The sequence below is a fragment of the Gobio gobio genome, assembly GCF_949357685.1.
Source record: "Gobio gobio genome assembly, chromosome: 15".
Classification (NCBI taxonomy): Eukaryota; Metazoa; Chordata; class Actinopteri; order Cypriniformes; family Gobionidae; genus Gobio; species Gobio gobio.
In genome coordinates, this window is record NC_137108.1 from 37,570,544 (window position 1) to 37,692,439 (window position 121,896).

The 121,896-nt window shown below is 39.2% G+C and overlaps 4 protein-coding genes across 4 annotated transcripts; 3 read left to right on the forward strand and 1 right to left on the reverse strand.

Annotated features, from left to right (window-relative positions):
- Positions 1-47,275: 47,275 nt before the first annotated feature.
- Positions 47,276-48,844, forward strand: LOC307139231 (protein FAM200C-like; the record flags this gene model as incomplete). Its single annotated transcript, XM_079838121.1, has 1 exon — positions 47,276-48,844. The coding sequence occupies one exon, from the start codon at positions 47,276-47,278 to the stop codon at positions 48,842-48,844; it is 1,569 nt and encodes a 522-aa protein (XP_079694247.1).
- A 4,102-nt stretch (positions 48,845-52,946) lies between these two features.
- LOC307138469 (uncharacterized protein) lies at positions 52,947-57,776 on the forward strand. The gene is made up of 2 exons (XM_079836784.1): positions 52,947-53,038; positions 56,319-57,776. Exon 2 carries the CDS (start codon positions 56,332-56,334, stop codon positions 56,866-56,868), a length of 537 nt encoding a protein of 178 aa, XP_079692910.1. The 5' UTR covers positions 52,947-53,038; positions 56,319-56,331; the 3' UTR covers positions 56,869-57,776.
- A 16,704-nt stretch (positions 57,777-74,480) lies between these two features.
- Positions 74,481-115,490, forward strand: cep162 (centrosomal protein 162). The gene is made up of 26 exons (XM_079836251.1): positions 74,481-74,629; positions 74,983-75,056; positions 75,291-75,441; positions 86,404-86,556; positions 86,687-86,837; positions 86,958-87,016; positions 87,106-87,176; positions 87,454-87,484; positions 87,563-87,658; positions 87,752-87,913; positions 88,213-88,294; positions 88,381-88,621; positions 88,852-89,071; positions 97,197-97,345; positions 97,424-97,612; positions 103,574-103,711; positions 104,198-104,310; positions 104,427-104,532; positions 104,638-104,764; positions 104,848-105,116; positions 105,638-105,886; positions 107,350-108,020; positions 113,393-113,534; positions 113,711-113,809; positions 113,900-114,034; positions 115,114-115,490. The coding sequence occupies exons 2-26, from the start codon at positions 74,997-74,999 to the stop codon at positions 115,333-115,335; spliced, it is 4,086 nt and encodes a 1,361-aa protein (XP_079692377.1). The 5' UTR covers positions 74,481-74,629; positions 74,983-74,996; the 3' UTR covers positions 115,336-115,490.
- A 947-nt stretch (positions 115,491-116,437) lies between these two features.
- mrap2a (melanocortin 2 receptor accessory protein 2a) lies at positions 116,438-119,617 on the reverse strand. Its single transcript, XM_079836810.1, has 3 exons — positions 119,193-119,617; positions 118,535-118,634; positions 116,438-117,540 (listed from the first exon to the last, which is right to left on the reverse strand). Exons 1-3 carry the CDS (start codon positions 119,308-119,310, stop codon positions 117,105-117,107), a joined length of 654 nt encoding a protein of 217 aa, XP_079692936.1. The 5' UTR covers positions 119,311-119,617; the 3' UTR covers positions 116,438-117,104.
- Between the last annotated feature and the right edge of the window lie 2,279 nt (positions 119,618-121,896).

Here is a 121,896-nt window from a genome sequence, read left to right on the forward strand (position 1 = left end):
AGTAATACTTTTTAAAAAATCAATTACATTAAGTTATAATAACAATTATAGAGCAAAGAAGTGAGAATTATTTGAGTTGCTTGGCAAATATAATGCACTGTATTCACCATAAGTGCACATTAATTGTTCCGCCCACAGTACTTGGTCGCATTGAAACAACTTAATGCAATAGCAGGTGACAGAGCATAATATGATCCATTAGGCCTTTACAGGTGCTCAATGATGTTATCTACTAATGAGAATGTTGCCCCCACTTAATCTTCAAATATTGGAGGATTATGTTTTCTTCATTTAATATATATCCAAATGATAAGTTTCATAGGGCTCTTGCCAAATTAAAACATAATTTTGAGGGTATATATGGTCACTGTGAATTAAGTTAGTATGTAGTAAAAACTATTCTGTTTGTTTACCAGACACTTTTTTACAAAGTAAATGCTATATCTGTTCATACATTCCCAGGGAATAGAGAGCTAGCATCACCCTGGTTCCCTTGACAAAAAACCTATAAGATTTTTCTATTGGTTTTGGAGAAGATGGCTTTATGTTGGATTTCTGCAGAAAATACAAAAGTTTTGTTCATCAATCTTCACAAATTAACCCAACTTATGAATTTTGAAGCCTAAGTACAAATCATGAAAGATACAAATGCTATAGTATATAAAAAAAAACTACACCACCATTAAGCTTCCGACAACTCTTCAGGCTTTATTTAAAAAACATTTTAAACCACAAAGTGGTTTGCAAGAGCATGATTATAAACACAATGAGGCTGTAAATGCAGACTAGTTAGCAGATGTGTTTCGGCGAGAGGACATTTGCATAATGCCTGCCTATGTTGTATGTTGTCCGCCTGCGAACAACTTGACCGGCTCTCAAACGTCATTCTACTGACGTGCAGATTGTCTGTCGTTCTTAGTACTTTGAGGAAAGATAAAAGATTGAGCAAGATTTGTTTTACAATTGTTTGTTACATCTGTCATTCACGTTAGTGCTTGGCTAACGTATGCACAATTATTGATACAGCTCCCACATGTGCACCACAATAAATTAGAAATATATACATGGGTTTGTTGAAGTACATACTCTTTAATGCTGATGGTGAGGAATTAGGTTGCAGCATCTCATAATTTACCGTAAAATGTATCACTGAGAAACGTCCTGCTCAAGTCGTCCTTGCGATGGAGCTTTAGGTTGAATAATTAATTCTTCCAATGTGTCATCATTGGACTCACGCTTGGATTGATATGGTAAAATTGATGTCAACATTACTGTCTTTACAGTGTGTACAATCGCTGAGCTTTAGGAAGCCTCCGGACGGAGCTGAAGTTCAGGAGACGCCCAAAACAAAATTAGGAGCCTTTAAAATAACATAATAGGGGCAACCAAAAACCTATTTAAAAAATCCATTGACTTCAGTACGATGGAACTGGAATTGAAAAAGAAACAAATGAAAAGAAACAATGCTAACTCTTTTCCAGGTTCATCCCTCTATCAAACCTATGTTGCTAGCATTGCCAGTGCCATGCTCCACTTTTTTAACTATGAGAACAACAATCATATAAAAAATAACATTTTAGAATCACATTTCACTGCCCAAATACAAATGAGCTCACAATGAGTGTGATTGGTACCATTACCTTGATTTCACTCTAAATGCTTGTACTGCTGTTCTAACAGTTTTTTTTTTTTTTTGCATTTTGATGTCAAAAGCAGAGGAAAAACCTGACAATTTCCTTCCACTGTCAAGCTCATTTTTGATTGTTAATACTTTTGTTGTATATGTAAACACACTCTGTTTTCAGGATGGCATCACAACACAACACCAACCACAGGGAGAAAATCTTGGAGGGCTCTTTTTAAAATAACAGTAGCTCAGTGTGAGTCTTAAACAGAGTGTAGTGAGCAGATCAGATGTGGGGTTTTCTGTGCAGAATAAAACAAATCCTCCTCCTTGAGGCATTGATCGAGAGTGAAAGGAAGAAATGACTCTGGACTGATTCGACTAACTCTGTGGTGCTGGGAGTAAAGTAGGGGACAGTGATTATCTGAAACAGTAATCTACATATGCATATAAATCAGAAGGCAGCCATATTCAATGTGTGTGGTGTTAGCAAAAACTGGGCTGGAGCATGAATTGATATATATATATAATTGATCAAAAAAGAAGTATATAAATCACATAGATGAAAATATTATACTGTATATTCATATTATAAAATAAAAAAGTAATTAAATAAATATACATTTATTTATTTATTGACTGTCACATGATCCTTCAGAAATTGTAATATGCCGATTTGCAGCTTAAGAACCATTTATCATCAACATTAAAATCAGTTGGGCTGATTAATATTTTTGTGGAAACCCAGATTTTAAAAAAAAATGGATCTTTTGATAAATCGAAAGTAAAAAAAAAAAAAAAAAAACAGCTTTTATATTAAATAGAAATCTTTTTAACACTGTGTCTTTACTGTCACTTATGATCAAACTGCCCCGCAAAGATGGCAGTATCTGAAATCCTTTTCCTATTGGTCCCCTTGAGGAAAACAGAAGTTTTCTGTTATGGGTAGGTTTAGGGGTAAGGTTAAATTAAGGGGATATAAAATGTAGTTTTTATTTATAAGTTTGTACAGTATAGAAATCATTATGTCTATGGAAAGTCCCCATAAAACATGAAATGGTAGTTAAGAGAACAATGACAATGAAGATCATATACTAACTTGTTTAATGAACGTTTAATGAACGTGAAGAGAATATATAGACAAAGGCATAGAGTAACAACATTAACTGCTCACACTTAGGCCAGAACCAACGATGAACCGAATGTGACAGGGAGTATAAATACACAGGGAAACTTAATGACAGACAGCTGAACCAAGGAGACTAACTAGGATGCTAGTAAGATTAAACTGAACTGAAGCACAACAAACAAACACACACACACACACACAGGAATGAAACTAACACAAAACACAGCATAATCCTGACAGTCCTCACACCATATGCAAAAGTCCAACTGTTGAGGGAAGGAGGAGGTTTAGGAGGAGGGCGAGGAGAGGCTGGAGATGGACAGAAGGAGCAAGGACCAAGGTGGAACCAGAGGGAAGGAGGATCCCAGTAAAGCTGAAGAGGTGGAGGTTTGAAACCAGGGTGACGAGAGACCAAAGGGTCTCTCTCCCAGCAGCTGAGGGAGCGAAGAACCAAAGCCGATCAGAAGGGCTGACAGGTTGAGATGGAGAACTGGGCCTGGAGGTCTGAGGTGTAGCCAGGGGATCCGCATCAAAGAGTGCCGGACTGGTGTAGAATGAGCCCGAGGTGGAGCCCACAAGCCGGCGGGAATCAGCAGTGAGGGCGGAGTTGAGGAGCTATGAGACACAAGTGGGGCAGGTAAATCCGGGAATTTATATGGAGCCAGCAGGAATAATAGTGACATAGTGGTGGGCAGATTATTGGCTTGCATTGGGTCATCCATGATAGAGTGTAGTGGGCTGGAGAGGATGAGCTCCGTAGTGAAATTGATGAGCCACCACTCCTATACTGGCTCGTCAGAGAACTGTCTCACCGAACCGGACTCCTCGCTGGATCTGCCGATTAGCTCCAGCCTTGGGACGGGTGTGGCGACCTGCTCTGGCTCCGGGGTGGACTCTGTGGCTGGCTCTAACTCCAAGGTGGCTCAAGCTCGTGGTCCACGGCGGGCATTGGCTCGGGTCCTGACTCTGTGGTGGACATCCAGTGGTCACTGAAATCCGTTGCGGTAGGTCTCTGTGTTTCCCGGACACTGGGACAAAGTGTTTTCTCTGGAGCGGGCAGAGAGATGGCTGTTGGAGGTGTTGATAGTCCTCAGGAGTCAGAGTTAGTGGTGTCATTGTCCTCAACAGCTCACATGGTGAGGAAGGATCCACACACCCACCAGGCTTAGTCGATGAACCTTTCTGACACCTTTCTACCAGAACCAGCATTCACTTCTTGAGCAATTTGTTTTTATTTATTTATTTAACAGGGAATAATTTATTTTGAGCTACAGTAGCTTGTCTGTTTGATCGAAGCCTTCACTCCCCGAGTGCATCAATGAGCCTTGGCCGCCCATGACCCTGTCGCTGGTTCACCACTGTTCCTTCCTTGGACCACTTTTGATAGATACTGACCACTGCAGACCAAGAACACTCCACAGGAGCTGCAGTTTTGGAGGTGCTCTGACCCAGTCATCTAGTCATCACTATTTGGCCCTTGTCAAACTCACTCAAATCCTTACGCTTGCCCATTTTTCCTGCTTCTAACACATCAACTTTGAGGAAAACATTTTCACTTGCTGCCTAATATATCCCACCCACAAACAGGTGCCGTGATGAAGAAATAATCAGTTTTATTTATTTCACCTGTCGTAATGTTATGCCTGAACGGTGTGTATATAGTTCTGGACCTATTTTGGCAAAACAATTGAAATATAATTGTAACAACAAAACCAATAATCAGCCCTAACAGATGAGTGAAACAGACCCTGTGAGTGACACAGACCTGACAATTTGAATTAGAGAGGATGAAAGCCTCTATAATAACACCTCTGTATTTACAAATTTCCCTCTCTTAGCAGTGCTTATCTTAAACAGTAAAGCCTAGTCAGCCTAGTGTGTGCCTACTTCTCACCTCCATCAATGAATTGCAGACGCTGTGTCCTTGCCGGCATGGAAATCTCAGACATCATTCATTGGAAAGATAAACAATTTAAAAAAATGAGTTTACAAAAGAACAAAAATGCTGCACATTTAAATAGCCCAAGATCAAGGTTGAACTCAAATTTTTTTGATCATCCATGCTCAGGAGTGGATTGAAAAAAATATATATTTAAAAACAGGTTTTCTGGCACAATTCACCTATATACACGTCTAAAGTTTGTCCAATGAGTTAAACCTTGTGTCACCATCTACTTACCAACATGTCGCTCTAAAATCTTACAGTAGAACAAACACAAAGGAGTTATCATATGAGATTTGGCTGTCAGGTTCAGATCGATTTTTTTTGGTTGATTTATTAAACTGATATAAATAAAAATATGTTGGGATTTGATCCTATTTAGCCTTTTCAAAAATGCGTGAAGTAAAAGCACAGGTTCTCCCCTCGGAGCGCTTGGTTTGTGAGTGTTTTCTGCTCTCTCTTTCTCTTGCTGAAGGCCTCTGAGTTTGTTTTTTGCAGTAACAAAGTGTGGTAAAGCAGGCCCACAGCTATCATGATCCAGCGATCTGTGGCCCTTTCCATGGCGGAAATTCATGCCTCATCTTTCAAAAGCGGTTGTTCACACTTCAGAGGAGTCAGACAAGCTGCTGGAGGCTCTAGGATACAGCAGAATTCACAAGCATGAAAATAACTGTACATGCAGACGAGCTGAACGGTTGTGAACAGAAGGGCAGTGGTTCGAGAAAAAAAAATCATTTTGAGCTGATCTGGTCTTTGTTTATTTCACGCGTGGCGGTGTTCATCATGACCTCTCTGCAATCTAGACGATCTCAGTGGAGAGTCTGTTGCGTTTTCACAGTGTAGCCAGAATACATTTACATATATTTACTAGATAGTTCTCAGGATTGTTTAAATTCAATGAATGTTACATCAATGTTTATTTATAGTCTATGCGTTAGCTTTAAGGTCATTTATATGCTATAGTGTACTCCTAAACATTGAAAATTCATTAACGATTTTGTTCACTTTAGTTTAGGGTCCAATTCTCAGTATTAACTATGACTTTTGCCTCAATAAACTCCTAATTACTGCTTATTAATAGTTAGTAAGGCAGTTGTTAAGTGTATGTATTGGCAGAATTAAAGAATGTAGATTATGGTCATGCAGAATAAGGCATTAATATGTGCTTTATAAGTACTAATAAACAGCCAATATCCTGGAAATATGCATGCTAATAAGCAATTAGTTAATAGTAAGAATTGGACCCTAAACTAAAGTGTTACCACGATTGGTGGCCTCAATATCTTTAAAAAAAAAAAGCTGTTCAATTTGTCCCACTAAAACTTCTTTCACTAGGTAATACCTAAAAGGTATTCACCTAAAAGACTCTCTACCATCCACATTGGACTCACACCAGTTTGCCTACCGCAGCAATAGGAGCACAGAGGATGCCGTTTCCATGGCACTGCACTCTGTGCTCACTCACCTGGACAATAAGAACACTTACGCACGCATGCTGTTTGTTGACTTCAGCTCAGCATTCAACACTGTCATCCCAACCAAGTTAATAGCCAAACTTGGAGACCTGGGCATCAATACCTCAATGTGCAACTGGATTTTGGACTTCCTAACTGACAGACCCCAGAATGTTCGTTCAGGATCCACCTGCTCCACATCCATCACACTCAACACTGGTGTACCACAGGGCTGTGTGCTAAGCCCGTTTCTCTACTCCCTCTTCACCGCCGACTGCAAGCCTGTGTATGGATCTAATTCTATCGTCAAGTTTGCGGACGACACAACGGTGATTGGTCTCATCAGCAACAACGATGAGACTGCCTACAGGGAGGAGATCCAGCACCTGGCCACATGGTGCGCTGATAATAACCTGCTCCTCAACACCACCAAAACGAAGGAGCTCATCGTGGACTTCAGGAAGGAGTCAAGAGGCACACACGACACCATCCACATCAATGGAATGGCTGTTGAACGTGTCTCCAGTTTCAAGTTCCTGGGGATCCACATCTCGGCGGACATGTCGTGGACGACCAACACCTCCAGCCTGGTCAAGAAGGCTCACCAGCGCCTCTTCTTCCTGAGGACACTGAGGAAGAATCAGCTCTCCTCGGCTATCCTGGTGAACTTCTATCGCTGCGCAATAGAAAGTATCCTGACCAACTGTGTGGCAGTATGGTATGGGAGCTGCTCTGTTGCGGAGCGCAAGGCACTGCAGCGGGTGGTGAAAACTGCCCAGCGCATCACAGGGACTCCACTGCCTGCCATCGAACACATCCAGAGGAAACGCTGCCTGCATCGAGTTCGCAGCATCCTCAAGGACTCCTCTCACCCAGCCCACAGACTGTTTTCTCTCCTGCCCTCCGGCAGGCGTTTCAGGATCCACCGGACCAGGACCAGCAGACTTAAGAACAGTTTTTTCCCCAGAGCTGTCTCTTTACTGAACTCAAACCCCCGCTGATCCACTTCCCTCATAAACTGATAACTCTCCTACCTCACATCCACCTTCACTTTGTTATTTGCACTACCGACTCTTTATTACAGTAACAACTGTTTACTTATTCATTTTGCACTACCACACCGTAACTGGATTATGCTCATTTGCACTGCCGACTGTTATTTACAGTACCTACTGTTTACATTTGTATTTTGCACCGTACTTCTAACTGTAATATGCAATCACTTCCACTGCACTTTTACACTTTTTTTCGGATAGCTTCTGTCCATAATTTATTGCACTACCTTAATCCACTGCCATATTCCTCATTTTAGCCTAACATATCATTGTATACCTCTATCTGTAAAATTCTGTTTATAGTAATAGCCATCTGTATATTATATTATATTCATAGTACATATCCACCTGTAAATTCTGTTTATAGTATTAACCATCTGTATATTATTCACTGTACATATTCACCTGTAAATTCTGTTTATAGTAATAACCATCTCTCTATTTATAGACATATTTATATATACTCAGTACATATCCATGTCCTGCACTTATGCAAACGTTGTATATCCTGCACTTGCTGCTATTGCACTTCTGGTTAGACCTAAACTGCATTTCGTTGCCTTGTACTTGTACTTGTGTAATGACAATAAAGTTGAATCTAATCTAATCTAATCTAATATGTTGACATAAAAGAAAAAGGGTTTTAAGAACTCAAAATAATTTGGAAAGTTGCATTGTGCAGATATGAGACCTAACATCATTGGGTGCTTCAGTGCAGAGGTGGACAGTAACTAAGTACATTTACTTGAGTACTGTACTTAAGTACACTTTTTGAGTATCTGTACTTTACTGAAGTATTATTTTTTAGGAAAACTTTTACTTTAACTTCACTACATTTGAAAGAAAAATATCATACTTTTTACTCCACTACAATTCTATCAAGGTCCTCGAAGTCGAAAGTCGTTTCTGTAGCAGCTTTGCAAGTCAGTGGATGAAATTTTTTTCTTCTTTAAAAGTTTTTTTTTTTTTTGCAAAATGTAAATGTCTAGGAGAAAGAGAAGCATAGACATATTGATGAATCTGAAAAAGCATGATGAAAGAGCTCAGTTCAGTTTGTTTTTTGTGCCTCTGAGATGCCAGAGCACGAGTCCTGAATAGAGCTTTCTTTTGTGTTTTTTTCTCACTTAAACAGACCAAAACACACAAAATGTCAAAATTTTCATTTTGGAAAGTATTCACGTAAACAAAGTTGATTATGTCTTAAGTGAACGTAAACAGTTGGGGGAATATCTGATGTGTATCAGTGTTTTGGATTTGTGCATTCTGCCTTAAAGTGACAGCAGCTTTGTAAAAAGCTTTGTAACTTTTAAGTATTTAAATTAGTTCAAGGTGGTCGTATATGTTAGCATCACTGACTGGCTTAAACCAGCATGGCATAGTGTGCATTTATACAACAATGCAACAATAATAAAATAATGCATTGACATAAAAAAGAAAATTTACTTTTGATACTTAAGTACTTTTAAAAGCAAGTACTTCTGTACTTTTACTTAAGTAAAAATAGTTTTTAACAACTTTCACTTGTAACAGAGTAATATTTGACCAGTAGTACTTTTACTTTCACTCGAGTAATGGAGTTGTGTACTTTGTCCACCTCTGCTTCAGTGAAACAATATATTAATAATCAGAACACATGAAACTAAATTGGACATTTAAAGCAGCACTAGGTAACTTTTCAACCTTCATAATATATTTTCAAGACTCTTGTGATGATACATCGACTTACAATAGGTTGAATGACACGTCTGCCATAGCCTGACGGGGTCTGTATCGTTTTTAATCATACTTTTAAACCTCGGGTTTCAGGTAGTAATCCGAGAACAAAAAGAACTACAAAATTCGACTGCTTTACGGCATATACGTCACTTCCACCACCACCCCCACTTCCTTAAATTCAGACGTGCGAGCCCGTGCCCAACTATCGTTTGTTTGCCTGATGTTATAGTCATGGCCGAAGCAGCACAGAAAAATAAGAAAGCAAAAGTTTTGTCGGAGGAAAGCAAAAAGAGGAAACGAGAAAGTGATCGGATTAAAGGCAGGACGAGGATCAACATTGGGCCAGCGTTTGCTCGTTGGCGTGAGCTGAAGGAGGAGGGGCTACATTCTTGCAAGTAAATACATAAGACGTACAAAATCATATTTTAGGATACCTAACATGTCTGTGATATTTGTTTATTTGTCTTGCCTCAAGCTATAATGCAAATCGATTTTTCAAATTTGCAGATTGATCTATGGTAGCTTGATATTATAATATTGACAATATATGGTTATTACCTACCACTCAAATATTGAATTGAAGTATCATATAGATTCTGTAAAACGATAACCAATAGACTAGGCTACTATAATGACGCTGGGTAATAAAACGTGAGCATCGCGATCATTTGGCGTTTGAAAAAATAAAACCCATGAAATGATATTCATATTACATGCTGAAACATATGCCACTGTACCTGGGATGAAGACATTTCACACGCGACGCAAGCAGAACACCTGCATGTGAACTCCTCCTGCAGTGTTCAGGGCTATCATAGTTGTTATGTCAACAAATGCACGTGCGAATCCCCTGATGTAGGATGACAGAGTTTACGACAGTAGTAGAGGACAATACTGTTCCCCTTCGAGGGAACTCGAACTGCGTCATCGTGACGACACTTTGGGGAACGCCCCTCGCGTTAAGCGTCTGAAGAAACAGTAGAATCAGCCCAATCCGATTGGTGTTGCGTGATGACGTCGTATGTGACGGCATACCCGGAAGATACAAAGAGACGTCTGAACGAAACAGAGATAGCTTTTTTTTGTCTTTGAGGAGACCGGTCAGCCTCGTGAGCCCCGCGGTTCTGGGCCTGTGTCTGTTGAGGCAGCGCGGCGCCGTAGATCGTGGGGCTCACAGCGGGATCTTTCAAGAGGATATGGGACTGCTGAGGCATCCTCCCTATCCTCCTCTGAAGATTCTGATATCCTCCCGCCCCGTGTGGAAGCCCGCGATGCGGCTTCTTCCCGCGGGGCGGAGGATCCGGTTCTCAGGCTGTCTGATTCTGAGGAATCAGACAATTCGAGGATCGAGGTGGATGATGTGGGGCTTTCGCCACCCCACGCATCCGCTGTTGAGGAGCTTGTGGAGGTTTTAACCCGCGCTGTGGCCAAACTGAGTTTGGATTGGCCACAAGAAATAGTGGACATCCAGCCACCATCTAAGCTGGATGAACGCTTTTTCAGGCATCGGGTTCAACCTCCACGGCGGGGTCTTCCTTTTTTCCCCGATCTGCATAACGAGTTGTGTAGATCGTGGGAAAAACCCTTCTCAGCCCGTGTAGCTAATCCCCCAGTACTCGATTTTGCTAATGTGCTGGGGACGGCTGAGTTGGGTTATGCAGCGTTGCCACAGGTGGAAGAGGCGCTTGCGAGCCACCTCTCACCCGGGGCCGCTGCATCATTGAAGGCTCCGTCGCTGCCCACTAAACCTTGCCGCGACACATCCAAGTTAGTCGGCAGGGCTTTTGGTGCGGCAGGTCGAGCTGCTGGTTGTCTGCACACCATGGCGGTCCTGCAGGCATACCAAGCCGACCTCCTCAAAGAGCTGGATGAGGGCGAGGGACCATCTCCGGATGATTTCACTGAGCTCAGGAAGGCAACGGATTTGTCTCTCCGCATTACCAAAGAGACGGCTCGCGCTGTGGGCCGCTCTATGGCTGGAATGGTATGCGTTGAGAGGCATCTCTGGCTGACGCTGTCGGGAATCAAGGAGAGCGAGAAACATTTTCTCCTTGATGCTCCGATCTCGCCTTCTGGCCTCTTCGGCGGGGCAGTGGATACTGTCGTCGAGAGGTTTCAGGAGGCGAGGAAGCAGTCAGCCGCCTTCCAGAAGTTCTTCCCTCGCCGCTCGGGCTCTGCAGTTAGAGCAGGCCCGGGTGGGCAGCCCGGACCCTCACCCAGCTCATCGCACCGCGATGTGCAGAGGCAGAGTGTCGCCTCCCGCGCCCCTCCCGAGGGAGCTTGGCAAAGGAGGCGGCGCTCTCGCAGGAAGCCTTCTCAGCCTAAGAGCGACCTGAGGGACGTCATCCAGGCTAAGAAGGCTCCCAAGCGGTCCTAGCTTCGGCAGAATCGCTGAGAGTCGTCCCCCACAGGGTGGAGCGATCGAGGTCGTTTCCACTCTGGGACTCTCGGGGAATCGTTGCTGCGCTCCCGCCGTCCAAGACGTTTCGGGCCGCATCGGTTCCCTGCGCGCGCGCACTGAACCAGTCGCCTCCATTAGGACTTGCGACAGTTCAGCAGCCGCGTGCGCCTCACGGACCTCTTCCCCGACGACACCCTGCCGGTCAGCCGCTTCAGGGCGTTGGGGTAGAGGCTCGAATAACACCCGAGGCTGGCCTCGAGAGGCTAGTTCCCTTAGTAGATTATCTCGGCGCATGGACATGCCTTCCGGGTATATCTGCGTGGGCCCTGCGTACTGTGGAACGGGGTTACAGACTGCAGTTCGGTTTCCCTCCCCCGAAATTCAACGGGGTGGTTCGAACTGTGGTCGGTCCCGAGCAGGTGCGGGTGATGGAGCAAGAAGTACGCTCTCTGCTGGTCAAGGAGGCTATAGAGAATATTCCTCCACCAGACAGGGAGTCCGGGTTCTACAGCCGGTACTTCATAGTTCCCAAGAAGGATGGGGGGTTGCGTCCAATTCTAGATCTCAGGCACCTGAACCGGTCTCTGAGGAGATACAGGTTCAGGATGCTCACAATTCCAGCCATCGTGACTCAGATCCAGTTCGAGGACTGGTTCGTCACGATAGATCTGAAGGACGCATACTTCCATATCTCCATCCTTCCAGCTCACAGGAAGTTCCTGCGGTTCGCTTTCGGGGGCGAAGCGTACCAGTATCGGGTTCTTCCGTTCGGCCTAGCTCTCTCCCCTCGCACCTTCACGAAGTGTATGGATGCAGCACTGGCTCCGTTGAGACTCCAGGGCATCCGCATACTCAATTATATCGACGACTGGCTGATTTTGGCTCAGTCGTACGATATGGCGGTTCGGCATCGAGATGTCGTTCTAGCCCACATAAGGTGCTTGGGTCTCAGACTCAACACGAAGAAGAGCGTGTTGACGCCCTCCCAGAGGACTACGTTCCTGGGGGTTTTATGGGATTCGATGCTGATGCGGGCACGACTGTCCCCCGCACGCGTGGAGTCCATACTGGCGATGGTCTCGAGAGTGAAGCTGGGCCGCAGCCTCACTGTGAAGCAGTTTCAGAGACTGCTGGGTCTCATGGCAGCAGCAGCCAACGTGATTCCGTTCGGTCTGCTCTACATGAGACCCCTCCAGTGGTGGCTGAGAACCAAGGGGTTTTCCCCCAGGGGGAATCCTTTTCGCATGATCAGGGTAACGCGCAGATGCCTTCGTTCCCTCGTCATGTGGAAGAAACCTTGGTTCCTGTCCCAGGGGCCGGTGTTGGGAGCGTCGTGTTGCCGGAAGTCCGTTTCAACAGACGCTTCCCTCACTGGTTGGGGCGCGGTCATGGAAGGCCGCTTTTCCAGGGGTCTGTGGGGGACCCGGCATTCTTCCTGGCATATCAATTGCCTGGAAATGCTGGCGGTCTACAAGGCTCTGAGGAGCTTTCTCCCGGACCTCCACGGCCACTATGTCCTGATACGATCCGACAGCATGTCGGCAGTATCGTATCTGAACCACCAGGGGGGCCTGAGGTCGCGCCCTCTTTGCAGACTGGCGCATCAGGTCCTTCTGTGGTCCCAGGGGAAGTTGTCATCCCTCAGGGCGATGTACATTCCCGGGGACCAAAATCAGGGAGCAGACATCCTGTCGAGGCAGGGGCTGAGGCCCGGGGAATGGCGACTCCACCCCGAGGTGGTGGAGGCTATGTGCGAGCGGCTGGGCCCGGTGGAAGTGGATCTATTTGCGTCTCGAGAGACGTCCCACTGCCCGCTGTGGTTCTCCCTCACTCATCCGGCCCCTCTGGGGCTGGATGCCATGGCTCAGACGTGGCCGAGGCTGCGTCTGTACGCTTTTCCCCCGATCGCTCTGCTCCCGGGAGTTCTGGAACGTGTCCGCCGGGAGGGCGTCAGCCTTCTCTTAGTAGCACCCCGGTGGCCCACTCGGGTATGGTTCTCCGACATCATCGACCTGCTGGACGGTCCCCCATGGCAGGTCCCTCTGAGGAGGGATCTGCTGTCTCAGGCCAGGGGTACGATTTTCTACCCATGGCCAGAGGTATGGGATCTCTGGGTCTGGCCCCTGAGGGGGCTCAGTTCCTAGCAGAGGGCCTGTCGGCAGGTGTCGTGGAGACCCTACTCAGTTCCAGAGCTCCATCCACCAGGAGGTTGTACAGCCTAAAGTGGAATGTATTTTCCACTTGGTGTAGAGAGCGGCAGGTGAACCCAGTTAACTGCCCAGTGGCTTCAGTGCTGGAGTTCCTTCAAGACCGCTTCTCCGCCGGTCTTTCCCCGTCCACACTTAAGGTGTATGTGGCTGCCATTGGGGCTTTCCACGCACCTTTAGGTGATGCGAAGTTGGGAAGGCACCATCTGGTTGTACGTTTCCTCCGTGGGGCTCGGAGGATGAGGCCTGCGGCTCATTCCAGGGTCCCAACCTGGGACCTGGCAGTGGTGCTCGAAGGGCTGGCTGAGGCCCCCTTTGAGCCGCTGGAGTCGGCTGAGGCGAGAATACTGACCTTCAAGGTGGCTTTTCTCCTTGCCATCACTTCTCTGAGGAGAGTGGGGGACCTCCAGGCCTTGGTGGTCACGCCGACTTGCCTGGAGTTTGCCCCTGGCATGGTTAAAGCCATCTTGCATCCCAGCCAGGGCTACGTGCCCAAAGTGCCATCTAACAGGGCAAGGTCAGTGGTTCTCCAGGCATTCCATCCTCCACCTCACGTGACGGCGGAAGAGAGCAGACTTCACCTCCTCTGCCCCGTGCGGGCATTGAGGATTTATCTGGAGAAGTCTGCTCAGTGGAGAAAGTCAGACCAGTTGTTGGTGTGTTTTGGTTCACCCAAGAAAGGGCTGCCTGCGTCAAAACAGACGATTAGTAACTGGATTGTCCAGGCTATAGCCATGGCTTATCGGGTGCGCATCCTGCCTTCACCCTTAGCCGTGAGGGCCCATTCTACCAGGAGCATGGCCTCCTCGGTAGCCCTCCTTTCTGGGGCCTCGATGCTAGACATCTGCGAGGCGGCTGGGTGGGCCACTCCTCACACCTTCATTCGTTTTTATAGTCTGCATCTCCCTGAGACGCCTGGCGCGAGAGTGCTCGCCCCCTAGTTGTGCCTGGTTCCAGCTTCACACTGGGGTGGTTATGATTGGTGCGGGATAGTTGGTACTCGTTCCCCAAAGTGTCGTCACGATGACGCAGTTCGAGTTCCCTCGAAGGGGAACGTCTCGGGTTATGACTATAACCCTTGTTCCCCGAGAAGGGGAACGAGACACTGCGTCTCGTGTCCACCCAATCATCAGAGCGCTCGCTTCATCGCAAAGAACGCTATCTCTGTTTCGTTCAGACGTCTCTTTGTATCTTCCGGGTATGCCGTCACATACGACGTCATCACGCAACACCAATCGGATTGGGCTGATTCTACTGTTTCTTCAGACGCTTAACGCGAGGGGCGTTCCCCAAAGTGTCGTCACGATGACGCAGTGTCTCGTTCCCCTTCTCGGGGAACAAGGGTTATAGTCATAACCCGAGATGTTTCCCAACTGTAGGGAGACCCCGAGAGCAAAACCTACCTAGTGCTGCTTTAAGACCATGTCTACTAGCTTAGAGATCATGAAAGTCAACAGTATATAGTGTGTTCCTAAAAGGTGACAATCTCACCTTTAACAAACTTTATACAAAAAAATATGGTTCTCTATGGTTCCAACATTTGTTGTGGGTGTATGGGATGGCCTGAATGAGTGTGAGATTTCCCGACCTGAAATTTTGTCCCAGTCCGGCCCTGCACGTAATAAACTCGAAGCTTCCGTGTAGACAAGTTCACAGCAAGTGGCTTAGAGCCAAGATGAATGAACAAGTTCAAACAAGACTATTAAGGGTGACATTTAAGGGATAATGTAGATTCATTATACACTTTTTACACAGATTTTTTCACCTCAGAAAGAATTACGGAGACATGAAATATTGAACTAATGTTTTAAGTTAATCAAGACTCTTGGAATGCCGCTCGGCCATCTGTTGTAAAAAATAAGTCAAATAACAAAATAATTTGTATTATTATTACAATGAATTACAACATTATGTGCAAAAACTGTTCTTCAACCGGTATTCATCAGGTGTGTTCCTTCTCGCTCTATCTCTCTGTCACTATTATTTTTGTTGTCTCACACACACACATACATTTCTCTTGATTCATGTCAGCCCCCAACTATTATTCACATCTGATACTACAAATAAGAGCCTTTTGACATCCCCACGGTCTCTCCGATGCCTTCACTCCCCCGCAGTGCCGTTCCCATTTCTCTTTCCTCCTCTTTTAAAGTCTCTGCCATTTTTCATCATTTGGTCTCAGGCTTTTTACTCTCATGTCAGTCCGATCTTGATGTATAAGGTGTCATTTTGCAAATAAATGTTGACATTCCTTCAAGCATCTAAGTTACTCATAATGGGGGGGGGGGGGACAGGAAAACAAATCATACTTTCAACACAATAATTTTTAAGAGCCAGTTTCAACTGTGAAATATAACAGTGCGAGATTGCATCTTTTCTCACACACCTAACACACAGGTATTATTTTTCTCAACCTTACAATCATAACATTATGTTACCTAATTGCCTATCAAATGAGCACAGCACAGCAGTGCCCCAGAGGTCCCTACAGAGACGGCTTTGATTTGATTTCAAGGAGATTTGTTGGCTGGATTCAGTGGACCACTGAAGGAGGATTAGAGAGGTTATTTCAGGATTAAAACAGGCTTGTCATTTAATTTGCTCTTACTGAGGCAAATGAGATCAAGCAACATTGCCCAGGAAGGTCTAACCCTTTTACATATTAAGTATGCATTTTGCCTATTTACAAGGGTGAGCGGCACTGGGCAGCACTTAACCCAGTGAAAGATTTGTTGTTCAACCTAAAAGATTTTAATGGTATAACCCAGCTTGTAAAAGTCATGAAAAGTAATAAAGTTTTTTGGCCTACATACTTAATACAACAGATGTCAGGGTTTTTAACTTCATGTGTTTTTGCCCCATACTGTATGTCTTTCAAATGTAAAGTGTTTACCATATCAGAAAGATGAAAGATTAAATAAGACACCGCAGTACTGCCTTTTTATGCTTTTTTCATAATAATTAGCAGTTCAGTTAAATATATAAGCACTCCATTCTATAACTACTATGCCTTACCTGTGGATAACCTAAGAAATTTGCCATTTAAAAATTCTATCCCATTCACAAAATTTAAATGGCAATTTTGGGCAGTTGAGGTTAATTTCCCAATCGTCACACTAAACTAAATCTGTTTTGTTTAAAACGTTTTTAAAAGTAGAAAAATAAGGTTTAACTCCTAGGAGCCTGAGACAGTTCTGGGGCCCTTTAGAAGTTTTGACATGCTCTGACATTTGTGCTTTTTTCAGTTGCTATCAGTTCACGGCAGACTGACATCTTTCTCTTTTCAAACAGATTACATAAACAGAGAATTTTTGTTTTTGATTTACATTGATTTACAACCTGACATTTCAACGTTTCTTTGGTAAATGGTAAATGGACTGCATTTATATAGCGCTTTTAACCGACCAATGGCCATCCAAAGCGCTTTACACATTGCCTCCCATTCACACACCGACAGCGGTGTCAGCCATGCAAGGCGCCATCCAGCTCGTCGGGAGCAGCTGGGGTTAGGTGTCTTGCTCATGGACACATCGACACTTGGTCAGGTGGAACCGGGGATCGAACCACCAACCTTCCGGTTTGTAGACAACCTACATGAACCACTGAGCCACTGCTGCGCCTCTTTACATATCTAATGTACAGCACAACATTTTGTTTTTATTGTGACATACACTCACCTAAAGGATTATTAGGAACACCTGTTCAATTTCTCATTAATGCAATTATCTAATCAACCAATCACATGGCAGTTGCTTCAATGCATTTAGGGGTGTGGTCCTGGTCAAGACAATCTCCTGAACTCCAAACTGAATGTCAGAATGGGAAAGAAAGGTGATTTAAGCAATTTTGAGCATGGCATGGTTGTTGGTGCCAGACGGGCCGGTCTGAGTATTTCACAATCTGCTCAGTTACTGGGATTTTCACACACAACCATTCCTAGGGTTTACAAAGAATGGTGTGAAAAGGGAAAAACATCCAGTATGCGGCAGTCCTGTGGGCGAAAATGCCTTGTTGATGCTAGAGGTCAGAGGAGAATGGGCCGATTGATTCAAGCTGATAGAAGAGCAACTTTGACTGAAATAACCACTCGTTACAACCGAGGTATGCAGCAAAGCATTTGTGAAGCCACAACACGCACAACCTTGAGGCGGATGGGCTACAACAGCAGAAGATCCCACCGGGTACCACTCATCTCCACTACAAATGGGAAAAATTGGCTACAATTTGCACAAGCTCACCAAAATTGGACAGTTGAAGACTGGAAAAATGTTGCCTGGTCTGATGAGTCTCTGATGAGTAGAGACATTCAGATGGTAGAGTCAGAATTTGGCATAAACAGAATGAGAACATGGATCCATCATGCCTTGTTACCACTGTGCAGGCTGGTGGTGGTGGTTTAATGGTGTGGGGGATGTTTTCTTGGCACACTTTAGGCCCCTTAGTGCCAATTGGGCATCGTTTAAATGCCACGGCCTACCTGAGCATTGTTTCTGACCATGTCCATCCCTTTATGACCACCATGTACCCATCCTCTGATGGCTACTTCCAGCAGGATAATGCACCATGTCACAAAGCTCGAATCATTTCAAATTGGTTTCTTGAACATGACAATGAGTTCACTGTACTAAAATGGCCCCCACAGTCACCAGATCTCAACCCAATAGAGCATCTTTGGGATGTGGTGGAACGGGAGCTTCGTGCCCTGGATGTGCATCCCACAAATCTCCATCAACTGCAAGATGCTATCCTATCAATATGGGCTAACATTTCTAAAGAATGCTTTCAGCACCTTGTTGAATCAATGCCACGTAGAATTAAGGCAGTTCTGAAGGTGAAAGGAGGTCAAACACAGTATTAGTATGGTGTTCCTAATAATCCTTTAGGTGAGTGTACATACACAAATAAAAGTAGACACTTAACAGATAATAATGAATAATGATGTAACATTTGCCTGTATGACCAAAATCGATGGAGAATTTTGAGTATCTTTCACACTGATAAGAAAAAAGCGAGTTGGTCACGCCAACGCAACTGTTGACCAGGGGTTAATATGCAGCCTGAATAAATAATAAAAATAATGTGATGTGTAGAACCTAAATAAAACAACAATTTTGCAGTTCAGTGTTCAGCGCACATCATGTTTTTGTTACATTATTTATTTTTTAAAAGTTTTTTTTATTATTGTACTGTGAAGTAACTTAACTACAAACAAAATGCAATGTTGTGAAAAAGTTGAATGAGCATTAAGTTGAAATGTAAACCCCTGCCGGTAAAAGATCTAAAACTTTTGTTAAGATAAAATCAAAACCTACATTTAAAACCAACATAGACAGATGACTTCATCAATTGCCAAAAGCTTGCTTAATTCTGTTACGTCAGTATAAAAAAATATATAATATACAAAAAAACATTATAATAAAACAGAATGGAATGTGTGGGGAAATGGAAATATTAAAAAAACGTCAGTTTTGTCCAATGCCCAACAGTTTGTCGAATCTGTTCAGCCTCAAGTCAGAAAAGAGATCCCTACCCAATGTAACTACTGCATCTTTGTTGTCACTTCCAAATTCTATGATGGCTTTGATCAGGAATAGTTCTGTACCGTCTGCATTTGTCATTGTCAGTTGAGACAGTGCATATTTGGCTTGGCCAGTCAGCTGTGACTTGGCCAGTCGTTCTGAGAACGAGGAGGCTGCTGTGATTGATGACTGCACTTGCCGCAGATATAAATTAAAAAGGAGAATGATTAGCTCTTAAAAGATATTAGAATGAAAGACAAAGCTCCCAACCACCACACTGAGTGATCTGGAAATCAGTTCCACTGACAGACAGACAGCAGGGTCTCTTAATGAGACACTCCCTACTGGTAAATATTCATATTTATTTGCATTTATTCTCTTGGCAGACGCTTCTTACCAAACCGAAGCGGATGGCATTGCTGTGGCAGGTAGATCGGGGTAAAAACAAAAACGAAATGGCAATAAAAATATTAACAGGAGGGTTGAGCGCAAGCTTATTACACACAAATGAATGATAAACAATAAGTCTCCACAGAGAACAGCATCTGTAAGAGAAAACATTTTGCCATTACTCTTGTGAATCTGTCAAATGGTTTGTACAGACAGACCCTCTTTTTCTTTCCAGTTGCTCAAAACATTGAAAGTCCCAATAGTCAACATGACAGAATTCTAAATCTCAAAGTTTTATCCTGTCAGCATGTCTGGAGCAACAGAGACTTGCACAACATTTGTGCCTCATCTGTCAAAGTACAATAAAAAGAGATTATTTTCATGACAAAACAATGACGGGTGTGTTTTTTTATTAAGAGAAATGGATTTCTGATCAAAGATTACTCAGTCCTAACAACAATGTCTGCTTTTGTATCACCATTTGGACCACTAAAATAGTTTAGACAGCTCAAAAGTTTATGCCGCTGTATGTACTAAAACTGTATGCTGTTCAGTTGGTTGGCACCAGTCCCTCGAACTGAGCCATTTGTCCTCTTTCAGTTCTCAACAATGCCAATTTGGACTTCACGTCCCAAACTGTTGTCCAATGGTGTACAACGGAGCTAAAAAATAGGGAAAAATACTATTTTTGGCAGCTGTATTTGCCAGAATAATTGTATAAAAATGTAAACATACATACAGAACAACCTGTACATTTTACAGTAAAAACTATTATTTATAAACAAGATCATTTCAATTTAAACCAGTAAATTCAACAAGGCACACTGATACTAAAACCTGTTTTGTACCTTTAACATATCTGACAACCACCATCATAATGCAGTCATGAAGAATCATGACTACGTTCATCATAAGTAGCTTTTTTCACAGGCAGAAATATATAAAGTTATAGTATATAGAAGGTGCACAGTCATTCATGCAAACACAAAACACCGTCATGGTAACACACATGACATTTGAATAATGCAATTGTGGAAATTGCAGTAAATTACAAGTGACAACTTCTAACGTTGAGCACACAAGTGCGTGTGTCGTTTATTTTTATGAAGCAGAAAACTCTCAACCAAAATGGTGCTGACAAGCGTCCCACGTCAACACGCGTTCAGAACATTTAAAGGGACCGTGATCCCTGAACAGTCACGAAGAAACACGCTAAGAACAAAGTGCTGCATTTATAATCAACAGTGTATAGAACTACGTTTAACAACAAAGGTGAATTATGTATGTCACATTCACTACACAATAAACATTCATTAAACAACAGAAGATGTAACATAAAACCCAAATGTATATAACTGATAACAAAAACTAGCCTGACGTCGTCATACTCAGATTCTAGTCAGAATATGAGTCTGATACTGCTCCATTGGGCTGTGATTATGGGGTGTGTTTCAACCTAACCAGGAAAGACCTCAATTGGATAGACCTACAACCAATCCGAGCAACGGAGTAAGTGACGTATGTTGAGCGATGCATAGTTGTCAACAGAACTCAACTGCACGCACGCTGGAAGAAGTAGAAGAAGAAGTGTAAACGATCTTTGCTGGTGTTGTAAAAAATAATTTTAGGATACACATAGTACTTACCAACACAATCATCATTTTTCAGAGAAATAGTAAAGGTGAATGCATATATGAACAAGTTCTCCGTTTAGTAAACAAATTCAACCCAAGCGCTCTTTGGTTATGTGGATGATTATGTTACTGTTGATCATTTTTCTATCATCGTATAAAGCCCGCCCTGACAATTTGATTGGTCCGAACAGCTCTGGTTCGAGCATAGTTGCTCCACAACGGATCAAGTCCAGACCGAACTTCCCGACCTCAAATGTTGTGGGCGCGGCTAAGTTCGGCTGGCATCCAGGCTAAACTAAAATTATTAAGACACATGATTATTTAAACAGAATACCTTCAAATGTGAAGTGTTACATAGGGAATTCTGGGAATGTCAGTTTACAGTTTTTGACTGTAAATTATATGTTGATTTGTTTGTTCTTGTTTACTTCTAAAAACTATAAAATTAACACCATTTTACTGTAAAATTACATAAAATGTCCGGTTAGAACTTTTAAAATGTTTCCCTGTATAGTACAGGAACTTGCTGTATTCTATATTCTGTAGCATGTTTACAATATTTTAAAGTGTAATTAATTACACTCATTTTTTACAGTATGTTATCTAAAGGAAATTTGGTTTCCAATAAAAAATAAAATAAATAAAAAAACACAAGTATTAGGTAAAAGACCCCCTGGATTAGAGATACCCTGACAATATTTTTTCTTTATAAGCAGATCATTATAATTATAATTAAAAATAGCGGTCACACTTTAGTTTGGGGAATACATATTCATTATTAACTACGACTTTTGCCTCAATAAACTCTTAATTTACATATTAATGATAGTTAGTAAGGTAGTTGTTATAGTATATACTATTTGTTAGGTATACTAGATTTGTTTAGGTATGGGGTATGATTAAGGTAGAATATGGTCATGCAGAATAAGGCATTAATATGTGCTTAATAAGTAATAAACAGCCAATATCCTAGTTATATCATGCTAATAATAGCGTTTATTAACTAGTTAATAGCGAGAATTGGTCTCCAAACTCCAAACTAATTTTTTTTTTACCAAAATAGCCATGTCAATTTGCAACATTTAAAAAAAAACGAATTAAATGTTTGGATATGATGACTTCTTGAATTATAAAAAATTTTTAACGCACAAGTCTTTAGGAAAATATTGGGTTTTGGAGACGAAAAAAAAAAAAAGCGAAAGGGCCTTTTAATCACTTAACAGTACTTAACAGAAACTAGCCATTTAGCTTATCTTTGCACCCAATAGTGCACATTTGTGACCCTACATGACGCCTTAATAAGTAGCAAGGCAGTTGATTCATTTTACAGTAATTTTAGGTAATATTTCTTAGAGGTTTTGAGATGTGAGAGATGAATGAGGAAGGGGATTAAATAATTACCAAATGAATCAGAGGTCCTTAAAAGATACTTGACCCACTACTTACAACCATTCAGTTCCGCCCATGCTCGCTGATTGCACTTGTTAAGTGCGCTCCTTTCCTTATTAATAAGCAGATCGGCATGACCGCAAATGATAAACCAAGAGAACGGCCAAGACCTGCGACACAAACAGCTTCCTTCCCTCTCCAGAGCGCCATAGAAACAGAGCAAATCTATCATTACTGTGACATCACTGCATCCTGCTTGCATTCAAACTGATGATGGCCTTCATGGAGAGCTCAGATGGAAGTTTTATTCAAATGATACGCCATGCGCGGAGGGGAATCAGCCATGAGAAGAAATTTGACACCGTTGAAATGGGGACCTTATAGCTTGTGAAAATTAATTAGATGAAACTGCTCTTTATAAACGAGTATCACAGCACAGTCTCACATTGTACACTCATATCTACATACAGTGGGGTTCAAAAGTCTAATCACATAATACATTTTGGATTAAAAATCTAATTTTAACCTACAAGCAGGTAGTTTATGGATATGGGCCAATTTAAGAACAAACTGCCACTGTATAGGCTTAGATCTCCATTCTCTCCTAATTGTGACTGATAAGTGGTGCATCCCGGTGGTCCACTTTCAGCACAAACACATTTATAATGGCCGTCACTGCCTGTATTCAACAGCCCTGCTGCGATGACTGTGAGTAAGTGAGGTTACTTAAGTTTCTTAGTGCATAGAAAAGCCAATTAATCTCCTCTTATTCAGCTCATCGATTGCATCAAGTGATACGTCTGAAAAGGCAATTTCAGAAACTAATGCTGACAGTTGCTGTTGTCTCATCAGAACTTAAAACAGTTTAATGGTCCTTCAGTATCTCTAAATACATACTGAACAATATATGTCTTGATTGTCTGTCATGGACGGATCGATAAATCCTTTTTATTCTAGTTTTCAGCTCCAGTTTTCATGTGTACTTGTACATATGGTATGGAAGAGGCCCATCTAAAGCAGTCTCTCCATTTAACAAAGTTACACTATGAATCCGCTCATCAAAAACTCCTGTTTGTCTTTATGATCTATCATATACACACTTTAAGATTACTTCACAACACAGAGCAATATTGGACCCACAAGGCAGCTGATACAAGACTTGTGAAGCCTGCAGTCCCTTCACTGTCAAAGCACAGTGACATAAACACAAACACACATACCAGTGACAACAGTTCAACTTCCTGCACTCAGTTCTCATCATGCTGCCTGTGGGCTTTGTTTTAATGGGAAGTAAGACAAAGATCAGTCAAAAACCGAGAAGAGCTGTTAATGAAAGCATGCCGTCTAGGGCAATAAGTGTATTAACAGAGTTTCACACATCAATAGCTCCTCAAATGTCTCAACTTTTTTTTGAAGGTGAAGGTTTTTTTCCTTATGCTAGACAGGGTTGTGCACCATTTACCACTGAATTGAGAATGAGAAATTCTGATTAAATTTCTTAATTTGAATTGAGATAGCAAACAGGAAAAAAAAGTCAAAATAAATAAAAGAAAGAAAGAAAAAATAAAGTTGAATATAGTAGAAATTAAATACATTTAAAGATAAAGAAATGTAATTATGTTTGACTAATTTTAAGACCAACTTTTTAGGACTCACTTTTGGCTTATTTGTAAAGTTAAATGCTATTTTAAAGGCTCCTATTTGGAAGTTGTTTACTTGCATCCAAGATTAATGACAGTTTTATTATAATGACAGGCGTGGAATGTAACATTACCTCCCTCTCCCGGTAGGCACGCCCTGGAGACCTACACGCAGGAGAGGGGGAGGTGCAGACAGGTACGGTGGTCTCCAGGGTGGGTCTAGGGTGGCGATGGCAGGTCAGGAGTCTGGGGTGGCCATGCCGGGTCAGGAGTCCTGGATGGCCATGGCGGGTCAGGAGCCTCGGGTGGCCATGGCGGGTTAGGAGCCGTGGGACGCTAAGGCGGATCAGGAGCTGTGGGATGCTAAGGCGGATCAGGAGCTGTGGGATGCTAAGGCGGATCAGGAGCTGTGGGATGCTAAGGCGGATCAGGAGCCGTGGGATGCCAAGGCGGATCAGGAGCCGTGGAATGCCATGGCGGATCAGGAGCCCCACCCACATGTGCCCCACCCACCCACGAGCTTCAAGGGTGGCAGGAAAGGCCCGTGGAATGGGGCGAGTTCGTGGGCTGGAGCGACCTCGTGGGCTGGAGCGGGCTCATGGAGACTTGGAGCGGACTCTTGGGAGACTGGAGTGGGCTCGTAAGTTGGAGCAGGCTCGTGGGCTGGAGCGGGCTTGTGAAGACTTGGAGCGGAGTCTAGGAGACTTGGAATGGGCTCTTGGAGACTTGGAGTGGATTCTAGGAGACTTGGAGTGGATTCTAGGAGACTTGGAACGGACTCTTGGAGAACTGGAGCAGGCTTGTGGAGGACTGAAGCAACAGGTTCGCTCCCAAAGTCTATCAGCCAGTGGTCCTGTGGCTCTTTTGCGGTGGCCCTCCTTCTCGGCCGTTTGGGCTTTGGGACAGGCACGACACAACAGGAAGACCTGCTGGAGGGATATGTGGAGGAAACTGGCGATGGTTGAACTGACCAGGCTGCGTGTTTCTCTGGGAGGACTGAACGAGGACGACACACTTCTTTTTGAACCTCTTCAATTTCAAAATCAGAACCATTTAAAAATAGAATCAGATTAATAGATTCGACTAGGGAGAAGGAACAGGCTGGTTCAATATAACGAATAGTGTCCTCGTCCAGACCCTTCAAAAAACTTGCGGAAAGTGGAACATCTGGCCAGTTCACCAAATAAGAAAGCTCAGAAAATTCCTCCACGTACCTCTCCAGCAGGCGACTGTCCTGCCGAAGCCTCCACAGATGGTCCACCGCTGATGCCTCCCTCCTCGGGTGCGTGGGAGAGATGGGGACAAGAAAGATGCCCATCTTTGTAGAAATCCTTACTGTTTTAAGGTTGGTTGTTCTGTCACAATTGTCGGGTTGCAGCAGGGATGAGGCAGAATCGGACTTCAATTATATAATTGTTAAGTAATATGTCATTGTGGTTATGGGTTTTGAATTAATTTTTAATTAGTTAATAGTCATGTGCCTCAACAAGTAAGGTCATAACATAATAATACCTTTGCAAATCATTAGCTAAGGATTCATTAAAGCGGACAACTGGAAGTTGAAATGCATGGCTTCGACCCGTTGTGGTAATTAACACATTAATTTACACTATTGATTATAATATGTTATTAGGGAATTAACACATTATAACACATTTAACTAATAACAATTCATATATTACTTAATTTATTAATCATATAGAATATTCGTTAGTTGCTGATGCAGTAATCACTAATAAATTATTTAGTTCTTCACATATTAACTCATGATTATCTGTGCAAGCATGAATTAATTCATATCAGTGCACCCGTATTGTAAAGTGTTACCAGAAATGTTTACCCGGAACTTCCTGGGGTCAAAACACACCAAGTACCACCCCAAAGTCCTAGTTCCTGGGGAAAGTTCATGCGGTGGAAACAGGCTAATGACTCCATTTATTGTGCACTTTAATCGTTGAAACTTTGCAGACCTTTTACATTTGCAAAAAGCTATATTACACACTACTTTAAAGGAGTGGGTGGGTGGTTATGTAGGTAGACAGACAGGCTCTGTGATATCTTGGCTGTCCCTTAAGCAGAACTCGATTATTTGCCTGCTGTTCTGTGGGTTTGCTGGGTCCCTCGGATGAAGCTGCTCAGACTGTCTGCTCTGGAAGTCTGTGCTCTCTAATGATGGCAGGTTAGCATGAGAGTTTGACAGGCACACCTGCGCCAGGCTCACACGATGCCAATTCTGACTCTTTATTAGCTGAGGATACCTCTCTGATTGAGGGTACCTCAGATTGTTAAAATACCCACCAAACTCCAGCACCATTCCTTTCATTTTTTTTCCCCAATGGTATTTCTTTTTTCCTCTGCCCCCAAGTTAGCCTGCAAACACCTGGCCTTGTAAACTTCACAGCAAAGAACATTCCCAGTTTAATTTAACTTCTTTAAAAATGAGCAACTATTTGAATTTATCATTGTGGTCCTTGAATTGGAATACATCCAGAGCCTCTTATATCTGCACCCTTTCATTGAGTCTATTCTTCTTGCACACTTTTCTCCGCTACTCATTCATTCCATTGAAGCGTTAATAACATGTTTCATTTTACCAGGTGTGCGTCATGATAAATGTGAATGTTTCTCATCTATAGCTGCACCCGTTAATTCTTTCCACTAATAATTATACTGCGGCTTTGCGGAAGGAAAATCGCTACTTTCCTTTATGCCTTTGACTGTGTGCTCTCGCTTCCTTTACGGACCAGAATTAGCGACTAGATTTCAAATTATCATAAGGAATTTTGCTTTGCAAGAATCAAAATCCACTCAAAATCCTATTTTTCCTCTAACCAGCACAACAGCACACTCTGACAAGCACAAATATTTGTTTCATCTTATCAGAAGATAGATTTTTAGGATAAAAAGTATGGTTCTCAAAAAAAAAAAAAAAACAAGAAGTGATAAAAGCTACTGAAACAATAACCAATTTCAATAAGCCAATATTGAAATTATTACAGAATGCCATTATTAATTTAAACATTAAAACTCTGTTGTGAATATGTATCAAATTACATCAGCAAGTCTGATAAATAAACTGATGAAGTCTCACAAACCTAAAATACACATCAAAATAATCGTTCCCATTTTTTGGGGTTGTAATCTGGGGCCCTTTTGCCAGAAATCATACCCTCTGGACTTGATTCATAACCACTTTATCATATTTCTTCAACTTTATCAGACACCTCCACAGAGTGCTGCTAAATGTACTTTCTTGGAGATAGCTTGCATTCACAGTTTGTTGACATCTACTAAAGTTGATTTTAATTTCACTATAATACCTCTGAGAGATATACTGTCATGTGAGGTTAAACTAACCATAATGAAGTCTAGAGACAGGCAATTTGCCAAGCCAAGGGGGACATTGCTCCTAATTCTACAGGAGGATGTGAGACAAATCAAACTTTATAGACATTAAGAGAAGGAGAGCCGTTCTCCTCAAGTCAAACTGTGCTGAGTAGCTTTTAATCAAAAGAAAGAAGCACAACTAAATTGAATAAAACGTTATCCAAGAGCCAGAAAGTGGAAGTGGAATTTATGGTACATTATGTTGCCCTGATAAACAGACCTGATCTGAAATTTAGCCAACACAAGTCGTTCATCACCTGCTGCTCAAACTCTTCTCTCCAACTCCTCACCTTAAACCAACATTGGAACATTGGCCAAATTGATTTCGTGCGAACTTCTATAATACACTGGAGACGTTCAGAGCAATGAGAAGCACTTTTCATTCATCAGGCATTTCATTTTCATTTTTGCTTTTCATTCTTCAAGCACAAATACAAAAACATTAGTGTCCTTATATACCAAAGCATGAGGTCTAGCAACAGGATTTTGTTCTGTATTACCTAAAATGCTTCAATTATGTTTCTCTCTAAATAGTTTATTTTTTCTGCTCTGTTGGAATTGTATTATTATAATATTACTAAGTTTTTATTCCCAGTGTAGTTATATATTGCCACATTGTCTGAATACAAAACAATAAGGAAAAGGACAGTTCCTGCATTTATATGTGTTTCTAATTCTTAATTTATGACTCTGATTTTCAAAGTCGGGTATTAGATTGAATTTTGCATCTAATGGCAGATAATAAACAAAGGTTGCCCATTTTTGAGGCTATACATTCTGATATTTGCATATTTCGTTTTTTAAAACCTTAGACAATTTCTGCATCATTCATTTGCAGGGATTTAGTTAATTTCGCCACCAATTCAGACCCAATTCTGATCTCAGACCCAATACTGGCCATAGCTGGGAGACGAGAACAAAGTTAGCAAACTAGAAGCACTGGTCATAGACACCAGAACTGATCCATTTGTCAGGGCTGATGTTTTATTAAAATCATAAGCTCTATTCAGACTGTAATTGTTTCTCATGGCGTCCCCTTGGAATTATAAGGTTCTATCTGCGTTCTGAGCAGTTTTGAGATATTGAGCTTCAAAGTTTTTGCATTACATATAAGAAAATGTATATGGGGAACAAGTTTCTTTCAAACATGAAAATAACAGGGACCCTAAAAGTATTCTAAATATACAATATCAAAATCCTCTCAAAATTGTAAATGGGGATTTTTGGAATGGGTCAAATGCAGATAGAACCTTCTAATTCTAAAAAAACACTTTTCGCTTAGAATTATAAGGTTCTAACTGCCAAAACATTATTTGAACATTAAATATAAAAATAATGTTGTAACAATGTCTCAACATGTGTTGGAAAGTAAAATGTTATCCTTTCTATGACATTTATTTCATATTTTTAGTACTTCCATGTATTTAGGACATTTCAAATTAAGCAAGGTAGGTCTAAATATTTTGTCCAGTGCAGATGTTAATTTTTGGTACCAATATGGTGGGTAATTAAACACATTATTGCAGAAATTGTTAATCTTTCTTTTGTTTAGACAGAAAGCAGCTACTGTAATACATCTGAGCAGGATTTTATTCCACCTAAAGTGGGCCAGGTAAAATGGCTTTCTCTCTAGACATCAGTATGGCTGAAATAACATGCTAACATTTATTGTTGTAATTAAGACCCCATCAATTAAACTGTTGACTATTTTACCTTTTATGGCTTAATATTGTAAAAATTAAGACCTTTTAAGACTTCTAAAACTGCAAGAAAACAGACATGCTTCAGCAAATTAATTCATAAAGTTTAATAATCATTGAAAAATTATTCACTGACTATATGATGCCTGGAATTCGGGCTGCTGTCCTTGACAAGATCGTCAATAAAATTGTCGATCTTGAGGTTTCTTAAAAACTTTGCGTTGTGTGCCATAATTCTCACAGATATTTTGTGTGTCTGCGATCTTTCCTGTCAAGTAAAAAGCCGGCGACACGACCTATAAAGTTGATCCTGATTGGTCCTCTTCTGTGCATTCGAAGTGCTGATTGGCTCACGCAGATAGAACCTTATAGAGCCAAGTCAGAGTTCGACTTTGTAGATAGAACCTTTTTGTTTTTCAATAAAAAGTCCCAAAATTTACACAACTTTAAAAAAAACCATCACATAATGTAAATAAGTGGTCACAGAATAAGAATATGTGAATAACTAAATTTTGACAAAAACGTCAGATAGAACCTTATAATTCCAAGGGGACGATGGGGACATTTTCAACATTTACAGGGGCTAGTAGGTGGTTTTGTTGCCGTCCAAATTCAGAATGTCAGTCCCATCACCCACGTAAAAGTCCCCGGCTGAATTACCTATTTTTTGACACAGCAAGGTTGCGTGGTAATATACCTGTAATTGCCGTCTGAATCCACATATCTGAGTTTTCAATAAGAGATCAATTCAAAATGTACTGTTCAAATCCTTTTTGACCACTGCTGAGCACTGTACGGTAACTGTTGCACTTCATTGTAATTTGCATGCATTTTAAAGGGGTCCTATTATGCCCCTTTTTACAAGATGTAAAATAAGTCCCTGATATCCCCAGAGTGTGTATTTGAAGTTCTAGCTCGAAATACCCCACAGATCATTTTTGACATGTTAAAATTGTCACTTTTTGAGGGTGATCAAAAATGCGCCTTTTTGTGTGTGTCCCTTTAAACCTCTATGGCAGTGGTTTTCAAACCTGTCCTGGATGCACCCCAGCCCTGTACATTTTGTATGTCTCCCTTATCAGACACACCCCAATTTAGTTCTTGCAGCAGTCTCTACTAATGAGCTGATTGAGTAGAATCAGGTGTGATAAACGAGGGAGACACACAAAATGTGCAGGGCTGGGGTGCCTCATTATTTAAAAAACACTGCTTCCGTCTTCCGTCCACACAAAGCCAGAGCTTTCCCTATCGGATATCCAATCTTTTTTCCCCCCCTTGTTTCAAGAAATATCTGCGTACACACGAGAGCAATGAAAACGACTCAAAACGATGTAGTATGCATGCCAGGCCATTATGTGGCGCTGTAATTCTGCCACAGAAATACACTAAAAACAGAGGAGAAGAATTGTGGCTAGAAGGGGTACAGCAATGGTAGGAAGTGAGGCAAAATCTCACAATAAAATAACAATAAATGAATGTGCTACTTACCAGCAATCAAATTATTGATGCTACTATGTATAAAAAATCCTAATGAGGAAATACATTACTACAATTCCACTGTGGTACAGTGGTATAGAAAGGTTAATCGAGCAATTTCTGGAGCCCTTCAACAGGTGTCTTTCGTGTGAGGGTGACAGTGGGAATGAGAGTTTTGGAGGGACATTCAAATGTCAACTCTGTACCATAAAGGGTTAAATGCAAATGAGCTGCTGCTCCCGGCCTCCTTTCAAGAAGAGGGCGGAGCTTCAAGAGCTCAAGTTAGCAGCTCTGATTTCCTCACACAGACACGGAAAATGTCCGAAACTGTTCAGCCTTCTATGTTTAAACCCGGAGTCGGACAATGATGTAGAGACTCAAGAAGAAGTGACAACATGCAGAATGCAACACGATGTTTCTGAATGGTTAGTTGATGAATTTATGTAGCTCATGTGTTGTTATCTATCTTCAAGTCATCGATTAGCATATTCTGTCATGATCTATAAATTGCTTGTGTGTGAACTGTTGTAAAATGCCTACAGAGCCAGAAAATATATGCTGCATGAAGATTGAACAGGTAGAGTTTAGTTTAATTACGGTTATAACTTATGTTGTCATCTTGCTTTTATGACATGCTGTTGCGTTTGTGTTATGTACTGTATTGCAAAAAAGACGGATGCGACAGCTTGAGCAGACTCTTTTCAACATGGCCTCACCACCTTTGTTTTGTGTTCCCGGGGGTTTATGTAAATTTTAGGGTTTGTGATGTCACCAACCCAGGAATAAGCTTGTTGTAATCCTTAAAAAGCGATTTCTTTGAAAGCAAATATCACCCTTTGTTTTGAATTTTGAGCATCGTAACTTTGCAGATGTTGTTTATGCTCAAACAGCAACATTACACACTAACTAAAGTTTAAAAAGTTAAATCATAATCAAGGACCCCTTTAAAGATGTACACTTGTATTACTGAAATGCAGTGTTGGGAAGGTTACTTTGGGAATGTAGTAGGTTACAGATTACAAGTTACCCTATTTAAAATGTAATAAGTAGTGTAACTATTTTAATTACTTCAAAAAGTAATAAGATGTAATTGGCAGACGTGGTGCGATGTAACCAGAACCAATCAAAATCATCAGAATAGCATCGTTTTACTTAGGCCGTATTAATCCGTATACATCTGAAAACGGCGTTTTCATTTTAAAACACTCTCCATCCACACTAGCGTTATCAAGCATTTTCCAAACGTTTCTTGTCTACATTTTTGTGTCATCTTTGCAGGACTGTGATATGAAGAGTGCACGAAGTAACATATTTTATACATATTTTGCACATAACAGGCACAATAGCGGTAATATACATGAATACCTATTGGTACAATATGTGTCACATGACTAAACATGCGTCATTGTTTTCAAATACCTCCTTTTGCGAAGATGGCATTTTCAAATTTATCCGCTTTGGAGAGCGTTTTCATTGACTTAAAACGCTGTATCCGTGTGGACGGAAGGCCAAAACAGAGAGAAGCCTTTAAATGGCAGGAGGCATCATGCACATCAAAAACAGGCAAAGCAACAATTAATATTATTCAACATATCCTAGCTTTTTTACAGAAAACATTCAGATGTAACCTCTGTAGGCGTTAACATTTTCATATAACTGTAATTTAATTATTTTTGTAATTCAATTACGTAACTTTGTTACATGTAACTAGTTACTCCCCAACTGAAATGCTGGAAAGTATTTACAAGAACAATATTTCAACACCGCTTCACCACAGCGAGTGGGAGCTGTTAAAAACAAAAAAAGAGAAAGAGAAGAAAAGCTGGTATGCAATACAATTTTAAAGTATGTATTATATACAGTAAAAATACAAACCAAGCAGCTTTATATTTACTTCATGTAAATAATTATTTCTGCTAATTTCCAAATCTTTTAATGAAATCCATTATTTTGAGAGATAAAATACAGGAAAGAAAACCATTCCAACTATAGCATGTCTATTTAAATAATCAAATAATAAAAAGGATATTGTTATTAAATTAAATGTATTGAATTTATTCTTATTATTCTAAGCATATGACATTTTATTTACGAGGAGCAGACAATCATGCCATTGACCACAGAGGATCACGTAGGTTCGTAGGATCACAAAACTCGCTCATTCATGGTGAAAAAAAAATGACATCCACATGAGAAGCAATTACTGTCTGAATAGGGCTTTACACTACACTGCGTGTTTATTTTCTCACCCATTGCTTTGCTTCACTTTTGTTTTAATAATCCAATCATAACCATGTCTGGTTGTCTCTGAAAATGTCAATTTAAAACTTAAGGTCACTTCTGCCCAGAGGTCAGAGTCCGAACAGTAATTGATGGTCCAGAAGCAAGATATAAAAATGAAGTTCAAATGTTCAATACTCCAGATAGGTCTTCCCAGCGGCAAAAGACTACCTTTCCCATCTCAATTCACACATTTCCTTTGCTTATCTTCATTTAACCTTGAATCAGAAGATAGAAGCCCTCGTCTGTGGTCTCAGCCCCCGTTGATAGACACAATTTATTATCTTGTCACTTGTTCATGCACTTTCATATTTTCCCCCACCATGATTTCTTTTTTTCTCTCCAAAAATAAATTCAACTCAAAGCCCAGGCTCAGCGGCAGGAACAAATCAATGTGTTTCTCATTTTGGACAGTAAATTCAGACTTTGTTCAGAAAGCTATTGCTTAATCTAATGTTAAAAAGTGTGTGGAATGTGTTAAAAGAGCAGGCGATGGATGAGGCTGTTTAGTTTTGATGGGATTCCTAGATCATTATGCTGTGCTGGATTTCATTGGGCGAGAGGGACTGAACTCGTCTCCTTTTCATCTGCCTTTGATATTCGCCACAGATGTGAGAGTCTAAAATAGACTCTTATAATTTTGCTGGAAATGCCATTTTATTTAAGTAAGACTGGGGGCGATGTGAATGCATTTTGAGTTTCTCATATTCAGAGGTGAGTAGAGTATCCAAAAACTGTACTCAAAAGTAAAAGTACTTATAGAAATATTTACTCAAAGTAAAAGTAATAATAATCTTAATATTTACAATATCAGCACAATATCATGGGGTAGTAGGGATCACTAATAGTGCGATCACCCCGTCCCTGGCCAAGTGGCTCCTCTTGGGGCCCGATCCGTTATGAGTCCTCTGCTTAGGCATGATGCTTTCGGATCAGGCCATGTATGCACTGATTCCTGCCGCACTGCTCAGGTGTGTACCAATGGGCACAGGGGTTAGCTCCCCCTGTGCCGACAAACCTCTGCTACAAAACTAGAAAGAAAGCCTCGAACCAATCGGACTACCCAATGCCGACCACTGCACGGACCACGACTACGAATTAGCGAATCCGAACTGACTATCCTTGAAGTGAACATAGACTACGGCCCAATATTGGGGATCTTGTCAACTTTTGCTCAGTGAAGAAACCCTCCATAGTCATCATAGTTGAAACCTTCCTTGACTCCACCATTCCAGGCGGGGCTGATTCCATCCAGATCCCTGGCTACTCGCTCAACTGTCGCAGAGACCGCACTGGAAAAAACGGTGGTGGTATAGCAGTATACTGTCTAGAAGGAATATCCATCTATCATAATCCAGCTAGAGATCCTGATGACTTTAAGCTCATGTGGTTCACTGTTGCTCTGAAAACCAGGACACTCCTGATAGGTGCTATATACCGCCCCCAAAGTGCCTCCTGTGAAATCTTGGACTACCTTGACAAGTTCACATTTTCAGTGATGGACGAATATAGAGCACAGTCTGTAATGCTCATAGGCGACTTCAATGTACACCACCACGAGTGGCTGGGCAGTAATATAACAGACACTGCTGGACGGCGAGCCTTACAACTCGCCAACTGTCTGGGGCTAGATTGTCAGATTGTCAGGGAACCAACTAGAGGAGATAATATTCTAGATCTAGTTCTCTCAGACACACCAGCAAACACTACCACCTTAGCACAAATGGGATCCTCTGACCACAACCCAGTTTTAATACAGCTACAAATCCCAGTCTTCAGAGATAAGCCATACAAGAGAACAGTATGGAGATATGACAAGGCTCACTTCTGGGAAATGAGAGGTTACCTTACTAATATTAACTGGCCCAGCATTCTCAAGGACAAATATCCTGAAATCATCTGCACAAACTTTACCTCCATACTGCGAGATGCCATGGCATTATATATTCCCAACAAGACGATCACCAAAAAGCCCGGGGATAAAGCCTGGTTTAACGCATTAGCCATGAGAAAAAGAAAGCTTTATCACAACATACGGACCTCCGATGACCTGGCTATGAAACGGAAGTTCCTCAAGGCAAGAGCAGCTTTCAATCAAGCTGAAAAGAGGGCAAAAAGGGAGTATTACACCAAATTGAGGAATGATCTTGCAGATAACTCACTAAGCTCAAAAAAATGGTGGGCATAGTAAATTCACTTTCAGGCAGAAGTGGTTTCACAGACATCCCTGTCATTGAACACCGGGGTACCACCCACATCAGTGCCAGTGCAAAGGCTAACATCTTCTGCCAAACCTTTGCAGAGAAGTGTACTTTGCGCGATGCATCTGCACAATCGTTTCCTCAGTGCCAGCAACCAACATCCTCTTTTGCCTAAATGCATTTCAAACCCAAAGACATAAACCAACACAAAAAAATACCAACAAAAGTCCTTAGAGAATGTGCAGCAGAATTGGCCAGCCCCCTTAGTCGTCTCTTTCAACTTCTCTTCTCACATGGCGTGTTCCCCAAACAATGGAAAAACGCCAGAGTGATACCAATACATAAAAGAGACTCAAAATCAGACCCAACAAATTATCGTCCCATATCCCTCCTTTCAGTCCTTAGCAAAGTGATGGAATCCTCAGTCCATAAACAGCTCCAGGGCTACCTCTTCCGCCATAAACTAATTTCTAATAAACAGTATGGAATTAAACTGAACCACAGCACAGCAGATCTCCTTACAGTTTTGTCGCAGACGTGGAACAACATCTTAGACAAAGGAGGTGAGGTGTACATTGTTGCACTAGACATTAAAGGCGTCTTGGAGCTCTGCGTAGGATGGCCAACAAGCTTGATGTTAAAGGTAGGGCCAATATCTATAAGGCACAAGTCAGGAGTACCATGGAGTACTCATGCCTTGCCTGGATGAACGCATCACAGACCAACCTTGGGCAGCTTGACAACATCCAGAAAAAGGCACTGAAAATCATTGGGGAGGATGAGGACACTGCCCAAAGGAAATATGCAATCAGCCAGCTCAGCCAACGTTGAACTGTTGCAGCAACAACTGTGCTTTTTAAAATGCACATTGAAAACTGTCCAGAGGATCTCAAAGCTCTGCTACCTCCACCTGATCTCCCTTGCTGAACCACTCGGAGAGCACGACCAGGTCACGCCCTAAAACTCCCCAAGTCCAACACCAAATGCTTGGGGAGGAGTTTTCTTCATTCGGCTGTAACAACTTGGAACTGCCTCCCCTGTGCTGTGGTAGGTGAAATCACCTCAAAGAATGTTCAGGCCTTCAAGAAGAGACTAAACAAACACCTACTCAGCTAAAAAACTGTAATCTCCTGATGCTTAATGTCACTTATCCTATATATCTAGTCCTGAGCAGCTGCAGATCACGATAGGCTCTCGGAACATGAACTGTTAATGCCTGTATCTGCATAAGCTTAAATTAAAAAAAATATTAAATATTAAATATTTCCACTCATTCACTCATCGCAATAATTCACTCATCGCTCATGCCCCCCAAAAATAGACAGCACGCTTAGAATAAACTACACATTTCTTAACAGCTATTGTATTAAAATAAAGAAATAAGAGTAACATCGGACAGCATAACAAAGTAAAAGTACAGTTTTTTCATTAGAAATGTACTCAAGTTAAAGTAAAAGTACCCACATTTAAATCTACTTTTAAAAGTAAAATTTCCCTCCAAAAAATTCTCAGGTAAATGTACCCACTTCTGCTCATATTTTAGTGCAGTGGTTCTCAACTAGTTTTGCTTCAGGACCCATCAACATACATTGGACTTCAACTAGCGTTCAAACACCAACATCATACAAAAACAAGCAAAAATGTCCTTAAAATCAAACATTGAAATATATGAATTACATATGCCCAACAAAGGTTAAATGTGGGTTAAAAAGCTTAAAAGCTCAAAAGCTTAAAAGCTCATTTCAATTATCATACAGTGACAATGTGTGCAGATCAGTTATTTAGTTGATGTATTTCATTTAGTTTAGTAATTACATTTATTTGGATATTTAGTTGAAAATTTTGTCCAAAAAAGCACTGATTGGAATGAAAAGTTCTGTGGCTTATCTACTGACAATGTGCAAATTAGAGAACACAGACGCAGCAGCTCATTTCAAATAATGACCAAGGCAGTCTACCTAGATCAACAAAAATTAGCGTAGGGTCGCAGAGATTTTAAAATAACATGGCTTGGTAATCGATATGTACGGTTAATGTCTTCCTCTGGCATTCTAAGTAAATTAAAACGAGTGGAGAAAATTCTCTCCTCTCTGTTCTCTGCGATGCCTCTTCCTAGCAGCAACTATTACAGCCAAGTCAAGCGCAAAATGGACGTAATTTTTTTGGCCGTTAAATCATGCCGCAAATACCAGAAAATGTACTTACACAAACCTTAAGGCACCCACACTACACAATAATCTGGCATGTTTTGGGCACAATTCTCTCCTTCGTACAAAAGGTAAAGTCCCGATTATCTTAATGGTTCTACAGATTATCTTAGATTTTCCTGTGGTGTGAAGTGTATTAAAGGTGCACTATGTAACATTTTTTCAGTAAACTATCCAAAAACCACTAGGCCAGTGTTATATATTTTGTTCAGTTGAGTACTTACAATATCCCAAATGTTTCCAACTATTTGTAAATCGTGAGAAATTGTTATTTTAACCAAGGAACCAGGACATGTGAGGGAGTCGCCTGTCGATTATGTCATATCTGCGTTACCCTCGGTTTCCGGTTTTATTCTGCAGAAACGCTTTACTCTTACTGCAGTGTGCAACAAGTGTCATAGCAGCCGCTGAGCGAATGCACAGAGTAACGTCATAACATTTTCAACACACTCAGATGTATCTAATATGATAATCAGACCTGCGTTACCTCATACTCATGAGCAGAAAAGTGGAAGTGGCACCATCGACTGTGTCATAATAAAAGTCCCGCTGCTTGCAAGGCATGTGTTGCCTTCATCTTATTAACAATCGCTCCAGCGGCCTTGTTCAGCTCCACAACACTCGGTCCTGATCTGCTTCTCACTACAGTAACGTTAATAATCGGATCCATGAACATGATTTCTGCCCGAGTCCTATCCCGATTCTTTAACCGGCTGTGAGGTGAAGACCACATGTCCCAAGATTCTGTGCTCAAACGTGGCGCCATCAAATTAGGCCTTTGTTTTGAACAGGTGACCTCTAATGGATGGAAAAGTTACATAGTGCACCTTTAAGAGTGATTGAATCTGCTTGGAAGAACGTTGGGGCTGCACCGATCTCAAATCGTAAATATCCAACATATTGAATATTTACAATCAGAAATCCTGTTGTGTGGGGGGAACCCCGAAAACAAATACGCACGCACTCTGTAGATTGTCAAGCGGAACAAAACGATACCTAATCAGAAAATGAGCTGACGGAAGACGGAAGCACAACATGACCTTTTTCATTTTTTCCCGCTTTTCAAATTTTCTGTAAAAAGCCGTCCAAATGGTTATCGCCATTTCTTCTTGTCCGTCGTCCGCCATGTTTGTTTACTCTAAAGTCACGCTTGATCACATAAGATTTTGCAAGATTTCCTGTGTTCACAGTCGGGACTCTGGTTGTTTGTGAATGGTGTCTTTGTCGCATCACAGCACTCCACATACTATAGGAACTAAAACTGTTACATCTATATTTTTTGTATTGTTGTGTTTGTGGTCTCTCACATTTTGAAAACCAAAAAAATATTAAAATCTTTTAGTGTGGGCCACATTAAGTATTTAAATACTCTCCTCCCATAAATTTTGCATCTGAAAGTGAACAAATGCAATAAGGTCAGCCTTTTCATGACTAATTTCTCACTGTGTGTCTTTAGTAAATCCTGACATCATTTTTAAGTGTGGGCCACCATTTAGTGAGCAAACAGCAGAACAACAGTGAACGGTGAACAGTAGATATATAGTCTACGTCAATGTTTCTCAACTGGTGGGTTGCAAAACCGTTTTGAGTGAGTCGTATTGTGTGCAGTCAAAGAAACAACAACCTGTCCTCAGTGTCCGCCGTTATTGTGCTCGCATGCAAATGTGGCGCGCTGTACATCACTTCAAATAAAGCTCAAAAGAAACTACGAGCATGCAAAGTCGTAGTTCTGTCATCTATTAAGTATGAAATAACCAAAAATGTGATCGTGCTTAGGGCACCAACACGGTCGGCGGCGGGACCGGATAGCTATAGCTAACAATATAGCTAAGGTACAAGCTGATATGTAATTTTTTAATGCACAAATAAATGTGAGCACTGTGCACTAGAAGATAGGCGCTAATTTTGCTTTAACTTGTAAAGTATACAAACAACAATGGATTATATTTAAATGCATAAAATAAAATGTTGACTTCCGTCCATATTCACATTCTTGCACATGGGGATTCAATAGAGAGCACACTTTTTTCCTTTATTGAGTTTCATTTTTGATAGAATTTATTTTGACAACTAATATAAAAAGTTAAACATTCAGTCTTTACTTTTTCGGTTGCAAGGTTTAGAAACAGTCCTTAGTCTAACTCAGAATTGTTAGAGTTCATTGATTATATAAAATTCAGTGAAGATTGAATCATTTCAATCCTTCCTTGGACCACTTTTGATGGATACTGACCACTGCAGACCGGGAACACCCCACAAGGGCTGCAGTTTTGGAGATGCTCTGACCCAGTCATCTAGCCATCACAATTTGTCCCTTGCCAAACTCGCTCTAATCCTTACGCTTGCCTATTTTTCCTGCTTCTAACTCATCAACTTTGAGGACAAAATGTTCACTTGCTGCCTAATATATTCCATGTGCTTCACCTGTCATGTTATGCCTGATCAGTGTTAATAACTTATAAAAGAAACCTCATATAAAGAAACCTCTCGACTCTTGATTGGTTTGATCTACAATTTCAAGTTTTCACAAACACTGAATGTAATTAACATTAACAACTATGTGTCACAGTTGGTGACCCAGGAACAGGCTGAAGACTCAGAAGATCACAATCAAACATAAACTTTAATCTTAACTTCACAAGAACATGCAGACAGGCAACAGAAACACAACCTTAAATAACAGTGACTAAGCCAAGACTGAGTGAACAAGAGGAACTTAAATAGTGAACACAAACAAGATAATTAAAGAGACAGCTAAACTAAATGAACTCATAATGACAGTGACCATGGAAATAAGGAGTGGCGGGAAACTGAACAAAGTAACAAATCAAACACAAGCAAAACAGACTGAACATGTGACACTATGTTAGAAAGATTATAGTATTTACTAAACCATTCGAAACCGTCCACACTTAAATAATCAGTTACTATATCACATCCTTGCGGATGAGTTTGCTTTGATTAAGCCATATTCAGTAGAATGAAACATTTGCACGTTGTAATATGGCTTTGATTTGTATACACCTTGAGGTAACATACACATTAGAGCTAAAAGGCACATTAGATGACTTGGTGTTTGATGATTGAGTTTAACAACAATCATCCCCAATATGGAAAAAATTTTACCCCAGCCACAATATTTCACTAATCATAAAAATGTCCAGGCTATAAAATCACCATTACACACCATTTGCTATTACCAACCTCAAGTCTCACCAGTTTTATTCATGTTGACGGGTGACTACGAAATGAATTAATGCAGCAGATTTCATTTTCATCAGACAACTGGCAGTTACATAATGAATTTTGAGTCTTAGTGCCAATTCATAATAAAGATAGGAATACTCATGAGTATCATGAATATCACAAAAAAAATTAGCACTAGAGTTCTTATGGTTAACTCCTTTATCCACTGTAATAAATTTCCTCTTAAAGAAATATTAAAATACCATGGAGATCTACTTAAGCCATCAGAACAAAGTGCTCAGAAAATCCCCAGCATTCAAACAGCCATTTCAAATGACCCCATGATGACACTTGAGTGGAAATTAATTGGGAAACGTTAGTGGGAAAATGATTGAATGTATAACTGGCATGAAATTCTAAATTCAACAATATTCCATCTCACATATAACATTTAAAATACTGCCTAATCATGTGTGCATTATGAGAACAAAAATATATAACTGCACGGTGGATTTCTAATAGGCTTATTGTGAATAAATTAAAGCTGCAATGGCTAATCAATAAAAAAAGATAATCAAAATAATCAACAACAAATTTCAATATTTGGGTCACTGCGCTATGCATGGAGAAATATCACTATAGTAATGGTTATGGAACACTGTCTCAGTGAACACTACAAACTATATTGCTTGATCTTAAAAATAGAGTAAATATGCATCATATTTCCTAAATAATTTAAAGTATTAAAAGTATTATTTTTAGGAGTATTATCTGTATCGGGGTTATTATAGTTAACTAAAACTAAAGCTAAAACCATTTAAAACTTGAAATAAAATAAACTTTAACTGAAATAAAAAATATTTCTCATTTTCATTTAGTTTAATTTGATGTATTAAAATGACTAAAAGTACTACCGAAATAAACAAAATATAAACTATACATATAATAAACTGGGGCCTCAGTCCATTCACGATCGCATGGGGGAAAGTGGGAGGGTCTTCCGGTTGCTAAGGATAGCCCTGACCTAAGCAAACATTTCATTTTAAAAAGTTGTGGAGACACATAGATCCTAGATTCAAATCCTCATATCATTGTTCTCAGGTCGGCTCGGCATCTTTCCAGGTGGGTGAGCCAAAAAGCAAGTCCCACAGGGTTTTTTATTCTACTCCTAAAACTCCTTGTTATTCAAGCTCCCATGGCCAAATGTGGTCAAAATGTGTAGTGTTTTTACACTGACCTCTACAAGGGTAGGGTTGTAGCATTTATGTGATCAGTCATCATCCCTGCCCTGTCCTTGTGCCCTTCCATTTGTGTCCCATCTTCTGTGCCAATCATCTTTCCATTAGTATTCATTTATCTCTTTATAGCTTACTCCCTCTTGGCCCCAGGGAGGTCTCGCTCCCATCTTTCTCCCATTGTTTTTTATCTGCCCACATCGACATGCTTGGCAACCTTCCACTCCGCCACATCTCTCTCTCTCTCACAAACACACACTAAAAGCCTATCAATTAATGGTCTGCTGGCACAGGGACGCACAAACACGGAGAGATACACTCCCACCATATAAAGGAATATAATTGGCATGTGTCATCCATATACTTTATTTATTTATTTATTTTGCTGTGACTTGATTTAGCTAACATGTGTTTACCGGCTTGATATGCTTTAATTGTTATTTGCCAAATGGCACAGATATTCCTTTGATTACACAGATGACAAGATTGTTCTTCAAATGATAGGGTTTTTTTTGTGGCGGCATCCTAGCCTGTAGCACGGTTTGATGAATAGAAATCACATGCCGATTTGAACCCTCATTTGAATTAAATGATTGCAAAACATACTTTTCGTACCTAAAAACGCTGCCGTGTGACAATTATGTTTTTTTGATCATTGTTTTTTTGATTCTTTGATTTTGAGTTTCCAGATGATTGTTTTTGGGCAGCGCACCTGGCTTCATTTAAACGAATCAAAGCTTCTTGTTGTCTAAGTTCATTTTCTGTCAAAATAGCCGTCATAAGGAACAACACTTTTTTCCAATCTGCAAGTGACAGCCTTATGAAGGGTTCTGCTTAAGTAGAAAGAAAGTGAAGAAGAAGAATAGAAGGACAATTAAACAGATCACATTGAATATGCAAACCATGGAACTGAGACACAGAAGGTTGCTGGTTCGATCCCAGCGGTCACCACTAGTGTGTCCTTGAGCAAGACACTTTACTCCATGTTGCTCCAGGGGATTGTCCCTGTAATAAAGTGCACTGTAAGTCGCTTTGGATAAAAGCGTCTGCCAAATGAATAAATGTAAATGTAAATGTAGGCAGGAGTTTGTACAAGAAATTACAAGCCACTTGATGTTCATAGGTGACAACACTTCACATGTCGTGTACATACACAAAATTAGGATGGCTGTGTATATACACATGGCTGTGTATACCATTTCTTTAATATTATACTACTTATACTTTAATCTAAGATATTAGCCATACCACTCACCCCTAATTTGCCAGGTAGAAGATATTTCCTGTCACAAAATGGCACATAGTGGCAGTCATAATGCACTTTCAATTTGTTGGCAAAATATTGTCAATTGGAGCGTATGGCTTGTTTAGTTATGATGTTAGGGGTCATACATACAAGTTTCTTTGGTTTTTCAAACACAATCTCATGCCAATCCGTAACTATGTTACATTTTGGCAAATTGGTGGCTAATGCGTATAAATGTCCGGGTTCCTACGCAGTTTGGAAAAGTATGGGATTTGATTTGAGTAATTTCCAAGTCTGTATAAGTATGGAAAAATATTTGCGTTTCCAGACTATTGCCCCTATTCAGTTTTCTTAAATATAAAATTAAGAGTTTCTAAAACTTTTGCGTACAAGCATAGTGATTTCATAGCAAAAGTTTAGTGAGATTTACCATAAGCGAGTCTCTTTTGAACTTTTTCCAGAAGAATGTTTACTCTTGAAAAGTTAAACCAGCAACAGACATTGTCAGACATCAACAAACGATCATCTAAATCAAACTGTACTTTGTTGTTTGGTGGTCATGCTACATCAAACCACATTTACAGTATCAAAATGATGTGTCAGAGGTGAATAGAAGGTTATCAAACATTAGGTTTCTTCTCATCATGCAAGCATCATTATTGTTATCACTTTGAGAAAACCAATGGGGGAAAAAACGGTGGGAAATTACAGATGACTGTACTGTATACCTAATATCATGCTGAAAATAATGTTGTATGAACCATTTATGTTAAATATGGTCGGAAAAAATATCTAGAGAGGTTTGGAAATTTGAGTCTGGAAAAGTATGGAATTTTGAAATGGGAAATGTGCAAGAATTGTACGATCCTATTAGTCTCTTTTCACATGATTTACTTACTCCTCAGTCCCCACAGTTTAAGGGGGGACCTTCATGCTTACTTTTTTTTCTTAAAATAAGTTTTCATACTAATCACAATACAAATTCATGCGAAATCGACACCTGGCGAATAGGTTTTCTCATGAGATAGGGTTGGTTTATCTGTGCTTTTTCCAATTTTTATCCATGTACACATGCTAGACACTTTTGCCCTTCTGACATGTTTCTTCTGACATGTATTTTCAGATTAGAAAATCGCACATACACTCTTGATAGTCACTAGCTATGTTTCCATCACCCTGTTTTTATGTGCATTGTGATGTATCACATCAGAAATGAGTAATGGAAATGTCAAATTTCGTAAAAAAAATCCTTTAATTCGTAAAAAAGTTTTTACGCTCGCTTGAGGTGGTTTTTAAAATATTTATTGTGAATAATGGGAGATGGAAACGCATTTTCAAAATAAATTCTGACGTAGTGAACGTTAAACCCACATGACTAATCGGCTGTTTCCACTGATGTCATTAATGTTGCATTTCAAATGTGGCCTTGACATTCTGAAATGTCGCAGCCAAAGGTTGTGAGTGAAATGTCTGGTCACTACGACCTCCCAAAAATCCTGCTGACATTGTCTTTCCTATATGTATAGGGCAAATTCCTTCTGGTCTGTTATTTGTCAGAAGCAACAATAGATCGAACCTGACCAAAACCTGAAAACACTCCAATGACTTCTATTTCATCTATTTTACCAATAATTATGAACCTGCAACCAAGAAAACCTAAAGTTATAAAAAAAACAAAAAGTGAGCCAAAACCAAAGCACAGCTTAGGGACAATGCATTATACCAATTAAATCGAGTTTGCCTAGGACCCCAAAACAATTGTTGGTTTAAAGAATTTCGAATGGAATGAAAAATGGCATCTGAACTACACCAATGTTCAAATGTTTGAAAGAAATTAATGCTTTTATTGAGTAAGGACACATTCAATTCAAAATTAAAATCAAAAGTGAGAGTAAAGACATTTATAATGTTACAAAAGATTTCTATTTCAGATATATACTGTTCTTTTGAACTTTCTATTCATCAAAGAACCCTGAAAAAAAATGTAGGCAGATTAATGAAAAGAAGAAATTATCATTTTAAATCAGAATATTAGAATGATTTCTGAAGTATAATGTGACACTGAAGACTGGAATGGCTAAATAAATGGAATTGCTAACATATCTTACTTCACAAAATCTAGATCTTGACCTGAACCCATGCTGAAACTCGACACGTTTCCCTAGTCTCTCGTCTCCGCACTTACATATCTACATCCAAGACATGTTCCATAAATATTCTACGCAGAACCACCTACAAGCACTCTCCATCTGCTCAAGCAAGCACACATCAGACATGTAATATGATGATGCCAGATTCATTATATGTGACTACATGTAAGAGTGATTACACGTGGCTTCTGCTGTGGGTTTGATGGAGGTCCGTTTCATTGGGGAGAAACACAGTGTAAATCGAGTGTGCAGAGCAATTTAAAAAGTGCCTTCTCGTGCAGGCTGACACTGCAGTGAGAGGATAAAATATAAAGCGGACCCTGGAGCGCTTGGCAGCACTGCGATAGAAGTGTCAAACACGCTTATGAGAGAGTTTTTACTGCCTCTCTAGCCCCCGCAGTCAATGCAGACAGACACTAAAGGATCCACCAGCTTGTGTTCCTATTGTGCCTCAGTGGGACTCGGCTGTCAATTCATCAGAGATATAAATATATATACATTCACAAAAGTGCATCAAGAAGTGGCCTCTGCTCAGTCTTCCGTGGGTTCGTCAGATGAAGGCATAGCTGGTTGGAAACACATTAGGGGGCTGAGTGCACAACATACATCTTCCTAATATCCCTTCATTATGTTGCATCTAACTCTTTAACTCCATGGTGATCTAAACTAACTTTTGTATTCCCTGCTAACTAAGTGCTAACCAGCTGTTTCAAATAATGGAGAAGCCCTAACACCCACACCTTTTTTAAGTTTAAGCCTAAAAATCTGCACTTCTTGATTTATTAGTTAAAATTATTTGTTTTTAAAGGAGATCAAAAATGTTAAAAAGTATCCACAAAATATTGAATTAAATTATTATATATGAGACTATTTTCAAAAAACACAACAAAGCCACATTTCTATTAGAGGTCTGCTTTTTTTGACATTTTCAACTTGCTTTAGTGTGTGATGTTGCTGTTTGAGCATGAAAAAGGTCAAAGGAGTTACAAAACACAAAGTCCACTCCAACTGGAGTTATTCTTATCAGCAAGCACTGTTTCTGAACTCTCTGAAACGCCTAGATTGTAGTCTTGACTTCCGGGAACGTATACAATATTCCTCATTTAAATAATTCCTGCCCAAGGCAAAAGCAACAAAAAAAAAGGGCGAGGCCTGGTGGAGTTGTTTGAACTTACGGTTATGGTAAGGGCCATAATATTTCAGAAATGACCAGTCACAAGCAAACCAATCAGAGCACATTGCACTTTTCGGAAGGATGGGCTTCATAGAGACTGGAACTAGACAGGGGTGCGTTTTCCTGTACAACGACATTACTCACTGCTTAACAACCATAGGACGTTGCATCATTGAAGAAATCAACTAGCTAGTCGCGACTGTTTCCCGAAATCGTATTGTCGCAAATCTGAAGTTCAACCAAGTTGGTTGATGATGTCACGCAGGTGGTGGAGTAATAACTTTTAATGAATTAGTGTGAGATCAAATTCATGCTATATTTTTTGCTATAAATTATGGACATGGCATCTGAGGACTAATTCGTATTTTTCTCAGTTATTTTTGCTTTATTTCCAGATTCAATCATAGGCTCGTTCTTACGTACTAGAGCACGAACGCACATGTGCACTCTTCAAAAAAGGTGCTTTATATCTCTTGATAAACTAAAAGAAATAAATTTCATTTGTATTTATTTGAAATAAAATGTATAGATGTATATATAGATTTATATAGATGTATAAAATGTATAGATAGTACTAAATGTCACTATATTTGCTCAAGATAAGGATTTATTAAGGCCACGTGTCATGCAAACAAGAAACTATGCTTCTAACCCAGTGGTTCTTAACCTGGGTTCGATCGAACCCCATGGGTTCGGTGAGTCAGTCTCAGGGGTTCGGCGGAGGTCCGACTCATATGATTCGTTATGACATGCCCCGCTTGGCCATCATTGGACTTGTGACTGTCGTGATGGTACGTTGTGTGATTTCTTTCTTAATATTTGAATCCCTTCATACTAACTATGTCGAGCAAAAAAAGAAAGTGGTCGGACGAATCTGTACAATATGGATTCACATGTATAACGGAACGTAATAGGAGTCAGCGTCCTAACTGCATGATTTGCAATGCCAAGTTGAGCAATTCTAGTCTAGCACAGGCAAAACTAAGGGAACACTTCCTTAAGCTGCATGGAGATGGAAAATACAAGAACACAGCGCTCGCTGAATTCAAGGTGAAGAGAGCCAGATTCGATGAAAAGGCTACTCTGCCTGTTCTCGGCTTTGTACCCACCAACAAACCGATCCTCACAGCATTGTACGAAGTTGCTTACCTGATCGCAAAGCAGGGCAAACCACACACCATTGGTGAAACACTCATAAAACCAGCTGTATTGAAGATAGCGAATATCATGCTGGGAAAAGCGGCTGAAAGTAACTTATCCCAAATTCCTCTTTCAAATGACACCATCAGTGACAGAATAGAGGATATGAGCAAAGACATCTTGGCTCAAGTAGTTGCAGATCTGATTTCAAGCCCGGCAAAATTCAGCCTCCAACTCGACGAGACCACAGACGTTTCCAGTCTAAGCCAGCTTGCTGTATTCGTGCGCTATGTGAAAGACAACGTGATAAAGGAAGATTTTTTATTTTGTAAGCCTCTTACAACAACAACTAAGGCAGCCGATGTGAAGAAACTTGTGGATGACTTCTTCAGAGACAACAATCTTTCATTGGATATGGTTTCTGCAGTTTGTTCGGTCGGAGCTCTAGTCATGCTGGGAAGAAAGTCTGGTTTTGGTGCGCTAGTGAAAGCCGATGCACCCCACAACATTGTTACGCATTGTATTCTGCACAGACATGCGTTGGCATCAAAAACCTTGCCTCCAAAACTGGCAGAAGTATCAAAAATTGTAGTGGAATGCGTGAACTATGTGCAAACTAGTGCTCTGAGGCATCGCATCTTCAGTGAGCTGTGTAAAGAAATGGGCTCTGAATTCGAGGTACTTCTGTACCATTCTAACGTTCGGTGGTTATCCAGAGGACAGGTGCTGAATCGTGTTTTTGCCATGCGTGTGGAATTAGCCCTGTTTTTGCAAGAGCACCAACATTGTTATGCAGATTGCTTCAAAAATTCTGAGTTCATTCTCATTTTAGCATTCATGGCTGATATCTTCGCAGCTCTCAATCATCTCAATCAGCAGATGCAGGGCGGTGGATTCAACGTCATCGAAGCGGAAGAAAACCTGAAGGCTTTTAAAAAAAAGCTGCCGTTATGGAAACGACGAACAGAGAACGATAACTTCGCAAACTTTCCCCTGCTGGACGACTGTGTAAGTAAGATCGAAGATGTATCTGGAATCGGAGACATTTCTGTTCGCGCGGAACTGAAGCAAGCAATTGCCACGCACTTGGATGAGCTTGCAAAGTCTCTCGACAGATACTTCCCTACAAGAGAGTCATATCCAGCATGGGTGAGACAGCCGTTCACGTTTAGTGTTGAGACAACAGATGTCAATGATGAATACCTCGACGAAATCATTGAAATTCAGCAGAGCCAGGTTCAACAGCAACTCTTCAGAACAACAACGCTCTCAACGTTTTGGTGTCAACAAATGGTAACGTACCCTGTTATTGCTAAGAAAGCCCTGGAGATTTTCATACCGTTTGTTACAACATATCTTTGAGAGAAATCCCTTTCGAGGATGCTGGACATAAAAACGAAGAAAAGGAACAGACTTTGTTGCGAAAATGACATGAGAGTGGCACTTGCCAAGGTGAAGCCGCGCATTTCTGAACTGGTCTCTGAAAGGCAACAGCAGAAGTCACACTGATTTTTCAGTCACACTGATTTTGATCTGATTTTGATTGTATTTTTGTGTGAAAATCAGGTTTTGTTCATTGAACAATGTTGATGCAGGGTTCATTTTGTGCACCAGTAAAATATATACCTGTTACGCGCTCCTCCCTTCCATGCTCAAGTGGCCTAATGAGCTGATGAGTAGCACGTGGGGCAGCCTTATAAAAGTGGCTGTCTTCAGTGTCTCTCTCTCCTGACCAGAACATACCTTTTGTGTTTTGTTCATTCATCACTCTTCATTTGGTTTGTGTTGTCCTTTGATACACATTTGATTCTTTGATCCTGTTTTGATAATAAATTTCACATTTGTTATCATTTCAAACCGGTGTTGAGTGTTGCCTTTTTTAAGTTATGGCTTGAGCCATATGCCGTAACAATACCTATGTTTTGAATTTGAAAAAAATCATATTTTATTTTTCCAATTAAGAAGGGTTCGGCTCCATTAAAACAGGTCTGCTGTTTATGCTTTGTAATTGTAATGCATGTATTTCCTATTAAATATTCAAGTTTAATTACCATGCGTTATATTATTATTGAGTGAAAATAAGTCTATTTATACATATTTGTTTAAAGTATAGGCTAAATTAAAATAACGTTATTAACCGGTATTTTTTCATATCAAACCGTTTTCGGAACAGTAATGTTTATTGAGGAATGCAAAAACGGAAACGTTAAAATATCGATTCTGCTCGGAGTGAACCGATTGATATTTTTTTCCGTTTTTAAGCCCTGGTTGCAATCACACAAGTTTGCGATGTTTGCAAATTTTTGTTGGAACGATGGTTTTGGGAAACACAGACTCGTTGAACTATGTAACGATGCTTTTGAGAAACGCACCCCCAGAGCATTACTGACAGAATTGGGAGATAATGTCCAATCACCTAAAAAAAAAATGTGTTCATAGAAGAACATGACATTAGGGTGGTTTTTGAGATTTTAAATAATCTATGAATTATAATATATTTCACACTTAAACATGCATAGACCTTATTTACAGCAGCGCCATCTTTAATTTTTAAAGCAAGGTTGCAGTCTGTAACTTTTTTTGCTTAAAAATTAAATTATCCAAAACCAATTTTTAAGCAAGTACATAACCAGCCAGTATTCAAAACAATCTCCTTACCTTAGCCCGATTCACAATGGCTTGTAATAATGTGCTATAATTTGAGTGGTACTGGTAGCTTTCCGCGGGAAATACAAGCTTCCGCCGTTCGTCTTTGTATCATTATGTCACGTCTGTATCATAGAACTTTAAAAAATATGGACGACGCGACTTCATTGACTTCCGCTGACCAGAGTTGAAGCTTTCGGAGGCCGCACACGCCGCTGAAATCTTGGGACCGAGTCTGCGCAGTAGCGATCTCGGGACCGGAGTTGCGCAGTAGAGAGCAGGAAGTAGAGGCTCGATTATCAAAAGCCCGCCCACACTCTCACAGATGCAGAACAATTCATTATGTTGGTGTGAAATAAACAGTTATAGAAATGTAGAAATTAAAGCTAAAGCTCCAATCTCCTCCCAAAAATCCAGAAAAAAAGTCAGTTAGTGCCTTAGTGACAACTTCACTCAAAGAAGCCGTCAATCTCAGCTGTAAATCATGACGTCACACCCCCCGTTTTTATAGCATCTAACTAAAACTAAACTTATTTAAAAAACGAACACTTGAAATGAAATCATTGTGATAAAAACTGCCTAAAATGACAGAAACCATCTTTAGGAAAAAATTATTTGAAGTATAACGTAATTGTTTAGTGTGTCTCGCGTCCATTCTAATACATGGAGAGGTGGGGTTTAGGAGCTATACTGGGACCAACCACCGGGGGGCGATCGAGGCGCGGAGGCTTCAGTTTCTGAGAGGAGCACTACTATAGGAGTCCAGGCTAGTAGGCAATATCGCGTGTGTGGATGCTGCTGGTGGCAGATCCTTTGTGGCCTCTTCTTACAGCAGCTGGAATGCAGATGACAATCATCGTTGACAACTGTGCGTTGATAGACAACCCACACATACAACTCAAAACATTAGATGCACAACCCACGTAAAGAAGATAACTCTGCAAATAACTGCAATATCAGGATTCAAACAGAGATGGCGACAAAGAGGTAAAACTTACATACTGCAGCTTTTTGGATTGTTTTGCTGACGGAACACTGCAAAAATATCTTTCCAAGAAATTTCTGTGGACAAAAGAGCTCCAGACAACATGAGCTGTGGAAAATTATAAGTGATTTAGGAGCTTTATACAGCTTTTTACAGCGGATGCCATTAACCACACGGTACGTCTATCCCTCACAGCCTCGATTTCATACCTGTCATAGCCCTGCTCTGAATAAGGTCTATCAAATGCATTTTAAAGAGCTAATCCATGTGCCTGGATCGCAGTGATGGAGTGATGCTGTACAGCAGCAGTAAAGTACACTAGATCACGGTAGTCTGCTCTGCATCCCCCACAACAAGAACTTTTTATCATTACTTTATTTAATTAATGAGTTGGCCACTTAAACAATGTACACAAGTAAACAACAATGTTAGAGGGAAGTGCCTTTTTTTTTTTTTTTTTTGAGAATTTGCCCCAGAGTTTGTATTCCAGCAAGTCGTTTCAGTAGGGCTCAGTTGGTTAACTTCAGGTCACACTCGGCATGGAATGGAAGAAACTGATCTTTATACTCAGTGCAGCTCTAGATGGCTTATAACACCCAGAGGCAGGGGGAACTAATATGGTGTGACCCTAAAGTCGTGTATACATACACCAGAGGAATTAAAGAAACTACCCAACAGCAAGCAGCCACGTTGCCAGGGAGATTAGCCCAGCAAGCTTTTATGCGCGCATCAATGTAAGCAGGAAGATGGCAAAATAAATAAATAAATGCTGCAAAATGGAACATTATTTGGTGTTAAATCTGTAGAAATGAAATGCTAATGCCTGCTCTCTCTCTCTCTCTCTCTCTTCTCTCTCGCTCTCTGCTGTCTCTTTTTTATTCATACCTTCCTCTAAAAGCTGGGCTTGTTTTCCATGCTGGGATCATTTAAAAGTATAATCTATTTGTAACGAAGTTGGGAAGCTCTGATATGACACTGTGAGTTGGAATGAGCGACCAGTGAAGAGAAAAGCCACATTTCTGTTTTACATAAAATGTGTACAGGAAAGTAACTGTCGCTTTCTGTCCACCTAAGGCATGTTAATTGGTGGTGAAATGTGGTGAAAGTGAAGGGAAAGAGAGGAATATGCTATTTATGTCATAAACATATAATCTGTACGGCAAAATGTTGTTGAAAATAACATGCTGTAATATAAAAGACACTCAGCTTTTGAATAGTTTGTTTACCCAAGAATGCATATAAAAGGCACATTAGCTGGACCTTTTTGGGGGGGAAACACAATGTTATTGAGCTACAATTTATGATACCGTTGTTGTCCAATTTTATAGCTAATTTGAAAAATGTTATGGACATTTCACTCTTCCAAGCAGATTTCAAGAGTTGTACTTGCATGCCTATTACCTACACAGAAAATAGCTGCCTGGGGGGGGTTTCCGAAAAAGCCACAAGTGAACTGAATTGCCTAAAGGGAGTTTAGACATAATCTGTAAACAGAAACTGTACTTTCCACCTAGAGATATTCTCTGAGAAAAATCTCAAAGCACAGATCCTGTAGGTTATCACATGCCATATTTGCTTTTCTCTAGGGAAGAAGAAATGTGTTTTTTCTCTTTTCACTCCCCACATTATGTGTTTTAATTTCACAGCTGTCATGTTTTGAACTAAATCAGAGCTGCTAGGATTACGATGAATGCATTTTGATAATTCATAATCCGGAACTGAGACCGGGCAACAGGGCAGAACGCATCTGTCATGTAGACTTCACATATTTAACCACTTCCTCTTAGATGGGTTGAGAAAATAAGTCAGAAAACGTAGCTCTCAAACAAAGGGCCCACATACTCTGAAAAGACTTGAGTTAGCCTCACAAACTATCCACAGCCTCCTCAAGACGTTCCACACCCACGTTCTGCTGAGTCATTCAGGTAAATGAACATGAATACGTCTTAATAGAGTATGCTATTTTAGCTGTTATTCTTTGTTTAAAAAAAGCTCTGCACAGGTTCCAAAAACTGTGAATGAGATGCAAGAAACACTCTGAGATGTAAAAGTGTCTGTTCCTGTTTAAGTTTAACAAGTTTCTGTCTAGATCTATAACAATACCAACAGGAAAAGCAGGTACAAGACATTCTCTTCATGCCAATATGATAAAAAAATATGTAGGGGTAAATTATTGTTGACAGTACTCTTTCTCAGATCATAGTGTGATTTTAAAACAAGTATTAAAGTCTGCAAGAAACAGAATTCGCAAATAATTATTTGCAAATAATATTATTTTCATATTATGATGATATATTTCAGAGTGAAACAGGATATTCAAAACTGCACATGCGGGATGCACCACATCATATGTCCGATGATATATACAGTATATATATATATATATATATATATATATATATATATATATATATATATATATATATAAAACGATCACGTGAAGTGAATAACGCTGATTATCTCTTTATCACCGCACCTGTTAGGGAGTGGGATATATTAGGCAGCAAGTGAACATTTTGTCCTCAAAGCTGATGTGTTAGAAGCAGGAAAAATGGGCAAGTGTAAGGATTTGAGTGAGTTTGACAAGGGCCAAATTGTGATGGCTAAATGACTGGGTCAGAGCATTTCCAAAACTGCAGCTCTTGTGGGGTGTTCCCGGTCTAAGGTGGTCTAAGGAAGGAACAGTGGTGAACCGGCGACAGGGTCATGGGTGGGCAGCCAAAGCTCATTGATGCACGTGGGGAGCGAAGGCTGGCTTGTGTGGTCCGATCAAACAGACGAGCTACTGGAGCTCAAATTGCTCAAGAAGTTAATGCTGGTTCTGATAAAAAAGGTGTCAGAATACACAGTGCGTCACAGTTTGTTGCATATGCTGAAAGTGGCAACACTGGGCACTTGAGCATCAGAACTGGACCACGGAGCAATGGAAGAAGGTGGTGTCACATATCTGTCTGTTTGTTTGGTCTTTCAGTGTGTTTTGATTTCTTTCACATGTTCTTAGTTTTCCCGCCACTTGTCTGTCACCATGGTTACCCTTCGTTATTAGTTAATTTTTTTCCCAGCTGTGTTCCATTAATTACCCTCGTTTGTTTGTTATTTAAGTTCCTCTTGTTCACTCAGTCTTTGTCCGGTCACTGTTATGATACATTGTGTTTACCCTGTCTGCATTGTATTTGGAAATTAAACACTGAGTATTTGATCTATCCTTCTGTCTTCGTCTTCCTGCCACAACACAACTGTGACAGGTGGCCTGGTCTGGCAGGGGTAAACATGGGCACCCTGACTGGTCTGCGGCTATGTAGCCCCTTACGCAACAAACTGCGATGCACTGTGTATTCTGACACCTTTCTATCAGAACCAGCATTAACCTCTTGAGCTTCTTGACTTCTTACATATAAATTAGCTTTGTTGCTTACAAGCTAATCTTTAAAAACACTAACAACGTGTCTACACTGAACGCGAGCAGCGTGACGCGACAAAAGGCAATATAACCCGTTATAATCAGTGATGTTGTCACTGGATGTGGCGCGATACGACACGACATAAATCCTGACAGTAAACTAATGCCTCGTTCTATTTATGACGTACCCCAAGCACTCGCGATTACGGATCGACCGATATGGATTTTTTAGTGCCGATGCCGATTTTTTTTCATCAGCCTTAGCCGATGACCGATACGGGCTGCCGATTTTCTTGAGCCCATATTTGGAGCCGATACTGCTTTTGCTCCCTCAATTTACATCATAAAAATGACACAATGATCATGATGATAACAATTTAAAATTTACAATTTAAAAAAGGAACATTTATTAAACTAAAAAAAACTTTATTTAACAAATAGTAAAAACAGGTGATGTAGAACAAGAAAAAAAAGAGTTCAGTGGTGAAAATAAATTCTGAAAATAAATATTTAAGCATAAATAAAATAATTACATTATTGCACACATTATCAACAAGCAAACAGCATAATAAAGTGTACGCTGACTGTACTACTTAATTTTAAAACTATTTACAACCTAGTCATTTAATGGTTACACTCTAAAAAATGCTGGGTTAAAAATAACCCAAGTTGGGTTGAATATGGACTAACCTAGCAATTGGGTTGTTTTGACCCAGCGGTTGGGTTAAATGTTTGCTTAAAACAACCCAATCGCTGGGTTAGTCCATTTTCAACCCAACTTGGGTTATTTTTAACCCAGCATTTTTAGAGTGTAGGTGCACTTAACTTAATCTCTTGTAGAGCAACACCAGCGGTTATTCAGGAAAAAATCTCCCAATGCTCCATGTGAAACTTCATTCTTTCGACCTTTTACCATTGTGTCAATTCTCAATTGATTTTGATTAATATGCGCGAGGGAGGGAGAGCAAGACAGTTTGAAGACGATGAGAGCTGTCCTGTGGACGCCTGTCTGTAAATAATGCAGGGAAAAAAAATATCGGCCAACGCAGCAGCCTTATATCGGCCGATGCCGTTACACGTAAAAATCGCAAATATCGGCCCGATATACCGGCCGGCCGATATAACGGTCTATCACTACTCACGATATTTCTCATAGTAAGTACAAATAGATTTGCAACTGTCGCTTTGTCACGTCCAGTGTAGACAGCTTCTAGCTGTTGTGGCACGACGCGTCAATGGTTGCGTCCGGTGTAGACACCGTGTAATAACGTAATAACTTTGTTAAATGTAATTTTTAGCAATCCACAAACTATATATTTATTTTTCATACTGTACTTTATAATGTTGTGCCTACATTTTATTTAGATAAAATAGTATAGAATCTTATTCTCTGCAATATTAGTGCATCCCTAAAAATTTATTTTTTTTATTTTTAGGAATTGGTTAAATCATAAAAATGTCTCTTTTTTAAATGCAGTTGGATGAGACCAGGAACCCAGCTAACAAAATATGTTCTAAACATTTTTGGCTAACATTCACATTAAGTCACGTTATTTCTGAACATTCAAAAATAATGTTTTGTTCTTTTGAGAACATTATAACTCTGACTGTTCTATTAACGTTACTGGAATAATGTTTGTTCGTAACTTTGAGATAACCTTGCCAAAGTTCCGAGAACGTTCCCTGTTAGCTGGGAATGTACATTAAGAAAGTAAATAAGGTGAATTGGGATTTCATGTTGACTAAGGCTTGTAGTAATTTTTTCCAGCTGTTTTGCTCTTAAATTAATCTCATTCTCCCTGCAGACTGCATACAGAAATGATCAAACATTTTATCCTTTTGCTTGCCATCTTGGTCATCGCCATTAAAACATTAAACACTGAAGAGGAGCTGAGGGAGACCGGGTTTGGATATCCACCACCCCGACACGGACTTGCTCTACTTAAGTGGTATGTGAAAAATTGCATTGACAATAACATGGTGGCTCTCTGTAATCCTGTGGCTGGAGAGTTTGGGTTCCATGTGTTTCATAACAGCGGGTCCCTGCTCCCTCCACTGAAGGACAAACGGACATATACGTACTTCACCATAGGAAACCTTCACTACCGGCACTCTGAGGATCTTCCCTATGAAGTGAGGAAATACTATGATCCACATAATAAAATGAGCAACATGGACAGAGTCATTGTGAAACTCGACATGAACAAGAACAAAATCGAGGAGATCTACATATCAGAGCATTATAATCCTCCCAGAACTTTTCAATTAGCATCCTCTCTCATCGATGACTTGCGATGGAATCAGAACTCATTGCAGAAGGTTTTCCCAATAATCTCTCAAAACATATTTACCTGAGATGTTCTATTACAAAAATAACTTTATATTACCCCATTAGCTTCCACTTTTTCCCCACAGCAGATGCCTTTTGCACTTTCAGATTTATTTAAACAACTTTCACTTCTTTTTTCTTCTATACTTGCCAATTTTATACCACTTCTCAATTTTCTTCTGTCCATCACATGCCACAAAACAATTTAGTAACTTCCTCCATGAAACTGAACCTGGCCTTTTAAGTTGAAGTGTGCAATTTTTTCTTCTAACCAAGCTTAATATGCATCCTGATCTCATAGTATTTATTCATAGGTAGGCTATATTCTTAGCATTTGCATGTACATTCTGTATGTTTAAATATACACTTAAATATACACTGAAAAATATAAGAATTTTTTTTTTTTGACAGCATCAAAGTATTTACATGAGCAGCTTTTAAAATTGTACAACTCCTTTACATTGTGTGTGTGGGGGGGGGGGGGCAGGGCTATACAACCACTTGGGCATGGGGACATTAAAATGTCTTAAAAATTGTATAATTTCTGCAATTCCATTTGGTGATGTAGTAGTAGAAAACTTACACTTTTCACCTTTAATTTGTTAATTCTAATGTAATTCAAATGATCAAAACCCCTCTTTGAAGAAGGGCTAAAGGGTTGCATTCATTAATTCTGTTCATTAATGCAAATGCAAGACATTTCCCTTCTACAAATTTAAAACAAAAGGAAGACCCCTGACAATAAAACATTATACAGCATTTTGCATAATGTAAACATCTGCCTATGTATATGCATGTGCCTGAAAGCAACAGATAGTGACCGATTAATGTAATGCTTACTAATGGAAAAAAGAAAGTGTTTTGTTATTGTGACATAATGTACTGTGACAGATGTAAATGCATCCAACCTGGCAATATTAAAGATCGTCACACCACACTTGAAGAAATGTTTAAAGTTTCTCATAATGTTACAAAGTGTTCCATTCGTTTTTTCAACTTTAGTCTAGCAGAACTACAAGTCATTTGCTAAAGAGCTGGATTAGCATTAAAATGTGAGTGGACAGTTGATATAAATCATGGGACAAAAGTGTGAACATGTCAAGAGTGGACATCCCAATAGTTTGCAAATCAAAGATTTGGATATTTGGGTGAAACTACATAACATGAACAAAGCATCACTGTTACCTAAAACCAGGAGTGTTTATGGACATGCCAGTCGGAATATATATTCTGAAATGTCTTTAGTGTCGATTAAATCTCATCACTGTCTAACATGATTCTGCAATTTTAAATAACTGGCCATAAGACAACTCCCAACAGTCTTCTTTTTAATAAGTCAAGAGATCTAATATTAACAACTGTCATAAACACACTACAGCCCATTTCTTTGGCAAAATCTTTATAGCACTACAGACTCTGAACAAATAACACGCCTAATTGCCTATGTATTCCATCGTGTTAAGATTAGACATTACGGTGTATCAATGCCTTCATTTGCATGAATATATTTATGAAAATATGTTTCTTCTAGCCCATTTATTTTACCACTTCACTATTTCCTTCTCTCCATCACATGCCACGAAACAAATTAGTAACTTCCTCCATGAAGTTGAACGTGGACTTTGAATCTGAGTGGGTTTAATGTTTACTGCAGTATTCAACAGTTGCTAACACAAGTATATTTTATTTTTATTATCTGTCTTATCAGTCATTCTGTTGCCCCCAAAACAAATTCCTCTTATGTGTAAACATGGCAATAAAGCTCTTTCCGATTATGAATTGGAGAAGACGCGAGTATGTGCGCCTAAACAATACATTTAATGTCCAGAAAACTATTAAATTCAACAATTGCCATATTATCCACCGAGAATAATGTTCAAGAATTTACCGCGGTATACAACGCTGTCATCATCCACTGTAATTTTCGAATTCCTTGTTGTGCCCGCCAATTCCATATTAACGTATCGATTGGATGCTAATTAATCCGGGGGCGTTCCCTCTAATGAATAATGTGATGATTCATAGTTTTCACGTGACGTCACATTATAGGAACGCCCACCTGGAGGACAAAACAAGGCTTTCCTCCATTGACCACCAGTCATGTTTTACCAGGTCTTTGAAAGTACTAATGTAGTAAGACAGTGATATTAAAAGACCAAATTCAATATAAACCTTATTGATGATGCATACTTTTTACAGGCAGGCACCCAGCTAACAAAAATTTGTTGTCAGAACGTTTTGTTAACATTCCCTTTAAGTTATCAAAACGTTATTTGGGAATGTTTTGAACACGTTCAAAACGTCCAGTTTTTTTAATGTATTAAGAACGTTTTTTGTGGGGTCTCTGCGAACGTTACAGGAACATTCCATTCAATTATTTTGAAAACATTACAAAAACGTTATTACGGAATGTTCTTTAAATGTTTCAAATGTGCGTTTTCTTCATGTATTAAGAACGTTTTTTCTTGGTTTATGTGAACGTTGCGGAAACATTCCATTCTATCATCTTGAAAACGTTATGAAAACGTTATTACGGAATGTTCTTTAAATGTTTAAAATGTCCAGTTTTTTTAATGTATTAAGAACGTTTTCCCTTGGTTTATGTGAACGTTACAGAAACATTCCATTCTATCATCTTGAAAACGTTATGCAAATGTTATTGGTTAACGTTCTTTAAATGTTTAAAATGTGCGTTTTCTTCATGTATTAAGAACGTTTTTTCTTGGTTTATGTGAACGTTACAGAAACATTCCATTCTATCATCTTGAAAACGTTATGAAAATGTTATTAGTTAATGTTCTTTAAATGTTTAAAATGTGCGTTTTCTTCATGTATTAAGAACGTTTTTTCTTGGTTTATGTGAATGTTACAGAAACATTCCATTCTATCATCTTGAAAACGTTATGAGAACGTTATTGGTTAATGTTCTATAGATGTTTAAAATGTGCGTTTTCTTCATGTATTAAGAACGTTTTTTCTTGGTTTATGTGAACGTTACAGAAACATTCCATTCTATCATCTTGAAAACGTTATGAGAACGTAATTGGTTAATGTTCTATAAATGTTTAAAATGTGCGTTTTCTTCATGTATTAAGAATGTTTTTTCTTGGTTTATGTGAACGTTACAGAAACATTCCATTCCATCATCTTGAAAACGTTATGAAAATGTTATTAGTTAATGTTCTTTAAGTGTTTAAAATGTGCGTTTTTTTTCCATGTATTAATGTGTTTTTCTAGGTTAATGTGAACGTTAAAGGAACATTAATTTCTGTCATCTTGAGAATGCAAGGAAAAACGTTTAACTTTCCTCCAAACACTGCCCTGGGAATTTTTTTTAAAAGAAATATCAATTCAAACAATAACATTTGATAAAACATTACTACTTATATTTGTCAACACCAAAAACTGTAAGACACTACACAAACATTTTTCATATTTTAATATATTTTCACATTTTATTTGTCAACCTTTTGCCAAGGATAAGTGCATTGTAACATACAGTACATCTAAATGAAAACAATATCATAACTGATATCTTATGTTGCCTTCACATTTTATATCCTCAAACATTCCACAAACTGAAACATTCCAAATCGTAAAAACGAGATACTTTGTGTGTAAAACAACTAATTAAGTGTGTTGTGTGTCCTCTTTTCCAGAAGTCTCTGCTTCGGGCTGAAGTGACACCTTAAATTGAGACATCTGTAGAAACAAAACATAGTATTAGTATATCATTTGCATATCATTTGCATTGTTTTCTTTATTAATTTTTTACAAACTACAAAAATTACAAAAGCCTTACCTTATCTCTGTGTGGAGCAAACTTCAGTGTTTCTGATATGAAGTCCTCAATTACTTTTTCCACCACCTTGGTGTGTGTTCGACGACAGGCATCTTAAAATCCAGTAAAGATACACAAAACCCAAACATGTTACTGTTACTTACAATAAATTAAGATTAAGCATACAGTATGTACAATATACTGCTCATTTTCTCAATACCTCATATGCAGTCTTTGGACTAGCTTGCTCTGAAATATACTGTATCTGTTGACTCAGTGCTTTGTTGGAATATTTTTGCCCTTTTCCAGCATTTGTTATAGGCCTGATTTTTTTCTTTGCATAATTGTATTTGTACATATATTTGAGTTGCTTTATTAAAAAATAAACTGGGGTCCAAAAATATAAGCTATGGGGCAAAAAAGGATCATACCCTGTTCATGTCGAACTCCATTTGGATAGGTTTGAGAAACTGTTGAAAAATCACTGTGTGTGTGAGAAAGAGAGAGAGTGTGTGTAAGTACTGACATACGGATGATTCATTTTCTAATTAAACTTTCAACTAACAGTTTCAGAAATGTATAGCAATTAAAAATTAAATTAACTTTAATAATAATTTAATAATAATAATAACTATTATAAAATATGAATTAATTAAATAACCTGATTTTATTAAAATTAGTGATGACATTTACAGACAAATAAATGTTTGTTTGTTTTACAGACAAAGACATTAATGGCCTTTATATTTCAAAAGAACAAACAAGGGGAAAATATTGTTGACAATTTTTTACAAACTGAATGGAACTTTGATGGCATTAAATTCACAGGTTAAGACTAAACATACAATTATTTCTAATGGTAATAATGATAATAGTAATGCTGCCAGAGCAACAGAGAGAGCACGCCCTGGCACACTTGCTTTTGGTCCAACAGGGGGGAAACGGCTAATGTTAATTAATAAGTATTTTAAGTTAAAATTGATATTATGAAACATGTAAGAGTCACTAATTCATAAAATATAAAGCGGCAAAGCCCATCTGCACTCAAATAGTAGTTCAATTTAACACACGCCAACCATTTAAAAATAAATCACACATCACAACAAATAACTGTTGGCCCATATTTGTCTCCCCCAGAAATGACTGCAGTACTACCCAGTCATACAAATTTTGCATAAATAACAAAACAACAACAAAAAACACTAACGTCTAATCGACTCACCTTTTAGAAGGTCTGCGATCTGGCCTCAGAAGTCGACATATAGAAAGGTGAACTGCAGACTTTGGATACCATTGATTTGAAAATGGCGCTGCACAATGAGTATACACCGAGGTGACGTCAGAACGTGGAAGATGGCATGTTTGATTTGAAGTGCACAGCACCACAGACAGTAAAGCACAGCACAGACCAATCGGTGTATGACCGCGAGACAAACGAGACGATAACTAAATAAAAACTAGTGTTGGAACTTGGATGACAAAAACTATAACGAAAATCAACTGTCATTTTCGTCAACAAATAAAAACGAGACGAAAATGTAAGTGAGGGTGGATTAGGGAAGAGATGCGGTCAGAACTGATGTCCTGTGTCACAGATGAGCACATTTGATCTGAAGTGATCTAACCGCTGAAAAACACACGGCCTACAGGATCGCCCCAATCCAGCGCTCCAGAGCGGCTCAATCAATCAATAACACACTTATGCCAGACCAGTGTTTATGAACTAATGCTGATGAATAATGACAATGTTAACTTTACGATGTTTATATAGTAATATGTTTTAGACGGTTGTAACAATGCATATTTTATCTCCTCATCTGAACTTGAATGAACTCCTGCAACTTCAATAGTAAGCCGAGATTTCAAAATAAGAGTCCCGGTGTATTTCCAGCTGGTTTATAATTAAAAGTCCCGTATTATATATTCATTTTTGCTTACACAATAAACTGTATTTAATTTAATTCCCATTTAATTCATAGTCAGGAGGAAAGACCAGTATTTGACACATATTAAATAAAGTGTCAGGGTTATAATAGTTAACTAAAACCATTAAAAAAAATCTTTGTTACTTGAAATTAAATAAATGTTAACTGAAATTTAAAAAATAAACAAACAAACTTATTTGAAGCTTTAGCTTAACATGATATACTAACTAAAACAGAAATGCAAAGTTATAAAAACTATATAGATGTTTTTAAAAACAAACAAAAAAGTGAATTGAGCTCTCTTTCGTGTATTTTTAATGTCAAAAACAAAATTATGTCAAAATGTCAGTTCAAGTGCAGTCGGTTATGTAATACTTAAATGCTTAATGTATTACAATTTAACTAAACTCATAGGTTTTTGGAGACTAAATCTACTGTAGATTTAGTCAACAAAAATCTTATGATATTTAGTCGACTAAAACTAAAAACAATTCAGGTGACTAAAATATGACTAAAACTAAATGGCTTTTTAGTCAAAAGACTATGATTAAAACTAAATCAAAATATGCTGTCAAAATTAACACTGCCGCGAGATCAATGCACTTGCGCTACCTTGGCTGTGGTAGTCAAGTGGTTAGCGAACAGACATGTGTATTCTGCCGACCCGTGTTCAAGAATAAAAAAAGTCTTTGGGAAACAAAATCTGACGATCCATTCACAATGCAACATTTTCTCCAACCAATATGCCTATATAAGTCGTTTGTCACGCCCCTGAAATAGGACCTATAGGAACCTAAATTTAAGCCTATTTACAGTTTCTTGTAGCTCAGTTGGCAGAGCATTGCAATATCAATATACAATCATGTGATCATGTGATCGTGGGTTCGATCCCAGGGAACGGAACGCATGTGCTCATAAAGATTCTATGCACTAGATCATTAAGGGTAGGTTTAGGGATGGGGAAAGTGTAGTCGTTAATAAAATAAATACATAAAAATTCTAAATGTTCACGTAAAGTCCACACATTGCGTTTAAATGAACACGCATTTTGATTGGTAACATTTTTAATGACAACAGACTGTCATTATTTTTACGCCGGCTAGAGGGCGCGTGTAAATATAGGTCTTAATAAGGTGCTTGAAAAACGACCTTTTTTACAGTAATGCAGTGGTTATTGACATAACCTTTAAAATACAGAAAATATAAAATAAGATATAGCCTATATGTTCTGGCTTATTTTGTGCTAAGAAATTACATTTTGTTCATAAAATACATGATGAGTTATTACAGAGTGTGGGTAGTTTATAAACCAATCATAAATTTGTCATTAGGACAATATAGGGAAACAAATAGAATAAAAGTTATTGGTTCTTGTTCAGGAGTGTATTTTATTTCTTAAGTTAAACTTAAGAGGTAAGAAAAAATAAAAGCTGCAGCCATGTTAATTAAAGAAAGATCAGTAAAATTGTTAATATTATAATATAATAATTTCTGTTCCCATTACTTCTAAAATTATGGCATTCCAAGAACGTTATGAGAATGTTTTCGCTGAACATTATGAGAACATCAGTCAAGCACAAATAACATGATTAAGACGTTGCAAGAACGTTGTTATGAGAACGTTTTCACTCAACATTATGAGAACATCAGTCAAGCACAAATAACATGATAAAGACGTTGCAAGAACGTTGTAGTGAGAACGTTTTCACTCAACATTTTGAGAACATCGATCAAGCACAAATAACATGATAAAGACGTTGCAAGAACGTTGTAGTGAGAACGTTTTCACTCAACATTTTGAGAACATCAGTCAAGCACAAAAAACATGATAAAAACGTTGCCAGAACGTTGTAGTGAGAACGTTTTCGCTCAACATTATGAGAACATCAGTCAAGCACAAAAAACATGATAAAGACGTTGTAAGAACGTTGTAGTGAGAACATTTTCACCGAACATTATGAGAACATCAGTCAAGCACAAATAACATGATAAAGACGTTGCAAGAACGTTGTAGTGAGAACGTTTTCACTCAACATTTTGAGAACATCGGTCAAGCACAAATAACATGATAAAAACGTTGCCAGAACGTTGTAGTGAGAACGTTTTCGCTCAACATTATGAGAACATCAGTCAAGCACAAAAAACATGATAAAGACGTTGTAAGAACGTTGTAGTGAGAACATTTTCACCGAACATTATGAGAACATCAGTCAAGCACAAATAACATGATAAAGACGTTGCAAGAACGTTGTTATGAGAATGTTTTCGCGCAACATTACGAGAACATCAGTCAAGCACAAATAACATGATAAAGACGTTGCAAGAACGTTGTTATGAGAACGTTCTCATAATCTTCAGTGAAAACGTTCTCATAACAACGTTCTTGCAACGTCTTTGTCATGTTATTTGTGCTTGACTGATGTTCTCATAATGTTCAGTGAAAACGTCAGTCAAGCACAAAAAACATGATAAAGACGTTGCAAGAACGTTGTTATGAGAATGTTTTCGCGCAACATTACGAGAACATCAGTCAAGCACAAATAACATGATAAAGACGTTGCAAGAACGTTGTTATGAGAACGTTTTCGCGCAACATTACGGTGAACATCAGTCAAGCACAAATAACATGATTAAGACGTTGCAAGAACGTTGTTGTGAGAACGTTTTCACTGAACATTATGAGAACATCAGTCAAACACAAATAACATGATAAAGACGTTGCAAGAACATTGTTGTGAGAACGTTTTCGCTGAACATTATGAGAACATCAGTCAAACACAAAAAACATGATAAAGACGTTGCAAGAACGTTGTTGTGAGAACGTTTTCACTGAACATTATGAGAACATCAGTCAAACACAAATAACATGATAAAGACGTTGCAAGAACGTTGTTGTGAGAACGTTTTCGCTGAACATTATGAGAACATCAGTCAAACACAAATAACATGATAAAGACGTTGCAAGAACGTTGTTGTGAGAACGTTTTCGCTGAACATTATGAGAACATCAGTCAAACACAAATAACATGATAAAGACGTTGCAAGAACATTGTTGTGAGAACGTTTTCGCTGAACATTATGAGAACATCAGTCAAACACAAATAACATGATAAAGACGTTGCAAGAACATTGTTGTGAGAACGTTTTCGCTGAACATTATGAGAACATCAGTCAAACACAAAAAACATGATAAAGACGTTGCAAGAACGTTGTTGTGAGAGCGTTTTCACTGAACATTATGAGAACATCAGTCAAGCACAAATAACATGATAAAGACGTTGCAAGAACGTTGTTGTGAGAACGTTTTCACTGAACATTATGAGAACATCAGTCAAGCACAAATAACATGATAAAGACGTTGCAAGAACATTGTTGTGAGAACGTTTTCACTGAACATTATGAGAACATCAGTCAAGCACAAATAACATGATAAAGATGTTGCAAGAACATTGTTGTGAGAACGTTTTCGCTGAACATTATGAGAACATCAGTCAAGCACAAATAACATGATAAAGACGTTGCAAGAACGTTGTTGTGAGAACGTTTTCACTGAACATTATGAGAACATCAGTCAAGCACAAATAACATGATAAAGACGTTGCAAGAACATTGTTATGAGAACGTTTTTGCGCAACATTATGAGAACATCAGTCAAGCACAAATAACATCATAAAAACGTTCCAACAATGTTGTTCTAAGAATGTTTCCTCTCAACATTACGAGAATGTTTTTGAACTATGAAAACATTAGAAGAATGTTCCTGAAACATTATTTTAGGAATGTTTTTTTCTAACATTTACATAACTTTTACATCACGTTAGTGAAAGTTATGGAAACGTTCCCTGTTAGCTGGGCAGATAAGATACAGGGTTTGAGATACGTTTTCTCTTGTTTGGTGGGTGTATCAAAAATCAGCCCACTCATCAGCAATCAGCAGAAACATATATATAAACCAATAAACCACGCTGTATTAAAGAGACAGCTCGCACAATGGGTCCAAGTAAAGTTGTTTACAAATGTGTCCGCTGCAGCTCAGTATAGGCCTACGCAACAATTGAAGATATTAGAAGACATGTTTGTCTTTACATCCTGAAATGCGAGGCAAATGTTGGATCACAATATAGGAACCACAGTTTCCACAAATTCCTTCACTCGATTGGGATGTTCTCTTTGATTCTGGATGGCAAGGGTAGTGACTGTAACATCAAGCATATTTTGCAGTACTAAACACGTATACCAATTTTATCAGGCTCAGAAAATTCTTCAAAAATAACACAAAGAATGGCCTTTTCAGCTGCCATAGTTGCAACTCCTGCATCATCAGAAGAACAGCAGTTCAACGCACCACCGTTTCAGTTTTAAACACTTTTTGCAACGTTAATTGTAACGGTCTTCCTACATATTTAATCAGTGTTTAAAATCTTGATTTAAAACTCGATTTAAAATAAAACCCAGATCAACAAATCCTTGATTACCATTAAACTTTGCTTAAAGGAACTGTATGTAAGAAATGTATTTCAATTAATCATAAAATGGCCCTGATATGTCACTAGACATTAAGAAATCATGTTAATTTCAAATATTTATATCACTGACAACGGTTGTCCGGCCAAGATATTGTCATTTTAAAAGTGAAGTTGCAGCCCTCAACTGATGTTGATGTTGACATGTTGTGTTTTGGCCTGAAGCGCCACCCTCCACCTGTCTACCAATCACGAAGTCAGTAGTGTTTCTGCATTCGGGTGGCCAGCTCTGCTCTAGTTACCACAGCTGCAGCTACAAACTTTTTGGATAAACAATGTCTAACTTTAAGAAACCTAAACGACCTCGTTATGAATCAGAATAACGTCGTGACAGTGTCTGAAATAAAACAAGGATTTGAGATGCCTTTGAAAGATAGAGACGGCTGAAAACTGAGAATAATTTGAAGACTGATGCCAACGTTGCTAATTTTCTCCTGGACAGGTAAGGTTCATCTATGTTTGGCTAACTTGTACTTAATGTAAATGGACATTTCAAATATTCATGACAGTCAAACAAAGATATGCATGTTCGTGCAAAGTAAAGTTAGGTTAGCGCAGATGGAGGAGGTGGGTCATTGAATTGAAAAGGTAACGTTAAGGAATTGTTTGGTAAATAAAAACGGCGAGTCATCATTGCTAACATTAGTAATGCATTATCAGAGCCTGTTTCTCTGTCATTATGCTGGGACGCTGAGGAAAACAACATTAGCACGCCTATTAGCACTGTGTAAACGTATTTGAGACAGTAGCCTAACGTTACCTCAGTAAAAATGATTCCTCATTCGTTCTTCGCATATATAGTGGACAAAACATGCTGCAAGTTGACCTGTATGACCATTGCTAATGTTATTTAGCTTTGCTGTAATTTTACTATAGTATTTTTTCATGTGGGAATGTACTGTCACATACGAGCGTTCATATTTACGATTATATTTGGCTAATCGCCATTAGTAAATTTTTGCGATTCATAATTACTTCACAAAACATCGCTCTTGAAGCATAAACATAATTAACAGAAAGAAAAAAAACTTACTGTGTACGACTCGTCACTTGCCATTGAAAGCTCCGTGTAGCAGCCTACGTTCCTGCTGCATCCTGCAGCCTATCTGGCAACCCCGAGTCAGGGGGAGGGGGAGAGGGGATACACCGCTCTACAGTCATTTGAAAGTGATTGCAGTACCAGTTTTGGCCACAGTCCTACATACAGCTCCTTTAATTATTGGTGAAACCCACCCTAAGTGTTTTTCACGTTAAATGTTTTAGAACGTCCCACTGTTTTTAGTGATTTTAGTATATGGATCTCAAGTGCCCAAAACTTGCATCTTGTTCACATATTTTGTTTTTTAAGATGGAAAACTGACTATATACCAAGCAAAAGTTTGCTCATTCAGTCACACTGATGGATAATGATTGTTTGTAGTGTAAGTTTATATTTTGAAATGATTAGTTTCAGGGCAATATTTTACCGATCTGAGCACATGGAGTGAAGCGCATGGCACAGCTGCATTTAGGGCGTGTCCGAATCCACTTTTGCTAGTTTAACGACGGAAAAAACAGTCGGCGCGCCTGGCGCATGGTCCAGAAGGGTTGTACCTAGTCTCTTAATGAGTCATGTGTGTGTTTTGGGGCGTAACATGCAATAAACCAATCAGTCTCATCTCCAATTCCCTTTAAAAGCCAGTTGTGCTTGCACCATGGCAGACTCGCTATTTACATGGCAGAATTTGCAAGCGGAAATACTGAATGCTAAAAATGTTTGTGTGTTACTGCGCGTACCTGTGTGTAATAAGCAGATTGCACTCACGTTGTGCACCCACCTATAGGCACATATTACTAATGCGCCCTTTAAATAACACAAAAAATATGGTGCCATTGACTTTACCAGGTTTTTGTTGGTCAATGGCGCAGTCGTTGTCAGTTGCCTCAAAATAGAAACAATGTGTCTAAACACACCTCGTTTTCAGACCAGCACGCCCATCGGCGCACAGATGGGCGCGAGTGCATTTGCTATTTAAACAACGTTGCGCTGGACGTGAAAATGATAAGTGCGTCGGGCTGAAACTAGCAAAAAACACTTGCACCGCGCCTGGCGTCGCATTGCACCGGGTGTATGATAGGGCCCTCAGTCTTTTTGAATGGAAGTTCTCCAAACCGGAAGTGTCACCATAATTCAAAAGGCAATAGACTCGTCAGGACAAAGGTGGATAGGGAAGAAAAGACTATCGCAGCTTCCAAATTCAATGCTGACTTTAAATGTGCACTACAGGCTACCTGTCAATGACTAAAATAAAAATGAATTTGAATTTAAAGAGAAGTGAAGATCATAGACTTAAATCTAATGTTTCACTCAGTCTATCCATGACAAAGAGATGACCATTTTTGGCTTTTTCTGCCAATTCTCCTTTTTTCCCCATTTTTCTGTTCGGCTATAGGGGGGGAAGTCACGAGCACTTTGACAGAATTCTAAAGCAGCAGAAAGAACAGATGTCTTGGGATGATTAATGTGCCTCTCCTCCTCTCCACTGAAGAGCAGTGAGTCTGTGCCTCTTGCACCCTCCTCTCAGAGTTACTGTGCAGAGTCCCTCCCTCCCGTCCCCCAGAGTCAGGGCCACCCTCCAGCTCTGCATCTCGCCGCCCGTCTCACTCTAACCGAGGGATGATGGGAAGGTGAGCTGCAAAGAGCCAGTCAATTGGGAGAAACGATAATGTGCCATCTGAAAATCCAACACTCGTATACGTTGACGGCAGGATAGCTCACTGGAGACAGGGTTTTAGGTGAAGGGCCTCTGAGAGATGAAGTGATTCTGTGAAGATAATGAGCAATATTAAACAATACAGTTCAGTTTTCTCGTAGTGGGTTATATTTTGACACCTTTGGAGTGGTCTTGAGACAGATGCACTTGGTGATCAATGGGCTTTGGTCGATTGAGTTTGGAGGGAAAGTTTGTATGCTCAGGGGATTACACCTAAATCCCACAGATAGAGATGGGCAGAAAGATGAACAGACGCCAAGTGTGAATGTTTCTACTGGTCAGGGATGTTACAGCTATAAAAACACTTGCATAGAGCAATCCTGCCCCCTACTGGAAGATGATGGATGAGCAATTTTCCCTCACTATCTGACTAAACTAAGGCTGCATCTGATATGCATACTTCTCTAGTATATAGGGGAAAACAGAATGCGAAAGTATTCATAAAACAGAAGAATGATCAGAGCATTGCGCTAGCAACACAAGGTCATGGGTTCGAATTCCAGCGAGTACACATACTAACATTGCGACTTTTACAGTAAATGCAGTTACATTTTTCATTCCCTATCAGGGGTTTTACATTTTTTAGATGCAATGAACCCCCAAATATGATCATCCTCATAGGAAGGACAGCCATCCTAAAACTGAACAGGCATCTACAGTATATAGTTTCTTGCGTAAATGAATAGGCCTACTATTAATATGTCAAAAATATTATATTCAGTTTATTACAGTATTACATTGTTTTTCGACTTATTAGGAGACATTTACATTTTATTTATTTATTATAAATTTGTATTATTTATTTTTAATATGTTTACATTTTTGTGCTGTTTTCCTATAAACGTTCCTCTAAAGATTTCCTTGTGGCCCCCTGGGGGTCCCTATGCAGTTTGAAAACCTTTGCTCCAGAGAACTGCCTATTAAAATGTGGCCATTTGACTGCGGTATAGGCTGGTATTAAATATTAATGCTTACATTTTGTATTTTACATCTAATATTTTATATAAATGCACAAAAGTAAGTGCTCTTAAATGAATTCAGACATCTTTGGGTATTAAAAATCTCCCAAAACACTTGGTTTTCATCAACAGATGTTATGACAGGTCAACAAAACGGAACAAAAGAGCTTGAAACGTAGGTCATGAATCACAATTACAGATAATATGAGTCTGTTCAGCAAGGAATTACAGTGAAGAAGCCCTACAAGCGTTTGTTTTTGTGATTTATGAGGACACAAATTTGTATAATGACACATGAATGTAACATGAAATATGTGGACATTTCATATGTCCTCATATTTAAAATAGCTTTAAAAACATACTAAACAATGTTTTATTAAAAATATAAAAAAGCAGAATGTTTCCTGTGATGGGTAGGTTTAGGGGTAGGGTGAGTGTAGGGGATAAAATATACAGTTTGTACAGTATAAAAACCCTTATGTCTATGAAATGTCACTATAAAACATGAAAACGCGTGTGTATGTGTGTCTGTGTGTGTGCGTGTGGTCCTGGTAAACCCTCTGTTATGGGGACAAAATGTCCCCACAAGGATCGTAATATCCGCAATCCTTGTCCTTATTGAGACATTTTTGGTCCCCATGAGGAAAACAGCTTACAAAATACAAGTGATGTTTTTTGAAAATGTAAAAATGCAGAACGTTTTGTGTGATGGGTAGGTTTAGGGATAGGGTTACTGTAATGGGATATAATATACAGGTTGTACAGTATAAAAATCATTATGTCAATGGAATGTCACCATAAAACATGAAAACACAATGTGTGTGTGTGTGTGCGTGCTTGCGTGCATCGCAGACCTTAGTATCATGTCAGGTGCAGACACACACATATCAATAGCCAAAGTCCCCACTCATAACATCATAAACAGCTTCTTCTCCTCCTATATGTGGCAGAAATGGGCCTGAGGCAACGAGCCCAGAAAGCTGATGATGAAGCTGGCTGCCAGACTTGAGTGTCCCCCGCCAAAGTGTTTCAGGAGGCAGTAGTAATTGATCGGCCAGGAGAAGAGCACGAGTGAAAGAGATGATGTCTGGAGAGACTGCCAGCCTTAGTGTCTAATGGGCCTCATCTCTTCTCACACGTGCAGGCTCATTTTTCTTTCCCACTTCTCAATCAATCTGAGCCACATTTAAAGGGGAATCTACATTTATATCCCACTTTTCAAATTCAAGACCAGAGAGTGGACTTGAAATGTATTATGTATTGTTGTCATTAAAATATATTATTAATTCATTTCTATTTTTTAATTATTTATATAAATCAAAATATATTACTATTATATTCACACTATGACTGAACAACAATATAAATAGTGTTATGGTTGTCGTCCACTCTATAGAACAAAATACATTTTGGTTTGAATAATCTCCCTAAAAACATTTAATTATATCAGTATGACAAAGTTCATGGACCTAAGAAAGACAGCACTATACATATCGCTACAGCATCTGAAGAATTGGTTATCAATCCCTTGGATTTATTCAAAGTTGCATGATAAATTAAACTCGGAGCCATTGCAATCTCCCAAAAAGCTGAGCCTGATGAAATGTATTCCATGTGGCTTTTAAATGTATAAGTTTGCTAAAGGACAGTCAATGTCAGTGTACTACATGACGCTGAAATACAACTGAAGGTCAGTCCAATTATCTGTAATGGAGCCCCTCCCTTACAAGATGCCCACCCCACCAAAATATTAACAGGGCCTTGCATGAATATGAATTACAGTGAGGGTGGGGTGGACAGGGTTATCCTGTCCGGCTCCTACCAGCGAGCACACCAGCGTCCCAATGTCAAGTTGACGGGAGAGGACACTGCCTTCATTAAGGTATAGGGTGCGTTTGGTGGACGATGGGGGCGCATTTACATGAGAAACGAGGGACGAAGGGAAGCATTCACATCCTAATCACTCATTCACTTATCTCATTCAGACAGATAGAGTCAGATAGAGCTCTGATGACACCAGGGTCACGATTAGAATGCATTAAGCATTCATTTAGAGAAATCGTAGACAAAGATGAGCGTGAAACACACAGATGTTCGCTTTTCTGAATTCCCGGCAGTGATTTGCTGATTGTCCCTTTCAGGCACCCATCAGGGGGCTAATGAAAGGACATGACAAGGCAAATGATGTGCGATGGATGAAGCTAAAAAAAAAATAAGGCTTTTATGATTTCACTCACTTAAGGTTCAGATATTCATACTGCATATGCTTAATTCTGTCACATTTCAGCAGTTGCAACAGTATGGTGTTGGGGAGACTGTTATTATTAGTTATCTGCAAATGTTGTAGCCTACGGAATATTTGTAGCCTATGCAAAAATTGAACAGGCAAGAGTGACAAATGTGTGGAGCAATACTGCCCCTCGAGGTCACTCACAGTCAATGCTGTATACACAATGTCAGAAGAAGGCTTGAATACTGTACCTTGAAAATGGTTTTGATTAGTCTTATGATTTGTGGAAGTTTTATTGAAAAGGAGGGAGTTCAATCATCTGTCCAGCAAAGCATGTAAAAAAAACGTTCTGTGAATTTTCAAGAAAGCAATTTTAAGTAAGTTTGCATTTGTTACGTTCAGCCAAAAAAGAAAAGTCTGTCATTACTCACCCTCATGTCATTCCAAATCCGTAGGATGCAATACAAGAGCTCTCTGCTCCTCATAAACAGCAATTTAATCACCACTTTCAAGGCCCAGAAAGAAAGAACGAACAGAAAGAACATGGGCTATCGTTAAAATAGTCCAGGTGACTACATTGGTTCAACCTTAATTTTATGAAGCAACGTGAATTCTTTTTGTGGGCAAAAAACAAACAAAAATAACGACTTTATTCTTTTAATTGTTAATTTTTTTCTCTTCTGTGTCAGTCTCATACGCTGATTCTGACGTAGAACCTGGAAGTGCTGAACTGAGGTAACAACGTAAACAGCGTATAGGAGACTGACACAGAAGAGAAGAAATTGTTAAATAAAGTTATTTTTGTTTGTTTTTTGCACACAAAAAGTACTCTCCTGTCTCATCGCTTCATAAAATTAAGGTTGAACCACTGTAGTCACATGGACTATTTTAACAACGTCTTTAGGCTACTGCCTTGAAAGTGTTAATTACGTTGCTGTCTGGAGGGGTCAGAGAGCTCTCAGATTTCATCAAAAATATCTTCATTTGTATCCTGAAGATGAACGAAGATCTTACAGGTTTGGAACAACATCAGAGTGAGTAATTATAATGACAGAATTTTCATTTCTGGGTGAACTAACCCTTTAAAACCACTAGAATAATATTTTAAAAACTGTTACATTAGCAGGGTAATTTCCCCAAAACTGTGCCTTTTGTGTCCCTTATGCACATGTGACTTTAATGACTTTTATTATGTAAAATTAGACATTTTCACACAACATTTTTTTGTGTAGTTTTTTATCTTGGTGATGCTTTTTCTTCATCTCTGTATTAGCAAAGATTTACACTTTATTTAGAATAAATGTGTGTGTGTCTCCGTTTTATTTTTCATATTTAATTAGACAAGGCATAAAACAAACGTGAAAAATTATAACGCTTTTAAAAGAATCACCTGTGTTGAGTAAAAGTGCATTTCTCCAACATGGCAACCCAAAAACATACGGAACTGAGCCACCCAATCAAATCTCCGGACACATGTGACGTGACATGGCCAACAAGCCGTCAGTAATCCCCCGGTTATTGTAGCGGGAAACTTTATGAGAAACTGTATCATGTCAAAAACAATGTGAACATTAAAGGATTTACTGTATATTCGTATTGCAGCTCATTCTGTATTGGTGAGTCTTTTGCGACCTGTGTTTCCTTCAGTTTAGCTAATGTCCGTTTCTCTCGGTTACCATGACAAAATAGCTAGCGAGCTAATAACGAAACCTCTAGAATCACAGCACAATAATATAAACAACATAATTGTGTTTTATTTCCTCTAACAAATCCAACTACAACCTGTTTGTTTATAATACAGCACGAGCAGACTTCTCTGTCTCTCTCCCATTATCTTTCTCTTTGGCATTGTAATGTTTAGCAGATATGATTGAACGTTGTTTATGTGTTTTAAAGGAGTTATTCTTATAATAACACTTTTATATAAAACGTATAAGTTAGTCCTAATTCTAATATGTTTGTCTCACAGTTTGTCAGTGAATTATGGCTCATAGACTGACTAAAGAGGAGCTGGATCAACAGTTTGAGCAATTCATGAAAGAGGTAACTTACTGTTCATAGTCTTGTTTACTACTGACAATTTTTGTTTGTTTAATTATGTTTGTATATGCCTTTTGTGTGCCTATAATTATATGCCTATAATTATTTTAAACAGGTTTATTCTGCATATTCTTTTATACGTCTATATGCAGTGTATTAAATTGAAAGACAAATTGTTGAGTCCAGTTTTGCAGGTAAACTTTATGTTGTTGTGTACTTGTGCTTTTTTTTTTTCAGTCTGTCTCTGATGACTCTATTGATTTGGGCTCCAGCACCAAGCACCCTAGTGTCCTTGACAGCTTGGGAAAAGCACCTGTCAGGCCAGTGAAGAAGGCTTCAGTGTCTGTGCCGTGGTGGCAGGATGATGATGACATTGAAGAGGGAACAGGTGAGTGCTGGTGTTACCTGAATTAAAAAAAGAGCTTGTCTGAACTCTCCAGTCTGGATGAAAGCTTTAGCATAATCTTTGTTCTGGGTTTGAAAGCCAAAGGTTTATGGTTGACATCCTGGGAAGTTTTTGAGATCCACTAACACTATAGTGCCCTTGAAAAAGACACTTTATCCCAGATTTCCAGGGATGTATGCTGTTCTTGTAATAAGTGTATATATGCACTGACACCTTTTCTCAAAAGTACTTGGGGAATCATATCTAGATTATATCCAGATCATGGGTTTTTGAAAGTCTGGACAGCGAAAAAAACATGAAATTAGATTTTTTTCAAATCTGATTCAAACAACATATGGAGGTGGTTTTTGATCTGAGAGCTTTCTGTTCTCAGCTACGCAACTACCACTTTGATGCTTCAAAAAGTTCATAAAAAGATCGTAAAACTAATCCATATGAATTGAGTGGTTTAGTCAAAATTTTCTGAAAAGGCTTTATGTGATGACCAGATTTAATTTAGGCTTTTATTCACATTTAAACCTCGATTAGCGAACCTAAACAGAAGCTCAACCGAACCGACTTGATGCGTGAGAACAAGAGCTGCGCAAATCTGGATAATTTGAGAATCACAATTCTTTCCGTGTAAAATGGAGATCATGATTCTCCCATGATTCTGAAGGGGGAAAAAAATTTCAGACAACTAAATAACATGCAAACTAGAGGTTCTGACAAAATTGTCATTGCTTTAGTCTATTTAAAAGATACATTCATTTGAACAAAATATAAAATAATTTGAATGGAGACAATGTCTCATTCATCATGACTTCATTGTTATTGGATGAATCAGTGTTTGTGAATAAATCATTTAAATGAATGATTCAACAAACACTTTTTTTTTTAAAGACTCACTTGTCGCCACCTCCTGGTGTAACAATAAGCAATACAATACAAGTGTCAACATTTAAAAAAAAAAAAGATTTACTCTTATTTTGATCAATACTGTGTTTATACCCAAACTATACACTTTTACCCCTTGTTATTTAAATGTTTGTAACACATAATACCGTGTTTTGTCATTGCCCATATCAATGAATGAGAGTGTTCACATCGGAAGCGTGGCGACCGACCCTCTCACGGTGCATGTCCACTGGCGTGTAACAGAGCGAGTGTTCTCAATTCATTCCTATGGACCTTCATATAAATTGGAAATGCTTATTCTGCTCCGCTTGCTTCGCTCCAGTGGACACCCGGCATTTATTAGCATGGGCAGCGGCAAATTACATTATGGATTTTTGAAAATTACCTTTCATGTAGTGTGTAACAGTTCTAAGTGAATAAAAACATCCTGCAAAGTTTTATATCTAAAAGTGCAGCGTATATAAAGTTATTGTCTCTCAAAAGTAACGCCCGTTTCACACATACTCGGTCTGCAGTGCGTATGCGGTGCGTGTTGCGGTGCAGGAGCAGCACGCGCTGTTGTGCTTTCATATATGCTGCGTTTGCAGCGCGCAACTGATCCGCGGTTGTATACCACAAACACAGCATTTATTCTTAATTTTTTTATTTCAAATCCAAAAGATGTTACTGAACATGGCTTGTCAGAATTGCAATTCTCTTTGTTTACACTTTCATAGATGTCACGTTGTAACGTAGTACATTTAAACAACGTTTTATTCAATTCATTACTTTATATTTATATAGCCTAGTACTTTAGATTTAGCTCACACAAGTGGCAAAACATTTAAACATAGGGTATAGCCTATACACATTTTAAATTAGAAACGTATAGGCTATACAAAAACGGTTTTTAAACCTTTTAAAAGCAGGTTATAAAGACCTTGTTTTTTCACCTCCAAGAACGTACAAGTGCTATACATTATTTCAAATGTTTTACCTAAATGCCAGGTAAGGTGTCGTTTCCTTGCTTTACCCGAGAAAAAAAGCCATGTGTTGACTTTGAAACAGAGTATATTTTAAATGATATGCATCTGTGGTAAAATTACTAGATTTCCGCATCAGTACATGTTTATTTTAATGCGAACAAAGTGCTGTCACTTTAATTCCGCAGTCCAGCACAGCAAAAAATAGACTCGGTACGGAAACGATCGCCGGACTGCTGCAGACGCACCGCACCTGGAACGGACTGACGGACAGCATCCACGTGCAGTGTGAAAGCTGGAATCCGTTAACATGGGTACGGAAAAAAATACGCACCGCATACGCACTGCAAACGGAGTATGTGTGAAACGGGCGTAAGAGTCGACTCTTGAGTCAGTTAAACGTATTGTTTTTTAAACGAATCGCAAGACGTTTCATTGTGACGTCAAGACGAAACATCATATTGCCCATCTACTTATTGCGCGCATTGTGTTTCATATTGTGTAGGTCTCTGGCTAACTGACTAACTCACGTTAATACTGTCTTACTGAAATACTACTGAACAGGGCTGCATTTCGATGCATGTAAACCTGTTGTTGGAGACCTCCAAAACTAAATTAGGAAACTTAAGCATAATAGCATAAAAGGGGCACTTTAACAATCAAACGTGCAGCTCTAGTGAGAACAAACCTCATTGGTTTTCGCACATCAAGCGAATATGCTTAAAGGGATAGTTCACCCAAAAATGAAAATTCTGTCATCATTTACTCACCCTCAAGTATTTCCAAACCTGTATGAGTTTCTTTCTTCTGCTGAACACAAAAGAAGATATTTTGAAGAATGTTTGTAACCAAGCAGATAGAGCAACCATTGACTACCATAATATTTGTTTCCCTACTATGGTAGTCAATGGTTGCTCTATTTGCTTGGTTTATTTTATTTTAAAGTTTCCGTTTACCACAACTGATGTGTGCGTTTAAATTTTTGTTGTGAAATTTGATTTAAATGTCAATTCATATGGATTAGCTTTACAATCTCTTTATGAACTTTTTGAAGTGTCAAAGGGGTAGTTGCTTAGCTGTCAATGGAGGGACAAAAAGCTGTCAGATGTCATTAAAAATAACTTCATTTGTGTTTCGAAGATGAGCTAAAGTCTTACGGGTTTGGAACGACATGAGGATGAGTAATTATTGACAGAATTTTCATTTTTGGGTGAACTATCCCTTTAATGCAACACAACAATGCCAGAAGTAAAGATTTCGGCATTTTCCTGTGCGACTCTCCACAGTGACTCGACAGGGCACTTGTTTGAAAAGTGATGATGCACCTGCATTTTTCCTGCATTCATACGGAAAGCCTTGTCACATATGTGACAAGCTGGAATCCGTTAACATGGGTACGGGAAAAAATACGCACCGCATACGCACTGCAAACGGAGTATGTGTGAAACGGGCGTAAGAGTCGACTCTTGAGTCAGTTAAACGTATTGTTTTTTAAACGAATCGCAAGACGTTTCATTGTGACGTCAAGACGAAACATCATATTGCCCATCTACTTATTGCGCGCATTGTGTTTCATATTGTGTAGGTCTCTGGCTAACTGACTAACTCACGTTAATACTGTCTTACTGAAATACTACTGAACAGGGCTGCATTTTGATGCATGTAAACCTGTTGTTGGAGACCTCCAAAACTAAATTAGGAAACTTAAGCATAATAGCATAAAAGGGGCACTTTAACAATCAAACGTGCAGCTCTAGTGAGAACAAACCTCATTGGTTTTCGCACATCAAGCGAATATGCTTAAAGGGATAGTTCACCCAAAAATGAAAATTCTGTCATCATTTACTCACCCTCAAGTATTTCCAAACCTGTATGAGTTTCTTTCTTCTGCTGAACACAAAAGAAGATATTTTGAAGAATGTTTGTAACCAAGCAGATAGAGCAACCATTGACTACCATAATATTTGTTTCCCTACTATGGTAGTCAATGGTTGCTCTATTTGCTTGGTTTATTTTATTTTAAAGTTTCCGTTTACCACAACTGATGTGTGCGTTTAAATTTTTGTTGTGAAATTTGATTTAAATGTCAATTCATATGGATTAGCTTTACAATCTCTTTATGAACTTTTTGAAGTGTCAAAGGGGTAGTTGCTTAGCTGTCAATGGAGGGACAAAAAGCTGTCTGATGTCATTAAAAATAACTTCATTTGTGTTTCGAAGATGAGCTAAAGTCTTACGGGTTTGGAACGACATGAGGGTGAGTAATTATTGACAGAATTTTCATTTTTGGGTGAACTATCCCTTTAATGCAACACAACAATGCCAGAAGTAAAGATTTTGGCATTTTCCTGTGCGACTCTCCACAGTGACTCGACAGGGCACTTATTTGAAAAGTGATGATGATGCACCTGCATTTTTCCTGCATTCATACGGAAAGCCTTGTCACATATGTGGGTACGCTTACATCGTTACTAAAGCAACCCAAGAGGTTATGTCTAGACACACAAATTTTATTTGATCACTTTTGATCATTTTCAGTCTGCCTGAAAAGATCTGATTTACCTGCAGCTTAACTGTCTAGGGGGTTTTAATCAACAATATTTTAGTTTAGGCGTTTGTCCACTTGAGGGCAGCAAACACAAAGCAGTAGACAAAATAAATTATGCAAAATCAGTTAAAGTTTCAGATGAGATGTCATCAGGAATCCCCTAAAATGCAACTATGGATTGCACTTCCTTTGTTTCTAAATCGCTTGACTTGTCCAAATTCACTACTTGATTGATTATTTTCCTGTTACTGTTAGGCAATTATTTTCTTTTTCTGAACAGAATAAATGAAATAGGATAGCTGAATAAAGCTGTTGTTGTCTTATGTTGTTGGCTTTATAACACAAATGAAGCTAGACTGGTATTTTTTGTTCATTACATCATTCTAGATATGAACTGATGCATATTTGTTTTCATCCAGGCAGCCTAATTACTTTCTCTTCTGCGGTTGAGGAGTTGCTGTTTTCTCATTATGCTCTGCTGCTGCTCGTAATATACTTGGGTATTTGGGTTTCCCAATGCTTTTGCACTTTATGTGCCTGTAAATTGACTTTGCATTTAGTCATTTAGCAGATGCTTTTATCTGACTTGGCAAATAAGGAACATGAAGCAATTTATATCAACACTTAACACAAAATATTGCAGGAAAGTCTATTGGATGTCACAAGTGCATTTATAATCAAACAACAGTAAAGCAGTGTGGCATAATACGGTAATAGGAAAATACTTATAACTAATTGTACTTTGTTCTGCCATAAAGGGTTGCTAAGTCCCTCTACATAAGCACATTACTTTTCTTTTCTTTTAAAGTCCTCAGGAAATACAAATTTACCCTATTTACTTTGTTAGCACACATTACTGGTCTTAGGGTGAACAGTTAATCTGAGCTAAGTTAATACACAGAAGAAAAAAAACAATTGTTGTGGTAATCTTTAATCAAAATCTGAAAAGTTCCTTTGCCGTTCCTTTGCCGATGACGTCAGTTTGACGGCTGCTTAACCACTCCCCTCCAACCGTTAATCTGCTATAGACTTGGTCGGCGCTGTGTCATAGCTGGGGGCATGGCGTGGGGGCAGAGTCGACGAGGGGGAAAACAGTCCATTACCCCACAATGGAAATGCATGGGGTTAACCCAGTTTAGCCTGTGTAGAATCACTTTTGCCGCTCGACAGAGCAAGATGTATAGAAAAACTGAGCCATATTGGGTCAGATTGTCCGTACAGTATCTGTGACTGAACAACCCAATGGAATCAATGGCCAGAGGTGTCATTTTCTCATCAAAATACATGCTACTCCACCGACCCCCATATAGATATGAAATGCCTACTTCATAAATCACCCAGTCTTTCGATGAAGACATTAATTCAGTGTTCCTGAATTTAATGGATTAAAAGTATGTATTACATACATTTAACATTTTAAAAAGATCACAAAACGTGTCTTGTGCTATGAAATTGATATTTGGATTTTGGAGTTGACATGTCACAATATTATTAGAATTACTGACAATAATAGCAAAGTTTTTTTTATTTACTTTTTTATAGCAACCGTCTTCATCAAAAGACTGGGTGATTTATGAAGTAGCCTAGCTATTATATCATGTAATATTTGTGGGAGCAGCATGCATTTTGATGAGTAAATGTACAAATGTTGTACATATAATGTGACTATCAGCTTGAAGTACAAGCATGAGCCCAGCCCTTCCCATCATGAAATAAAGAAGACTTTTGAATGTTTTGTACATTAATAACCTCACGCATTATGTGGCTATGTGATCGCTCATCGTGAAAAACTGCTTTAACGATAAATTGAGTCCCGTGACAAGTATGACTTTATTGGCGTTTTGTTCAACAAACTTTTGCCATTGCAATTAATGAAATCTCTTTTTTGAATCTTTACAATAATACCAGCATCATGTAGGGCTGCTCGATTATGGAAAAAATCATAATCACGATTATTTTGGTCAATATTGAAATCACGATTATGTAACACGATTATTTCACATGACTTTGGGAATGTGTTGTATTTATTAAAAATACACCTTTCAACAATTCAATTGAAATTGTAACATTTGTTGTACTTTTTGAACTATTAAAATAAATAATATAACATATATTCGAATCAAAGTATAAAAGTATTCACGTAAAAATGATAACCACAAATAAATAAGATCAACAATATGGTTCGGCTATGCTTTTCATGTACGTCTAACATTAGTTTTCAGGTACAGAAATGTATCAAATGTAAAATAACATTGCATATTTGAGTGCATAAATTAAAGATTAATCCTATTAAACTTACAAAAGCTATTCAATCAAGAGCGGTGAGTGATGTCCTTGTCTTTTGTTGTTTGACATTAAACAGACAGCAGTAAAGGCTACTGCCCCTTTAAGACCTCGCGTCTTCTTTATCGACTGTATAAAGTTCACTTAAGGCATATACAGACTATGTCTGCTAAGATACTCATCAAGATGGACATGTTGACATACGTTTTGTGTGAGTTTGTCCGTTTAAGAGCAAGACTTAAAAGAGAACTCAATATTTGCGCGCTGTGAGACGTGTGCGCGCTCTCGGATGAACGCACAGAGACACATTTTCTCACAGCGCGCGCGGCTTCTCATTCTAAACCTAAACCCTAAAGCACTAAACCCGGGTGATGACGGTGAAAACGACTGGTCATATTCGAAAATATGGCAGCACTCGCAATCTCGCATGCATTGAACAAAGTTTACAAAGAGAGAATTATTTGAAAAATATGAAGGAAAAAAAGGACGTTTACACGGCTCCCCTGCTCTCGTCAGTTTTTGTTTCTTTATTAGATTGTCATAGGTCACTCTGTTTAATTTTCAAGTGGTTAAACAAATTCGTGGTGTTCCCTTGCGTTGCAGCCACTGCCATGTAGCAAATCTTAGCATGTTTCTGCTCGTCGTCTGATTCCTCGAAGCCAAACTGTTCCCAGACAACGGAGTTGGTTTTGCATTTTTTGCTCACCAAACGCTGCTGTAACTGCCCTCCTTCTGCCATCTTTACTCGCGCCGAGTTTTTAAATTCCAGCGGATGATATGCACACGAGACTCCCGACCTGAGAGAGATTTGTGGGTTCGGGAGGGGCGGATGTGCGCGTGCGCGTTTCATTCAGAACGCAAGGCAAAATAATCGTTTTTTCTCGATTGTACTATTTTGGTGATCGTTGGGAGGCAAAATCGAAATCGAAATTCGATTAATTGCACAGCCCTAGCATCATGTAGTGCAAATGTTTAATTGTAATGGACGTAGTGCACAGGCTTTCGGAATTGACGAACAGCTTCGTCTGTTTATTTGGCAGTATAAAACTTCAGATCAGGGTTTTTTAACTTACTAGAGGTGCAGAGCGTTACATGGCAACTTTTCGGGAATGCACCAAGCAAAAATAAATCGTAATCATTACAAAGAATAAAGATAAAGCGTCTAACAAGCTCTAAGTGCATTCATTCTAATGGCTTGTTTTCCCCCACTGCATATTTTTTGGGGCGTTCCCAGTAATGGGAAAATGTTTCTATTTCAAATAAATGCTGATCTTTTGAACTTTCTATTCGTCAAGAAATCTTGAAAAAAAAACACAATTTCCACAAAAATATTAAGCAGAACAACTGTTTTCAATATTAATAATAAAATATTAATAATAAATATTTCTTGATCACCAAATCATCCTGTTAGCATGATTTCTGAAGGATCATGGGAAACTAAAGACTGGAGTAAATGCTGCTGAAAATTCAGCTTTGCCTTCATAGCAATAAATTACATTTTAAAATGTATTAAAATACAAAACGGTTATTTCAAATTATTCTAATAATATTTCACAATATTACTACAGTAACGGTCTCATTCTGTTCCTGTTTGCCAGTGTTCCTTATCATAGTTAGTTTCCTTGGTTACTGATTATTTATTTATTTGTTTATTTAATCAGGTACAATACACATTAATAATACATCAAATGTGCCAGGATTTAGCCTAATTGGCTAATTTTCATCCGTAGTCCCTTGGCAGGTTGAAGTTAAAGACAGAAGAAACAAACAAACAAACAAAATTTAAATTATGTTAAGCACCTCTTTCTGTTAATTAGCCTACCTTTTTTTCTTTAGTTCCTTGTCCAGTATTAATTGTTATGCTAGTTGTTTGGTCTATGCTCTCGCTCTTTGTGGTAATTGAAAATGATAGTCATTCATTCCGTGTCCCGCTCCTTGTTCTTTGGATTATTCACAGCAGCTCATTCATTAAATATACAATGCAAACATAAAATAAAATTTTACCGATCCTAAACTTTTTGAGTTGTAGTGTGTGTATGTATAATGAATTTGCTTCTTTAATCAAAAAGAGCTTCATAGTGAGAACTATCCAATATAGTTTATAGTTTTCTGTTCAACCATTGTGTTTACTACTGATAACAGAACATGGTGTGTACAAGTATTGTGTCTGATAAATAGGAATAATTCCAAGAATGGTTTTGTACACTGTTCCTTGAACTTCTGAAGTGCTGTTGTGTTCACAGAGATGTAATTTACTGCTATTACTGTTGTTCAGCATTTCAATGGATGAAAAAGTCTGCCTCGTCCAAGCACCACTTTTTATATAATTTGTCCAATTTCACATTTTATCCGTCAAGCTGTAGTGTTTCTCTTTTTCTTTGAATGACATAATCATCTTGTTTTAACTCTCTCTCTCTTTTTATTTTGCTTTTCTCTTTGTCCATCCATCTTGCAGAAAAAAACACTACACGTCGTTTTACTAAAATTCAAAAGTCCCAAGCTGTGGACTCTCAGGTGGGATCCAGACAGAGAGAAAGCCCCCCTCTGGGTACATCTCACAGTATTCTATTTAATGAAGTGTGTAATTTCTGCGCCAAAGAATTGCCAAAACAATGTTTTCAAACAGGTTCCTGAAAGTATTTTAACATTGCAAAACTACACACTTCATTCCACAATATTACTAGGCTAATCTATTTTTTTATGTGTGTTAGTCTCTAGATCCATCTTGTTTTTTTTCCCAATTGAAAAAGAATCTAGATTAGTTGTCTAAAATCTTCAAGTGTCATCTTTCCTATTGCTGAGCACTAGTTAGTGTGTCTACCTGTTTAAATTTTTTGTTTCTCTTCTTTGTCTGTCGCCCCCTTATACACTGTAGTCCCTATTAAGCCCACCCCTAAACCTCGTAGCAAAGCCTTTGATACTAGGGTGAGCCAGCTGTCCAGTCAGAGGGCATCCCACCACACAAGCCATCAGAAGAGTCCTGAATATAATGCAGTAGATGAGAAGATGCCATCACCTGAACATAGTTATTGTTTAGAGGAAGCCTCTTGCTGTGTACCAAGTCCAGCACCTTTTAACTCCCCCAGTACATCAGGACAGAAGAGTCCCATTCACACTGATTCTGAGTTTTCTGTGGAAAGCAGTGCTGGTGATTCAGTCGAGAGAGAAGATGGTAAAGTTTCAGCACATGAAGAATCAGTAGACTGTTATTTTAATTTTTAACATGAAGTTTTGTGGGTATTTACTCACCATTATTGACCTTATGATATATATCTAGTTTTTGAGAATGAACTCTCTCACTGGAATTTTAGTTAGTTAATTTTTGCTTTTTTCCCTTCTATTTTTACCTTAATAATATATAATTATATGTAACAATTAAACACAACAGAACAGAGCTGCTGTTTTGGTTATGTAATTGCAGTGTTTTCAGCACCAGTTTCTGCTGTAAACAAATTCCCTGGAATAGTGCCTGTTTGAAGAACACGTGCTGTGCCAGTTAGTAATTTCTCTGATGTCTAGTTAATTGAATATGTGCAGCTCAGAATGATAATGTGCCACACAGAGGGCCAATACATCAAACAGTGGATTTAAGACCTGTTCGCACCAAGAACACTAACTATATTAGCGTCCACACCAACGGATCATAATGTTCTGTTTATTGCAAGCACGCACTGCAGTTAAGCCATGTGGCTCATTAAATGCTTAGCCTCTTTGAAGTTGGGTGGATTCTTATTGGCTGTCGATGGTTTTTATTATTCGTCAGCTGGAAAATGAGAGAGATTCCAACAATATCATTCCTCAATGTCATTAACGTTATAGTTGTGGTGTGGACTTCCCAATTCTCAAAGATTTTTTAAATTATTATTACAACTTGATGATAGTTATAGTAATCGTTATAGTTATTATCCTTGGCGTAAATGGGCCTTTAGTCAAATAAATAAGTTTTTTTTTATTATTATTTTTACCATTTTTAAGGAAGTCTGATGAACTGTGTAGATGTTATTTTGTATGTTTTGACATGAATTGCCATTTGAAAGTACTCAGACTGAATTGAACTAGCTGAACTGAATTGCCTCTTTTCAGTTCAGCTAGTGAAATGAAAAAATCTTTTCTGAATAGTTTGCTTTATTTGAAGTGTAAAAAACAGATATAAGAATAACAGAATAACTTATTGTATGTTGTACCTTTTAAAGAAGGTCTGGTGTGGGGAAAATGGCTTGTTTAATACTTACAACATATTTGCTTGACATGTAGGGATGCTGTCTACCGGAAAGTCCTTCCTGAAGTCTCTAAGAAAGACTCCGTCTATTAAGGAGGTGGATGAAGAGCAGCCGAAAGAGCTATTCTCCGAGGATGATGGGAATAGAGACCTAGTCATCTTTAGCAGAGACAGTCTTGAGCCTGAAGGTCAGTCTAACCCATTTTCCTTCAATCTAGCCTACCTCTCGAATCCATAACATCCATCACTGCTCTGTTTGTTTGACCAGCAGCATATGTTTTTGCTTCTTTACAAATTCTGTGATGGTCTCTGGAACAGTACCAAGTGCAGGTGCTCCAAGGCTGGACCTGTCAGATGAGGATGACAATACCAGGTTTTTATCCAATCTGAAGAAAGAGTCCTCATCCTCCATTGACTATTCCAGACTGAATCAAGACCAGTTGCCATCCACCCCCACCAGCCCACAAAGGTGCCTGAAAAAAAAGCTTTATGTGGCTCAAACGCATAATGAATTCCAAGGATGCTGTTTGTGTAGGAGCATTTGCATATTGTCCTTCTTTTAAATGTAGTTTCACTGTGTTCCTTTTAGGAGAGCAGAAATGGATTCAACCAATGATGAAAAACAGAGGAAAAATAAAGACACCGCTGGTAAGAGCAGAGAATAAGAATTTGAAATGGATGTGTTTTGTTATTACTTTCTGAAGCAATAAAACACTTGTATATTGCTTCTCTGTCAGCATCTCCTGCATATAGTGAAGATTTTGAGGAAGAGGCAAGTGAGAAAAATGACGAGGGGCCTCAAGAGAAGGTGAATGTAAATGTTTAATGCACTTTAAGCTCATGATATGAGCCCTGTCTTAACTGGGGAATTGAGAAGTGAGTTATGCAGCGATGCATGGAAACAAATGAAGGTGTGGCTGGCTAAGAAATATAGTGTAATTATTATGCAGTATTTTAAAGAGCGCTACACAACTAATCCTATTAAAATCAAAATTGTAATAATTTTTTATTGTGACAAAATGTGAATTTATGGCAAAATCTCTTAGCCCCTAATTTTAACCATTCTTTGATCCTCTTTGTTTCAGAAACCTGAAAGACTTGGGATGCTGGCCAAAGGTAAACGGCATCCCAATTTGCAGTGTATATGTTGTAAATGTTCAGATCAGGAGGTGAAATGCTCTTCTTATGTCCCAGTGTCACTACATGACTCTCTAAATTCTACGGATGGAGCATTGCCTCCTGCAGTTCCCAGTTTGGCAGCTGGAAGAGAAAAATGTCCAGAACCTGCAGGTTTGAGAACCAGTTTCATTTCTTAAAGCTTGTATTTTTTAAGTAAACTTCCAACAGGTTATGTGACACATTCTCTCCTCTATATCATTGAAGTCCAATCATACGGGCAGAGTGGAGGGAGTGAGATGGAGGCACTGCAGGAGGCATACAGGCAGATCAGCAGCTCAGCGGGGGAGTGTGAGGACAGGCGAGCAGAGGGCGGCAGGACTCCCCTCTCTCTTTCTTCACTCCATCCCGTCTCCACTGTGGAGTCAGGTCAGACTCAGCACCTAGCTCATTTTTGGCAGTCACTGTGGGCATGCCTGTGCTTCAAACCTTCTGATTTGCAGCTTTCCCCCCACAGATGCTTCCAGTTATGCTTTAAACCAAATACGTGAGATTTTTACCAGTTGCTTTGTTTGCGCCAACGGTTTAAGTGAAGTCCTGCTATCTCACCAGATCAGCAGCACTGAAGACTGTCACATGTCCAAATAAAGCTTGCAACTGTAAATCGGCTTGAGTGAATCCGGCCTTAGTTAAATTTTTGTCATCATGCTCTCATTTATGTACCATAGATTTACCCACTGCCGAGGAACTGATGCGGCCAATTGTACCAGACTCTGGTTTCACCCGTGGCTTCTCTCTCCAGCCTATTAGGTGAGTTCACTATTCGCCTTCACTTCACACACTATGAGTCATATATTCTCAGTACAGCAGTTTTAGAAGAAGTATTTGTCTTACAGTGAGGCTGTGCCTCAAGGCAGCAAAAATCATAGTCCATTAAGGACATCTTCAGACGAGAGCCCTTTCAGTTCAGCTAATGAGGGCTGTGGAGGGGGCAATAAAGCTAGTCTTACAGGAGGGGAACATCCAGCCTCCCTTCAGTACACTCAGAAGAGCATCGCTGAGGAGATCAAACGGCTGATGCAGGAACAGGACAGCTCCTCTGTGGAACCTCCTCCTGTCAAACCCAAGAAACGCCAGGTTAGAGACTCTGCTATTATGAGTCATTTGCCTCATGAATTTCCTCTGTAAATTAGATCCTGTTATTTCTGGGGTTTTGAGAAATGTAAATTTAAAGATAGAGGCACAGACTCTGCAAAGTAAATGAGGTATAATTTTTGTGGGTAACTATGTGCCTTCTTTATTCACATGGTGATGATGATAGTCACATTTATGAAGATAATGATGGAATATTAACTTCTCTCTCTCAGGTTCCTGCCAGAACCAATGCATTTGCATCTGCTTCCTCTAGAAAAACTCCTGTTCCAGCAACAAGGGCCAAAAAACCTGAGAGCAGACTGTTACCCAGAGGACCTGCACCCAGCAGAACCGGCCAAGCTGCTAAACCTCCATCTCCACTAACACAGAGGAGAGCTCAGGACCAGACCCCAAAAAAGACTCACAACCTCAGTCAAACACAAGCAGTCAAAGGTACTTGTACCTGGGGAAAAAATAATAAACAAAACTATATTTTGTATAAAGAAAATTGAGCTGATTTTCATTCATTTTTTAATTATCATTTATTTTATACATTTTCATAGTTTTCATGCAATTGTAACATTTTCATGATAGTTAACATGACTTAAATACTGTATACAGTAATGCAAAAAACTCATGATCATTACTAAGGAGGCAATTTTAATTACATAAAATGTAGATATATTAATACATTTGATCACAAAATCACCAAAATGAAGTTTTGGTGAACTTAAAAAAAAAATATTTTGATTTAATGAGAAATTATGGAGGAAATGATTATCTTGAATCGTCTTAATTAAGTTGGCTTGGAAGAGCCAACTTACTGATATTGTACTTAAACTTATTATTAGTGGTGCTTGCGTAGCAAGGCATCACTATTACTATCTAGCCCCAGAACGAGTTTTAGTGATGCCTTGCGCAGCAAGGCATCACCATCACTCTCAAACATACCTATTAGTGTTGGTTGTGAAGCAATGCATCAATATTGTTATTCTCCATACTTATTAATATTAGTGGGGCTTGCGTAGCAAGCCCTAAATATTAATATCTCACCCCATATCGGTTTATTTTTATTATTCTTATTCCGGACAACATTTTGTCCCGCTACTCCTCCCACATTTTTCGTCACAGACCCATGAATGAGGTGTCAAAACGTGCGGCCTATTCGGGAATGGTGTGCTATATCTTTTCTAAGGGGTCGGGGGTGCGGTGTTCGCCCCAGGGGCGAAAAAGTAGCGAAAAAAATCCCATAGACTTAACATTGGGAAAAATGTAAAAAAAAATTAACAAGTCATAACTCTAAGCGAGGATTTCGTAGAAACTCGTGGGTCACCACATTTGAAGAGGCTGACAGGCCCTGTAAGATGACACATCTCAATGGGGTATAAGTTGTACCCCTGGGGTGCAGGAGCTGCCTAAATTTGCCCCATTGACTTACTATGGGGAGGGACGTCCCATAAAACGCATGCGTTTCTCTTACTATGGGAAATTGCATAGGGATTTTGTATTGACCACAGCTCTGGCTCACAGTGTCTCAGAGACAAGGGGGTGGGCTCAATTTACTCAGACAGCCAATCACTATCTCAGGATGATTGTCAACCTATGAAGCCACGCCCTAGCAACCATTTAGAGCTCCCTAGCAACTGATCCCATAGACTTCCATTGAAAGAGATCAAAGGGATATCTTTGGATAGAAGTGTCATAGAAACACGAGGGTGGGTTTGTTTGACTCGGGGCATCAACAGCCAATCACAAATCACCTTCAATACTTCCTAGCCACGCCCTAGCAACCATTATCAAGCAGCCTAGCAACCGTTAATCACGACCTATATCTCTGCCTCAGAACATCATAGAGGCATGGGGGTTGGTTTATATCATTCATACTGACAAGCAGCCTTTGGAGTATTGTCATTGGATGCTGCCAAGCCACTCCATAGCAACCAAACAGAGTACCTTAGCAACCGTTTACCAAGACATATATCTCTGCCTCAGAACATCATACAGACATTGGGGTTGGTTTATATCATTCATACTGACAAGCAGTATCATCATTGGATGCTGCCATGCCACTCCATAGCAACCAAAAAGAGTACCCTAGCAACCGTTTACCAAGACTTATATCTCAGCCTCAGAACATCATGCAGACATGGGGGTAGGTTTATATCATTCATACAGACAAGCAGTATCATCATTGGATGCTGCCAAGCCCCCCTAGCAACCAAACAGAGTACCCTAGCAACCGTATACCAAGACCTATATCTCTGCTTCAGAACATCATAGAGGCCTGGGGGTTGGTTTATATCATTCATACAGACAAGCAGTATCATCATTGGATGCTGCCAAGCCCCCCTAGCAACCAAACAGAGTACCCTAGCAACCATATACCAAGACCTATATCTCTGCTTCAGAACATCATAGAGACATGGGGGTTGGTTTATATCATTCATACAGACAAGCAGTATCATCATTCGATGCTGCCAAGCCCCCTTAGCAACCAAACAGAGTACCCTAGCAACCATATACCAAGACCTATATCTCTGCCTCAGAACATCATAGAGACATGGGGGTTGGTTTATATCATTCATACAGACAAGCAGTATCATCATTGGATGCTGCCAAGCCCCCCTAGCAACCAAACAGAGTACCCTAGCAACCGTATACCAAGACCTATATCTCTGCTTCGGAACATCGTAGAGACATGGGGGTTTGTTTATATCATTCATACAGACAAGCAGTATCATCATTGGATGCTGCCAAGCCCCCCTAGCAACCAAACAGAGTACCCTAGCAACCGTATACCAAGACCTATATCTCTGCTTCAGAACATCATAGAGGCATGGGGGTTGGTTTATATCATTCATACAGACAAGCAGTATCATCATTGGATGCTGCCAAACCCCTCCATAGCAACCAAACAGAGTACCCTAGCAACCGTTTACCAAGACCTATATCTCTGCCTCAGAACATCCTAGAGACATGGGGGTTGGTTTATATCATTCATACAGACAAGCAGTATCATCATTGGATGCTGCCAAGCCCCTCCATAGCAACCAAACAGAGTACCCTAGCAACCGTTTACAAGGACCTATATCTCTGCATCAGAACATCGTAGAGGCATGGGGGTTGGGTCTTTTGACTCAGACTGGCAAATAGTCTTTAAATGTCACCCCATAAATTGTATAGCCACTCCATAGCAACCATATAGAGTACCCTAGCAACCGTACAAACACATGAATAGGACATATCTCAGCTCCACAACATCGTACAGACTTGGGGGTGGCCTCTTTTGTTTCGGGTGAGAATCCAGTACACACAACATAGCATCCGAGAGGATTTTTTTGCCACGGCAAGCACCACTCACATTTTCTTCAGGAAATGTACATTCTAGTTAGTGGTGCTTGCGTAGCAAGGCATCACTATTACTATCTAGCCCCAGAACGAGTTTTAGTGATGCCTTGCGCAGCAAGGCATCACCATCACTCTCAAACATACCTATTAGTGTTGCTTGTGAAGCAATGCATCAATATTGTTATTCTCCATACTTATTAATATTAGTGGGGCTTGCGTAGCAAGCCCTAAATATTAATATCTCACCCCATATCGGTTTATTTTTATTATTCTTATTCCGGACAACATTTTGTCCCGCTACTCCTCCCACATTTTTCGTCACAGACCCATGAATGAGGTGTCAAAACGTGCGGCCTATTCGGGAATGGTGTGCTATATCTTTTCTAAGGGGTCGGGGGTGCGGTGTTCGCCCCAGGGGCGAAAAAGTAGCGAAAAAAATCCCATAGACTTAACATTGGGAAAAATTTAAAAAACATTTAACAAGTCATAACTCTAAGCGAGGATTTCGTAGAAACTTGTGGGTCACCACATTTGAAGAGGCTGACAGGCCCTGTAAGATGACACATCGCAATGGGGTGTGAGTTGTACCCCTGGGGTGCAGGAGCTGCCTAAATTTGCCCCATTGACTTACTATGGGCAGGGACGTCCCATAAAACTCATGTGTTTCTCTTACAATGGGAAATTGCATAGGGATTTTGTATTGACCATAGCTCTGGCTCACAGTGTCTGAGTGACAAGGGGGTGGGCTCAATTTACTCAGACAGCCAATCACTATCTCAGGATGATTGTCAACATATGAAGCCACGCCCTAGCAACAATTTAGAGCTCCCTAGCAACTGATCCCATAGACTTCCATTGAAAGAGATCAAAGGGATATCTTTTGATAGAAGTGTCATAGAAACATGAGGGTGGGTTTGTTTGACTCGGGGCATCAACAGCCAATCACAAGTCACCTTCAATACTTCCTAGCCACGCCCTAGCAACCATTATCAAGCAGCCTAGCAACCGTTTAACAAGACCTATATCTCTGCATCAGAACAACATAGAGACATGGGGGTTGTTTTATATCATTAATATTGACAAGCAGCCTTTGGAGTATGATCATTGGCAGCTGCCACGCCACTCCATAGCAACCAAACAGAGTACCCTAGCAACCGTTTACCAAGACCTATATCTCTGCATCAGATCATCATAGACACATGGGGGTTGGTTTATATCATTCATACTGACAAGCAGTATCCTCATTGGATGCTGCCAAGCCCCTCCATAACAACCAAACAGAGTACCCTAGCAACCGTTTACCAAGACCTATATCTCTGCCTCAGAACATCATAGAGGCATGGGGGTTGGTTTATATCATTCATACAGACAAGCAGTATCATCATTGGATGCTGCCAAGCCCCTCCATAGCAACCAAACAGAGTACCCTAGCAACCGTTTACCAATACCTATATCTCTGCCTCAGAACATCATAGAGACATGGGGGTTGGTTTATATCATTCAAACAGACAAGCACTATCATCATTGGATGCTGCCAAGCCCCCTTAGCAACCAAACAGAGTACCCTAGCAACCATATACCAAGACCTATATCTCTGCCTCAGAACATCATAGAGACATGGGGGTTGGTTTATATCATTCATACAGACAAGCAGTATCATCATTGGATGCTGCCAAGCCCCCCTAGCAACCAAACAGAGTACCCTAGCAACCGTTTAGCAACACCAATATCTCTGCCTCAGAACATCATAGAGGCATGGGGGTTGGTTTATATCATTCATACTGACAAGCAGCCTTTGGAGTATCATCATTGGATGCTGCCAAGCCACTCCATAGCAACCAAACAGAGTACCCTAGCAACCGTATAACAAGACCTATATCTCTGCATCAGAACATCGTAGAGACATGGGGGTTGGTTTATATCATTCACACTGACAAGCAGTATCATCAATGAATGTTGCCAAAACATTCCATAGCAACCAACCACAGTTCCCTAGCAACCGTTTACCAAGACCTCTATCTCTGCCTCAGAACATCCTAGAGACATGGGGGTTGGTTTATATCATTCATACAGACAAGCAGTATCATCATTGGATGCTGCCAAGCCCCTCCATAGCAACCAAACAGAGTACCCTAGCAACCGTTTACAAGGACCTATATCTCTGCATCAGAACATCGTAGAGGCATGGGGGTTGGGTCTTTTGACTCAGACTGGCAAATAGTCTTTAAATGTCACCCCATAAATTGTATAGCCACTCCATAGCAACCATATAGAGTACCCTAGCAACCGTACAAACACATGAATAGGACATATCTCAGCTCCACAACATCGTACAGACTTGGGGGTGGCCTCTTTTGTTTCGGGTGAGAATCCAGTACACACAACATAGCATCCGAGAGGATTTTTTTGCCACGGCAAGCACCACTCACATTTTCTTCAGGAAATGTACATTCTAGTTATTATTATTCTTCTTAGACTAAAAAACTAATTGCTACTCCTCCTAGACTGTTCAAGCTACATCCACCAAACTCGGCTCAGACCTTCAGACTAGTCTGACTCGGGTTGCTTTATCTTTTTAGACTGATCCGACTTACGGTTTTCCTAAAAAAGCTGATTAAAACTTGGAAAAACTCCCATAGACTTTCATTGACGGAATGTTCAGATTTTCAAACTGTTCAACTGTCAAAAATTCAAATCTAAACACTGAAGCCCAGACTCACTCCAACTGACATTCTGGGAAATACATCTGAGCCATAGAGACTCATTAAACTCATCTATCTATCTATCTATCTATCTATCTATCTATCTATCTATCTATCTATCTATCTATCTATCTATCTATCTATCTATCTATCTATCTATCTATCTATCATCTGACTATTTCTATCTATCTATCTATCTATCTATCTATCTATCTATCTATCTATCTATCTATCTATCTATCTATCTATCTATCTATCTATCTATCTATCTATCTATCTATCTATCTATCTATCTGACTATTTCTTTCTATCTATCTATCTATCTATCTATCTATCTATCTATCTATCTATCTATCTATCTATCTATCTATCTATCTATCTATCTATCATCTGACTATTTCTATCTATCTTTCTATCTATCTATCTATCTATCTATCTATCTATCTATCTATCTATCTATCTATCTATCTATCTATCTATCTATCTATCTATCTATCTATCTATCTATCTATCATCTGACTATTTCTATCTATCTATCTATCTATCTATCTATCTATCTATCATACTAGAACGGGGTAAACTGGGGCAAATCATACTAGAACGGGGTAAACTGGGGCAAATCATTCTAGAGCGGGGTAAACTGGGGCAAATCATACTAGAACGGGGTAAACTGGGGCAAATCATTCTAGAGCGGGGTAAACTGGGGCAAATCATTCTAGAGCGGGGTAAACTGGGGCAAATCATACTAGAGCGGGGTAAACTGGGGCAAATCATACTAGAACGGGGTAAACTGGGGCAAATCATACTAAAACGGGGTAAACTGGGGCAAATCATTCTAGAGCGGGGTAAACTGGGGCAAATCATACTAGAACGGGGTAAACTGGGGCAAATCATACTAGAGCGGGGTAAACTGGGGCAAATCATACTAGAACGGGGTAAACTGGGGCAAATCATACTAGAGCGGGGTAAACTGGGGCAAATCATACTAGAACGGGGTAAACTGGGGCAAATCATACTAGAGCGGGGTAAACTGGGGCAAATCATACTAGAACGGGGTAAACTGGGGCAAATCATTCTAGAGCGGGGTAAACTGGGCCAAATCATTCTAGAGCGGGGTAAACTGGGGCAAATCATACTAGAGCGGGGTAAACTGGGGCAAATCATACTAGCACGGGGTAAACTGGGGCAAATCATACTAGAGCGGGGTAAACTGGGGCAAATCATACTAGCACGGGGTAAACTGGGGCAAATCATTCTAGAGCGGGGTAAACTGGGGCAAATCATACTAGAGCGGGGTAAACTGGGGCAAATCATACTAGCACGGGGTAAACTGGGGCAAATCATACTAGAGCGGGGTAAACTGGGGCAAATCATACTAGCACGGGGTAAACTGGGGCAAATCATACTAGAACGGGGTAAACTGGGTCAAATCATACTAGAGCGGGGTAAACTGGGGCAAATCATACTAGAGCGGGGTAAACTGGGGCAAATCATTCTAGAGCGGGGTAAACTGGGGTAAATCATACTAGCACGGGGTAAACTGGGGCAAATCATACTAGAGCGGGGTAAACTGGGGCAAATCATACTAGCACGGGGTAAACTGGGGTAAATCATACTAGCACGGGGTAAACTGGGGCAAATCATACTAGAGCGGGGTAAACTGGGGTAAATCATACTAGCACGGGGTAAACTGGGGCAAATCATACTAGAGCGGGGTAAACTGGGGCAAATCATACTAGCACGGGGTAAACTGGGGCAAATCATGGTAAACTGGGGTAAATCATGGTAAACTGGGGCAAATCATACTAGATCGGGGTAAACTGGGGCAAATCATTCTAGAGCGGGGTAAACTGGGGTAAATCATACTAGCACGGGGTAAACTGGGGCAAATCATACTAGAGCGGGGTAAACTGGGGCAAATCATACTAGCACGGGGTAAACTGGGGCAAATCATGGTAAACTGGGGTAAATCATGGTAAACTGGGGCAAATCATACTAGAGCGGGGTAAACTGGGGTAAATCATACTAGAGCGGGGTAAACTGGGGCAAATCATACTACAGCGGGGTAAACTGGGGCAAATCATATTAGAGCGGGGTAAACTGGGGTAAATTATACTAGGACGGGGTAAACTGGGGCAAATCATACTAGATCTATCTATCTAAACTACTAAAACTCAAACTATTTCAAACTTTAAACTTTTCAAACTATTTCAAACTATTTATTTCAAACTTTTCAAACTATTTCAAACTTTCTGGTCTAGCTTTTCCAAGCCAACTTAAAGTTTGTCTCGACGAACTTTTTTATCTAGTTGTAATTAAAATAATGCCACAATGCAACAACAACAAAAATGAATGGTCCTAAAATATGCAGTCTTAATGTAACATATTTTCTATTTCTTGTCATTTTTTGGGGTAAAATCTGTCTATTCGTTGTGAATTAACAGCCATATTTGCTTGCTTGATAATAATTGGACATCAAAATTGTCTTTTTGTTGTTGTTGTTGTTGTTGTTTTTGCATCCCTTACAGGTTTAGATACGAGTTTAAGGCTAAGCAGTGAACTGGTGACATCTGTGCAGTCCTTTGCTACATTCCTACAGCATCAGGTTGAAGCCAGCAGTCTACAGGCTAATGGCCCTCTCCGAGTAGACAGGATCACACCCGAAACAGTGACAGGAGTAAGTTAACTGGGACTGAATCAGAGCATTCGATCAAATCCTCCAGCTCATTAACCACCTGTTCTGTTTGTCTGTCAGTGTGAGGTGATGCAAGAGAATATGGATGGTGGTATGCCCTTTCAGCAGGAGCGCTCATCGCTGGAGCGTTTCCGTCTTCAGCTCGCTCAAAAAGAGAGAGAGCTCCATCTGAGGGAAAACCAATTACGAGAGGAGCACAAGCAAGAGCTGGCAGCACTCAGACAGGAGAACTATGTTTTACAGAGCAAGGTAAGCTCTTGTAGTTATACAGTTTAGATGGTGTTTTTAGAAAATGTTATGATATAAGAAAGTTTTGTTCTTTGGCCATGGCTCTACATCACCAGCTGGTTCTGTTCTGTAAGCTGATCTTCATAATTATGGACTTAAAGGGTTAGTTCACCCAAAAATTAGCATTCTGTCTTCAATTACTCACCCTCATGTCGTTCCAAACCATAGACTGTAAAAAAAGATGGATGACGCACCTTCACTCTTTTCCATTGAAGTAAGTGAAGCCGGCAGTATCCAAATATGGGAAATGGTAAATGGACTGCATTTATATAGCACTTTCAACAGACCCTTGGCCATCCAAAGCACTTTACATATTGCCTCACATTCACCCATTCACTCACTCATTCATACACCGACGGCGGTGTCAGTCATGCAAGGTTAGGTGTCTTGCTCATGGACAATCTCGACACTTGGTCAGATGGAACCGGGGATTGAACCACCAACCTTCCGGTTTGTAGACAACCTACATGAACCACCGAGCCACTGCCGCCCCTATATGCCAAATATGGCGCTGGCATCTTCAGCTGTCAATCATGACGTCACACACCCCCGTTTTTATAGCATCAAATAACTAGCTAAAACCAAACTTATTTAAAGAACGAACACTTGAACTAACATCAGTGTGATTAAAAACTGCCTAAAATGACAGAAACCATCTTAGACAAACTAAACAATCAAATTACACTTCAAATAATTTTTTTTCAATGTCCCATTACACTACATGGAGAGGGTGGGGTTTATAACCTATACTGCATCCAGCCACCTGGGGGCGATTGAGACACTTTGGCTTCACTTTTCAGGACTCATGTGGCACGCTTGTTCCAAACCCACAAGACTTTTGCTCGTCTTGGAGAAAATCGGAAAGAATTTTGTCTCTCCATTGAAAGTCTTTGACACTTCAAAACGTTCATAAAGAGATGGTAAAATAAATACATATGAATTGAGCAGTTCATCCAAGAAAGACGATCGCTTTATATGTTGAACAGATTTTATTTAGGCGTTTATTCACATATAAACATTGATCAGCGAATATACATAGAGCACTCAAATTTGGTAAACAGAAGCTCAAGCATGCTTGCTTTGCGCTCAAGAGCAAACCTCATTGGTTCAAGCATGTACGTTTGAGCTTTCATTAAACATATTTGAGGTCTCTATGTATGTTAGCTGATCATTGTTTATATGTGAATGAATGTAATGGATTTATTTATTTACTATTTATAGAGTTTTTGAACTGTCAGAGTAGACCTTTTCTCTAAAATTTCACTAAAAATATCTTCAGTTGTGTTTTTGAAGATTAACAAAAAGTTACACAAAAGTTACTCTAACAACATAAGAGTAATTGATGACAGGATTTTCATTTTTGGGTGAAGTAACGTTACCCCTTTAAAATCTACTCAAGTGCATCTATTTTCATGGCCTATTAACCATCCTTAAAGCACATAGATCAATAGAAAACCTTCTGCTGTCTGGCAGCTCTCCTTAAGTATGATTGAAGTGTAAATTGTATGTTTTGTAACATGCTGCATAAGCGTGTTTGGTAAAAAGGACAGTCTGTACTTGCAGGTGAATGTTTTGGAAATGCAATCATAACGTCTATGGCATTATATTTCAATGGCTGTGCTCTGTCAACAGTATGAACATAGATTTCACTTGTATGCTGTTTAAGTAGCTGTTCAATACTCTTAGCGATGATGACTTGTGCTTTTAGCCCAGGTGCATTATGTACGGTTTATTCTAGTTATTTGTTTCAATACCTTCAAAGATTTATAGAAAAAAAAACATTATTACTAAAAGCCATGCTGTGATTCAATTTGGAAGTGCTTTTTGTTGTACTGGCAAATAATGAGTCTTATTTTTAAAACTCAACTTTTCAACAGTAAATGAACATAAAACAGGGCACATGGGGGCATGCAACATTTTATCCATCCTTCTGGTGAAGTATAAGAGAAGTAAAGATTATTGACAGCAGAGAACAGGAAGAAGAATTAATTACATTTTGACACATTACACTTTTTTCCTTTGTGTGAAATAAGCCATACATTCTAACTGACATGAATAAAAAATACAATTCAGTCATTAATCACAATTATTTTCATGACAATTACCTATCATAGTGAAATCACTGTGGTAAACAGCCATATTTACACTCAGAAAAAAGGTACAGTGCAGGTACAATTTTGTTCATATAAAAAATATAACTGTATTTGGTTCTTTAGTCCTTAGGGTACAATTATACCATTGTTTTCCTCTACTTAGAGGTAAAAAAAATTTACCTTTTAAGGGTACCACCTGATTGACGGCCACTTGTGCCTTAAAAGGTAAAAAATTGTACCTGTAACTAAAGATTTTATTTTTATTATGATTCAAGTGAATTTGTTTTGTAACCAGTTCATTTACATGAACCCGTCTAAACGAACCGGCTTAATGATTTGGACTTACCAAAGCTGTTTGAGATCGACTGGGGGAGGACAGTACATCTCTGCCCACTCTGTTTAAAGGCTTATGCAATTGTTATGTAAAAAACAACAACAACAGCAATGTCACAAAAATAAAAGCTTTAAATGGAAAAGCTATTTTAAAAAACTTAACTATTTACATTCGTCCTTCGATCCTGACTCTCTGTGGTCATTAAATATCCCGGGATGTCCTTCAAAAAAGAGTAGGGGTATAACCGCGGCATCCTGGCCAAATTTGCCCATTTGCCTCCTTTGTCCATCATGGCCTCCTAATCATCCCCATATACCGATTGGCTTCATCACCCTGTCTCCTCTCCACCATAAGCTGGTGTGTGGTGGGCGTTCTGGCGCAATATGGCTGCCATTGCATCATCCAGGTGGATGCTGCACATTGGTGGTGGTTGAAGAGATTCCCCCCTTCTATATGCAGGGCTCGACATTAACGCTTGTCCGGGACAAGTGGATTTTCTGAAGGGGCAAGTGAAAGAGAATTTTATTTGCCCGACCGGACAAGTAGCCTGATAAAACGTCATTAACAAAAAATAACTATGGAATCATCAAAATGCAAGAATGATTCTGCATTAATTTGGATAATAATATATAATGTATAATGAACTGACGTTTACGTCCTTGAAATGGTCTACAGTATAACATTGCGCTGTTGACGCTCGCGCAGCCTCTCGAGGAGAAATCTAAACAAATGTGCACAGCTCACACTGAGAAACTCAGTTAACACACTGCCGTAAACATGTAGAAATGTGGAGTTTATTTATATTTATAACATATGATACTGAAAATGACATTGATTTCATATGACAGTTCCATAAACAATTATTAACATTAAGTCACTTATATTTTAGATGCAATATTGAGTGTTTTTGTTCTATTTCAGCAGCGAAAATAGTTCCAAACAAAGATCACAGCAGAACGCGTGTCACCGCAACAGCGTGTTAGTGAATGATTCAGCGTTTTGAATGAAACGGTTGAATCAAAGATTCAATGACTCGTAAACGACTGCCTCATTACTGAACGAATCAGCCATTTGAACAAATCGACTCAATGACTCACTAATGCAGACGGTCACCTGCCACCACCTACTGGCGATTTAGTTTCATGTTTAAACATTCTTTCGGACTTTTCTTATTTGTATATTCAAAAAATATTTAAAAGAATCTCATAGCATTATTTAATGCAGTTGTAATTTTTCAGTGTAAATTATTTCATTTGATTAGCAACAGCCCTATAGTGTCTTATTCTAATTTAATTTATTGATTAAATTTAAGAATATAAAAGGAAAGCTGAAGCACAGCCTATACTTAATAAGATTAGGGGAAAATGCCCTTTATAAAAGATTAAAATATCACAAATATGCAGATTTAAATACGTCAAAGCTGATTGAACACTGGTGAGAATATTGCTTCAGAATACATTTTATTCACAACACAAAAAAAATAGAATTATTTTATTATTACTTCTGAAAAATGCATTTAAAATCCCCTTGTAATCGATCATTTTATCCCTTAAAACTCATCTTTGATCACCAAAATTACATATTTAAATGTTTTTCTTGTGAAAAAAACCCTCTTCATGCCTTAAAATAGTTTGAAGGTAACTCTACACACTTGCCTCATTTAGTATACATGGAACGATGAAAATGCAAATTAGCCCGCCCTCACTCACACCAGCTCAGAGATTCGACTCTGCCAACTTTTACTCAAGTTACTGTAGTAAACACTGCACAAAGTTATCGCTCTTTACAACGTCGGACACATAACAGTAATTAATATGATTAACCTTTTGCTTGACTACGTTATCAAACAGCCAATAATGTGTTGCTAATGTTACACAAACCATGTTCCCGTTCGCCATCTCAGAGTCAGACAGCTGCCTTCTAAAAATCAGTATTATTAGAAACGCTTTAAACAACTCAGAACGGCAAAAAGGCATATAGTTCATCATAACATCGAAAATACTGAGCAATGGTGTTGACTTATGAATTTACACGTTTTGTCTTAAAGCATATTAAAGCGCCACATAGACATATAATAATAATAATAATAATACATTTTATTTGTACTGCACTTTACATTTGGAACAAATCTCAAAGTGCTACAGTTAAGATCATTTAAGAAGGATAAAATACTAAAAGATTGAATGGTTAAAAGTCATAAGTTCTCCTAAAAAGAAATGTTTTTAGTCCTTTTTTAAAAGTCTCAGTAGTTTGAGGTGCCCTCAGATGGTCGGGGAGGGCATTCCAAATCCGAGGAGCGGCAGAACAGAAAGCCCGATCACCCATAGTGCTGAGCTTTGTCTTGGGGAGAAGGAGGCGGTTTGAGTTTGTTGATCGAGTTGTAGTTGAAGGTGTGAGTAGTTCTTTCAGATAGGGGGGGGGGGCATTTCCATAGATGCACTGGTGGGTTAGAAGGGAGACCTTATAGTCAATCCTGGCGGTAACAGGAAGCCAGTGAAGTGAATGGAGAATGGGTGTGATGTGATCGTATTTTCGAACTCTCATCAGGATCCTAGCAGCACTATTCTGAACGTACTGCAGTCTCTGCAAGCTTTTGTTAGGGATCCCGGTGAGAAGTGCGTTACAGTAATCCAGTCTGGAGGAGACAAAGGCGTGGACCAGTTTTTCAGCATCTGCTAAGGATAGCGTTGGACGGAGTTTTGCAATGTTTCTGAGATGGTAGAAAGATGTTATGCAGAGGTTTTTGATATGGGCTTCAAAGCTGAGTTGTGGATCAAATCTTACACCAAGATTGGTGACAGTTGTGGAGAGGGGAACGTCATGACCAGAGAGTGTTATACCAGTTATGGAGGAAGACTGGGTTTGATGTGGAGTGCCAACAAGAATTGCCTCAGTTTTAGAGCTGTTTAACTGGAGGAAGTTGTGCTTCATCCACATCCTTATCTCCTCCAGACAGGCGGTGAGTGTTGAAGACGGAGATGATGTTGTTGAAATGGAGTTGTGTGTTTCTGATTTCATGTACATATAAACAACATTTAACAAATTTGTTTGCCCATATAATCTTAAGATATTTAGTTTAAGCTTATTTTGCTTGCTGTCTACTGATGAGGGGCTCGATGAAGCGGCTTCAACTCGAGCTCTGATATACCCCCATAGTGACTAAATGATTATGTAGGGCAAGATACCTAAGATAAAAGTGGAGTTTGGGGAGGTGTTGGGATGCTGGAACATCTGAGACAGAGGAGAGGGAAGCAGCTGTTTATATACTCTGGCTGTTGGCTGTTGATTGAAAGATTAGATGGGCTCGCTCCTCCCTAAATTACGTTTGGAACTTCACTAAAAACTTGATTTCACCTCAGGGGGACTTTAAGTAGCATGATAGCATCAATATTTTGTTACTGTACCTAATAAACTGAACAGCCTAAAGCCTGAGCAAACAATTCCTGGTCATTTCTCAAAGTTAGGTTCTAAACTGTTACATTTCTAATTCCATAGCTACACCGCGCCGAGGAGGCCAGTAACAAACGAAAGTGGAGTTTTGGCGAAGCTTCAGATCCTGTGACTGAAGAGAAATTCAAGCTCATAGAGAAAGAGATAAAGGAACAGGAGACTCTGATTCAGGGTTACCATCAAGTGAGTCTCTCTCTCCATCTCTGCTCATTTTCTCGCATATATTAGAATGAGTCATGCTGAAACATGGCTCACATGAATGTGCATTTATTATAATTAGGTTTTTTTTTTTATCTCTTGTCCTAGATCTCTTATGGTGAGATCTTACAAATATCAATGAATGTTACAACACAAGCTCAAGCCTCACATTTTGTTAGATCATTATACACCATTTCAGCATAATGAGACGCATAATTAAACGCAGTTCTTTAAAATGACACTATTACTACTCAGAAATTATAATAACGTTGGTAATTACTTCTCACATTTCCTGTAATTACAGAAGAACTCGTGGCCTTTCCAGAAACCAAGTCCAATTAATTCTTATCTGGAACTATATTCAATGTAGTACATGCACTGAATATATTTGCATTTTTGTCATTAGTATTCATATGCTACAAATAGGTTCAGAGCAAAATGCGTGAAACTTCTTTCCGATGGTTTTAACAGGAGAATGAGAAGCTATATCTGCAAATGAAAGCGCTCCAAGCTCAAAGCAAACAAAACGAGGAGGCTTTGTTCATGGAAAACCAGAGACTTCTCACTGAGCTTGCCCTCACCAGGTCAGTGCTTTTAAAAGTGTGTCAGTAGTGTTTTAGTACATATCACAGCAGGTTTTTACTATTCATGCCGTTCTTTGCAGCAGCTGATATAAAAGCAATGAATATTCATTCACCAGGGATCGGTTGAACATGAACAGCATTCAACGAACCGTCGGAGGGAGAAGCATTGCTGACCAAGGCTTCAGCATTGCAGAGTTGACAAGTCAGGTACAAGCTGCACAGGTAAGAGAACTACATCATATTAACATATCTGTTCCAAAACTTAGTGGAGCTGCCTACCTAGACAGCATTTTAGGTGCGCTTCTTATGCTAAGTCTTTCTGTTTAGAAAAAGGAGGAAAGACTGCAAGATGAGATCCACAAGTTAAAACAGGAGAAACAAGCCCTGCATGTAGACCTGGAGATGATGAGGAAAGAGCGAGACCTTGCCAGAGTCCAGGCTGTCTGTACTTCAGGTTAGAGCTTCAGATATGGAAGTTTTACGGTGGCAGTCTATTTTTGGCGACGTAATTGTCATATTGACTGAAGCATCTGGCAGGTGATAAAGGTTTCGAGCTAAAGATGCTCCAGGAAAAACATCGGGAGGAGGTTGCAGAGATGAAGAAGAGACTGCAGTGGTATGCCGAGAACCAGGAGCTACTGGACAAAGATGCGTCCAGACTCCGAGCCGCCACCGCTGAGACTCAAAGGCTCACTGAGCAGGTGGAAAAGCTAAAGATGGAGGTCAGCAGGAGGGCCAATGAGCAACAGAGAAAGACAAAGGAGAGGGCGGGTGAAGCTAAACGAATCCAGGACCTGGAACGACAGGTCAGACACAGCTTTGTCTCTCTCCACATTTTCTTGTTGCCTTGTGCTGCAGGTACATCTCATCAGGGCACGTTGTTCAATGTACTCTATTTCCTGAGAGCTGGAATCATCCAACCATGTCTGTGAGTAACAGACCATCTGGATAGTTGGTTTTCTCCTTAAGACCTCCTCTTCATGTTAAACTTCTTTCTTTGACTGATGTGAATCTTGTTAACTAAATGAACAACTTTGTATTTAATTAGCTCAGTGGTTTGCGCACTTTTTCTATTCAGTTTGAGTCGTGTTGCTCATGTAGGTTTGAGTTTGGCTTGCAACATTTCACAAACCCTTAATAGTTTCCAATCACTACTTCCGTATCTATCTAAAAATAAAGCAACAAAAATAATGCTAAAAAAAAGTGATGAATGGATTTCAATTTCCGCCTCCTGAGTGCCTTGTAATATTTATAATTGGCTGCATCAGTAATAGAACTTCTTAGATTCTGTTCCATCTATCACTCATGTTCCTATTTTCTCTCTCAGCTCAAACAGATGGAAGAGCTCTTGAAACGCAGGCATCCAAACTCCCTGCCAGCCCTGATCTTGGCCGCTGCGTCTGCCGGAGCTGAAGTAGACGGATTGGACGTACACCCCTCACCTGCCCCTCAGTCCTCCCAGACAGCAGCTCTTTTGGAGAGACGTGTACATCGACTGGAGGCAGAGCTAGAGGGCCATGATGAAGCAGCTAAACGCAGTCTACGAGCAATGGAACAACAGTATCACAGAATCAAAGTACTCATTTCAGATTCAGTCCTGAATAGGTCGGAATTTTGTGTGAAAGCATTGAACGTTAAATCTATAGAATCTAAAGGTGATGATACACAGGGAAACTTTATGAGCTATGTTGCCGAGCGATGTTGCTTGGGCACTTTCCCATTGAGAAGGGGCAACAGATTTCTGTCTAGATACTTTAGATCAGTCGTGGGCCCTGTGTCTCACCTGTTTGCTCGTTGACAGCAACATTGCTCAAAAAGTTGCACCTTGTATCATCACCTTGAAATTGAGACTAGGGGCCAGTTGCATAAACTTAGCCACTATGTTAAGACTGTGTCTTAAGAACTAATTTGACACTATCAGTTAGTCAAGAGGTAATCACTTTTCTGATTCAAATTAGACCAATCCGCCTTTTTATGTAACAGTTAAAACAGTTAGGAACAGTCTTGAAGAAAAAAATAGACGACTGACTTTTAAGACTAGTCTAAGCAGTTTATGCAACTGGCCCCAGGTTACGAGTTTGAACTGTTGGAACTTGGTGACCCTGATCTCACTGACTGAAGTGCTGTGTCCTTAATTAGTATAGAAAAAAGCAACTCAAACTACTTTTCCTTTTTCCAAGCATGTTGTTTACCAGAGCCCAGCCCACAGCTGGATCGATCTATTTACAGAAAAACAAGTTTGCCAAGAAAATTAGGTTTCTATTTTAAGTCTTAAGTGCACAGGGACTTTAATGTGCTTTCAGAGTGGCAGCATTTCTCTCCTCTCTAAACCCTGCTGTGTGCCCTCATGACTAGAATATTAAAAGTAAAAATAGAAACTGAAGCAAAGTAAGGCTTTGTGATATATTGAAAATTCTCTATATATTTGGTGATATACACAACCATTCAAAAGTTTGGGGTCCATAAGATAAGATTTTTTAATACTTTGAAAGGAGACTCTTATTCTCAACAAGGCTGCATTTATTTGATCAAAAATACTGTAAAACATTAATATTGTGAAATAATATTGCAATTTAAAATGACTGTTTTCTTTTATAATACGTTTAAAATGTTTAATGTATTCCTGTGATGGCAAACCTGAATTTTCAGCAGCCATTATTCCAGTCTTGAGTGTCACATGATCCTTCAGAAATCATTCTAATATGCTGATTTGGTGCCTAAGAAACATTTCATATTATTATCAATGCTAAATAGTTGCTGCTTAATATTTTTGTGGAAACTGTGATACATTTTTTTCAGGATTCCTTGATGAATAGAAAGTAAAAAAAACAAACAAAAAAAAAACAGCATTTATTTGAAATAGAAATCTTTTGTAACAGTGTAAAAGTCTTTACTGTAATTTTTTTATAAATTCAATGCATCCTTGTTTTTTTAAGCTATATTACTCAGCCCTTATGCAATCAGGTTTTAAGGACTGCTATTTTGAGCCAGCTAAATTGAAAATGTTTGCAATTCATGTGTTTTTCTCTTCTTCTTCAGCTCCAATATGAACAGCAGATCACAGATCTGGAGCAACGTTTGGCTGAGAGGAACCAGAACACTCAGAACGCCAACAACCAGAACGCCATCTCATCAGAATTGTCTGAATCACAAACTCAGAGGTTAAAGGCAGAGCTGGACGAAGTAAAGTTGGCTCATCAGAAGAAAGAGAGCTCCCTCCAGGCAGAGGTGAATTCTCTGCAAGAACAGCTTCGCCAGGCCCAAGCTCGAGCTTTGACGCAAACAGACAAGCCTGCCCGCAGCCCGTCACGTCACCAACTCAATGCTGAGGCAGCACAAGCAACCCGCATCGAGAGACTAACCCAGGAGCTGAGCTCCAAGAGCCGCACCATTCAGGAGCTGAGTCGCACTGTAGAGCGTCTGCAGAGGGAGAGGAAAACCATGCTTTCAGGTCCTGGGTTCGATCGTGATGAGCCCAAGCGACATTTGGGTGCAGCCAAAGAGCCCAAAAAACCTGCAGCTGAGACTTTCCCCCCTACCCAAGATGAGAAAGACTACCATCCCGGAGCGTTCTCAGGATCACACATCTCAGAGGTGCAACTGGAGAACGATAGTTTGAGGATGAGATTGGCACAATTAGAGATACAGGGAGATCAAGAGAAAGTTTCCTTGCAGGCTGCAGTCACACATGCACAGAATCAGCTCCTCAGGTAATGTTTCTTGTAGTGGTTCGGTCATGGTTTTATAAACCTTTTGAAGCACCCTTGAAATGTTCTGAACAACACATGAAAAACAGCAGCCCTACTATGAAGTGAAAAAGTGAATAGTCCCATAATTCTCTTCACAGGATTTGAGAAGGACCTGGCTGCACCATACATACTCTGATTTTTCTTCTTTCATAGGCATACATGATAGTAAATGTGTTTGGAGTTGTCTTCACTATAATGCATAGACAATACAACAATAGCCTACGTTCCGCAATGGCAAGAGAAATTAATTATGAAATGTTTATTCATGGTGTACACAAACCCTGTACTCAAGTTAAAATAGAGAAACACTAATAAAATATTACTCCAGTAAAAGAGTTTTCTAATGTGACACAAGAAAGATAGACCTAAAATAGGTTATAGCACAGTCTGACATTATTATGAATATTTTGGAACACACTTGATATCTGAGAATATCATATTACTCCTGGATCTTGGCTTATTTGAGCAGGATGAGACCAAATCAAGTGTTTATTGTTCACTTGACTCGCATTTACAGTTTAATCTTTTGGATCCGTCGAATTCACAAATGAACCATTCAATGTTCTTTGTGAACCAGTTGATTGAAAAGAATTGACTCAAAAGATTCGCTCATGAAACAGACATCACTATTGGGTCTTGATTTCTTCACTTTAAAATAATGAGGAACAGCATGTTTTCCTGAAAAAGTCTGATATTATGCTTTGCAATGTAGTGACGAAAAAGAAAGTTTCATAAAAACTAAATTAACAAGGCACACACTTTAGCCTATTACAGTGGCATTTAGTTATAATACAACTGCACCCTACATGGCTTATAAAAACCAATAACACCTTCTGTAAAATAAGTGTGTCTTGCCATGTTATTTAAATTATAATGATCTTTTTCATTTCCTTGGCGATATGAAGTAATCACATTTCATGAATCATTTCATTCATAATTCATTCCTCTACCTGAAAACCTGACCCTCCTCCTGTGGATAACCAACCAATACATTTGTTTAAATGTTGTGGGGTTGTTCATGCGTTAGCCAAAAGACCAGCTTAATTTAGCAAAACCATATTTCAGGGACATTGCGAGATACAGAGGTTTTTTTTCTTCTGAAAGCTTTGTGAAACTGCACAGCTTTTCCAGTTCATATAGATTTGAACGACATGTACTCCATCCTACACCGACTACGAACACACTTCCTATCGTGTATGATTATGAAAGACGATCAAGCCAATCAGAGAAGGTATGAGGCGGAGCGACACGTGCAGCCCCGTCCAGTTCTGCAGGCTGCAGCCAGGTCAAACCCAAAATCAAAATAAAGAAATTAGAAATTATATTTTTCATAATGAAAATTTAGGCCACTGTTATGAAAATAATCCCATCTGGACAATGATTTATTATAATCAGCATCAATTAAATTCAGTACAACAAATGATCAAGAAAAAATATAAAATTTTCTATGCTTTACAGTGAACTTCTTCTATATGACAGTTTTCTGTAAAATTAATATAAAATAATCAAATATATGTAAAATAAGATAAAATGTTATTGCTCTGTGGGATGTACAGCACTCAAAATAATTTTCCTTAACTCTTTCCCCACCAGAGTTTTGTTTTTTTTAGTTGCCAGCCAGCATTTTTTTCCCTCAAAAATGTCATGCCCCAGAATATTTTGTTGTGTGAATATCTGAGCATGCAATATATCAAAAGAAAGAACAAAACCTCTACTTTTAAACAAAAAAGCAGCAAAAAGCTGAGAAAATGTTCAAAAAATGTTTGTCAAAGAATGCATCTAGAACGAAGATCAAAACATAGATAGAGTAGATCGAGTCAATCAACACCCTCAAAGCTTCAGTCCTGTTCCTTCATTTGACATTTCTTTAACGTTAGGCAGTTTTGATTAATTTGCTGTTCAATGTTTGATGATCACATTATTTTACGTGCATAACATGGACTGTAGAAAAATGAAGCCAAAATATCCCATTAACGGTCTTTGCCTATCCTGAGGTGAAGCCACGGCATCAAGGTCACGCCCACACTCCCGCAGACTCAATCGCAAGCACAGCTATCAGTCATGATGTTACACCTCGTTTTATAGCAAAAACTAACTAAAACAAAAACTTACTGGGAAAATGAAGAGGTTTGTGTGATGAGCACTACCTAAATTGACAGAAAAAAAAAAATATTTAGATGTAATGGATTTTTTAGTTTGGCTCGCGTCCCATTCGGAAAGGGCGGGGTTTAACACCTATACTCCAACCAGCCACCAGGGGTGATCAAAATGCTTTTGCTTCACTTTTCAGGACTTGTGAGACTTGGTGCGCATAAGCTTCTATCGCTTGTTTCTGCTTCTTCGCTTGTGTTTTGATCCAGAGATTCTGTACTCTTTCAGAAAATGTGTAATAGCACCCTCTAGGGGCAGTCGTGACCAGTGATGCCAGTAACGCGTTACTTAGTAACGCGTTACTCTAATTTGACCACTTTTTCCAGTAACGAGTAATCTAACGCGTTACTATTTCCAAACCAGTAATCAGATTAAAGTAACTTATCCAAGTCACTGTGAGTTACTTTTTTTTTTGTCATTTTCCTTAGTAAAAATATATATTTTTGCTTTCTTGTTTAGTCTCAGCAGGGTTTTTCCTGCATAGAGAATTACGAGGCGGCCGCTCCGTCTGTCGACAAAACTCAAGACAGGCAGTCACTTGTTCAGATTAGGCATGTCGTGATAATTAAATAATCATCAGAAATATATATTGTCACATTATCCTTCAGCAATCATTATTAGTATATTATTATTTGCTAGTAGCCTACAAAGTCATCTAAAGCCATAGCTGAATGTCTTTCCTCCGCTGCTCTGTCATTCTCCGTTCAGCATTCAAACTGCGCGTCGTTCGGTTCCAGTCAGCAGTCAGCGGTAAAGCTCACTCCATATGATATATTCCCGTTATAATACTTGATATGTTGATAAAATAATTTATCTTCCTGGAGTTTATCTTGCGGTTTCTGAAAGATGTTGTGCTCGCTACTCAGGTGACTAGGGTTGCCACCTTCAGTGTGGCAAAATAAGGGACACCCATTCACGACCCAACCTCAACCAAAAAAAACCCCATTGCAGCATAAAGGACAGAAATAAAGATTACGTCAAAAAATGATTGACAACTTGACAGCTCAATAATAAACCATAAGAAAACATGAGATCAAACTTGCAACAGAACACATTTTATATTATTTTACATTATTATTTTATTTATTTGATGATGTCCAAACCTGTCCGAGGTTCTTTGTTCTGCAGAACACATAAGAAGATATTTTGAAGAAAGTTTGTAACCAGGCTGCTTTGGGGGCACCATTGACTTCTCCCTGTGTGTTCAACATAACAAAGAAATGTATACATGTTTGTAATAACTTGAGGGTGAGTAAATGACAGAATTTTCATTTTTGGGTGAACTGTCCCTTTAAGCAGTCATTCCGAACCAGTAATCACTTTTTTTATTTAAAAAAATTCAATTATTTTTTATTTTATCAATTTATCAATTGTAATTATTTGTCCCATTTTTATCTAAATATTTTTTTAAATGTCAAACTTTATATGACAGGATTATTTATTATGTATGATTAATATAGCTTAGCTTAATTATAAATTAATAATAACAATTATTAAGCTAAAATCTATTAATTAACCTGTCTAAAAAAATAATTATTCTGTCTGCCAAGCTCTGATAATGTATGGAATATTATATTAATATATTATCCATTAAAAAACTATAGGCCTATACCTTTAGAAGCACGGATGTGTGTGTCACCGCTGCTTCTAGTCAGACAGTCTGAGCAACTGAAATGCTTCTCATAAAGTGTGCAGTTCATCACGAGTTACTGGACAGACCCATTGATACCTTTTTGATATTCAGCTCTAGGCCTATATCTGGAGATCCTCTTGCGTTCAATCGTTGGACGCGACGCAAGCTCGACATGTTTTTAAAAAACCGCGCAAGTTTACAGGCACACGCCACAGCGCATGTTCTCGAGACTCCGCCGCTATGGCAACAAAGCCGCTAAAACGCAACCACGCACAAATGAGCTCCTGTACTAGGCTACTTATTGTGAAATTGATTTCTTTATATTTGCTATCAGTATTCTCCACACTGCAAAATCCGTATGTGTTTATTGAACTATGTATGGACCTGTGAAAAATACGGGACAAATCGCGTCCCGTATTGGTTTGATACGGGACGCGTCATTTTGCTTGTAAATACGGGACGATTCCGTATTTTACGGGACGGGTGGCAACCCTACAGGTGACAACACAAGGACTATTAATTAGCATCACACGCACAATAACCAGAATTAAAAACTGTGAAGAAACAAATAATCAGTGAATGTTTGGACCGATAGGCTACATAGTAGACTAGGATTTGTGCGCTCAACGCTCATCTTCTCTTTATGCCGTGGACTTTTCAATGTGCACTCGCGCTGCACTGCACACTCTGATTCCATGTTGCTTTAAGCGCATCATTCTGCACCCGGGATGCGCATAAGCGCTTTGTTGCCGCTCTGTTTTGAAGCGTTTCATATATTTTCATAGTTTTGTGCACTTAAAGATTATTAAAAAATATATTGTTCTCACGGATCGATCATATATTTGTTGTCCCTTTACAGAGCTGCACATTACGTTTACAATAAAATATAAATCTTGTAATTTTATATTATTTGTGTAGGCCCATATAATTATTTACATTCATATATAAATATAAATTAAAAATTAAATATAAATTGTTTTTCATAAATGTATTTAATAAAAACAAAGTAATTTGTACCTTTTCATTAACATGTTTAGGGTTTTATGTTTAGTGTTTTATGTTTAGTATAGTGTAACATGTTTTATGTTTAGTGTTGGCAAAAACGGTTGTCATTTTTATGTTGAGGCTGCAGAGGTGTTGTCGGCAACTGATGAATGTAACTAATAAAGTAACTTGTAATCTAACTTAGTTACTTTTAAAATCAAGTAATCTGTAAAGTAACTTAGTTACTTTTAAAATCAAGTAATCTGTAAAGTAACTAAGTTACTTTTTCAAAGTAACTGTGGCAACACTGGTCGTGACCTAATGGTTAGAGAGTCAGACTGGTAACCTGAAGGTTGCGGGTTCGATTCTCAATACCAGCAGGAAATGTGTGTACACTAACTTGGATGCTTTAAATGCAGAGGACAAATTCAGAGTATGGGTTACCATACTTGGCCTTAACATGTCACTTTCAGTGAAAACATGGAAATGGCGGGGAAAGATTTCAGTGTATGATGATTCAGTGTAATTGTGCATTAATAGAGTGTCAAAATGCCACTTTTTTCAGGGTTCAGGAGCAGAATGCTGAACAACTCACCTCTGTCAAGGCTGAGCATCAAAAAGAGATTGAACGCCTCCTAGCTTGCCATGCCCTTGAGCATTCCTCCTCCAAAGTGGCTGAACTCACCAATCAAGTGAACACACAGGAGGTTGGTTCTTGAATGAATTTGTAGCTGTTTATGTCTCTCCAACATATCTATTTAAATGTCTGTGTGCATTTATTTGCCGATAAATGTTCCCTTGGCACTAGAAACTTTGCTTGTATTGCAAGTCGCTTTGGACAAAAGCTTAATGTGTTCTGAATTCATGTAACTTTTCTATTTAGATCATAATGCAGCATTTACAGGGGCAAGTAAAGGAGCTCCAGGGAACCAAAGATGCTCTGGCTGTGTCTAAAATCAGAGAGGAAACCCTGCAGAATCAGGTAGTGAATCAGTCATTCAATTTCCATTCTTCTTTAAACACAGGATTTTTAATTGTCTCTCCATATTTCCTGTCATGTATATGTAAATAGCTGTCTAAGCTTCTGGAAGAGCTGAAACAGGCTAAAGAAGCCCACAGTCCAGAACTAAAACACTTCACTAGCCTGGAGCAGAAGATTCAGTCCATGGAGCTCCGCTACAATCAGCGTGAGAAACAGCTTCAGCAGGTAACACACCCACACACGCCTACACACGCTATACATAACCAATAGGTCAAAAGTTTTAAGCTTTAAAGGAATGAATACTTTTATTCAGCAAGGACCCATTCAATTTATCAAATGTGACAGTAAAGACATTTATAATGTTACAAAAAAAATTGTTTCAAATAAATTCTGTTATTTTGAACTTTCTATTCATCAAAGAAACCTGAAAAAAAGTATCATGGTTTCCACAAAAAAAAGCAGCTCAGCTGTTTTCAACATTGATATTAAGAAATGTTTCCTGAGCAGCCAATTTGCAGATTTAAAGGGATAGTTCACCCAAAAATGAAAATTTGATGTTTATCTGCTTACCCCCAGGGCATCCAAGATATAGGTGACTTTGTTTCTTCAGTAGAACACAAATTAAGATTTTTAACTCCAACCATTGCAGTCTGTCAGTCGTATAATGCATGTGAATGGTAATACTATCTATGAGACAAAAAAAACCATGCAAAACCCAAATTAAACCCTGCGGCTCATGACAACACATTGATGTCTTAAGGCACGAAACGATCGGTTTGTGCGAGAAACCGAACAGTATTTATATAATTTTTTATCGTTTCGTGTCTTAAGACATCAATGTGTCGTCACGAGCCGCTGGGTTTAATTTGGATTTGTCTATGCATGTTTTTTTACGCAATGCAGCAGTTCCATCTCCAGGCACGCAATGCAGCATTACCACCTATAGCTTGGATGCCCTGGGGGTAAGCAGGGTGACCATTTTTGGGTGAACTATCCCTTTAAATCAGCATATTAGAATTATTTCTGAATGATCATGTGACACTGAAGACTGGAGTAATGGCTTCTGAAAATTCAGCTTTGCCTTCACAACATAAAAAAAAAATACTGCCCCTAAACTTTTGAAAGGTAGTGTACTAACACGTATACTTACTTGCACAGTTTGAAACAAACAAAGAATAAACAGTCAGCGCACGTCTTGTTTTCTGTTGCTGTACAGTAAATAGTTGTTCATAATGGATCTCGGCAGCAGTCTGCTGAAGGACAACCTCTGCACTCTATCGTGACTGATGTTAGGTGTGTTGCAGGTGATTGTAGACACACGACGGGTGGTGGAACAGGAGCAGCAGGGTGAGATGGAACGCTGGAGGAGACTCGCTCACGGCAAGGCTAAAGAGCTGGATGCCTTCAGACTGGAGCTGGACTCTATACTGGACGTGCTCCGAGAACTCCAGAGACAGGGTGTAGTCATCCCCATCCCCGAACACACCTCCACCACCACCCACACATACCTACCCCTCCGGTCCTGAGCTGCCTTTGCACCACTCAAAACCCTTTTTGTAAAGATTATTTAATTATTGTCAAAGAACATGCTGGGTATGTAACATCGAATACAAGATATTTGGTGTTTGTGATTGTAGCATAAATTCAAATGTTGTTTTGTATTAAAGTTAATTATTATTTGTCCTGTTTCGCTGCTCCATTGGTTTTACAACATCCAACATTGAGCAGAATCCAAAACCCCTTAACAAACAGCAGTAAAATGCTCATCTCAAAAGGTTAACCTTAAAGTACGTTTACACAACAAATACGGCAGACGTCATGATTTATTACTCGCCTTAGAGCTGGCCACAGAGGACACAGTCTGAATGCTAATGAACTACTAAAAGAACATAAAGTGCCTGGAGATGGAACTCAACATTGCATCAACATTGCATGATGATTATTAAAAGCTGATCAGCATGCAGAACTGTTTATAAACACCAAGGGTCCTGACAAAGTATAATTTAATTGGACACAAAGGATATATTTGTGGAGAGGTCATGAAGTATAAAGAAAATGAAATTTGCATAATCACAAAAAAGACAAAGTCTAAATTAGTACCGATAACCTGCTAAGCTTTAGCTAGTGTCACATTTGATCTCTGTTCAAAGCTGTCCTTGGCTGTCATCTGTCTAAATTATGAATTCGCTCAGTAGATTGTGTCATTTCTATTAGGCAAAAGTTTTCAACAGTGCTCGTTTTTATCTTAGCTAATGATGGATGCTGTTATAATAATAATATGGGTTTTTAAATGTTAAAACATTGTATGTGATACCATAATTCTACACTATAAACTACAACAGTATTTACAGCTAAATTTCATACATTTTCTGAAAATATTAGTGGTGCTTTCTCATGCAAAACCCGAGTGTTCTCAGTGGTTGCCAGGACATTGCTATGTAGTTGCTATGGTTTTCAAAAAAGTATTTATGACATTCTTGCCTCTATAAGGGGTCCTTCAATGTTTATATTGTCTATTTTCAAGAATCGTCAGGTAAAAAATTAATAACGCAAGCTGAGTTATTTGAGGTTATATGTGTGGTCTCAAGGTAAGGGATTTGTTTCGCATCAGCCAATATCACCAAAGGAAACTTTGCACTGAATTTTATTGGCATATAGGTGTTCAATAAAACAAAAGAGACAGAACGTATGTATTGAATTGCTCTAGCAGCTCAGGCAGCTGTATTCAGACAATTACAGAGAGATAGTATACAAGTATACTGCATATATTCTGCAGAAAGCCACTGAACCATCTGACAGTTGCAGATAGCGAGCTATTTTCTACCCAGGCATTTGCTCAAACAACAAGCCTAGATAACTAGGCAGTGCGATACCAGATTGCTGCGTTTATGTCATTAGCTACAAAAGTACAACGCTGCATCAACGTCTTCCTACTGCACATCAAGAGATTTATTTAATAATGCTGATAATATGAATGAAGTATGAACTAATAAGGCATTGCAATCTGCTGGAATGTCTTCCTACAACCAGAAAACGTTGACTCTTTCTAACCACAGTCTTCCTTTAAAGTCTGTCGCCGCTGTCGAAAACATATTCGCAAAATCCCATTTGTGCAATCCAATTTTTTTTTTTCATCTTTCAGGCTATTGTCGTGCCTCACTGTAGACCCCAGATGTCAGAAAATTGCTTCCTTTGAAGTGTAACACGCTTCACTTTCAGAGATAATAGGCTGAGTTGAGAACAGTGATGGAGCCATGAGTAAATAAAGGCATCTGACCATCTTTAAACTGGGGGTTTAGTCAATTATGTGATGGGTACAGCGCGGACGGGCCTCCTCCATTATGATCGGTGGATCACCCAGTAGTAAATCTTCGTCTCCAAGTGCGGAGCTCAGTTCTGAGTTCACAAAGTTGGGAATGTTGAAATGTGCCAGGAGTGCTGCTTCTCGCTCCGCCCTGGTCTCCATAACCATGCTTTGGACGACAAGGCCGACCGAATCCACTTGCCCTCTGGAGTCGTCGCTGCCTGTACGTCCGTGGGCGGCACCGCCCATGTTGCTCATGGCCCTGCCTCCATCTCGCTCTTCTTCATTAATATAACAGTGAAAAAGAGACCGGGACTCCTCCAGCAATGGGCGGGAGAGACCCGTCCGGGTGTCCGCCTCGCGTTGGCGTCCCAGACCCTCGGCGCAGCTAGTGAGACGCATCCGTTTCTCATAAGGCTCCGCGGCCCTGTGGGATTGAGAGAGGAATATTGAACTCAGAGCTTCATCAGCAAAGTTTAAAGAGCTTTATTTCCCTTTTGTAATATAGAGGTGAAATGAGCACCGGGCCTTCTGGAGAGTGGGAGTACCCTCATCTTAAATTCTATCCTCCGTGTGTGCGTATGTGTGCGCATGCATTTTTCTCTTTTCAATGATCTGGTGTGTAAGAGGTTTCTGCTGGGCTGTGTTAATGGATGACTCACATCTATAGAGCAGTTTAATTAAAAGAGCTTTAAACAGACTCTGCCTGACCCCTGAGGTTCCTCGCTGCTCCATTATACCAGAGGATGGGGACTAATAGTGCTTTACTATTATAATTGAGTGTAATTATATGCAATAAACAACAAACGCCCATAAATTATTTGAGTGTAAAAAGAGGGCATTATTGGACATTAATTTGCTTTTAAATGAATTCTGGTTAGCAAGCAGAACACAGACATTGATAATTATTGTGTATGTGCATGCATATTGGTGCATTCGTGCACTTTAATAAACATGAGCATGCGCCGATTGGATTAAAATGGCATGAAAGTTGAGTTTATCAAGGGTAAAGTTGCCAGACTTCGTGCTAATTGGGCCAGGATTGCAGACCGCCGCTGTGTAGGTTTAAGCAAAGTTTTCTGAAAAGATTCTTTGTTGCTCTAAAGAAGTGCCACATCCGAGATACTGACCTAGCAGAGAGCTAATGAGAGTGAGGGAGGCCGCAAACACACACACACAGCTCTCTGAAGCCAACGATAATGAGACAGCTAGGTGGCCAATGCGCAGGCAGCGGGAAACAGAAAAATATGCTCAAACACTGACTCGCTCTAGTATGTCGTGCTTGTGGTGCAGATGTGAGAGAGCTGATTCCATTGGGAATTTATTCTGTCTTTTCTTTTGTCTGTTCTGTTCTGTTATGTCCTTGCCACAGCTGATTCACAAATCTTGTATTTCACAGTCTGTGGTATAAAAATACTTACTCTGGGTGTGGGGCTCCTGTTTTGGTCAGAAGAGTCAGAACAAAAAACATGAATATGACAAAAACTGCAAGACCCACCCAGAAGCCGATCACAATGGAATCTGCAGAAAGAAACAAAGCTGAGTGATGTAGAAAATAGCCTACATTTTGTCATTCAAATTTCTCTATATAAATAATTTGTATTACTAAATTACTAAATAATTTTAAACGAAAACTTTTAACAATTTTAAAATAATTTAATAATAAATATAAAATTGTGTGTGTGTGTGTGTGTGTGTGTGTGTATATATATATATATTCCTGTTTTCATCATTTTTAACAGACAAGGATACTAAATGGTGCACATGCTAAATGGATGACAATGCTACTTTATTTATATACTACTTATACACTATATATATATATATATATATATATATATATATATATATATATATATATATATATATATATATATATATATATATATATATATATATATATATATATAATTTACATTATTTGTATGTCTATTGCTGGATAAACTTTTATATTATTCATTACACATTTGAAAGGAAAATTGTATATCTAAGCATATATCATCCTTGTTTCATAGTTTACAAAAAGATGGCAAAAAACATCAAGCTAATGGACTTAATGCTGAAGAGAAACCGACTTACATCGATGTGCTTTGAGTCCTTCAAAAGACACGGGCTCTTCGTCGTCGTAGTATTCGTAGCTCCATTCATAATTGTGATTTGGCATACTAGTGCTGTTTAAAAGCGGTAACCTCGGCATCTTAAATCACAGATCAAACCTGATAATAGCAGCTCTTACGGGAAAGAAACATCACAGTTCTTCACAGCAGTCGGTGTGCGGTCCACGCGAGCGCTGCAATCATCTGCATTCTGAGCTGAGAACAAACACAGCTGTTTTAACACCGACAGGGATTTCATCCTAAGAACATCTCACGTCCGCGTGCTCCGAGACAAAACTGAGCTATATGGTGGCGTTCTGTAAGTAACATCGCTACTCGTCAGGTTTACTGTGGTCTCGTACTGAATATATGATGAGATCACGCATCTAGGGTTGCCACCTTTGGTGTGGCAAAATAAGGGACGCCCATTCACGACCCCCCAAACCGAACAACTTGAGGGTGAGAAAATTATGACAGAATTTTCATTTTTGGGTGAACTGTCCCTTTAAGCAGTCATTCTGAACCAGTAATCACTTTTTTGAATTTCAAAAATGTAATTTTTTTTTTAAGTAATTTACCTAAATTATGACTATATTATCATGTAATTATTTGTCCCATTTTTATCTAAAACATATTTTAAATGTCATAAACTTTATATGACAGGATTATTGGTTATGTATGATTAGCTAAATTATAAATTAATAATTACATTTATTAGGCTATAATCTATTAATTAACCTGTCTAAAAAATAATAATTCTGTCTGCCAAGCTCTGATAATGTATGGAATATTATATTAATATATTATCCATTAAAAAAAACTAGCCTATAGGATACCTTTAGAAGCACAGATGTGTCTGTCACCGCTGTTGCTTTAAATCAGTCAGTCTGAGACACTGAAATGCTTCTCTAAAGTGTGCAGTTGGCCTGAGGTTCATCATGAGTTACTGGACAGACCCATTGATACCTTTTTGATATTCAGCTCTACATCTGGAGATCCAGATGGTGGACGCGACGCGAGCTCGACATGTTTTTTTAAAAACCGCGCAATTTTACAGGCACACTACAGTTCATGTTCTCGAGACTCCGCCGCTATGACAACAAAGCCGCTAAAACGCAATCACGCACAAATGAGCTCCTGTACTACTTATTGTGAAATTGATTTGTTTATATTTGCTATCAGCTGCAAAATCATTGTGTGTTTATTGAACTATGTGTGGACCTATGTAAAATACGGAACAAATCGCGTCCCGTATTGGTTTGATACGGAACGCGTCATTTTGCTTGTAAATACGGGACGATTCCGTATTTTACGGGACGGGTGGCAACCCTACACGCATCTCTCTCTCATCCATTAGCTCGCGTGTGAACGGAGAGATTTCACGCGCCTCAGGGGGCATCCGAGAGCGTTTCTTTCTTGCTTTCTTTACTGTCTATATGTAGGCTAGGTTACATTTATAAAATAATCTTTGGATTTGTGACACTTTTTACTCCAATTAATATTTTATTTCTACTTTTTATATTGGAAAGATTTTAGTATTTTAACAATACAAATTTCCAAGCTATTTTGAGTGCTTTGGCAACATTTGAAAATCATCAATCATGCAACAAAAAAAAACTATAGCTAATATATACAAAATATTTGTTTTGGGCAACATAAACCAGTGTTTCCCACCGATTAGAACCTCGTGACCGCGCGCACCGCCGGGAGATGAGAGCATGTCGCAACTCTGTACTTCAACGCCTCTGGCTTTAACTGTTATGCCACATTACCGCCAAAAAGCTATTTATTGTTTGAATTTCGTATTCAATTTTAAAAGCTTAGACTTTCATATCAAAACCAGGTTTGGCGTGAGATTTAAATATGTGGCGGCCAGTGTTGATTCTGTGGCCACCGCCACGAATTAGTCTATGTGTGGGAAACACTGTAAACTGATTACACATTTTAAAACACATGATAGCTTTTTTGCATAAACTCTTAAAATGTTTCCAAAAGAGGGTCTTCACAGCAATGCCATAGTAGAACCATATTTGGTTTCCCACCAAACCTCTCGGCAAAGGTTCCATTAATATAATGTTAAAGGTTCTTCAAAGAACCGTCAGGCTAATGACAAGTTCCAGCTGTTAATATTTAAACCTTTCAAACACTGGTTTATATAGTGGTTAACAATACACTCCTTTAATACAACACAACATAACATTTCATCATCTCTATCCTTTGAGTGATGTGCTGTTCCTGGATCAGCTATTGATTGAAACTGCAAGGTGACCCTGTTTTATGTTGTTGAGACAAGAACATAGAGAAAACCGCATCCTGTTCAGGAAACTGTCGGAGATATTAGTGCAGCAGGCAGACTGCCGCTTAATGAGAATCCCGGGACTTGTCTAACGGTAAATGAGACGAATGTTATTTATGACACTGCTAATTAAAGCAGTGTGTCTGACTAGTCTCATCTGTATAAAAGGTCAGATGTCAGACTTAGTTTTGTTTAATAAACTGCACACAATAATCAATACAATACAAATCAATTACAATTTACAAAATTCACGAATATTGACATCGCGACAAGCCAGACCAACATCAAGATGTTGGGAACACACCATTGGCAGGGCTCAATCCGAGGGGCGGGATAAATGTTTGTCTTACAAATTCCCTCTGCATGCAATAGGATAGCGCTACAACCAACT

Bases quoted from the DNA above. Each gene is read 5' to 3' on its own strand.
- LOC307138469 (XM_079836784.1), top strand. From the start codon at position 56,332: ATGATCAAACATTTTATCCTTTTGCTTGCCATCTTGGTCATCGCCATT.
- cep162 (XM_079836251.1), top strand. From the start codon at position 74,997: ATGGCTCATAGACTGACTAAAGAGGAGCTGGATCAACAGTTTGAGCAA. The intron at 75,442-86,403 runs GTGAGTGCTGGT...CTTGACATGTAG, and splicing joins TGACATTGAAGAGGGAACAG to GGATGCTGTCTACCGGAAAG. The intron at 97,613-103,573 runs GTAAGCTCTTGT...CTAATTCCATAG, and splicing joins ACTATGTTTTACAGAGCAAG to CTACACCGCGCCGAGGAGGC.
- mrap2a (XM_079836810.1), bottom strand. From the start codon at position 119,310: ATGCCGAGGTTACCGCTTTTAAACAGCACTAGTATGCCAAATCACAAT. The intron at 118,635-119,192 runs GTAAGTCGGTTT...TTCTTTCTGCAG, and splicing joins AGGACTCAAAGCACATCGAT to ATTCCATTGTGATCGGCTTC. The intron at 117,541-118,534 runs GTAAGTATTTTT...TCAATCCCACAG, and splicing joins ACAGGAGCCCCACACCCAGA to GGCCGCGGAGCCTTATGAGA.